Raw genomic sequence first — 138,595 nt, 5'->3', positions numbered from 1 at the left:
GCCTTGCTCCATCCCCCTCGTGCCCCAGGAGAATGTTTTGTGTGAGACTAAATGCCTCTGTAAGTGCCTCTCAGCTCCCTGCTCATTGAGAGCTGTTCTGCACAGACACATTGGAGCAGGGAGGGTGCAGGATCCTGGAATCACATTTCCTTTTGGCAGGAGGGATTTTATCTACCTCGGTCTTCCTGGGCAGTGTGCATGGTGGGGCTGTCAGTTCTCCTGAGCAGGACTGAGCCCAGCCAGGCAGGAATTCTGTCACCACCAGCAGCCCTCTACCCCTTACCTCCCGTTTCACTCATGTCCTCTCCCAAGAGCAGAAATAAACTCAACTGCTCACCTCTAAGTCTGATTTCCCTGCTTACATTTTTCACTAAGCCAGCTCAAATAAAGCAACACTTTCAGGAATTGGACTTGATGATCCATGTGGGTCCCTTCCAGCTCAGGATATTCTACATTCTGTGCACCCTGATGGTTTTGGGAGAGATATGTGACAGAGACAGAGATGGCAGGATAAATAAGACAGGAAAAAGTGACCAGAAGAACAGAACTCGGATTCCTGAACTCTCATTCATGAAGAAGTATTGCCCCTTGTTCCTGGTTTGTGCCTCGTTTGTGAACACAGATGTTCTATTACTCCCACATGGACGAGCAGTTGTTTTCATGTGAGCTCCTGTCCATCTTCCAGTTAAGGGGTCATTTGTTGGCCTTGGAGATTTCAGCAGCAATAATCCTGTTTGGAGACACCCACGCAGCCCTGCAGGAGCTCTGCCCTGGATGGAGAGGAGCTGGGTCAGGGAATGCAGCAGCCAGGAGATGGAGCAGCTTGGCTCCTCAGCACAGAGCAGGAGCAGGCTCGGGAGAGAAAGGCCAGGCCCTTACAGGGCTCTTGTCCCTGATGGAACAGATGTGGCAGCTGCTTTGTGCCACAACCTCTTCGTGTTTGCGGAGCGGCCAAAGGAGTCCCCGGGCTGTGCCTGGGGCTGGCACATGGGGCCTTTCATTTTCCTCAAGGGCTCTCGAGGAAGAGCTCATTGTACCTGCTCGGAATTAATTCTGCCAGTCCCCAGCCTGCTCATGGACTCCCTGTGCTGGAGTTCAAGACATGCCTTTCATTTTTTTCCTTCTGCCTGGGACAATCGATATCCTGGGATGGAGCTGCATCCCAGTGAACACCACACAGACCTGGCTTGGAGCCTCCAGGAACTGGATTTTCCAAGTCTCCCCACAGCAGCTGCTGGCTGACAGCTTTGTCCTGTTCCTTGGTTGCACAGCCCTTGTTCCTCCAAGCCCAAGGATCCCCCTTTGTGCTCCATCAGCTGGAAGTGCTGTTCTGTTTGGGGCTACCTCAGAACTGCTGGCACAACAGAGCTGTTTTGGTTCTGGCTGAGCACTCGGCATCTGAGCTCTCATGTGGTTGGAGCCCATTTTTTTGCAAGAATGAAAACAGTGGATTAATGAGCTGCTTGTGGCTAATGTGCAGGGTTTCTCAGAACTGGTGCTATTAGAGCCCAGCGTCATGTAGGAGGTAAATGGCAGCACACGGTGAATAAAGCAGTGATATAATAGGTTTAAGTAGTCAATTTCCCTTTGGAGTGTCGCTGATAACAGGCCCAAATGCATCCAAGACCATTCCCTTAATGAATAAGACTGCTCTCTAGCAGAGCACACGCTGCAGCGCCTCACAAGGGGTTTATTTTCCATCATTTTCATCCAAAACAAGGCTTGGGTGTTTGAGTTGGAGTGGGGTGCAGGGAGCACTATAAACATGGTCCGACTGCTCCACAGGAGACACGTCCTTGTCCCAGTGTGCTGGGCCTGGGTGTGACCAGAGGAAGATACCCAGGACAGGTCACAAGGCTGTATAAAGAATAAGGCTTCTCCCAGCTGCAGTTTTGTAGCTTCCAGCAATCTGTGGGGTCTGCTTGGATGTTGCATCCAAACTATTAGGTTTAATCATCACTGATAGACCAAACCTCCGTAATCTTGTCTAAAACCTTTTGAACCTATTTATATTTTCAGGCTACAAGATATCCTGTGGCAAACGAGTCCAAGATTTAATTACGTGCTGTGTGAAAAACCAATTCTTTTTGTTTGTTTTAAACTGGCCTGGTAATTTCACTGGGGCACTGACTCCCTGTGTTGAGAGAAGCAGCATCTAAAATACCTGAGGGAAGTAGAATCCCAGATTTTATTGGAAGGGCATGTGATTATGACTTCTATGTGTTAAAAGCACTTCTGAAAATGGAGCACAGGTTCTACTTTTAATGCTTGTGGAAATATTGCCTCCAGTGCTCTTGTTTGCTCTTCAGCTTGTTTTTATTTATTTAATTTTTTTCCCTTAACCTCTCTTTACAAGCTACCCTAGTCCCTGACATATCCAGTTCTCAAGCTCCTTGTTTACTCTGTTTGCATGGGCTTTGTTTTTTACAATATTCTCCTCTCAAGTGCTGCAGCAGCCGAGCGTCTCCTGCGGGAGCTGTGAGCACAAACCCCACCAAGGACAGGCACACGCCTCGGAGCGACCTCTTCCTCCTCATTATGTCTGTGATGGTCTCAATGTCACCAGTTCAAGCACGGGCACACGGGGTTCAATGCGGCAGCGAGATAAAGGCAGGAGAGACATCCCCGCTCCCCCGAGGCGTCAGCGACTCCGCCGCTCCTCGATTGTGCCTTTGGCAGACGCCTCATTAAAAGTGGGTTATTCCACACAAACACCCCTTGCTTGTCCTTTCGCAGGCGTAATCTGAGCGTGGAGGGGGAGCTCAGCCCCACAGCAGCGTCTGAGCCTGTCCAGACCTCGACTCTAACGAGCTGCTGTTCATTTGTAGCCTTCCCTGCCCCTCCTGGAGTTGTACTTTCCTGGTGCATCCTTCACTTAACGCTGTCTCGCAGGCAGTTTTGGTCGTGCCTCCAGCTACTGGAATGAAAATTAACATTACCCAAACCAAACTGAGGACACTCCTCTTGCAAATCCTTTGGTCTTAGTCCAAATAACGTTTCTCCTCAGTCGGATACACCTCCTGCATGAAACGTTGTGATGTACTACTAAGTTACAAAGTAGAGGAACCAGACTGAATCTTTTCCTTCCCTTCATGTAAATGGTTTAGTGGAAGGTGTCCCTGCCTGTGGCAGGGGATGGAACTGGGTGATCTTAAAGGTTCCTTCCAACCCAAACCACTCTGTGATCCTCTGTCCTGCAGCCTCCTCCTGCTGTGCTCAGAGCTGTGGCTCTGAGTACTCTCTGGCCTGCAGAGAGGTTACAGAGACTGCCTGTGCCTCAGTTTCCCTTTGCACTGGAAGGTCTGTAGGTAGGTTTGGCAGTACTGAGTTAACAGTTGGACTCAGTGACATTAGAGGTCTTTCCCAACTTGTGTGTGGCTCTCTGCTGTGTGTGCAAACAGGCAGGGATCACTCCAGGGCTGAGGTGCTCAGAGCCTGATGCCTGCAGGTAGCACCTCCACAGGGAGGGACTGTGGAGGGAGGTGCGAGGAGCTGCTGTGTGTGGAGGCTGCCCCGCCTGCGTGTGGGCAGAGCTGCATGTGCAGGGAACGGGATTTGGGGGAGGGAGAGGAGCTTGGTCTGCGTGGGAGCTCTGTGCCAGCCTGCACAGGATGCAGGTAGGCTGGATCCGTGCGTGCAGCGCTGGAAAGCTTCCACCGAGGCCTCTGTGATTATAAGAGACTTTTGAAACACACCTCAGGAAAGGGGTCTGAAACATCTCCTTGAGCTCCTCTTGCAGAACTCCCATGGAGCATCTCTGCTCTGGAGCTGTTGTGAGTGTGTGGTGTGGTTTGCTCGGACGGGCGTGTGCGGGGTGCGTGGGCTGGGATGGGTGAGCGGCGGCCGGCAGGGCCGAGTCAAAGGGGGCTCAGGGCCGGCAGGGCCGAGCCAAAGGCGCTCAGGGCCGGCAGGGCTGAGCCAAAGGGGGCTCACAGCTCAGGGAGCCGGCAGGGCCGAGCCAAAGGCGCTCAGGGCTGGCAGGGCCAAGCCAAAGGCACTCAGGGCTGGGGGAGCCGAGCCAAAGGGGGCTCAGGGCCGGCAGGGCAGAGCCAAAGGCACTCAGGGCCAGCAGGGCCAAGCCAAAGGCACTCAGGGCCAGCAGGGTCGAGCCAAATGGGGCTCAGGGCTGGCAGGGCCGAGCCAAAGGCGCTCACAGCCAGCAGGGCCGAGCCAAAGGCGGCTCGGGGCTGGCAGGGCCGAGCCAAAGGCACTCAGGGCTGGGGGAGCCGGCAGGGCAGAGCCAAAGGCACTCAGGGCCAGCAGGGCCAAGCCAAAGGCGCTCAGGGCTGGCAGGGCTGAGCCAAAGGGGGCTCAGGGCTGGCAGGGCCGAGCCAAAGGCGCTCACAGCCAGCAGGGCTGAGCCAAAGGCGCTCAGGGCCGGCAGCGCCGAGCCAAAGGCACTCAGGGCCGGCAGGGCTGAGCCAAAGGCGCTCACAGCCAGCAGGGCCAAGCCAAAGGTGCTCAGGGCTGGGGGAGCCGAGCACGCCCCGCAGGGCTCTGCCCGAGCAGCATCACCGAACTCCACGCGAGTTCTTTCTGTTTCAGGTGTTCCTCCGCACACCTTTGCTCCCGTCCTCTGTCCAGCCGGCGTCGGGACCGAACCGCGGCTCTCCCTCACTTGTTGAGGAGCATCGGCAGGAGAGGGAGCGGTTCCCTTGGAAACCTCTGGATGCCCAGCAACAAGTCGCTGACAGCTGCCATGTGACCAGGTGCATTAATCAGAAATGTTGTATGGATCAGGTCAGATGGGGCCAAAGTCCAGCGCGCTCCCCCTCCACTCCACTGCTAATTACTGAGCGGCGAGGGCTGCTCCGAGAACGGGGTGGAAAACAACTCAAAATAATTAAATCAAACAGTGACCTTTCTTGTTGTGGATTCTAAGTTCACCCCAGAATTTCTCCATGAAAAAAATCTGTCCGATCCCCTCTTCCACTGAAACAAATCTTGAAGGCAAATGAGTGAGGCAGAGGAGTCTCCCCAGGTGGAAAAAACAGGGAGAATGAATGTGCCATGGACACAGAGAGTTCCCAGCTCTCTACTCAAAACAAGCCCAACATTTCAAAAGAATCTTTTGAATGAGTAGATCAGGCTTGAGACAGTTTGGGCTGGACAGGTACAGCTTGTGTTCATCACTTGGATCCTTTTGAAAATCATATTTCTCAAGCCTCAACTGAATTTGCTGGACAGCATCACCAGTTAGAATGCAGGGAAAGGACTTGAGTCCAAACTCCTGCCCAACAGCCCTAAAAGAAGAGTCTGCAGCTCTCAGGGAAACAGGCAGTGCCTGTGCACGTCTCATCCCTTGTGAACAGCTGCAAAATGGCTTTTCTTTGTGATACAGAGAGCTGGAGCCCCTCTGCTCTGCAGCCAGGCTGGGAGAATTGGGCTTGTTCCTTTACCCTGGGTTTTCTTTCTAGGATCTTAAGGGAATTAGGTATCCAAGGACTTGGGCGCCCCTCAGCATTTTCCACAAGATGTTGTTTACAGCTTCAGCTCTCATTCTTTTCATATTTCCTCCAAATTTCTGCTTTGCCTGGACCAAGTGAGAGCAGTGACTTCCAGATTTGTCTCCTGAAGGGAAATCTCTTGCAGACACATGTCCAAGGTCCTAGGCCAGGCACTAGCAAGGCTGTAACGTCTTCCCTTACCACAACACCAATCTACATTCTTTGTGCTGTGACTAATTCATGGCAAGGTCATCAGGTCCTGCCAGGCTCATGCCCTGCTGCAGGGTTTGTCTCCTAGGCTGTGATTTGTGTCACACACAGGTACATTCTGTCCCAAACCAGCTTTTATCTCGGGCAAAACAACGCTGTTGCTGTGGCTGGGCAGGGCCTGGGCTGGCATAAGCCAGGCAAAGGATTTGGCCTGTGATCCCTGGTAGTGGGGGAAGACAAACAAACAAACAAAAAGAGTTGGAAACAGAGCACCTGGCTTTATTGTAATCGCTCTGTAATTTGAATAGCATCCAGTGCCACTTGAAAATGGGCTCCTTCATGTCATCTGCTCTTACTTGCAGGTCTTAAGAGCCCCATTTTACCCACAGGTCTGATTTGTAGCAGAAATTTCCCAAATCAGACATGAATGTGGGTCTCAAGTGTTACCTAGACAAGCCTTCAATTCTGGACCATTTTGATTTCTATCTAATTAATGTTCCCACCAATTATTATTTTTCCTTTGGTGTCATGTGGTAACACATCCCATGCACAGGATATACCAGAAGACAAAGCTTTACACAACAGGCTGACCATCTAGGGTAACTTAGGGCAGTCTTGAAAAATTGGTGTCTGCAACCTGTGTTTTCCATCCTAGATGTGCATCTCAAACCCATCCCTGCTGACACCCCCAGTCAAACCCAGTAACATGAGTGTTTCTGGAGATGAAGGTTAGGAAATTAATTTGTTCTCAGTGCTGAAAGCTGTGCTCCTTGGCACACTTGAGGGAGTAGTTCCTGACCTCCTTGCTCTGGAAAACAGGAGAGGTCCAAACAGATTCCAACTACTCAGATCTGGGCTGTCTTTCAGTTTGGTGTGTCTGGGAAGAATCGGAGGGTTGGGGTTTGTGCCAGCCCCAAAACAGGATGATAATGAGTGGGAAACCAGCGGGTACGAGCCCCCGCTCTGACGGACACAGGATGGAGAGGACAGGCTGCTCCCGGGGAATCCGGAGCGAGTGACCGGCACAGAGCAAACCTTCCGTGCTGCCGCTGGAGCCAGGCGGGCTCTCCCTCCCCGCGGGCCGTTCCCGCCGTTCCCCCCGCCACGGAGAGCTCGGAGCGCGCTCCGCCGGCGCTGCCCCGTTCCCGGGGCTCGCAGCCGCCCGGCCGGACCTGTTGCCGCGCGGCCCCGGTGCCGCGGGCCGGTGAGACTCTTACACTGAAGCGGGCGGGCGGGCCCATGATGTACATGATGTAATGCTGCCGCACTGCCCGGAGCGGCCGCCGCCGTTGGCCGAGGCGCGGAGTCCCCGCCCGGGCGCTCCGCCCGCCGCTCCCCCGGCGGGCCATAAAAGCCCCGAGGCAGAGGCAGGGCAGCTTCCCCGGCCCCTCCGCCGCTCGGGTGAGCCGGGCACGGGTGAGCCCCGCAGGTGCGGAGGCGGCTCGGGGACGCCGCGAGGGCTCCTCGGCCACCTGTGGAGCCGCTCCCGCCTCTGCCGGGCGGCTCCGCGGAGCGCTCGGGGACGGGGCCGCTCTCCCCCGGCCCTGGGGCAGCCGGGGCGAACCGGGGAGAGCCCGAGCGGAGCCGGAGCGGCCGCGGATCAGCACCACGGACAGCGCCCGGCGGGGCCGCACCGGGAACCGGCACCGCGGGCAGGACTCTCCCGGGACATCTCCGCCCACCGGAGGCACCGAGGCGGCGCTGGATGCTCGCCGGGCCGGGTGAGTCCAGCCCCGAGGGGGCTCTGCGGGAGAGCGGCAAAGGGAGCGGCACAGCCCGGTCACCTGCCCGCAGGTACCGGACACGGACGCCCCGGTCCCGTCCCCATCCAGCCCCGGTCCCGTCCCCATCCAGCCCTGCCCGACACCGACCCAGCGCCCGCGGCCGCTCGGGACGGGAGCCAAGGGCCGGCTGAGGTGGGAAGGGATGGAGGCGGTTTCCAAACATCCTCAGGTAAGAGACACTCACAGCCTCGGGTAGGGCTGGGAACGGAAACGTTTGGGAGCGCGGTGTGATTGCGTGAATCCAAACGTAACCCGCACTTCACGTCTGCTCAACATCAAAGCTTTATTCTGGAAAACCCAACGCTCTCGTTTTGAAAATGTGTCTGACTGGTAGTTCATGTGTAAAGTTTAAAATTAAAATTCCCTAGTTTGTAGGAGAAACAGGACATTTCACCAAGGTACTGTTGGGAGATGATGCTTCATGAACAGTTAATTGAAATTAATTTTCCTCCGTGACTGATTCTATCTGGCTACTCAAAATCTGTCTTGCAGTAGTGGCACACTTTGGGTCCATTGACAGATTGTGTTATTTTTGAAGTGCTCGATGGCTAAATCATAGAGGATTTTTTTCCCAAAATGCTTGCCTCCAGAGAAAAGAAATTTAAAATTGAGTGTGATAAAATTTTAAATAGTGGTTGGTTTTTGTTTTTAATTTTGACAAAACTAAAACAACAAAGTATTTATCTCTGGCACGCACTGAAATAAAACATTATTTTCTCTTTAAACTATTAAACCAATGATCTAATCTGGAAAATAAAAAAGATAAAATGTTCAAGTGTTTGAGCACTTTGGAAATTAAGCATTTCACAGAGCTATTGCCAGCTGAAGTGATTTGCTGCATTTGTTTTATGTCCATTTTTGGAAGCTGGGATATTCCCTGAATGAATCCCTGTTCATTAGAAATTCTCCCCCAGCTCTACTAAATGTGTATTTAAACACTTTGCTGAACAGAGGCTCAAGGTGATTTAATCCAGGCTCAGCCTGGCCACATCTGTCCTTACACTTGTATTTTTCCTGAGTGATGTTGGCCTCTCAGAGGAAAGGAAAGCTGTTCTCCATTTTAAGAAAACTCCTATTTTTTACTTCAGAATTAAATATTTCTGGGGAAAAAAGAAGAAAAACACTTGAAAAGAAAATTATTTCCTTTCAGGCCTTGATTATCCACATAACCTTTAGACATATTTTATAGACATTGAACAAAGTAAGGGTGGTAATGTTTCCCTGGGGAACTGGAGTGGAGAGATATCTTTGTTATCTCTCTGTAAATCTCCTAACATCTCCCAACAGCTGCTGAGGTTCAGTCTGGGCACTGCCTTCTCTCTGCCAACACCAATATCAGGCTTTTCTCCTTGAAATACAGCTGTAAAATAAGGGGAAAAAATCCTATATTCTTCACCTCCTGCCCCAAAAAGCCATGCAGAAGAAGCCAGAAAATGATATTGTACCAAATACCTATTCCTATTCCTGCTTTTATGGTTTATCTCCACATTCTGGGAAATTACCTAATCAGATTTTGTATTTAATATAAAAAATAGTAGGACAGGTGATATCATATCCTCAAAGCCAACTAAATTTTGTATTGTGCAGTCTTGCTTAATCAAAGTTTTATTTCCATTTGTTCAGGGCATATTTTGTCACTATTTTTTTTTTTACTGGCAATTTTCTGTAGATCTCATAGATGGATCCAACCCAGAGGTCTCTGAAGAACAGGGGACTCAGGGTAAGGTCTGAACTTAATTCAATTTAATTCCTGACCCTTTAAGTATTCTTCAAAATGAGTAAACTGGAAATGAATCTGGCAGGAGGGTTCCATGTCACCTGCTGGAAGCAAATATTTGAAGTTTTGCTAGAAATAAACACCCTCCAGCCATCCAGATTTTTATTGTTTAAAATTCAATAGAAATAAAGCCCGTCAAAGACAGGATCCTTTTTCCTTGGCCTCTCCCCTCCCAGCACACAGCCAATGTTCCAGGCTCCTGGCTCTGTGTGCCTTGCACAAATATTTGTCTGTGTGTCGCTGCCACTCCACTGCAATCGTGGCATCTGGTAGTAGCTGGGAGACTGGGAGGTGCTTGGGAATCCCAGCAGGAAAAAGAGAGTGGATTTCAGCCACGAGATCTGCCACAGCTTCTGAGCCTGGATAATAAACAGGGTGAGGTTGTGGTGCCTTTGGCAGGGATTTGCTCTGCCCCAGGGTTCACCTGCAGCCTCTCTCAAACGCTGCACTGGGGACACAGCACCTGCCCCACCAAACCCACCCCACCCCTGCAGGCTTCACAGTCCCTGGCCAGAGTGGCATCTCGGGGGACTCAAACCAAATCCTTTGCTCATTCTGCTCACCCGCATCATAGAATCACAGAATGGTTTGGGTTGGAAGGGACTTTAAAGCTCCTTGGGACATGGAAATTTTATTTCGTGTGTGTTTAGCACTTAAAGATTCAGATTCTGGAACTCTGGCTCGGGAAAAGCAAAGAGAAGCTCTTCCATGGCACAGCCAGTCTGTGGCTCTGCAGGTGAACACATGGACCTGCAGCAAACCCTGGCCTTAGGAAGAGAACTTTGCCTTTTGATTGATTTTCATTTGGAGACAGAATTTTTCATAAACCTACAGTAACTCACACGATGTCAGGCTCCACTTCAGGAGAATACAAATGCACAAACTTCAGCACTGAACTCCCTCAGGAATCAAACTAAAGTCAAGCACTTGGCTGCACTGAGGATTAAAGGATGTTTCCATAATGTTATGCAAAGATCTCTTTATCCTGTGTTACTTAAGGCTGTACATTCTTCCCAAGTCATGTTCAGAAGCACAGCTCCCTCCCCTGTGATTTTCCAAAGCATTTTACTGTTTTCAGGTGCTCAGCATGACATATTTCAATTAATCCTGATTTTCAGGGACTTCTAAGCACCTGCCTCTTGTAATCTGTCCCTTTCAGAGTGTCTCAAACACAAATATAAGGTGTCCAAAATTGCTAACTTCTTTTGAAAATCCAGAGCCATGATGAACAGTCCACCTACAAGATTCCAGCCCAGGTGAAAATTGCATGGATTCAAGCCCCCCAAACTCAGAGGCAATAGTCAATACCTGCCCCTGTGGGATGACAATGCACCCTGCCATTAGAGCAAAGTTTCTCTTAGAAAGGAGAAAATTGCACCATTCCCAGTGAGAACAAGTGCAAATCTTTTCAGTTCAGCTCACAAAATTATTAATGTTGTGGTCTGTAATTCTGGCTAATCAAATATTCCATTGCTCTGTGCTGCCAGTCGATTGTTCATGGAGAAATCAATGCCACAAAGAGATGGAAAACTTATCCTGAGTTGCTCTGCTCAGACAAGGAGTCCCCATCTGGGGGAACAAAGCTTCAGCAAAGAGCAGGGCTCTGCAGGCTCACACCTTGCATGGATCAGGAGCAATGGGAATTTTTCAGGAGCAAGGAGAGCAAAGGTCAGTTCAGACAAACCCTTTCCCAAGTGGGAATGTTTAAGGAGTTTTCAGTTGCTCCAGTGAGTTGTTTAGATGTGCTCAGAGATAATCTGTAGCCTGAAAGCAGAGGGGACAGGAGGACAGTGAGGGGCTGAATGCAGATCCCAGCAGAGCTGTGCCCTTGCACAGTGCCTGGCTCTGTGACAGCTGCTGGGGACAGGGACACCCCTGGGACAGGACAGACTGACTCCCACTCTGGCTCAGCTGGGAAAAGGAGGCTGCAGCTCTGCTTTGACCAGCTCTCCTCAGCCCTGCCTGAGGCACAGCAAGAGATGAGACACAAGCTAAGAAAAGGCAATGCTTTGACTGATTTTTGCAACCCTCATCAGAAACCTAAAGCTGTTCCTAAATGAGGCGCCTCAAGTCCCTTGTCCATAAAGACAGACCTAGTGATCCCCATTTTCAGGGTACCAGAAAACCAAATTCAGTGATATCTGTAAAGCTCTGGTGATCTGAGAGCAAATGGAACCAGAGAACAGAAAAAGGTGATTATCCTGTCAGGTTTGGCCTGGGAGGAAGATTATCCATCTATCTTGCCAGACCTATTTATCGTCTGATTTTCTCCTGGCTTAGCTTTTATCACCTTTCTAATCCTCCCCATCTAATTCAGACAACATTTTATCTCAGCAGTTCTCACCCAGCGCTGACGACGGCGGGCTCAGAGCTCTGGGCAGGTTCTGTGTGACCTCAGGAGGGGCTGCACAGGTGGGTGGAACATTAATTGCCAGCTAATGAGTTCACAACTTTCAAATAGAAATGAGCTGGTGTATTTTTCTAGGAGGGCAGTGTTATATCTCTCTGCTGGTCTGTCAATGAGGGAATGGGTTTGGAAGAACTTTTCCAGAGTTTTTAAAGAATGGACTAATTCCATGTAACACACAAATCTAATATGTGTGTGTGTATGTGTACCTATACCTGTTGTACAGTGTGTATTTAAGTGGATGTGATGTATGAAATTGGTTTCTGGGATGCATCATTTGAATCAAGCAGGACTCAAATTTGAGGCAGATGATGTTTTTTGAGTATTGCTCATGGTTTGAACCCACTCAGAGAAAACAATGAAATTCCAGGGCTCAAGACCCAAATCCCAGTGAGATGGAGGTTTCTGTGGATACCACAGCCCTTTGCCTTTCCCTTTTCATCCCAAATCAACAGGCGCTTTCCTCACCTTGCTGCCGGTGAACGCGTTAGGGGCTAAACTTCATCATGTCTGCAGCAGTTCCTGGAATAGCTGCAAGCTGAGCACTTGGTTAGGGACAGCCAGGAGAGATGATTACCTTCAGGCAGTCTCCATGGAACATGCCAGGGTTCCTACAGGCACGGCCTAATGTGGGACTTAGGATGCTGAACAGACTCCCATTACAGGGCCAGCCATCTCCACACTTCACTCGGAGAGAGCTCCTCGTTAACATGCACACCAGTGGCTCCAGAACACAGCAGCCCAGTCGGGGCTCATTAAGGGCAAAATCATTCCAAGGGACATTGTTTCAGAAAGGAAAGAATTTAATTTCTCTCAGGGCTGGGGTTGAGTTGCAAAGAGCCTGGGGATTTTGCTCAGGGTTGTGTTGGAGAGTGGAGCTTGAGGCTGTGCTGGGGTTACCTTGAGAGGGACCCACAGCATCTGCCCCAGAGAGACCCTGGCTCACATCAGGGGCACATTAAAATAAATCTTTGTTAAAAAGGTGACTTAAAAGCCTGTGTGTCCTCTGGGATGGGAATTGCTCAGGGATGAGGCTCTGTCTGTGTGCCTGGTTCTGCTCTGTCCCTGCTCCGACCCGCAAAGCTTTTGAGACCAGGAGGGGCAGTTGTGATGAGGAAATCTCAGTCCACTTTTATCAGCAGGTGTTAAAATCCCCTAAGAATTATCATTAATAGATCCAAATGAGTCACTGCACAGCTGAAATGTCCACTTTCTCCTGTTGACCATGGAACAATGCACTGGAACACGCAAGACGTCCAATGCTTTAGTAATACATTGCAAATAAACATCTAATTATCAGGGCTGGGAGGGGAAGGCCTAAAAAGCAACAAGGATGAAGCCATTTGTCATCTCAGTTTGATTTCCTGTACAGAGTCCTGCATGAAGTGTGCTGGTAGCTGTCCTCTCCCACGTGTGCCACTGCTCCTTGGGAATAACTCTGATGCCTGCTCGTTCAAAGCTCAGCTCTATTTTAAAAATCTACTCCTTCTGAAAGGGCTGTCTTTAAAAAAAAACCAAAAAATTGTACAGGAAAAAGGACAAAATTGCTTCTCAACAAAGGGGCTTATCAACAGCCTGTCAATAATGTGCCAAAGGCCAGAACCTGCCTTTCAAAGAGGCTCTGAAGCCTCGAGGTGTACTTTGAGAGCAATTAAGGGATGTAAGCAACATGATTATTATCTCATGGGTGACATTTTCATCGGCTCTTTGGGAAAAACGAGAGATGGGCTTGAGATGGCTGTGATCAATGTTCACCCCAGTCCTGCAGAAACGGCAGGAAAACATGTGGGAGATGGGCCTGGAAATCAAAATGCAGGAAATCTTCCTGCCAAGGAAATCTTCCTGCCAAGGAAAGGAAGGATGGGAGGAAGGGGTGATGAGGGCAGAAGGATTTTAAATCATAGAAGCTGAAAGAATGAGTTACATGGGAAGGAGAGGACCTGAGAAATGTGAGTGGGAACCTGTGACTTCCTTTGCCCATCTCAGGCCAGCTCCTCCACCTCTTCACTTCTCAGGGCACAGCTCCATCCCGAGCCTGAGGAAAGAGGAACAGAACATTGCCAGGGACTGAGGGATGCCTCAGGGCTCCCAGGTGTCACGGTCACTCTGCTCTTTCTGCAGAGTTACTGCACAGGGCCATTGAGTTTGGGGATGAGCTCAGCCCTGGCACAGAAGCCAAGCAGAGGCTCAGATGTTGCACACACCCAGCTGTTCTGGAGCTAGGCAAAATGCTTCATGGGAAACACATCTGCAAAAGCCCATTTGGCTGCAAGATTTCCCAAGTTTTGCTGAATTTCTTGTTTAGGAAAACAAACTTAATTGCAGCAGAATAAATTGTTGCTTAATTTGCTATAAAAAAATCTTCTTCCTACATTTCATTTTATGAAAAAAAAAAATTAGAAATGTTAATGTTGAGTGAAAGAAACGATTTTTTCAATGTTTGGAAATCTCCCTTGTCCCAAAAGATGCTGTTATATTCCCAGCTCCCCTCTGCATGTATCATCTCAGAGGAGCACAAATCCAAATTTCTGTGTGCATCCCCACAAATGTGCACTCACACCCTGGGCAAACAACTCCGGGCAGTCCTGACAGGCATAAGCTGCTCTGCATTCTGCAGCAGTGCCTTTTGAAGAGGATCTTAATAATAAAAATAATGTTCTGTTACTAGTTAAACACTGGGAATAATTCCTCCATCACAGGCAGGAATGAAGCCCCGTTCCCTGGGAGGAATCCCCAGGGTCCCAGCAGGATGCATTAACAGCACGTCTCTCCAGTGAGCCGTGATGGGAACAGCACGGAGCAAAAAAAAAAGGTAAAGTGCTTAAAAACAACTTGTATTTTTAGAGCCCAGTCTCCCACAGAAATCTTCCGAGATGCTGAGCTCTCCACTTCTGATTTGCAAGGAATAATAGTTTGGAAGCCCAGCTGAGACTCCTGGGCTGTAAATTTTCTGTAATGTTTTTCTCCAGACCCATTTGCTGTCCTGCTAATTAATCCAGGTAATGGCTGGGTTGTTTTTTTTTGGTTTTTTTTTCCCCTTCAGCAGCAGTTTTCCTTTTTGTTAACACGAACAGAGAAGCGGAGGAGCGATCTCTCGAAGGATCCTGGCTGGCAGCAGCATCACCATCTGACTGAAGAGAGAACTCAGCCACACGCATAATCCTGGGGAAAATTCATCTCCACCCTCCCGCAGACCCCGGTGAGAGCCCTTGAAGTGGTAATTAAAGTCTATTGAGTGGCAACTGCACCTGTTTAGAGAGGAGAGTGCGGGTAAGAGGTGCACAAAGGGAGATGAGCAGCGCGCAGAGAGGAGCTGCTGGAGGTGGGGAGGAGGAGAAGTGGAAAGAAGGGGGAAAAGGTGTTTGTTGAAGTCGATCCGATCAGTTGTGCATTTCCATCCTGCCCTAGATTTGCTCCCGGGATGGGAATCTGCAGTTCTGCAGGGTCTCTGAGGGCTCACAGCAGGCCCAGCTCACTGGCTCTGCTCAGCAGCCCCCAGCCCTGGGATGTGCCAGCTCTTGTCCCTCTGGGTGTAAGAGGGGGATCTAGGTGCAGGCTCCAGGGAAATTCTCATTCTGACACCCATGGCTTGATGACAGAACTGCTGGCTGCTGCTGTCACAACCCCAGTGTGACCTCAGATGGCAGCAAGCAGGGTTCCAGGCTATCTGGGATGATGAGGCTCTAAAACTTAAGTCGAAGACCTCTGCAAAAGCTTTTTATTGTAGGGGTAAATAATCACCCCTACATTCTACAGAGTGTAGAGATGAGGCTCTAAAACTTAAATCAAAGACCCCTGCAGAAGCTTTTTATTGTAGGGGTAAATAATCACCCCTACATTCTACAGAGTGTAGAGATGAGGCTCTAAAACTTAAATCAAAGACCCCTGCAGAAGCTTTTTATTGTAGGAGTAAATAATCACCCCTTACACTCTCCACAGGCACTACTGATGCCCTTGGCTCCCCTTACCCAACCCCAAATCCATTGGTTTAGGTGGCACTAGAGCAGCAATATGGGCTTTGTCCCTTGTCACTGCGATTCCCTGTGTGCCCAGAATGAGCTGGGCTGAACCAGGATTCCTGGGGTGAGGACAGGAGGGGCCCGGGGTTCATCCTGGGAGCGCCCCGAGGCTGAGCTGAGCAAACGAGTCAGGCAGAAGGATTCCACCGCTGTTGGCAAATCCTTCTCTCTCACTGGACTTGATGGCAGCCAGTCCCCCGTGAATCCCTGACCTTCACACTCCACAGGCTGCCTGGGATGGCTCACAGAAACCACAGGAGGTTTCCTCCTGTTCCTGACTGTCAGAGCACACGGCGACTCTGGTGTGAATGTTGCTGCATCTGCTTTGGACAAGTCCTGTCAGCAGCACCTCCTCAGCTTCCCAAAGCTGTGCCAGGACATGCTTCGGGGTGAGAATGAGAATAGGGAAGAACTTGCACTCAGAGAGTCACAGAATCCCAAATGGTTTGGGCTGGAAGGACCACAAAGCCCACCCAGTGCCACTGCTGCCATGGCCAGGGACACCTTCCACCATCCCAGGTAGCTCCAAGCCCCGTCCAGTCCCACTGACTGTTCCAGGTGGGGTTTGACATTAGTTGGGTGTCTGATCCAGCCATTGTGCTGCAGTTTGTGGAGACAGACGGACATCCCTGGACAGCAGGAAAACCTGCCAGTCAAGTCCTGTCCCAGGGTGAGAGGAATTGCTGTGCCAGCTGGGCAGGGAGGCTGCATGACAACACTGAAAGCCCCAGTGCCATAGAATCCTCCCTGAAATACCCTCCTTGCCTCCTAAACTCCAGTGCTGTGCATGAACCAGCTGTCTGGGTGGAAGGGCACCATGTGATAACTCGCCTTGTTTCTGCCTTTTGACTCCCAAACACTCCTCTCTCATTTTTCCCTTTTAGCCCTTCTGTCCCTCAGCCCTTTTCTCTCTCCACCTTCCCTCTGATTGCTGAGCAGCTTTTTGACTTTTCCATCAATAAGTCTAAAGAGCATTTGAACCGCTCTGGTCCCCCTTCTCTCCTCCCTCCAGTTCCAAATCAGGCAAGCTCATCGATCAGAGGAGCTCAGGAAATATCTGCTGTTTTGTTGTCAGGCTGATAATAACATTGCAGTTGTGAATGGGCTGCTGCAGGCCTGATCATGGACACCTGCAGGGTTTGTTTAATTGCATTTAATGACAAATCCTATACAGAGGAGCATTGCCAGAGAGATTTATTATCCGCCAAAGAGGCAAAGCACAACAGCTCAAAATATAATTTGCACTGAGCATTTTTCCCCCTGCCTCTCTTTAAAGCACGGTAATAAATGACAAATCGGGTAAAGTGGGAGACACGGGGCTGGGGAGGAGGTGGAGGGCAGAGGACAGAGATTGAAACCAAAGGAAATAACAGCAATAAGGCCACATTGTTCTCTCTGCCCTCCCTGTGGTCTGGTGTGCAGGAAATTCTGTTTGTTTAATTTACAGCCTGGAAGTGCAGCTGGGGATCTCTCTGTGATGAGCCTGCTCAGAGATAGCTGCAGGCCAAGAGTCCCCACTCTTTCCAGACAGGCTTTTTCCCGTGGTCTGGAGCTAAGTTTAGCTCCCATCCTTAGAAATAATTCCCAAGGAGCCTCCCAGTGTCAGGGAGAGGGGTGAGATCCAGCTGCCACCAGGACAAGGAGCCACATCCCTGAAATCTCTGGGACAAACAGGAGTGGCAGATCCCTCCTGACAAACACCACACAGAGAAATACAGCCCCACTGAGACACTCCAGACAAAAACCTCACATGCCTCTGAGCCTGCAATTTATGTTTCCTACTGAACACCTACCTCACTCTGAACAGGGATGGCTGGGTGTGAAACCAAGAGAGGAGCTCTTGCTCACATCTCTGTCTTGATTTTTACCTGACTGTCTGGCAATGATTTGTGGTAAATCCCTTTGTGGAGCTGTGTCCCAGAACAAGGACTGAAAAGTGTCCTGGTCACCTGGACTTCCAGTCCAGCTTAGCACTTCCCAAACTGTCTTCTCTCTCAAACTCATTCTTCTTTACAATTCATTCTCTCTTCCAGTTATCTTGGGCTGAAGACTGAATTGTCCTGAGTTTCTATTTCTAAATATTGTCTCACTCCCCAGATGTTTTCACTGCATACTCACTACTGTTCCACTTGATATTCAGATTAGAATCACAGAATATCCTGAGTTGTAAGGGACTCACAAGGATCATCCAAGTGCAGCTCCTGGTTAAATTTTACCCAGGAGGTTTGGGGTGACAGCAGTTCTGTACAGAACACATCCCCCTGTGTTCAGCAGCTGGCTCAGTCCTTACACAAACAGGGTGTTGGGTGACACCTGGACCCGTGTTTATCTGATTTCCTGGACAATGGCAGTATCACTAATGCTCCCTGTTAAATAAGACCACCTGGACATCTGCTGGTATCAGCCCCAGCTATCACAAACACTCCTGCTACCTAGGCCAGCACAAAGGGCTGTTATCTCGGGGCAGCACAAATCCCCAGACTGAAACACCCATCTGGAGTTAGAATAAAGTGTCCATAGAAAGCACATATGTTATAAAAACGAGAGGGAGGGATGGGACTGCTCCCCATGAGCTCCCACAGGGCACAGCCCCTGCCAGCAGAGCAAACCCAAACCCTCTCCTGCTGCTGCACCCTCTTCATCCTCCCATGGAAGGAGCAGCCAAGGCTGCTGAGGAATTGTTTTATTTCTTTCCCTTTCCCCCCATCTGCTTACAAAAGTACCCAAAACAGCCGGGTGAGGATGGGAAGAGGCTGTTCCCTGCCTGATTTCAGTGGCTGAGGTGAGCACAGCTCTGCTGGACAAGGAATGAAGTCAGATCCTTTCCCTGGGCGTGAGCCAGCGCTGTCTCTCCACACCTCATCCACCTGAGGGATTCACAGAGAAAACCTGGGCAGTGAAAGAAAAGCTGGACCTGAACCAAAGATTGCACATCAACAAATCCAGAGAAAGGGAACAGCAAAAGGGGTTTGTTTTCCTTGCTGAAATCAGCCCCTCAGTGGGATTCCAGGAATCTCTGCACTATCATTATCTTTCTCTTTGCAGAGTCCTTTTCTCCAGTGTTCCCCAGCACACATTGCATTTGCTTATTGTAGTCAGACTCAAATTCAGGTGGGAGACAGTTGTCAGAGCACTCCTGGAGAAGTTTATCCCAGGGTGAGGCAGAGGAGCCCCTGCTGAGCCCTGATGTCCCTGTAGGGTCTCTGGAGCGAGGAAATGGAGCAGAAACTCATGGGAACAGCACAAATTGGAGAGATGATTACAGGCAGCTTTGATGTGGGCTCAGGAGGAACGCTGCGAAGAGCAGCACCCGCCCCTGGAGGAGTGACAGGAGCAAGGATTGCAGGATGAGAAGAACTGAGGAAGGATGCTGGGAGAAGACGTCCCTGAGGAGGAATGGCTGCTCTCCTGGCCTGGCTCTGTGTGGAAGACTAGTGATTTTGTTGTTGTGTTTGTAAAGGTGACAACAAATCATAGCCTGCCATACAGCCCAGGCTGCCACGGCCCAGGTGTGCACGTGTTTTGGGCTGCTGGAGCTCCTGTCCTGTGAGCTGATTCTGCTCCTCATGGAGTCCAAATGTCCCCCAATTCCTTCTTTGGCCCCATTTATATCCTGTGGTCATCCCTGGGGTCAGTTGGGTCAGTCCCAGGCACCCCCAGTCCCTCCCCAGCATGGCTGGACAAGGACAGGAAAGGCTTTGGCTCTGGGTGAGCTCAGCAAGAACAAAAACATCTCTGAGTTATCAGCACAAACCCAAACACAGCCCCAGAGCAGCCACCGAGAAGGAAATTCACTCTGCCCCAGCTGAAAGCAGCACAGGAGCCAAGGAACCCCCCAAAACACACCAGAGCAGGGTCAGGGCACCCAGACACTGCTGGGCCTTCAGTGCCTGGCAGGGCTTGTTTGGAGAGCTGAGCCCTTTGCTTCCAGCAGGGCCTTAAAATATAAAAAGAACAAATTTTCAACACCACTCAGAGCCTCCATTCTCAAAGGTATTTAGGTGTGAAAATGAAACTCTTGAATCCTGCCGAGGCCAGTGGTAAAAGCACTGAAATATCTTTAATAATTTGGGTTGTTCATGCTGTCGAGCACTTTTCTCTTTTTCCTTTTTATTTCTTTAACTCGCCCGGCTCAGCATTGTCCACATCAGTGGTACTGTGGCAGGTGTGATTTAGGAATCACAGAATGGTTTGGGTTGGAAGGACCTTAAAGCCCTCCCCGTGCCACCCTGCCATGGCAGAGACACCTTTCCCTATCCCAGGCTGCTCCAAGCCCTGATGTCCAACCTGGACATTCCAGGGATGCAGGGGCAGCCAGAAATCTGCTGCCAGAAGAGTTTTAAACCTGTACAAATCGCTGTCATTTGATAGTGCCTGAAAGGAAAGATGCAGGTTTCATGAACCACAAGGACTCTCTCTTCCCCGTTTTTTACTTCCCCACTGCCAGATTAAATCCACACCAAGTGTCGAGGGCAGCAGTGCAGCCATTAGCGCTGCAATGGCCGGCCTGGCGTCTGATGCAAATGAAACTTTGATTTAGTGTTCCCCCAGAAGCCTCCCCAGCGTGTTCATCCTCGGCAGGCTGATCAAAATCCCCCCTCGCAGGTACCTGCAGCCTTGTGCCCCACAGAAGCACAGAAAATAATGTCATCAGAGCCCTGCTGATGGAGGCAGTTACAGGACAAAGGCCCTGCAGCAAGGTGGGGATTGGGTCATCGTTCCTGCTAATGTCAGGGTGCCATTTCTCCCTATTTTTAGAATTGTTCCCTTTGTACAGCAAATTGCTTAACTATAGAGACAATCTGGTGTTCACCGGCTCTGGGAGCAGGGACCCATCTTTCCTGCCTTCAGGAAATCACACAAACTGCTGAAAGCTGGAGATGGATAAAACCTGGGTACACGGGAACCTCAATTTACACTGAAAAACCTGAGGAGCTGCTGCAGCCCTGACTGAGCACAAAGGAAATTTCTGCAGGTTTCTAAATTATCCACTCTCTGCTTCAGAAGGAACTCAGGGATTTAATAAATCACTATGGGCTCTGCTCCTAAATTATTTTGATGCTTTTAGAACTCTTAGCACAGCTCCAAACTTCTCCACATTTTGAGGGAGGAGATGGATCAGGAATTCTGGAGCCTTTCACACTGAGGATGTTCCAAACCATCCATCCCAGCCCTTTGTTTTTCTCCACATTGTACCCCGTGGTTGTCCCAGACACCTCAGCACGGATTGAAGCTCTTGGGCTTCAAAGCCCAGCAAACACGAGCTGTAAATTCTGAGTTTGCAGCCTAAATAAGCCAGGCAGGCAGAGAACAGTTATTATTCCTGTGTTATTGGCAGGGAATTGAGACACAGGAAGATTAAATGACTGGCCCAAGGTCACCAAAGGAGCCTTCTGTAAAGGTGAGGGCTCAGCCTGGATTTCTGAAGTCTCTGCCCAGTACTTCAGCCATCCATTCACTTGCTCTTTAAGTACCCTGTCATTATTTCTGTGAAGGAAATTATGCTCCTCCTGCAGCAGCCAGCACCGTGTAATTCTGCTTGTCTGAAAGGGAATATGAAATGGCAGTTTCACAAAAAATTAACCCTCCTGCCACGCAGCCTGGCAGCCCTGTCACAACGTCTCATTTTTTATGCTCTTCCTTCCGTGGGGATTTAACTCCCCTCTCATTCCCAGAACTCTGGCTCGGGCTTTTTCTGTGTTATCCCAAAAACCCTACACGGGTGTCCCCCGTGGGGTCTGCAGGAGGGATGTGGGGGCTCAGAGCCCCTCGTTCCTGCCCCAGCTGTGGGGATTCACCCAATTCCTGAGCTGGGGAGGATCCCGGCAGCTCCAGGGAGGAGCAGCAGCAGCTGGAGCTCAGCTGGAACACCTGGGAGCAGGTACAGGTCCCTGGCAGCCTCAGGGGATGGCACAGATCACCGGGGAGCAGGTACAGGTCCCTGGCAACCTCAGGGGATGGCACAGATCAGAGGGGAGCAGTCACACATCCCTGGCAGCCTCAGGGGATGGCACAGGTCACCTGGGAGCAGGTACAGGTCCCTGGCAGCCTCAGGGGATGGCACAGGTCAAGGGGAGCAGCCTCAAGTCCCTGGCAGCCTCAGGGGATGGCACAGGTCAAGGGGAGCAGCTTCATGTCCCTGGCAGCCTCAGGGGATGGCACAGATCACCGGGGAGCAGGTACAGGTCCCTGGCACCCTCAGGGGATGGCACAGGTCACAGGGGAGCAGCCACAGGGCCTGGAGGGGCTCCAGGAGAGCTGGAGACAGACTTGGGACAAAGGACAGAGGGACAGCACACAGGGAATGGCTTTCCAGGGACAGAGGGCAGGGCTGGGTGGGATTTTGGGAAGGAATTCCTGGCTGGCAGGGTGGGCAGGCCCTGGCACAGGGTGCCCAAAGCAGCTGGGGCTGCCCTGGATCCCTGGCAGTGCCCAAGGCCAGGCTTGGAGCCCTGGTCTATAAAAGGTTTGGGGTGAGTTCCTGAGGCTCCAGCACGTTCCACACCCAGGGATCTGCAGGGAGAGGCAGCTGTGCCACTTCTCCTCCTGCTCTTTATTCCCTCATTACTGAGAAATCTCTTATTAATGGCAAACCCATTCCCATCAGCTGCACTTTACCCCACGACGTCTCTGAGCCCACCCAGAGCCGGGTTTGGGACCTAAAAACCTGTGTGGTGTTCTGGTGAATTCCTAATGGATTCTGTGGAGGGGAAATTAATAGGAAGCTTTGGTTAATAGATACTTCAGATAAAAGAGCGAGTGCATCTGGTCACCATGGCAACACGAGAGCCGGCGGGGAGAGGAAATGTCACCGTGTCTGTGCCTTGACCTGCAGCACAAACAGCCTGGCAGCTGGGGGTGGCACTGCCTGTGCTCACGGGGGACAGGGACGCTCCCAGGCTGGGCATTCACAGCCCAGGAGTGCCCTGACACACCACATGCGTTCGCACGGAACTCGTGGGGCTTTTCCTGGGTGCAAACACGATGGACTCGTGCCCAGAGTTGTGTTTCCACGGCCCTGAGGGGAGAGGTTGGGCTTGGTGGTCCTGGAGGGCTTTTCCAAGCTGGAGGGTTCCTGGTTCCTCCTGCCCTTGCTCAGCACAGGCACCCTGCAGGTGTTCAAGGCACCTTTGCCCCTTTTCTTCTCAAACACAAAGTCGCTGTGCCACAGAATTCCAGAAAGTTTTGGGATGGAGGCACCTCAAAGCCCACCCAGCGCCACCCCAGCCATGGCAGGGACACCTCCCACTGTCCCAGGTGCTCCCAGCCCAATGGCCAGCCTGGCCTTGGGCATTCCAGGGATCCAGGGGCAGCCACAGCTGCTCTGGGAATCCCATCCCAGCCTCCCAGGGAACAATCCCCGGGCACAGACCTGCAGTGGGAATTGTGCCACGGACACTCTGCTCCAGGAGCAGCTGCTGCTGCTGCTCCCGGGGACTCGCAGAAGCTGCTGGAGTGAAAATTGGGCTCCTGCTGCCTGTTATGCAAAAGCAGTTTCTTAGCAACAAAAGTGATATTCTGTGTGAAGGCAACAGGCATCAGTGGGATAATCCACTGTAATTCCAGACAAGACCTAAAACGGGTGGATGGACTGAATAATAATAATCATGACAGACAGAATAATAATAATGGAAATAATGAGACTAAGCTTATTTCCCTGGGTAGGAAAAAACCAGCTATAAATAAAATACAATGGGAGAAACCCTGTGCCAGTTCTCTGTATAAAGATTAGGGACACCTAAACTCAATTTATGCCCTAAAAATAGACTCTGGTGAGTAAAGCTTTGCTCATATAAGCCGAGCTATTTATTGCTTGAGTGTTTTCCCTCACTCTGGGCAGCTATTGTCGCTCAGGGATGGAGTGAGCTGGACCTAATGCCCCGTGGGGGAAATTGGAGCGACTAAATCTGTGTTCGCTGGTGGAGACGAGGCTTTGCCACTTCCAAGGCAGGAAACTCGTACTTTAAAATGCACCACCAGAGCTGTGCAGGGCCGCAGACTGGCCTGCGTCATCCATGTGGCTCCGCTACAGCTCAGGACATTATGGCTTCATAAAACCTGCAATTAAACCACGTCACATTAATGCTGTGCAGCCGCTGTGTTTTGAAGTGCCATAACATCAAGGGATTTAAGAGAAATAAAACCGCTATGAAAGCAGCACACGCTGGGAGTCTCAGACACACCGGGACAGCGCCTGGGCCGCGCTGGGAAGTGTAGTCCTGGCTCTTGTACAATCCCGTGAGCGGCGCTACCGCAGCGGGCCGAGAAAACTACGCTGCCCAGCATGCCCCGCAAGGCGAGGGTGCACATCCTTCCCACCTCTCCTCCCGCCCGCTCCGCCTTCTGGGAAACAGAGTGCGCACGGTGCGGAGTCGGCTGAAAAGCGCCTCTCGCGGGACTACAATTCCCATCATCCCCCGCGCCTCGCGCTCCGCCCCGCGCGGCGCCATTTTGTTCCGCGGCGCAGCCTGAGATGGCGGCCGGGCCCGGGCGGTGAAGGTCCCGCCGCGCTGAGGGCAGGGGGGTCCCGCCGCCCCCCGCTCGCCCCGCGCCGCGCTGGGGCTGCGCCGCCGCCGCCTGGAGGCGGCCGCTGGCTCCATGGACCTGCGCACGGCCGTGTACAATGCGGCCCGCGACGGGAAGCTGAAGCTGCTGCAGAAGCTGCTGGGCAGCCGCAGCCGGGAGGAGCTGGAGGCACTGACGGCGGGGCCCGGCGGCGGGGGCGGCCCCGGGGCCGGCAGCACCCCGCTGCTGATCGCGGCCCGGCACGGGCACCTGGAGGTGGTGGAGTACCTGCTGGATCACTGCGGGGCCCGCGTGGAGGAGGGCGGCTCCGTCAGCTTCGACGGTGAGACCATCGAGGGGGCCCCGCCGCTGTGGGCGGCCTCGGCTGCGGGGCACCTGGGCGTGGTGCGGAGCCTGCTGGACCACGGCGCCTCGGTGAACCAGACCACGCTGACCAACTCCACCCCGCTGCGGGCCGCCTGCTTCGATGGGCACCTGGAGATCGTGCGGTACCTGGTGGGCGAACGCGGGGCCGACCTGGAGGTGGCCAACCGGCACGGCCACACGTGCTTGATGATTTCCTGCTACAAAGGGCACCGGGAGATCGCCCGGTACTTGCTGGAGAAAGGGGCCGACGTGAACCGGCGCAGCGTGAAGGGAAACACGGCCTTGCACGACTGCGCCGAGTCGGGCAGCCTGGAGATCCTGCAGCTGCTGCTCCGCTCCAAGGCCCGCATGGAGAAGGACGGCTATGGCATGACCCCACTGCTCGCCGCCAGTGTCACCGGCCACACCAACATCGTGGAGTACCTGATCCAGGGGGGGCTGCAGCAGGACGAGGCTGCGGGGGGCTGCGCCTCAGGTGGGAGCCATCAGAGGGGCTGCACTGAAGAGGGCTGCGAGGGCTGCGGTGCTTCGACTTCCGGTCAGGACGAGGTCCCGAACGTGTTCTGCACTCGAGAGGCTGCCGTGGAAGCGCTGGAGCTGCTGGGTGCCACGTTTGTGGACAAGAAACGAGACCTGTTGGGAGCCCACAAGTACTGGCGCAGGGCGATGGAGCTGCGCTGCGAGGGCGGCAAGTACCTGCCTAAGCCCGAGCCCCGGCAGCTGGTGCTGGCCTACGACTACTCGCGGGAGGTGAGCTCTCTGGAGGAGCTGGAGGCCCTGATCACCGACCCCGACGAGATGCGCATGCAGGCGCTGCTGATCCGGGAGCGCATCCTGGGCCCGTCCCACCCCGACACCTCCTACTACATCCGCTACCGCGGCGCCGTCTACGCCGACTCGGGCAACTTCGAGCGCTGCATTAACCTGTGGAAGTACGCCCTGGACATGCAGCAAGGCAACCTGGAGCCCCTCAGCCCCATGACCGCCAGCAGTTTCCTTTCCTTTGCCGAGCTTTACTCCTACGTGCTCCAGGACCGTTCCAAAGGCACTTTAGCCACCCACCTGGGCTTCTCCGACCTCATCGGGGTGCTGAGCAAGGGGGTCCGGGAGGTGGAGAGGGCCCTGGTGCACGGCAAGGACCCCGTGGCCGACTCGGCGCAGTTCACCAAGACCTTGGCCATCATCCTGCACCTGGTGTTCCTGCTGGAGAAGGTGGAGTGCACCCCGGAGCAGGAGCACCAGAAGCGCCAGACCATCTACCGCCTGCTCAAGTGCAGCCCCCGCGCCAAGAACGGCTTCACCCTGCTGCACATGGCCGTGGACAAGGACACCACGACGGTGGGGCGGTACCCCGTGGGCAAATTCCCATCCCTGCACGTGGTGAACTTGCTGCTGGAGTGCGGGGCGGACCCGGACAGCCGGGACTATGACAACAACACCCCCCTGCACGTGGCCGCCCGCAACAACTGCCCGCTGATCATGAGCGCCCTGATGGAGGCCGGGGCGCACATGGACGCCACCAACGCCTTCAAGCAGACGGCCTACGAGCTGCTGGACGAGAAGCTGCTCACCAAGAGCACCATGCAGCCCTTCAACTACATCACCCTCCAGTGCCTTGCTGCTCGCGCCCTGGACAAGCACAAGATTCCCTACAAGGGGTTCATCCCCGAGGAGCTGGAAGCCTTCATTGAGCTGCACTAGGGCGTGACACGATGGTCCCCAGCCTGTCCCGCCCCGCTGAGGTTGTGCAGCTGGAGGGCTCGGGCTGGCTGTGCCAAAGTGCCCAGGGCTGTCGCTGTGCTGAGCTTTGTCCCCATCTGTCACCACCCAGCTGGCGTGTCGGGGCAGGGGAGGAGGAGGCCCCAGAGGTCATGGCTGTCCCTCGTTGTCACCTTCAGGTACCAGCTCTCTCCAGTGCACTCTGTCCACAGAGGCCACAGCCCCTGCCCTTCCCTGTGCCACCATCGTGTCCTGAGGAGGATGGAAATGGAGATTCCCTGGGACCTGCTGCCTTTTCTGTTAGTGCTGGATTAACTCAGTGTTCAGCTTTGGAGCAGCTACACATCCCCCATGTGCTCTGGCCCTTCCCACCCCACACACCCAACAGATAGGAAGTGAGTGAGGAATGAAATTCCTCCGGTTAATCCTTTCCCCTCCCTCCTGTCAGGTTTGGGACAGCCCATGCCCAACAGCCGAGGGGCTCCTGCCCAGGGGTGGCACAGGGCTGGGTGTGCTGAGGATGGGGTTTGTCTCTCTCGGTTGGCCAAGTAGCAAATGCTGTTAAAGGCCTGAGATTTCCATGATTGTGCATAAAGCTGGGATGTTTTTTCTCTCGTAGAGCCAGGCCCTATCTATGCTGCAAGACTTCTCCAATCCTGTAAGATAGAGGAAGGTCAGTTCTGGTTATACAGTTTCATCCATAGATGTTGTAGTTTATGAATGGGGAGGAAAAAACTAAAATCCTGATGTGGTGTTCAGGCCCTTGGCTTGTCCATTGCACACCCATTTGCTCCATTCCCAGCATGAACGTGCTTTGGCTCCAGCAGGGATTGAGCTGGAAGGGTGAATGTGGATGGTTTGGGAGCCAAAACAGCACATTTTGAGCTATTTTCAAAGCTGAGCTCTTGCAAGCCCTTTAGGCCAGGAGGTACCTGCAGTGTGGAGGTGCTTGGAGGGGGCTGTGAAAGCAAGTGAGTGTCTGTGGTGGGTTTGCATCAGGATGGGCTGAAGGAAGAAGCAAGAAATGAAAGTTGAAGGTGCCTCCTTGTCCTTCTGAGGTTTAGTATCACGTGCTTGGGCTCTGTTATTGCCCCATTCTGAAATCTCATGCAGTGGGTTCTTAGCAGCTGGTTTGGGCTTTTGAGTCTTTTTTTTTTGTTTTTCCTTTTTTAAATTTTTTTTTTTTGTAACTTCACTAAGGATGGTGCTACTTCCAAGGTGGAAATTGAAATCTCACCTGGCTGCTGTTTGGGCAAGCTCCTTCCTTTGATGAGGATCTGCACACACCTTGTTTTTAACTCTGTAGTCTCAGGGCAGGTTTTTTGCCCCTGTGAGCAGACCCCTCCGTGGTGGAAAACAAAGAGTTTCCAGCAGTTTGTCCTCATGCAGGCAGTGATGGGCAGCCTGTGGCTCCTTCCCTGGCCCTGAGCAGGGTGGGAAGCACAGCTGAGAGGGGGAGCAGCTGCCTGGAGCTCCGGGAAAGGCCCACCTGGGAGAGCAGACCCCTGGCCCCACCCTCGCTCTCTGTGCTACTGAAGCTTCTCTACTTGTATTTATCAGCCTCAATAACCACGCTCTCTGCCCCTTCAAGGTATTGTAGATCTGCCAGTACATTTTGCAGTGTTAACTATAACATTTATTTATAAAGCGAGGAGGTTTAACTTGAATTGAGCTGTAAAGTGCAGAGTTAGTTTAGCTGCCTTCTATTTTTTTTTTTTTTTCCTTTTGGCTGAAACCTGAACTAAACTGCAGGAATGGGATTTGTTCCTTTGTGAGCTGATGAGCGCTCTTAACTTTAAATAATAAAACAAAAAATGGCTGCTAGAATGCAAGTGCCTTGGACTTCTTCCTGATAAGCCTCTGTATTCGAGTGTTTTCCCTCATTTTCAGTTTGTTTCCCAGGGATGGGACACTGTGGGAATTCAGGTGAGATTGGTTCATTTAATGGTTGCTCATGTGAAAAACCAATCTGTGCTGCATTGGTAAACTTCCCCTGGAAAAGAGTAACAGTGACACTGAAATTACTCCTCTTCTTCTGTGTTTTGCCTTATATTTTGATGCAACTCAAACAACGTGAGAGGATCTGTGTTGATTCAGGAATTACTGCCTTACACATGTGGGACAGTGGGCACAGCAAGCAGAAAGAGGGACACTTGATTTCCAACCCCAAATCCATCAGGGATTGTAAAAACAGAGGAATTAATGGTACTGGAGTTAGTTCCACACAGAGACCTGGATCCCAAAACTGCTTGGTCTTCTCCAGGGAGGGTGGGTGGATAAAATATTTGAATTTTTGTCCTGTTGTTTATTGCTCCATCCTTAGTTCTTGCTGGAGGATGGTGCCCTCCTGTAAAAATGCCATTTAGGCAGTGTCTGTAGAGCCTGGGGCTGTGCTTGTCCCATCCCTCCTGTGCTGCAGGTGATGTCCAGGTGTGGGAGAGCAGCTGCCAGGTGGCCTCAGGGCAATTCCATCTGCGCCCAGAGAGGTGGGAGGGAAGGGGTTAATCCAGGCAGGAGCAGCTCTGGAACCCTCGTGGTCAGGGAGCTGGGGGACCCAGTCAGGTGCGAGAGCCCCAAGGAGGAGAAAATTCTGTGCGATGGAAAAAGCTTCACTTTTTTTTAAACACACAAATAATCTGTAATTACATAGAGGGCCCAGCAATTAAATGTTGATAGTAATTACAGGGTGGAAGAAATCACTGCATGATTTAGGGGTAATTACACTGAACAGGCCTGATTGACTGTAGGGCCAGCTCCATGTGGGCAAAACACAGAGTTGTGAGGAGCAGGGCAATGTTTCAGTGATTATTTTGTTAATTCTTGGACAGACAGGAGCTTTTCCTCCGCTGTGGTGGCTGCAGAGCCTCCTGTACCCCAGACACAGCTCTGCCTCCCCTGTGTGTGATCCAGGCACGCTGATGGGGCTGTGTGAGGTTGTTTACAAGCTGGAGCAGCTTCCAGCTGACTAATTTTGCATGATTATTTATAGTAGGAGGGAGCTGGGAAGGGAGGGCTCCCAAGGGGAGGGACTGTCCTGCACCAGCGGCAGGGGACAGGAACTGCACTAACACAGCAACTCTGAATGGAGCTGTGGAGGAGAGAAACCAGGAAAATGAAAGGAAATCGAGCACTTGGAGGATGCCAGAAGCTCTGGAAGGAGTGGATGAGTTAATCCATTGTCACTGGGTCCTGCAGAGTTAAAATCCAATCTTTGAGAGCTGGAAGCCAAGAGCTGGGGGCAGCTCAGAGCCTCCTCCAAGGATTTCATAACATCTGTCTCACTCAGGGGCTGGCTTGGGGCTCAGAGGGCTCTGGGACCAAGGCTGCAGTGTGGAATAAACCCTGACAGGGCAGGGATGGGCTTGGATCCTCCTGGAACCTGCTGGGACAGCCAAGGAGCACCCACAGCCCTGCAGGGATACCTGCAATGGGGTGTCACCCTGCAATGGGTCACTGCAGTGGGGTCACTTCCCAGTTCTGATCCCAACCACGTTAGCAGGGAGTGGCTCCTGGAGCTCTGCCCTGCTGAGCTGGCTCCGGGCTCTGCTCCGGGAGGGAACAGCCCCATTTCCGTCTCTCGGTGGCTTTGGGGTGACCTCTGCTGACGATCAGGAAAATGGCTGTGCCTGGAGCACGGGAGGAGGAGCGAGGGCTTTGCTCCAGGTGCCCTCCTGGTGTTAAAGCTCAGTAGGTACCACCCTGGTAGATCCCTTGCTCAGATCCTGCAGGATTACCCCTTCCACTCTCCATTCCTGGATTTCTCCACCCTTCTGCATTATTCTGCTCACTGGTTTTGGTTTTTCATTCTGCTTTTTCCTTAAAGGCAGCTTCCCAAAGCATCCCTTGCAGATTGGCCCTCAAGTCATTTGGTCAGTGCCATCTCCCAGCCCCTCCAGCCAACATGCAGAATAGTTTTCCATATATCCCTGACATCCCTTTTCTAATTCTACAGGAAAGAACCAGAAGAACATAAATTAATTAATTAAAATTTATTTATAAAATCTTCAAGTAGTTCCAGACAATCAAGAAAATAATTTTCTCAGTTACTTGAAAATAAGCACAAGGAAAAACATTTTCAAGAGATCACCACATCTGTTTTCCAACAAAAATTGAAGAATTTTCTTTTGTGCTTCAGGAAAATGCATCCATTCTTGATGCATGGAATAACAGTCCCAGTGCCAGCAGAATCACTGTAATCCAGGATTTGAAGTGGATTTTTGTCTCTGGGTCAGAGGTTGTGCCTGGCTTGCTCCTGGCTGTGCCCTGGCCCAGGTGGGGCAGTGCCCACCTGCATCACGTTGTGGTTCCCGATCTGAACCATGCTGGCATGTTGGATGATGAGGGGTGCCTGGCCTGGTGTGAGGTTGTAGTGGCCTGGGGGCAGCTGTGCTTGGGAAGGGGGAGGACCCCTCTGAGCAGGAGGGGTGTCCATGGGGGCAGGGGGACGCCAGGGTTGGGCTGATGGCCCTGGTGGCCACGGTGGCCGTGGTGCTGCTGGAGGCACCCAGGGCGGGGAGCCCAGGCTCAGGGCAGCCAGGTTCTGCTGGGCTTGGTGCTGTTCCCAACGTGCCTGGAGCTTCCTCCTCTGCAGCTGCTCCCACATGGCTTTCTTCTCCCTCTGCAGCTGCTCCCACATGGCTCTCTTCTCCCTGATCCTCTCGGGGTTAAACGTGTTCTGCACTTTCCTGGGGAAGAGAGGAGAGCTCTCCTCCAGGGTGACGAGCGCACTGAGCATCTTGGGGATCTGGCTGCGCTCCAGGGCGTTTGCCTTGGGTAGAAATGGGATGACTGAGTCCAGCTTGGAGGGGTCCAGGATGGACTGCATCAGAGCAGTGTCTGTCTGGAACAGGCACAGCTTGCAGGCAAAGTTCTTGGTCAGCAGGAGGATGATGAAGGCAGAGTTCTCCAAGGCGTCCTGGAAGCAGCTCATGTGGCTGCGCCCGGCGATGAAGAAATCCCCACTGGCTGTGGCACCCTCGGGCACCCCCATGCTCTCCAGCAGGTCCTTGACCTCGTGGGCCACAAGCTCATCTTCACTGGCGTGCAGGACAACAAATGTGGCGAACTTGGCACCATCTGGCTCTGCTGGATCCGTGGCTGGGGGAGCAGGAGGCCTGGCTGGAGAGGGGGAGGAAGGCAGGGGAGGGGGATATGATAGTTTGGAGGGAGATTCCTGAAGAGGAGGAAGAGTTGAGGAGAAGGAATAAGTAGGAGGAGGAAGGGAAGGGGTCGAAATAGAAGCAGAGTTACAGGGAATGCCTGGTGGAATGTAGGAGTCCTGGATGGACACGAGGGCAGGGGCAGTATCCACTGCAGCCCTTGAGTCAGGGACATCAGCAGGTACTTGCTTTTCATCCTGCTTTTCATGCTGCTTTTCCCTCGGTGCGTGGGGCTCTGTCACTGTGCTGGACACGTCACTGCTTTGGGCAGGCTCCGAGGGCAGCGGTGTCTCAGGAACAGGGAGAGGGCTGGGGTGACAGGGACTGACCTGCAGCACCTTCTCTGGCTGGGGCTCTTGAGCAGCTGTGCCCTGCCCAGGAGGGGCAGAGCTGGGTGTGCTGGCCCAGCTGGATTCCTGTGGGTCGTGGCTCTCTGTGTCCCCATTGGGGTGTCCAGCACGGCTGGGCCAGGGGACACACTCGGGGACAGAGGGCTGGGTGTGAAAAGCAACTGTTGGTGATGCACTGATCTCCAGACGGCTGGACAGGGAGGAGCTCCCCACAGAGCACAGGGTCCGTGGGCCTGAAAGGTCTGAGCTGCCTCTGATCTCCACTGGTGAGCTCCTCACCATGCAGTGGGAGCTGGCTGTGTGGGGAAATCCTGCGTCCTCGTGGGATCTCAGTGTCCCAAACCTGTCCCCTGAGCCCTCGTTGTCCTGTTCCTTGGGTGGGATGTTGTTGAGTGGCCCCCGCTGGGTGTCCTTGCTGGCCTGGCAGGCTTTGTCCCTGGCCTCAGGACTGCACAGCTGTTCCTGTGCCAGCACCGTGTACACCTGTGCCAGCAGTGCCACAGCACCCGCATCCAGCTGGGGAGGCTGCACATCCTCTCCGTTTTCCTGCACTCCTGCAGTGCCCAGTTTGATCTGCTGGACGTACTGGGCTGCCCGGTTGTCCCTCAAGGCATCCAGACAAATTCTTGCATCCGTTTCTTGCCCCAGAGTGAGCAGGACCATGGCTTGCAGTAACTTGCTGCAGGGCCCAGGTACCAGGTACTTCAGTTTGAGTTTGAGGCTCAGCAGTTTCTCTGCAGGGGCCTGGGACAGGATGTTGAACACGTCCTCGAAGCTGGGCTGCACCTCAGCGCTCTGTGCCATCTCAGCAGCTGCTGGCCCAGGTCACAGACTGGAGCAGGGATGGGAAAAGCATCTTCTGGCAGAGGGTTGGCAGTGCCCCACTCACACTCCTGGTGCCACACAAACCTTCAGTGCCCAGGGTCTCCCAGTGCTGGCAGTCTGTGAGGAGAGCAGAGGACAGCGTTCAGAGGGGTGCTGTGGGCACTGGGGATGCTCTGGAGCTGCCAGGCTCTCTCTCACACCTCCCAAATGTTTCTGCATCTGTTCCGTGCCTGCAGCTGTGCCACTGCTCTGTGCATTATCCCAACTCTGTGATTAAGCAAAGAGAGCACATTCTTTGCATTCATTTCACATTAATTACAACTGGTTTAAGATAATTGATGAAATAATGCTATATTTAGGTGAATCCAAATGTCTCCTTCAGGCAGCTGCTTCCAGGGGGTCTTGCAGGCTCCTTGTGATGGCAGTCGAGGAATGAAACCAGTGTAGAGGAAACCCTTGCCAGCCAATAACCTGTGTTACCAGAGAAGATTCATAGGAAAGAATTCCTGCCCAATATCCCAGCCAGCCCTGCCCTCTGGCAGTGGGAGCCATTCCCCGTGTCCTGTCCCTCCATCCCTTGTCCCCAGTCCCTCTCCAGCTCTCCTGGAGCCCCTTCAGGCCCTGCCAGGGGCTCTGAGCTCCCCCTGGAGCTGCTCCTGTCCAGGTGAGCCCCCCAGCTCTCCCAGCCTGGCTCCAGAGGGGCTCCAGCCTTGGAGCAGCTCCAGGGCCTCCTCTGGACTCTGTCCCCGCAGCTCCACGTCCTGCTTTCATTGGGAGACTTCATATCCCCATCCACAGGTGATCCCGGAGCCCCTGCACTCACCCCAGGCCTCTGATGGGATTTTAATTAAACAGGAGTGTCTGGAGGGGAGGAGTGGGGTCCCCACACTGCTCCGGGCGCTGCCTGAGCCTGCTGCACAATATTTCCCTATTTAAAGGCAGCTCCAGCAAACGCCCCGAAATAACTCTCAGCTAGAGAGAAAACTTTCCAATTTCAGTTTTGTTTTCCTGTCTCATGAAAAGCCTGCAATTGCCCAATTGCCCTTCCTCCCTTCCCGGGGCCGGGGTGCAGGAAGGGGAAGGGAGGGAAGGGAAGGAAGGGGTCAGCCGGGAGGGGAAGGGGGCAGCCGGGAAAGGAGGGAAGGGAAGGGAAGGGTCAGCTAGGAGGGGAAGGGAATGGAAGGGAAGGAGGGGAGCAGCCTACCTGCGGCCGGTGCCCGGGACACGCGGAAGCGGCGCGGGCCGATGGGCGCGGGCGGGGCAGAGCGGGGCGGAGCAGGAACCGGGCACCGGGACAGCACCGGGAGGGCACCGGGAACCGCAGCACCAGGGCCCTGCCCGGGCGAGCCACCCCCACCTTCCCCAGCCTGAGGTGACACAGAGCGCCGGGACAGGCAGGGACCGAGCTGCCCCTGCGGGCACTGATGGAATAGGGACGAGCAGTGCAGAGCCCAGGATGCAGGGGTGAGGAGGGACAGGGGGCACGGACAGATGCACCTGAGCCTCAGGAGTACAGAAGCAGGAAAATAAAACAATTAAGGTGTTTTTCTGCTTAAGAAAGCATGGGACCTGCTAAAGGCACTTTGTTTTTTCCCCCTCCAGCAAGAGCAGGGGACAGACCAGCTGGCCAGGGACAAGATTTGGCAAAGGCAAAGCTTTATCACAAGCAAGTGCAGGGAACAGAGCAGCTGGCCAGGGACAAGAGCTGGTAAAGGCAAGGCTTCATCACAGCTCAGGTAAGGGGAGAACAGAGAACACAACCCCCCAGCTTTAGGTACACACAAACCCCCATGGTTTTGAACACAGGTCACGCTTTATTCCAGTGTCTGCTCACCAGCCCTGGCACAGGGACAATGCCAGGAACAGTTACCAAAATAAGTTACATTAGAAATTATTACAAAGTAGCATTATCTGGGAAAGAACCAGCACCTGGATTAAAATCCCTCCTATTTTAATAACAGGATATCCTAATGGCAGAGTAACTCCTGGGAAAAGCTGCCTCATTTAATGGCTGTGAAGTGTTTCACACATGGAGTTACTCACAGATAATCCTTCAAGCCATTCACAGAAATTAGAAAGATGATTAAGGAAAACCCCACACTGCCGAGTGCTTCTCCATGAAGGAAGAAGGGTTTGGCTGATCCATGAAGAGAAATCTCTTCTTGAGCTCCTTGCCCCCAGCTGTGCCAGATGTGCTGCAGGGCCGAGCCTTCCCAGAAGCACAACAGGCACAAAGGAAGTTGTGTCTGAACCTGTATTTTTAAATGTGGAGAAGGTGGGAGATGGTATCAAAAGTCAAGCATAGCATCTTCTCAAGAGTTCCACAGCTTGGGCAAATTAAAAACAAATCCAGCATTAAAAATAAGTTGAGATCACTTCTCTCCCACAACTTGTCTCAGCAAGATTTAGGCACTCACAGCTACAGCTGGGCTGAGTTAAAAGGCTGCAGTGCAGGTCCCATCTCCCCTTTCAGCACAGCAGTTAGATTTAAAAACAGTAAATCAAGATTGAGAATCTCCCCACCTTGGTTATCAGACCTCCTTACAACTACATCTGACTCTAAATTCAGAGAGCAGAGGCATCCATGCCACAAGTGGGCACACAATTAGAAGATCCAGTGCTGTTCTAGCCAAGTAGCCTTGGCCAGAAGAGCTGGGATTTATCAGAGATCTTCCTTTGCTGCACTGGTTTTTATCTCCTTTGCAGCCAGGGCCACCTCTGTGTCCTTCCCTACCTTCTCCTCCAACTTGTCTAGCACTTCATACCATTTTTCTGAGAGCCTGTTGGTTCCCTTTGGCTCTTCAGGTGCCTTTGTCACCTCCTGTGATAGCGGAGCCTTTTCCAACCTGAGTAATTTTCTATCACACCTCATCTCTTCCTTCTTGTGCCTTCTGCTGTCCTGTGCCACCTTGGCCATGGCCCTGAAGGGCCCCACAATCCAGTTCAGAGGGGTGTTGTGAGTGACAAACTCAAAGAGGACATCCAGGGACCTGCGGGCCTCCGCCACGCGGTCCTGGCTGCGGGCCAGGGTGGTTCTGGAGAGGTCCTGGAAGGACACGGCCCTGGAGAAGGAGCTGTGGAGCTTGTGGAGGTGTCTTGTGGCCCGAGACACGGCCTCCTGGATGCTGCTGGGGAGGCCGTGGATGCTGAGCCTGAGGCGGTGGTAGGCGGGCTGCAGCTGCTGGGTGATGATCCTCAGCATGGCCAGGGTGCGCGGCTCCACCTGCCGGGAGAGAAGAGCTCAGGGCGGGCTCGGGAGGGCCCGGCCCCGGGGGCTGCTCCGTGCACCGGGTACCTCTGCCTGGCACGCCGTTCTGACTTGGGTTCCTTTGGGCTGCGTCAGGCTCCACTCCACCCACAGCTGATGGAGCTTCTGCTGCCCCTCCAGCAGCTTCTGGCCGACCTCCTGTTTCACAGACTCAATCTGATGGGGAAAAATGAGAGGAAAGGTTGTACTGCAAGCACACACAGAGAGGCACAAGCTCTTCCCTGCCAGGGAAGGATCCAAGGTGACACGGAGCTGGCGGGGGACGGAGGAAGAGCTTCCAGCTGGATAGCAGGGCAGGAAAGGCTACAGACAGGAGGAAGGAGGGCAAAGCGTGTTGGTACCAGTCTCAGTGCCATCTGCAGCCGTGCCAGGGGGTCCTGGGTGCGGTGCCTGAAGCCCTGCAGCTTGGCCAGGGAGTGCTGGTAGGCTCGGTGCCGCACGCGGCCCGACAGCGAGCCCAGGCGCACAAAGTAACTCCTCTGCCTCTTCTGCTCCTCCAGGGAGGCCACGCCAAAGCCCTGCACCGTGGTGGCCAGTTTACCTGGGGGAAACAAGAACACAGTGCAGCTGGGAGGGGTGGCAGAGGTTGGATCACCCACTGGAAAACATGAAGGCTGAGGCTTGCTGTGGGTTTGTAGTTGCTCGTGTGCTAAAGGCAGGTTAGTCCCTGCTCAATCTTCAGGTAAGCAGACTCGATGGAAAGGTTGAAGCATGAACCCATGTATTTATTTATTTACTTTGAGGACCAGCCAGCAAACGCTTGAACTCTGTCCCATGCCATGTGGCAATCTGGTGTTGACAGCCAGCAACTTGGTGACAAATTCAGAGCACCTGTCTGCTTCAGAAGCTGCATCTTGCTGTGTCAGGTGCTCTCTACTCACATGGGAAAGGACTCGCATCTACAAGCGCCAGGTACAGATTTTCTTACCTAGCTCTTCCTCGGTCATTGGGAGGTAATGATCCACCAGATCTTCTGACATTCCCAGGACAGATTCCACACCTCCAGCCACTGCCTGGCTCACTGCCTTGGCCTTGCTTATGCTGTTGGTCACCACTGAGTTGGTCATCTCCACACCCTCCTGGAGAACCTCCCTGCCCTGCTCCAGGGCTGTGTTGATCTTGCTGGTGATGGTGCCATAGGCAGCATCCAGAGCTGTACTGACCGTAGAGGTGACCACAGATTTGGTCTTCTCAACGCTGTCCTGAACAGCCCCTTTGGTCAGGTCCACTGCTTCGGTCACCTTGTTGGCCACCAGGTCCTTGGCCCCCTGTGCAGCCCCCACAGCTGCAGTGATGGTGGAAGCAACAGCAGACTTGGTCCTGTCAATGCTGTCCTCCACTGTGTGCTTGGTGACATCCACGGCCTCTGTCACCTTGCTGGTCACCAGCTCCTTGGCACCCTGGGCAGCCTCCACTGCATTGACAATCGTAGAGGCAACAGCAGACTTGGTCAGGTCAACACTGTCTTCTACAATGTGCTTGCTGAGGTCCACTGCCTTGGTCACCTTGTCTGTCACCATCTCCTTGGCCCCTTGAGCAGCCTCCACAGCGCTGACAATCGTGGAAGCAACTGCAGACTTGGTCAGGTCAACACTGTCCTCCACCATGTGCTTGGTGACATCCACGGCTTTGGTGACCTTGTCCACAGCATCAGTCACCTTGTTGGTCACCAGCTCCTTGGCTCCCTGGGCAGCCCCTACGGCTGCAGAGATGGTGGAAGTCACAGCAGACTTGGTTCTGTCAACACTGTCCTCCACAAGGTGCTTACTGAGGTCCACAGCCTCTGTCACCTTGCTGGTCACCAGCTCCTTGGCCCCCTGGGCAGCCTCCACTGCATTGACAATCGTAGAGGCAACAGCAGACTTGGTCCTGTCAACACTGTCCTCCACCATGTGCTTGGTGACATCCACAGCCTCTGTCACCTTGCTGGTCACCAGCTCCTTGGCCCCCTGGGCAGCCTCCACAGCGCTGCTGACAGTGGAGGTGACCACAGACCTGGTCAGCTTGACACTGTCCCCAACCACGTTTTTAGTGAGGTCCACAGCTTCAGTGACCTTGTCAGCCACTGCTTCCTTGGCCTCACAGGCAGCGTCCATAGCAGATGTCACTTTGGTGGCCACCAGCTGCTTGGTGTCTGAGATCACCTGCACCAGGGAGAGGCAGAGAAAGATTTTGTTGTTGTTGTTCCAAAATATATTTTCCCTCCCTGAAAAAGCTTTTCCACTTGGGTTAGTGGTGCTTGCAGTGTGTGGGCGGGCCAGGGAGGTGAGCACACCTCATGGACATGCTCACACCTCTCTAGCTTTCCCTGCTGCTGAGCTTTATTTATTTCCCCATATTCTTCTGGACCCATAGCAGTCCCACCAAGCCATGGCTTCCCCAGGAAAAGCCTTTCCTTACCTTGTCTGCTGGCTGCTGCAGGAAGGGCAAGTTCTGCTCCAGCTGATCCAGACCTTTACAGGCATATTCATTCACAAGAGCAACTGGAAGAGACAACAGGCACCAGTTTATTCTTACATTTGGGGATGGATTTTTGACCCCACAATGGCCAGGATACAGTCATGAAAACAAGCCCCAGAAAAATTAATCCCCATTCTAGGGTGGGATGTGTGTGGGCATCTTGTTAAAAGCGAACAAACCCTAAAATGCAGCAGGTTCAAATAATCTCCATTTTGCCTTCCCAGCTTTCTAACAGCAGACTTTAATCCAATTGCACTGTAGCACCTGCCCTTGGTGGGTTTAAAGGGTTGAAAACTGTTGGGGTAAGGCAGACTGAGCTCTGTTCCAGCCCTGGGATGGTCAGAACATGCAGTGAGAGCCAGCAAGCAGGGAGTTACTGCTCAGTAACCTCAAGAAATCAAACTTCTGCTGGAAACAATTTCATTCCCAGGCAGTCCAGTGTCCAGGAGCTGCTGGGTGGGAGGCCCAGTGCCAGAGGAGAAGGTGCTGTGGGAGGTGGGATCACCCTGGAGGCCCCTGGACCTGCCCTCCTGCCCCAGGGGTCCCCCAGCCCTGCACTTACTCTGTGGCTCGAGCTGGCTCAGGATGGGCTGTGCCCCTCCGACCACGCTGCCCACAGCCACGGCAGCCACGGTCTCAGCCACGCTGCAGACACCACTGAGGCAGGGGTGGCACTCCTTGGTCTGGTTGTAGGCAGAGGAGACCAGGTTGAAGGCAGAATTGAGCAAGGGCAGGTTGGTGACTCGGTTGACAGCGCTCTAAAGCCAAGAGAAACCCTGACATTAGAGCCCAGCCCGAGCTGGTGGTGAACACAGCCATGCATCTGTCCAGAAACCTCCCAGCAAATTCACCTCCTCATCCCTCAACTCATCCAGAGGCCTCCAACAAGCCAGGCTTGAGAACTGTGAACTCTGTGCTAGTGAATTCTGAGTCACACCAATTTCAGCACCAAACCAGGACCTGTAACAGCCCCTGTTTCAGAAATACTTGCATCATTTGGCCAGCCCTGAAGGTGTCTCTTGAGCAAAACAATCCTGTACTGAGGGGGTTTTGATTTGGCCACAGCTTCACAGGGCTAATCTTTCTGTCCCCCCAGCCTGGTTTTGGGGTGCTGGCAGAGGTTTGGCACATGTGAGTGGGTGATTTAACTGCTATGGGTGTCCTGGCACCTACCACAGTGTGCTGCTCCTCAGCCTTCAGCAGGTCTGGGGTTGGGGTCTTTCCTGAGGCCATACTGACTTCAGCTGCAGCTGGAAGGAAAAACAAGGTTATCATGAGCACAACATCATTGCCTCCAAAGAAATCAAATCCTGCCAGGACAGGGGAAAAGCAGAGGGCAGCAAAGCTGGGATCCATCATTCTGCTGCTCCCAGGAAGGGTCAGGTTAGAAATAGGGGAGAACTATTTTATCTGCATTGTGTTTGCTCTGTGGGGTGGGATGACCAGGTACCCACTAAAGCAACTCCATCACCCCCTCCTCAGCTGGGCAGGGCAGAGAAAATACAACAATCTAGCCAGTCTGGGAAGGACATGGAAATCCTGTGGAGTTCTCCCTGGAGGGTGAGCCAGGATTCCCAGCTGCAGCATTCCATGGCTACCTGGAGACTTGCCTTCACATCCTACTGGGCAGCAAGGCAGGAAATCTCACTTCCTGTGAAACCAAGGCTCAGAGACATTCTCATGACATAATGGGATTGAAGAAGTATAAAATGTTGCAATAACCTGAACGGGTATTGGTCTCCCAGCACAGATCTCCTATGGTATCTGGACACTCCTGTATTGGTAATAAAGGCAGCATTACTCTGAGCCTTAGCCAGGCACAGCAGGGATTTCAGCACATTTGTTCCTTGGGACACAGTCTGCTTTTCTGTCCTTTGCCAGTTAACTCCTATTCTTAGATTTGCTGTGACATTTTCCAGTGGAAAACCCTCAAACCAAAATTCCTCCCAGACTGGATTTCCAAGCCATGCACGGCTCCAGGCTCACTGGCAGACTCTTCCCAAAAAAAAAAACTTTCCATCCGAGTTGTGGTGGAGCCCATTGTCTTGTTTCTTGTGTTCTTTGCCTCGTGCAAGGTTTTGATTTTGCTGAGAAACAGGAACAGAGAGATGGAGAGCAGTAGTGAAACCAGCATTTGTGAGCCTGGATGGGCTCTGCCACTGGCCAGGGACATCTCAGGAGCTGACTTGGCAAAACACCAAACATTGCTGCATTAACCACTGAGTTAGTCAGAATTCTGTGAGATGTGAGCAGTGCAGGGGTGCTGAGTGCCCCACGCCTATAGCAAAATTGTCACACAAGTTGTCACCTGCAGCCTGTCCAGTGAGAATCTGGGAGCCCTCCCTATTTATCTATTATTAACCAGCACTGGATCCTCACCAGGCTGGGAGAAAAAAGCTGCTCCAAAGAAAGCAAGGCTGAATATTCAATCTGAGTCCCAAAGTCCACAGGGTTGCTGTCAGTGGCTGCCCCTCCTGCTCTGCCTCAGGGCAGCTTTCTTATTGCTTTGGAGCCTTGCAGGGCAAAGCACAGCTCTTTCAACACCACCACAAACAACTCCTTTGCTCAGTTATTTTACATCTGGGCAGGTGGAAAAAGCTCAGACTGTGGAGTTTGACACTGTGGTGGCCTTGGTGTCAGGGCCAGCACAGAGGCAGCAGCAAAGGGAAGAGGGGAGGACTCTGGTTAGAATAATTCAGGAGTAATTTCTTGGCTGATGTAAAAACTGCTGTAAGGTTAGATCACCCTCTGAAGTACAGAGATCCTGTGTTGATTATAGATGCAGCCTGCCAGGGACAATCCTTCAGCACAGTCATGTTGGAGCAAGGTTTGTTCTGCACTCTGGAGGAGAAATCCATGTTTTGCAACACCCAGATTTGCAGTGTGGGCAGATCTCCATGGCATGGCTTTATTTTCTTTTTCCCTGCAGAAATGCTGAGCAGCCCTTGCTTTGCTTCAGAGGTTGCAGGAAAGCCCAGTGCTTGGCAATTGTGGGTCAGGTGGTTCTGAATCCTTTGGAGAAGCCACAGCCAAGCCAGGATGGCTGCAAGTGGAAATCCCAGTGGGCAGAGGAACAGAAACAGCAGCACTTTGGCTTGGTTGTGGTTTCCTTCATATGAAAGTGATGAGCAGATGACTTCACACCATTGCTACATCTGAAATATTAGGTCACTGCTGGAGAAAGCTCTTGAAACAGGTGGTGTCAGAACAATGAAACTTCTGTGCTCTTTTCTGGCGTCAAGGTCAAGAGATCTTCTGGTTTCAGGACCTGAACTCTTGGTAATTGCCCATTTGGAGTCAGTGAAGGAGCAAGGGCTGGCTTCCCTGGTTTCTGGCACTGGCAGGGACCAGTTCATGTAAAACTGGTTCTTTGCTCCCCTTGGCTGGGAGGTTTCCCTGCGGGAAGCAGCTCAGCTCCATCAGAACAGGCTGCTGGTGTGGGCTCCTGCAGCATCCACATGTTCAGGAAGCTTCTCCCCCTTCCAAGGGATTTCACCTTGGGAGATAAACCGAGCCACAGCCAGCATGGCTGGTTCCGTGGCTTAACTGACAATTCCTTAATGACCACTGAGGAAAACAAACTAAATTTAGTGCTTTAGATGTGAGCAGGGAGGGCTAATCAGGGCACAGGAATTCAATTGTGGTTAAAGCACCTATTTACATTCTTTTCGAGATTTACCACTGATACCCCGTTCCCAAAAATGCAGAGCTGGGTCATGGGATGTCTGTGGAGAATGGGCTGCAAATGCTCTGAGGACAGAATTAGTTTTAGGAGGAATATCAAACGATTCCCAGCTTTGACCTGAGGACAGCAGTTTCCAGGGCTGGCCGAGGTGCCCATCTCACCTTTCTGGATAAACCAGCAGCAGTAGGAAACCTCAAAGATCAAAGCCACCCTTGCTGATGGATGCAGGGCTTCCCCCACACGCCTCCAGCAGAATTAAACACCAGCCAGTGGCCACCACCGGGTCAGTAACTGCTTGGAACAGAGATATTTTATCAAAGAGGAGAGGAAGTTTTAACTGAAACAGCTTCTCAGGACTTCCCAATCTTTCCACGAGGACAGAGTTCTTGGTTTCATCTGGAAGCTGTAACTTGCAGAGCAATCAGCTCAGCACATTCCCATCTGGAATCTTCAGCAGAACCAGCTACAGGAGCTGCAATCCTTCCCAGCCATCCACAGCTCAGGGTAGTCATAACCACATTTAAAGCCTTGTTGGTCTTGGGAAACGCTAATCCCGTTTGGCAGAGCTGCCTCTGGGGGCTGGCAGAGCCCTGCAGGGACAGGAGCTCTTGTGTCACTCAGCTCCACCAGAGCATCACGAGAAACAGCCCCGGGCAGGGCTGGCAGCGCTGTCACAGGAAGGGAATGCCGGGCTGGTCACCTGCACCTCCTGTCCCCGGGGTGTCACCTGCACCCGGAGCGTCCACCTTGTCCCCACCATCACCTGTGCACACGCAGGTGACTGCTGGGAGTCACCCTCTGTGGATCCCCAGCAAACAAGAAGCAGGACAGAGCTTTTAAACCCCAAACTGCTCCAGCACAGGTCAGAGATGCACAGAGTCACCAAGGAGCCATCTCGAAGCTGGGAAGGAGCCTTTAGGGAACGGTTTGGGTTGGAAAGGATCACCTGGTTCCACCCCTCAAGCCTCTCAGCTCTTACCCAAGGCAGACACATCACAACACCAGAAAATGTCACCTTTGGCCTCGGAGAGCAAAGCCCCCTCACACACAGGGACACAGCACCCAGCTCCTGCTCTGCCAGGGTGCTGAAGGGCCCTGGGGCGCACCCGGGGAGCTCTGAGCCACAGCTCCTGCGGGGACCGAGCCGGGAGGCACCCCCAGCCCGGCCACAGAGCCCCCCAGCCCCAGCTCCCACCCCCCAGCCCAGCCTTACCTGCCTCCTCCGCGCCCGGCACCGCTCAGACTGGGAGCACTGGTGTGACTGGGAGCGCGGGGCGCCGCCCCACTTAAATACCCCGCGGGGTGAGTGGCAGCGGGGCTGAGGGAATCGGGAGCCAATGGCAGGGGAGCTCAGCGGGGAGGGGCTGCAGGTGAGGGGCTGGGGGTCCCCTGGGGGCTGCAGGTGAGGGGCCCCTGTGGGGCTGGGAGTCCCTTGGGGGCTGCAGGTGAGGGGCTGGGGGGCCCCTGGGGGCTGGGGGTCCCTTGGGGGCTGCAGGTGAGGGTTGGGGGTCCCCTGTGGGGCTGGGGGTCCCCTGGGGGCTGCAGGTGAGGGCTGGGGGTCCCCTGAGGGGCTGGGGGTCCCCTGGGGGCTGGGGGTCCCCTGTGGGGCTGGGGTCCCCTCGTGGCCATGGCGGGTGTTGGGAGCTGCTGTTCGTCCCCTCAGGAGGGACAGACCTGGCAGGGGATCTGTCACAGGGTGTCCATCCCCTGGTGCTGTGGCCTTGGGGCCGTGGGATTGTGGAATAGCCTGAGTTGGGGTCCCCTGGCCCTGCACAGCCCCCCCAGCAATCCCCCCGTGCCCCAGAGCTGCTCCTGCTCAAGGAGCTGCTCGGGGAGGCCGAGCACTGGAGCTGCCTGGAGATGGGGTGCTGGCACAGGAGTGAGCCCCTCTCTGTCCCCCAGCCCGGGGGCTGCTCCCTGCAGGGGTCACAGATGTCACCAAGTCCCAGGGAAGCAGGACGTGCTGTTTGTGGTGTAAACCATCATCATCATCATCATCATCATCCTGATGTTTCCTTGGCAAAGCTCCCCCTCCCCACACAGGGGCTGCTGTGTCTCCCTGAGCTCTCCCACCTCAGCCCGTGCCAGGCCCTGCAGACAACTGATGATGAAACTTTCTGCTTTTCCTGTCTGCTGGGATTTTGCTTGATTTATGTTTTTATCCTTGCTGAGGGCCCAGCAGTGCAGGGCTCCAGGGAGCTCAGGGCTTTTTAACAGCTATAACAAATACTGAAAACTCCAGTTAATGCTTTTCTATTTGTGCCTTTTCATCTCCAGCTCTCAAAAACTGCTTTGAAAACATCAATTAAGCTTCCTGTTGTCTGTTGTCAAGATCAGCGGGGGAGGAAACTGAGGCACAGGTAAAAATTATCTGAAGTCTTCTAACACTATTACAGTGATTGAGTCACCTTGTTTTGGGCCTCTGGATGCAGGAGACCTCGGCTCTGGTTCTGTATTGCCATTCAGGCAGGTGGGGGTGCCAGTGGTTTTTGAAAAATGTGCTGTTAAGCTGACAAAAATGTAGAGAATTGTCACTCCTGAGCTTTGGGGCTGGAAGGAATCCTCATCCTGAGGCTGAATTAGCTGGGAGTGGTGGCTGGAAAGGGCTCTGGAGCTCAGGAGGTCCTGGGAGATGGGACCTGGCTGAGTCTGGGAACGTCCCAGGGATGGAGATGTCCCACAGCCTCTCTGGGTGCTGGATCCATTGGGTCTGGATGTTGCATTAATGGAGAAGCTGCTCCCAGTGTCCACTCTGAGCCTCCCCAGCTACAAACTGTGGCTTTTGCCTCTTGTTTGATCACCTGCGCTGCTGGACACAGTCCTTGTGCATTTGTCTGTGTGACATAAACTCCACATTCCTTCATCACCAGAGTCACAGGATCCAGAATGGCCTGGGTGGGAAGGACCTTAATTTTTTGATGCACTTCTGAAGTGTTTGATATCTTGTACTAAAACTGAAGCCAGGCTTTAACAACTGTGATGTTTGTAAGGGAAATAAAAATTGTTCTTGTCTGTCCTGTGAAGAATTGATGAAATTAATTTTTTTTTTTTTTTACAGGAACAGGGAGTCAAGAAATGAGTCCTGTGTATTTTGGAGTGTTGGTCTGCCATGGCCAGTGCTGCATCCCCAGGTAAGGTGGCAGTGACCCAGCTGCCAGGTGTTCCTGGGTGTGAAGTGCCCCAGTGGTCAGTGCTGTGGGGATGGTGAAAGTCTCATGGGACAGGTTTTATTTCATCCCCTAAGTGAGTGAAACAGCACTGTCTGCATGATGCACAGCAATGGTGGGGCACAGGGGAATGGGAGAAGTGATAACCAGTGATTAAAATTAACCAGGCAGTGTTTAATATCTAATGAGTGGCTTTGTATTAGGGTAAAATGTCAGTGCTGGGATTTCCTGCTGGGTGGCAGAGCTGCCTGCAGGGTCAGGACACTGGATTTTAGAGATTGCAGTGTCACAGCAAAGCTTTGCACAATTGCTTCAGTGACCCTTGGTGCTGTATGAAAGACACAGATTTAAATGTGAGATAAAATCACCCTAAGATGTTTGGTGGGGTGGGAAGGGCGTGGGAGGAAGTGGAGAAACACGTTTGGGGAAGGGAGAGGAGTTGTGTTGGTTGGGAGCCCTGTGCAGCCCTGAGCAAAGCTGCAGCATCCAGACACAGGGCAGGATCCTTCAGGTGTGAATTGTGAACCCCACCTGCTGCTCCTGTGGGAGCCAGGAGCCCCTGTCCCTCTGCCCTGCTGCTTCAGCTGCCTCTTGAGTCCTTCAGCTGCCTCCTGGCTCTACTGGGGACGAGCCCCTTGTCCATCCTGGGATTTCTGTTGAGTGCACACCTGCAGGTAGGTGTGTGTGGGATTTGGAGGGTCAGAGCCCTGTGTTGGGAGCCATTCCTTTCCCTGCTCTGAGGTGTGTCACAGCTCAGCATTGTCCCCCTGGGGCCCAGAGGCCACACGTGACGCTGGAGTTCCCACTGCAAGTGTTCATCTGCTGCAGCGGAAACCATCCTGCTGCTCTCGCAGTGCATGAGTAACCTGCCACCGTGCCACGGTCACCGTCCCCTTGTCACCTGGCCTGGGGCAGGCACAGGCACGAGAAGGGATGGGAATGATGATTCAGGGCTGGGGCATGAGGAGCTCTGCTGCTGTTCCTCAGGTCCTTGGGCTCCCAGAGCTGCCTGGGCATGGAGGGGACAGCTCTGGGTCATTGTCATTCACTGCTGTGCAAAGCCCACCAAGCTTCCCCGTGCCCCTAGGCCTTCAGAGCACCCTCCTGGGTCAGGGCCTGCTGCAGTCTCTGCTGCCCTCCCTCTGCATGAACCCAGCAGGACCCTCCTGTCTCCTGTGCCTGCTCAAGGTGAGCCACTCCTGCTCCCCTTCCAGCGCTCACCTGAGCTCCCCAGACCCTGTTTTGTGTCCAAGTCCCCTTCCAGCACTCACCTGGGCTCCCCATCCTGTTCCCTCTCCAGGTCCTGCTCCCCTTCCAGCACTCACCTGGGCTCCCCAGCACCTGTCCTTGGGAACAGCTGTGCAAGAATAGCTGTTTATGCACATAAAAGCATAAATGCCAGTGCTTCCGTCCTGGTTTTGGCTGGGATAGTGTTCATTTTCTTCCCAGTACCTGGCCCAGGGCTGTGTTTTGGATTTAGCATGGGAATAATGTAGATAACAACCGATGTTGTGGTTGTGGCTGAGTTGTGCTTACTCCAAATCAAGGACGTTTCAGTTTCCCAGGCTCTGCCAGTGAGCAGGGGCACAAGGAGCTGGGTGGGATCATGGCCAGGAGAGGCCGGAGGGATATTCCATTCCACAGAACATCCTGCCAGTGCAGAAACTGGGGGGAGCTGGGACCTGTCTGTCCCTGCTGTGGGAGGGATGAGCTGGGTCAGGGGTGGTGAACGACTCTTGGGCACTCTGGCAGGGAGGAATTCCAATCTCCCAGAACCCTCCCAGGCTGCAGGAAGTGCTGCGGTGGCTTCAGGTTCATCCTCCAGCACATCTGCAAGGGCATGCAATGACTCTGTGTCAGGCAGAGCCTCCAGCCTTGGGAGGAGATGAAGCCTGGCGGCACCAAGCAGCCGCGACCGTGGCTCATCCCATGGCGGCTCCAAGGAAGATGGGGCCTGCCCCGTGTGTCCCCTGCATGTCCCCTACGTGGGAGGGCACCACATCCTGCTGCTGGCTGTGCTCTGGTGCCGAGGGGAGGCCGTGGGGGCGGGGAGGGGAGCACGGAAGCGGGGTGTGCCGCGCCGTGCTGCGCCGCGCCGGGCCTCCCGCGCCTCGTGCTCCTTTGTTCCAGCCCAGGCCGCGCCATCCCCGCGGCCCCAGCCCGGCCTCTCTCCCCCACAGGCGCCAACCCTCGGCCTCTCATCCTCCTCTTGGAGCAGGCTTCTCTCAGGGGCCTCTTGGCCACGCTTTCCCCCATCCAGCGGTTGTTTTAAGCAAATGTTATCATTTTAGATTTCCTCACAGCATCGGTGGGTTTGGGGATAAACATCCTGCTGGATCTGCCCGTTCTGTCGGCTCGCGCGGCCACGCCAGGGCCCTGCCATGTCACCCTGGCCACGTTGTCACCAGTGGGGCCCTGCACAGCGCCATGAGTGCCCCTGGAGCTAACGGCCTGGGGAGTTAGAGCCCTTTTGCGGATTATTTGCTTTATTCGGATTGCTCTGTTTATTAGAATTTGGTTATTCGGATTATTCGGTTTATTCGGATTATTCGGTTTATTCGCATCAGGGTAGGGCCTGGAGCCCCCCAGGGGGACAAGAGCCCTCCTGGAGCCCCCCTGGGAGAAGAGGACCCCTGGGGAAGGGTGGCTGTCATAGAGGGGTCATTGGAGTCTCCTCTCCCTGGGGCTCACCGGGTTTGAGGACAATACCCGGTACCGTGCCCGCGGCCCCGGGGGCTCAGGGCTGATGGAGCCTTTGGGGATTCGGGGGGTTTTGCCCCCGGTATCGCAGCGGAGCGGGGGGCGCCGGGCCGCGTCACTGGCGGGGATCCCCGCTGTCGCCCCCGTTTGCCGGGGGTGTTTTCCCGGTCCCGTTTCCCCCCCAGGGCCCCCCCGGCCCCGGGAGGCGGCGGCGGCCCCGCCCCGCCCGCGCGTTCCCGCCAGCGGCGGCCAATGGGCGCGCACGGGGCGCGCGCGGGGCTTTTCCGCGCCAAACTCCAAAGCCCGCGGAAAGCGCGCGCGGCACCGGCACCGGCTCCGGCACCGCACCCGGTGAGTCCGCCGGGACCCCCGGCACCGGTACCGGCACCGCACCCGGTGAGTCCGCGGGACCCCCAGCCCCAATCCCGGCACCGCACCCGGTGAGTCCGCCGGGACCCCCAGCCCCGGCACCGCACCCGGTGAGTTCGCCGGGATCCCCGGCACCGGCACCGCACCCGGTGAATCCGCCCTGACCCCCAGCCCCGGCACAGCCGCCCATGGCGCTGCCGCCGCGGGCCGGGGAGCGGCCGGGGGCACCGGGAGCGGGAGGGCAGCGAGGGGCGCGGGGGTTTCCCCGCCCTGCCCGGGGGGTGCGGGAAGCGGCGGGAGCGCTCCGCGGTGCCCGGGCGGTGACAGCTGGGTCTGGTGCCCCGGAGGGGTCGCGTCGCTCGGGGCTGCGACAGCGGGACCGACCCCCGTCCCCGAACGGGCCCGCGGGAGGGGGTGTGGCCGTCAGGGGCGGTGCCGGCGGCACCGGTGCCCGGCGGGCCCGGGGAGTGGCATCGCCCCGGGGGCTGCGCGGGGATGACGCGGCGGGGCTGGGGCGGGTCCGGGCGCGGCGGGGTCGCTGACGCCCCGCCGTTCCCCGCCTGTCCCGGGCGGGTGTGCGGCCGGGGGGCCGCGGGCCGCGTTCTGCCGGTGACGGCCCCTTTAAGACCACGCGCTTCGCCCCCTACCCCCTTTATCCCCTCTGCCATTTGCATGATCGCGCGAGACTTGGCGCGTGGGCGCGGCGGGCGGGTTTCAATTGTGGCGCGAGATACGGCCGGCGCGAGCGGAGCCGTTAGGCTCCCGCGTGGGAGGGCGGGGCCGGCCCCTCGCAGCCAATCAACGGCCGAGCCGGCCGGGCCGGCGGCCAATGGCGTGCGGCGGGCTCGTGAGGGGGGCGCGGCCGCGGGTGCGGGCCCGCCCCGGCGGTGCCGCCGCTGAGCGCGGTCCCATTCCCGGGGCAGCGCCGGCGCCATGTGGATCCAGGTGCGCACCATGGACGGCAGCCAGACGCACCGCGTGGACTCCCTCTCCAAGCTCACCAAGGTGGAGGGGCTGCGCCTGCGGATACACGAGGTGTTCGGCGTGGAGCCCCACCGGCAGCGGCTCTTCTACCGCGGCAAGCAGGTACCGGCGCGGCGCGGGCATTGACAGCGGGGAGCGGCAGCAGCGCGGTGCCGGACACCCCAGCCGGGCCCTGCTCCCCTCCAGCTGGGGACGGGTGTTCTAATTTATTTATTTTTAATTGCGTGGAAATAAGGGGTTTTGCTGCCATCTAGTGATCCCCGCTCCTTCCCGCGTCCGTGGGTTTGCCAGGACAGGAGCCCGCTGCAGAATTGCCTTTATTCTTACTTTGCTTTACTGTTTTCTACCTAATGTGTTGCTCTTCTGCCTTGACATCGCCTTTATGAAGTGTCTGCAAATTACCAGTGGTTTTATGGTCTTTAAAGTACTTAATGTTTTTGAGCCTTGCAAGTTACACCGCTCTGAAAGCCATAAAGATCTAATTTTCCTTTGTAAATTGGGAAAAGCATCTCATGATTTTGAAGTTTCTCAGCTGATATCAAATTCTCACTGGGTACAGAACACTTCAGTGGCTCAGTGCTGTATTATGTTCTCAATAATACGTTTACAATTGCTGTTGCACAGCTGTTTTATTCCCTGTCAGTTCATAATGTAACTAAATTAGCAGTGAAGTCAATCAAAACCATTTAAAAATACAATTGATGTAGTCTACCTAGTCCTATGCTGCTAAACCTTCGTGCTAGAGAAACTCCTAAGCTGGTGTTTGGTTGATCACAGGATTAATTTCAGGAAAAGCAGCGGGATGCTGAGCTGGCTGCAGATGGACAATTTTTTCTAGCTGCTTTTCTTTCTGTTTTAGGCAGTCCTGAGCTAACTGTACTCTGTAATTAGCAGGTGTGACACCTGGACTAGCCTCAGTCTAAGCTCAGGTACCAGCTCTAGCATAAACAGAGGCCTGTAGGATGGTGTGGCATCACCTTTCTGTTGGGTTGGTGTAGATTTGGGTGCATTAATGACCCATTTGTGTTGTAGATCGAGTGATAAGGGAGGTTGGTTCAGGGCAGGTGCCACCTGTCAGCCCGTCCCTGAGGTCTGGGGTTAAGCAGGTTTTCAGAAGTGGCGACTTTCATTCAGTTTGCCCTTGCCCTCCAAAGGGAACCCCTCCTCCTGCAGCTCCAGTGTTCCCTGGCTCGGGCAGGAACGTGACCCAGCCTCTCTCGGGCCTTGTTCCCATTGTGCTTTGTCTGGCTGTTGGAAGCCCTGCAAATGTTCCATTTCTTACCCGTGAGCGTTTGTCAGCGGGGTTAGGAAATTAGCTGTTAGTTCAAACCTGCCTCCTTTGTTTGAGGTTTGTCCTCGGTGCTGGGCTCTTCTCTCTGCCCGTGCTTTGAGCTCCTGTGGTTTCCTGTGCTGTTCCTGTGCTCTTCCATTTCACTTTGCACCTGTTGTCACTCGTGTCCTCTGCTGCTGTTCCCGTGTTGGTGACGCTGTGTCCTGCCTGAGAAGGAACAACCCATTCCTGGTGTGTTCTTCTGCACCTCGAGGAGTTTTCATCTCTGAACCAGCAAAAAGCTCAGACCTCTTCCTGTGCAGTCAGATTTCCAGGGATTGTTCCACAGCCATTTGATGCCATAAATCAGAATTGAATTATCATAGTGATTCCTGTGAAGTGTAAATTTTTGTGGTTTTGCTCTGCTTCCCCCTGATAGAGAACAAAGCTCCAGGGATTGCTTTTTCTGGTGGTTTAGGCTGGAAAGGGATGATCATTTCCTGTATAATTTCTTAGTCAGACCTTAAATATGTGGGGAAGCTTGTCTGAACTTCTGACTGCTCCGTGGGCTCCAGCCTTACATGTTAACTCTAAAATGGTTGTGCTCCTTTGAGCTCTTGAGAGGTTATTGAGGGGCCTCTTTCAGCCTCTGCACTTCTCTTTTTGCAGGGGCAGGGTCCTGATTTGACTACAAACTGTGCCAGATAAACTCTTAGAATTAGAGGGAGTGTGAAATTGGAACACACCAGGCTACGCTGAAGAGCGATCGAGTGGTTTCAAGTTGAATTGACTCTTTTTTGATTTTACTTTCGATGGAAAAAATGTGTGTTTGCTGGGAGAAAAGTGTGTGATTAACTCTGGCTTCTACTTAATGCTATGAATTATGGTGTAACAATTCGTAGCATTATGGAGATGGTGTAACAACAATCTGGATCACACACAATTAAAATATAAAGACAAGCTGCATTAGCATTTGGGATGTGTCTGAATTGAGGAAGAAATAATTTTTTTTTGTAGGTAATGTGGAATTATCTTTGAATCCTGACAGGAACGTGGAGGGTCTGTGGTTGTTTAATTGTAGGGAATGTGCTGCAAACTTTTCCAGATCTCCTAGAGGCTGGGTAGCGAGTCCAGAGCAGCATGGCCGCCTTGCTCTGGCAGACTGAAAAAAAAAAAGCATTTAAATATCAGGGGCTGAGAGAGAAGAAGGGCCCAGATCTGGCTGGTAATGGTTCCCAAGCCACGTGGTGGATGTTGGCGGGCTCTGAGCTCGATGGGAGGCTGGAGGCAGCGCGGCGCAGGCGGCGAGGGGCGCGGTGAGCGGTGACCGGGTCCGTGACCGGGTCCGTGAGCGGCTCCGTCAGCGGCTCCGTCAGCGGCTCCGTCAGCGGCTCCGTCAGCGGCTCCGTCAGCGGTTCCGTGAGCAGTTCCATCAGCGGCTCCGTGAGCGGGTCCGTCAGCGGTTCCGTGAGCAGATCCGTCAGCGGGTCCGTCAGCAGCTCCCTGCTTTCCCTGCAGATGGAAGACGGGCACTCCCTGTTCGATTACAGCGTGGGGCTGAACGACATCGTGCAGCTGCTGGTCAGACAAAGCCCGGCCGCGCTGCCTGCTGGCAGCAAGGACAAGGACCCCGAGCTCTCGGACAGCGACTCCGGCTGCGGCTCCGGCCCCAGCGAGTCCGACAAGAGCTCCCACAACGGGGAGGCTGCGCTGGAGCTGGAGGGACAGCCGGGCACGGCCGCCCAGCCCGACTGGGCAGACCCCTGCTTCGGCCTCTACAAGGTGGGTGCTCGCACGCCGGGAGCCCTCGGACCGCGCCTGGCCTGGGGAATCGTTCTCCGTGCTGGGGAATCGCTGAAAATCTTCCGCACTCCAGTTGTGTGGGCAGTGCCTTTCTTCCTCTCAAACACCCCGACAACAAAGGCAGAAATACCAACCAAGCCACAAACCAATTCAATGCAAAACGCTGTAGGTCCAAAAGCTTAATTTTTTCATTTTGTCCTTTGAAATTAAACTACAATACACTATTTTTTTTTTTAAGTATTCAGAGTGTCTGGTTTGATTCTTTTACAAATTTTCCCAGTATTTTTGCTTGGAGTCACTACATTTGTCAAAGCTGAAACTTTCTTGAATGGACAAAAGAAAATCTCGAGCAGCTGTTCAGAATAATTTTATTTCTCTGTTTCAATGGGTTTTTTTGCAGATCTAGTGATTGTCTTTGCCAGGTTACGAGCAAGACACTTTGAAACTCTATTACAGACTAACCAATAATGGTTTGGGCTCACCAGCAAGGCTGGGTTTACATGTGCTGGTGTGGAATGGATTTATAACCTTACAAATTCAACCTAAGCAGACTGTAGGGCTGCACAACAGGACCAGGAGAACAGAGGAAATCTTAATTTTAAGGGTGGTCACTTAAATATCTTGATGATGGTGCAGTTCTCGAGATGGTTAAATCTTTAAGTAGATTGGAAATGAATACCTAATTTGCAGATCCCTTTTGGTGAGCTGTGCTCTTGACTCTGTACAGATCAATGACCTGGTGGATGCTCGGGACACGGACATGGGAGCGTGGTTTGAAGCCACAGTTGTGAATGTAACCAGGAAAAAACCCACCACTGGATCAGCTGAGAGCTGCACAGACCCTGACCAGCCCACAGCTGTCCCTGAAGAGGATGTGATTTATCATGTGAAATATGATGAGTGAGTTTTTGTTTTGTTGCCTTCTTGGCCAATAAAGTCATTGGGGTCATGATGTTGATGGGAAATTTTATTGCAGATATTGCACAAATTAAAACAGAACTGGGCAGTGACACAGTCATTATGTCATTGGGCCCTGGCAACTGTAAGGTTGTTTTGCAGTTGGAATTCTGGAATTGCAGTTGGGGGCTGGAATCATGTTTTTATGGATACCAGCATTTACAGGGAATGCTGGTGTCCAAGGGTTGAAGGGAGGCAATAATATCAAAGTCAGACTGGTTGGTTCTGGCTGTGTCAATCATGTTTTTAAGGATACCAGCATTTACAGGGAATGCTGGTGTCCAAGGGTGGAAGGGAGGCAATAATATCAAAGTCAGACTGGTTGGTTCTGGCTGTGTCAATCATGTTTTTAAGGATACCAGCATTTACAGGGAATGCTGGTGTCCAAGGGTGGAAGGGAGGCAATAATATCAAAGTCAGACTGGTTGGTTCTGGCTGTGTCTGTGTGGGAGGAGATTTTATCCTTGATGATATTCTTGTGTTGCACAGCAAAATCACCCTGTCAGCATAACACCTGTTCCTCCCCAGAGCTGATGTTGAATGTGATTTCTGTTGTGTCCCTCCCTTCAAGTTACCCAGAGAATGGGGTGGTGCAGATGAGCTCGGGCAACGTGCGGGCGCGGGCACGGACCATCCTCAAGTGGCACCAGCTGGAGGTGGGGCAGGTGGTGATGGTCAACTACAACCCTGATGAGCCCAAGGAGAGGGGCTTCTGGTACGATGCTGAGATCCTGCAGAAAAGGGAAACCAAAACCACCAGGGAGCTCAATGCAAAGATATTACTTGGGTAAGCTGTTCATGTGGGATAAATGGAATTTTCCTGCTCTGCTTCAGCTTTCTGAGGTCTGAGTGGCTCTGCTGGCGTCTGTGAACTCGAGCTGTGGGATACTTCCAAACTCTGATCTCTTCTCACCTTCTTCTAGGGAAGCTGGTGATTCCTTGAACGACTGCACAATTATATTAGTGGATGAAATCTATAAAATTGAAGAGCCAGGCACTGCTTCTCCCATCAGTTCTGGAACCCCAAAACGTGAGTCTGACGTGGAGTTCTTGCATGTCTGTCTTACCTTGTCATGTCCTGCCAGTTGTCTCTGTGAGGGTGAAAGGTTTAAGGGCTCCAAGTCACGTTCAGCTGTGCCTCCTTTGACCATTTCCAGTGGATCTTGGCTCTTGCTGAGTATGGTTTGTGTTTGCCCACAGGACAGAGTGGACCCGTGTGTAAAGCCTGCAAGGACAACCCAAACAAGACCTGCAGGGTCTGTGCTTGTCACATCTGTGGAGGGAAGCAGGATCCAGATAAGCAGCTCATGTGTGACGAGTGTGACATGGCCTTCCACATCTACTGCCTGAACCCTCCCCTCAGCAGAATCCCAGATGATGAGGACTGGTAGGTTCTGAGGAGGTGTGTGGGGTGTCACAGTTACATCTAATTAGGAACAGGGATGTGGGTGTTTAAGGTTTTTTTTGGTTTTTTTTTTGTAAAACTTCATAGCTTTTCATGAGCTTAATGAGAGCAGGTTTTAAGCCCATGGCTTGCACACTCCTTTTCCTAGTTTAGGGATCTGGATGCCTTTTTTGTGTACCTGCCTAAGGGCAGGGCTTGGAGCAGCCTGGGATATAGAGGAGGGTATCCCTGCCATGGCAGGGCTTGGAATGAGAGGAGCTTTAAGATCCTTCCAGCCCAAACCAGCCTGGGATCCAAAGAGGACCAAATGAGAGCTTGATGCTGGGAGGATTCAGCTGTGCACTGGCTTTTATGGGTCACTGCAGGCAGGCCCCATCATCAGATCAGGCAGGTTTGTGCATGAGATTTGTGCAGTGAGAGTTGTGGGTAGTGAAATACATCCTTCAATAGACAGAGTCAGTTGAAATGCACTGGTTTGTTCCCTCAGTGTTTCAATACTGTATACAATGATTTTATAGACAGAGTCAGTTGAAATGCACTGGTTTGTTCCCTCAGTGTTTCAATACTGTATGCAATGATTTTATATCACAGCTGTTTCCTGATACATCTGCACAGGAGCTGTTGTAGGTTAAATTCCAGCATGGAAAGTGTTTCCATGTCCTGTCTGGTTTCACATGGGGAAATTGTAACATAACTCACTGTGGTTGGAGGAAATGTTCCTAACTGAAAGCTTTGCTACTTGTTAATTTTCACTGACTTTAGGTATTGCCCTGAATGTCGAAATGATGCAAGTGAGGTGGTTTTAGCAGGAGAGAAATTAAAAGAAAGTAAAAAGAAACAAAAGATGGCATCTGCTAATTCCTCCTCCCGGAGAGACTGGGGCAAGGTCAGTCCAAAGCTGTTTTACTTGGGGTTGTGTTTGTTCCTTTGGGCTCTTGGCTGATGCTGCTCTCTGCCCAGGGCATGGCGTGTGTGGGGCGCACCAAGGAATGCACCATCGTCCCCTCCAACCACTATGGACCAATCCCTGGCATCCCCGTGGGCACCATGTGGAAATTCAGAGTTCAGGTATGAGGCTGAATCCTGGCCTGACCTGCTGTGGGGAAAAATTGGGGTTACCCAGCTCCTGCAAGAAGCTGAAACAGTTAATGTGGAAATGTGTGTGTCACTGGATATATGGAAGTGCAGCAGGAAAAGAATTCTGGCTTTGTCTGGATCAAGTGTTCCATAACTAATGCTGCATTGTTGGACCATCAAGTGCTGGTTTATTTTGTTGTAGTGCTCTTTTTGGTAACTCAAAAACCCCAAAGCAAGCGGATTTGTTCCCAGTGGTTTGTCCTGGAGGTGTGCAGTGTGCCCTGCCAAGGGTGTCTTAAATATCCACGTACATGAAACAGAAGGTTTCTCATCCTGTTAGAAAGCTGGGGCAGAAAAAAGCACTGGCTTATCCAGATCTTGTTTTCAGGCATTGAGGGAAGGCTGCTATTACAACTCTTTCAAAACTTGATACAAATATTTAATATCTGTATTATTCTTAAATACCTGGAGCATTTTAATAAGCAATTTCAGTAAGAAATATCCAGATAGTTAGATTTGCACACAAACCTTATCCAGGTGTTCAATTTACTGATACAGTCAGTGCCTTATTTTTTAGAAGCATTTTTATTTTTCTTCCTTCTGTCTGGAGCTTTTTGGGGGATGATGGTGAGAGCAGCTTCCCCCTGTGACACATGGAAAGCAAATGTGAAGTGGCACAGTTGGTTCAGCTCACACCCAGTGCTGGTGGGGCCTGCTGAGGGCAGGTGCCTCCAGAGCTGATTTTGTCTCCCAGGTGAGCGAGTCTGGGGTGCACAGGCCCCACGTGGCAGGGATCCACGGCAGGAGCAACGATGGGGCCTACTCCTTGGTGCTGGCAGGAGGATATGAAGATGACATCGTGAGTGGATTCTGATTATTTATGCACACAACCAAACAAACCTGTTGAAACTCCACACCAAACACTTGCCCAGCTTCACCCATTTCCTTCAGAAGCAAACAAGGCAAGGAAAAACTGCCTTGATCTGTGCCAGCCTGAGGCACAGGATCATCCCAACCCAGTTTGATATCCCTGTGTCAGCTTTTGATCCCAGAGTTCTGAAAAAACTGAAGTGGTCTGTGCCAGCCTGAGGCACAGGATCATCCCAACCCAGTTTGATATCCCTGTGTCAGCTTTTGATCCCAGAGTTCTGACTTTTCAAGGTCTGCCTTACACCCACATTGGAACAGTCTCGTGGGCTGTGCTGCCAGCTGTTCACTTGCAGCAGATCCTGTGTGAGCCTGGGCTGCTCAGGGGTGTGACAAGACAGCATTGTCACCATTGTCACCTGATGTCCTCTCCTGGCAGCCTGAGGGACAACCAGAGACTGGCCCAGTCTGGGAGCTTAAATACACAGGAAGCATCTTTCCTCTTTGAGAATGCCCTGCTAAACCTACCTGGTTGAAAGACTCTCCTGCTTTTGTTGAATTCTTTTTGTGGCTGTGAAATCCACCCGTGTTCATTTCAGGATCACGGGAATTCCTTCACCTACACGGGCAGTGGGGGCCGGGACCTGTCTGGGAACAAGCGCACGGCAGAGCAGTCCTGTGACCAGAAACTCACCAACATGAACAGGTTGGCAATGTCTGTGCTCCATTCTGGCCTCAGCACCTGGCACTCTGTCAGCACAGGGGTTGTTGGGCTGTTTAAGCTTTGGAACAAGGGCCAGAGTTGGGTCTGGGCTGTGGTTTGGCTGCAGATCAGTTACAGAATGGGAATGCTCCTTTCAGTGCCCTGCAAGGGGACGGAACTGGGTGGGCTTGGTGTCACCTGCAATACTGGCTGACACTTAAAGAACAGAGCAATAAATTGGTGTGGGAGTTCTGCTCTCTCCTGGAGACCTTTGCAGCCACTGGAAGCCAGACCATTTGTAATTCTGAGCTGTTACTCTCAATAAGCCTGGGCTTGAGTGGAGGAGCTGCTCTGGGCCGGTGCATTGGGGTCATGCCATGAACAATTAACTGTGCCCCCATCAGGAGGGTCCCTGAGTGCAGAGGTGTCAGTGTCACACACAGGGGTTCCATGGCAGTCACACACTGAACTCTGGCCTCTCCTGCAGGGCCCTGGCTCTGAACTGCAGTGCCCCCATCAACGACAAGCACGGGGCCGAGGCCAAGGACTGGCGGGCGGGGAAGCCGGTCCGGGTGGTCAGGAACGTCAAGGGAGGCAAGCACAGCAAGTATGCTCCTCTGGAGGGCAACAGATACGATGGCATCTACAAGGTGAGGAGGGCTGAGCTGGGAAAAGAGCGTGTGCTCGTGGCCAGGGGGCTTGGACAGAGGGTGATGGCCTTGCTGTGGCTTTTGCAGGTGGTGAAATACTGGCCTGAGACGGGGAAATCTGGGTTCCTGGTGTGGCGTTACCTGCTGAGGAGGGACGATGAAGAACCTGCTCCTTGGACCAAAGAGGGGAAGGACAGGATGAAAAAGCTTGGCCTGACAATGCAGGTACTGCCCTGGGACATCACCTGGAATCTCAACTTGATGGAGAGCAGGGATTCTTCTGTTACATGCTCCTTAGCTAAAAATTGAGATTAATAAATGCTTTCGGTCTGCTGAGTTGTTTGTTTTTATACACCGAGAAGCTAAAAGGACAAAACTCACTTTGTTTCTGGTATGGAATTTCTATAGGCTGTGAAGTGCTTCCCTACAGCAGGGATCTGTTGCTTAAATAGATTAAAAGTGCCCCTGGAGCTGTTCTCCAGAGGTCACTCTTGGACCTGTCTCGGTCTGCAAGTCTGACCCGGTGTGTTGGCATTGAATGATCTTTGATTTGTTTCCCTGCAGTATCCTGAAGGATATTTGGAAGCTGTTGCAAACAAAGACAAGGAAAAAGAAAATAATGGAGATGATGAGTTTGATACCCCAGGGAAAGGGAAGAGGAAAAGGAAATCAGCAGGTTTGTGGAGTAGGCAAGTGGATCTAGAAAACCTTGGAGGTTTCTGTGCATTTTACTTGGTTACTCTTTTCAGGTGGCTTTTTGGTTTTTTAAAAAAAATCTTTGTGTTTTCTTTCAGGTAGGGAGGAAACACCCATCTCCTCTCCAGCAGGGACTCCAAAGAAAACTAAAGTTGAGCCATACAAGCTGACATCCCAGCAGAAATCTCTTATAAAAAGTGATGAAGCCAATGAAAAACTGTGGAATGAAGTCCTGGAGGCTCTCAAAGATGGACCGGTACCTTGGGCATTTCCCCCCAGCTGTAGTTGTGCTGTCCCCAGCCACACACCCTTGACTGAATTAAAGAACAGCCTCAGACCTAAAATTATTTATTTTAGTGTAAACACCCCCAGCAGGTTTAATGGGACAGATTGTGCATATTAAGATTGGTTGAGAATCTTTCTATGATCAATTGCATTTAATGGTGGGGGTTTGGGTTAATTTATCTTTCAGCACTAAGCTGATTGAATGTTCTCTTTGCAGAAATTTCTGAATAAAGTGGAGGAGGCCTTTCTGTGTATTTGCTGTCAGGAGGTCGTGTTCAGGCCAGTCACCACCGTGTGCCAGCACAACGTCTGCAAGGTGGGCTGGGCTCTGCTGGGCTGGGCTGCTGGGGAGGAATTGTTCCCTGGGAGGGTGGGCAGGCCTGGGATGGAACTCCCAGAGCAGCTGGGGCTGCCCCTGGATCCCTGCAGTGCCCAGGCCAGGCTGGACAGGGCTTGGAGCAGCCTGGGACAGTGGGAGGTGTCCCTGCCATGGCAGGGGTGGCCCTGGATGGGCTTTGAGGTCCCTCCATGCTCAGCCAGGCTGGAATTCCTGATCTCTGCTGTGTCCAGCAGCACTGGCTGGGTTGGGTTTAATGTCCCTCCATCCCAATCAGGCAGGAGTTCTCTGCTCCCTGCTGTGTCCAGCAGCATTGGGATGGGATTTGGGGTCTCTCCATGTCCATCCAGGCTGGGAGAGGTCAGTTCCCTGCTCTCTGCTGTGTCCAGCAGCATTGGGGTGGGATTTAGGGTCTCTCCATCCCAGCCAGGCTGGGAGAGATCAGTTCCCTGCTCTCTGCTGTGTCCAGCAGCAATGGCTGGGTGGGATTTAGGGTCTCTCCATCCCAGCCAGGCTGGAATTCCCTGCTCTCTGCTGTGTCCAGCATCACTGGGGTGGATTTAAGGTCTCTCCATCCCAGCCCTGCTCTCTGCTGTGTCCAGCAGCAGCAATGCTCCCAGCTGGGAGCGCAGTGCCCCTGCTCTCTCTGATCCCATCCCACGAGTCTCAGGGCTGGCTCTCTGTGTCAGAGCTGTCCCCAGCGAGCCCAGCTCAGCTCCCTGTCCCTGACCCTGCTCTCTCCTGTCCCCAGGACTGCCTGGACAGGTCCTTCAAGGCCTCTGTGTTCAGCTGCCCCGCGTGCCGCTACGAGCTGGGCCGCAGCTACAGCATGGAGGTGAACGAGGCCCTGCAGAGCGTCCTGGCCCAGCTCTTCCCCGGCTACGGCAGCGGCCGGTGATCCCCCAGAGCACTTCTCCCTCCCTGCTCCCTCCCTGCCTGCCTGCCACACCCACCCCGGGCTTAATTTAAAGCAAAAAAAAAAAAAAGGTTAGTCTGTGTTTTCTCCCGCCCGCCCCCCCCAGCAAAACAATGGTTTGAAGTCTTCCTGGTTTTGAAAACAAACCTGTAAACTCCAAGGATGATCCTTTTGTACGTTCGTGGGTTTTGTTTTTGTTCTCTGTGTTGAACTTTGCAGTTTTATTTTTGTTTTTTCATCCCCTCAAACCTGCCATTCATCAGTACAGAATTATTTGTTTCTAATAATGGACTGAAAGTGCTTCCGGTGAGGCTGCTAATGATGAGGAAAGTTCTCAGAGTGCCCCTCTGCCCCCTTTATTTTTATTTTTTATTCCAAAAATGGCTTGGTTGCTAGAACAATCTTCACTGTCTGGGGATTTGGCCATCAAGGTAGACTCGTGCATCACCTTGGCAGCATTTTGATACTCAATTTGTACAAGTGGTTCCTGGCTTTGTACCACAAGTGGTTTTTTACTATTTTTTTGTAAGAACTGGGTTTTATACATTTGACAAAAAGCCATTTCCCGCTAATTTTGTATCTCAGAAGCAGAAGGCTGCTTGCTTAGAGCCAAGTGGTTGGAGCAATATGAAGTACTACCTCACTGGACTTCTCTTAGGGAAGGATTTGTTCAGCTGGGCGCTGTCCCCTGTCCCGAAATGCCATTGTGGAATATCCTAAAGCCATTCTTAAGTGCCTTTTGTCCTTTGCTGGAAGACTGGGCTCTGAATCACCATCAAGGTCTCCTTTTTTTTCATAAGCACTGAATTGTTGGGACTTGCCAGCCGGATTCTTTGGGAGCGTGGATCACTGTAGCTGTGTGTGATTAGTGGGGATTTGCAGAGGATCAGGTTTCCTAGTTATAGGTGTATTGGGGAGTTTTTTTTTCTTTGTTCGCTGCATTTCTACTTGGAAATGAAAAATAACCAATTCTGGCTTTTGTATGAACCGTTTTGTATTGGCCATGCCTGGAGAAGGCTCCCTTGGTCTCCCTCTAACATTACCAAAGTTTGCAGTTTGATACCTCAGCAAGACAGGGATGTTTTTAATCACACTTTTCTGCAGACAGACTGGAACAATTGTGCCTATTATTGGTTTCCTCAAATCTTACCCTTTGCAAAGTGATTATGTTAATATGTTAGGGAAAAAGACCCTGCAACATTTTATACGTTTTTTGGTGAATTTGTCAATTTTTTGTATAATGTGCAAGTTGATGTTCTCAAAATAAATATCTTTTCAGATGAATTGTTGACTGTTCTCCTTCAATTCTTTTGATCCAGAGTGGGTTTCCAGACCCAGTTCCTTGGTTGAATTTATGTCCCATTAAGCCAAGCCTTTTATTTTTCTAAGGGTTGAGATTTTCGTTATGATTTTTCACTGCAAGTTTGGCGAATCCTCATTTCCACTGCTCCAAAATCACAAACACCAACTGGCATTTGGAATTTTTTGTCCATTTAATGAATAAACTCCAAAACTGTTGCAAATGCCAAATCCTGCATCATATTTGAGGTGTTACAGGAACAAGGGTGAGCTTCTCCACAAACCAGAGGAATTAATTCAGCCACTGAGGTTTCCACAAAGGCAGATGAAGGAAATAAAGCACCATTAAGGTGGTAAAAACAAAAATCTCTGAAATGAAGCAGCACTAGCACCATCTGCCCTCTTTAAAATAAGTTTATTTTAAGGTCATTGTTAACGTGAAATACTTTCAGATATTTAGATTTCATTGCAAATGTCCTTGTGCTTTTTATTCTGTGTCGTGATGGGAAGAATTGAGGTGAGTGAGTGAAAAGTGAGAAAGTATTTCTGCATTTAAAATGCAATAACTGCAATGACTTCCTTCGTTCATTGGTTTTGCTGTTACTTGGAACTTGAAAAACAAACTTTGTTTCCTCCATAGGTGCCAATGTACTGTTCTGTTGGTGGCTTTTTTAAGCAACAATTACAATTCCCCTGCAAATTGGACACTTTGTGGTGAGATGTGCCAAAATTATCTGTCCCAAATTACAAAGCCCTAGCAGGGAAACGCCGGCGCTGCTCAGTGAGGGATTCCGTGCTGGGCGTGATGTGCTGGGCTGATGTTTCACCTCCCACCCTCACCCGGGGCCGTTCGTGGGGCAAATCCCCGAGATGGGAGCGGGAACAGAACAGAGTTTCCTGGGGAAAGACTGGGGGAGTGACAGCAGCAAAAACCCAACCGAGGAGCGGCTCCTGTTCTGGGAATTCCCAGCGCGGGCAGGGACTGCGAGCTCTGCTCGGCCTCACTGAGGGCAAATTGGCAAATTCGGGATGGGAACGAGCTGTGCCCGGACACCGGCGGGGACCGGGACCCGAAAGCTCCCCGGGCAGCGCCGGCCGAGCCTCGGCTCTGCCCGGGAGCGGCGGGGATGGGCACCGGTGGTCCCGGGACCCCCCGGTCAGTGCCGGTCCCCAATTCCCGCTGTCCCCCTCAATCCCTGCTTGTCTCCCCGTTAATCCCCGATGTCCCCCCCCGCTGTCCCCGCTGTGTCCCCCTCAGTCCCCGCCGTTCCCCGCCCGGCCGCGCGGGGGCGCGCGCGCTCGCCGCTCCCCCATTGGCGCAGCGCGGCCGCAGCGCCCCCGCCCCGCGCTGTGCGGCTCCTCACGTCCTCACCGCCCCGCCCCGCGCCTGACGGGCACCTCGCGCCGCCAATCAGCGCCCGCCCGGCTTCTGACTCGTCCAATTGACGCTGGGGGGCGGGCCGCCGGCCGCAGAAGGCGGCCTGCGATTGGCGGAAAGCGCGTGAGTGACGGGAGCGCTCCCTGCTGCCCCGCCCGTCGGTGGGCGGACCGTCGCTCCGCGCCGCCGACCAATCAACGCCCGCGCTTGCCTTGTTATTCGGCGATCGGGCTCACCACTGGCTGGACCCGCTGTCCGTCACCGGCGGCGCGGCCAATGGGCGCGAGGGCGGTGCCGCCCGCGGCCAATAGGCGCGGCGGGGAGGCGGGCGCAGGTGGTGGCCGCGGGGCGCTGCGCTCGCCTGGGCGCCCCCCCTTCGCTGCGCCCCCCGCGCCGCCGAGGGCCCCGCGCGCAGGTACGGCCGGACCGCGCCCCCGCCCCGCCACCGGCACCGCCACCGGCCCTGGCCCGAGCGGGCCCGCACCCCGCCACCCGCGCTGCGCCCCCCGCGCCGCCGGGCCCGCCGCCGCTCCCGGCCCCGGCCCCGGCCCCGCCGCTCCCGGCGCGGCCCCGTCCCCGCCGCTCCCTTCCGGGCCCGCGGCCCCCGCGCGGCCTCCCCCGCAGCCGGCCCGGACGGGCCCGCACCGGCCCCGCCGCGCTTTGTGTGGGTGGCACCCCCGGGGTCCCGGTGCCCCGAGCCGGGGCTGCCCGCGGGGATTCATCGCCCGCGGGGTTCGGGCCGCGCACGGGGATCAATGGCGATCCCGGGGGCTGGGGGCGAGCAGGAGCCGCCGCTGGCTCCGTGATTCGGTGCTGGGAAAACCGGGGGCAGGAAGGTGACAGCGGCCGGGGCTGGGCTGTTCTGTCGGCGCTTCCCTCCTCCGGCACTGTCAGAGCCTGGGCCCGGCCGCGGCGCTTCTCTCCCGTTCCTGTCAATTCCTCTGTCAATTCCTCCGTTCCTCTGTCAATTCCTCCGTCAATTTCTCTATAATTCCTCTGTCAATTCCTCTGTCAGTTCCTCGGTGTGACCCGCACAGCCCCGCTGTCCCCGGGCGCAGCCCGGGACCCTCGGGAGCTGCGGGGTTCGTGTGCCCGCCCCGGCCCAGCCGCTCCTGGGTGCGCAGCGGAGGGGATGGAGGGGATGGAGGGGATGGGGAACCCTTCAGGAAACCCAGCGGGGACAGGAGCCCGGGAGGGGCTGGAGCGGTGCCAGGGCTTGGCATGGGGCTCAGGGAATGGTGCTGGGCACTGCCCAAGGTGCTGGGCACTGCCAGGTTCCCCAGGGAATGGTCCCGGCCCTGCCCAGGGTGGGATTGTTGGGGGTCTGTGCAGGACCAGGGGCTGCGCTGCGTTCTCCTGTGAGTCCCTCCCAGTTTGGGACATTCTGGGATTCACCCAAAGGTGTTCTTGGCTTTCCTGGGTGGTTTTGAAGGTGTTGAGGAGCCAGGGGTGTTGCAGAGAGGCAGCTTTGGGCCCCTGTGTGCTGAGGAATGAGGGCACCAGTGAGGATCCATTTCATCCCTGCTCCCTGTGCCTTGGGATGGAGCTGCTGCTCTGCCCTGGGACGCTGCATCTGTGCTCTGTAACTCGTTTGGGCCAGAGGAAATCTCTGTTAGGGCAAGCATGACCCTCCCAAAACAAAGTTTCCTTTAACCCAAAAGAGCCAATTTTAAAATTGACTGAAACCTGATAGCGTTTCACCCACAACATTGCTTATTTCCCGGGAACTTTTGCTTTTTTCTCGTCACTTTCCTTTTCCGGTTTCACTGAAATTCACAGAGTCGGGGAAACCTCAGGCCTAGAATGCCAAACTCACAGTTACATTTTAGCAATGACATCAAGTAACTGTTGGAGGCCCCAGGAATTGCTCAGTGACAGCTTGGGCTTCCCTGTAACAAGAGAAGGAAGTTGGGGCGGGCCGACCAACTCCTGCAGTGCCAGAAGGATCCTGAAGGAATCCTGAAGGGATCTTCAAGGAATCCTGAAGGAATCCACGGCTGTTCCTGCCTCATGACAGGCAGGAGTTCCTCCCATGCAAAGGAGGTGTAGGTGGATATAAAGTGATTCCTTGTTCCAGAGCTGATGTTCGTGGATGAGACATTCACTGGAGCATCTTTTGACAGGAAAATTCTGTCTAACCCTACGTGGTGGATTGTTCTTTTTGTGCTGATTGGAAAGAGACAAATGCCTTGACTGGCCCAGTGGGACCGGAAAAACAAAAAAGTGTGTGTGTATATATATATATATATATATATATATATATATATATAAAAGTGTATATATATACATATATATATATATAGTGTATAAGTGTATATATATATATATAGTGTATAAGTGTGTATATATATATATAGTGTATAAGTGTATATATATATATATATATATATATATATGGTCCTATATATAAACATGATGTATGAAATATGTAATATATTAATATATATACAAAAGGACATAAAATATATTTATATATATAAAAAAATATATATATAGAAGGAGTCAGTTTTGTCAGTAAGTCAGAGCACTTTGGTAAAGACTCAAAGTATACAGGTCACGTTCCAAGTTTGGCTTTAGGATGAACGTGGGCTTTTATAAGTTAAAAAATTGAGCGTTTGATGGGAAGTCAGGAGCAAAATTCGCTTTCCCAGCCGTTTGCTGTAGATAATCCTGGCCATTGGTCATGGGAAGGGCTCACCTGAGCTGTGGGGACACTGCTGCTCTCGCTGGGAGCTGTTCTCAACTCCTGCCATGCACCAAGGAAAGATTAGGCTCAAGTGGGAGTTTCACAGCTCTGCAGGTGTTTTGGATCACCCAAAATACAGACAGCTCCTGAAAACGCGGAGCTATTTCCATATAAAAGGTCGTAAGAAATTTGCTGTGAGTTGGGAGAACCAGTTTGGCCAGCCCTGCTGGAAGGGCTCTGGGACGATTTCACGTTTATGCAGGGTTGTGTTTTATTTCCTCCTGGGACGTCCAGCAAACAGTGTCAGCATCAGGAGCCTCTGATTCACCTTGCAAGTTTAAATCTCATTTTTGAGAGCAGGCAATGCACCTGAGAGCAGAAATAATCATTGTGAGCCAGCCAGGCAGCAGGGGAGGGAAAGCTCTTGGCAGTCAGGAGAAACTTGGTGTTTCAATGAGTTCTGGGCAGTCAGGAGGAATCAGAACTGGTGGATTTCCCCTTCCTGACTCACCCAGGCTCAGGCTGTGCTGTGGGGAAGGGTTTGCGGAGCCTGTGCTGCCCTACGTTCCTTTGCCGGAGCATCTGTTAATAGCGAAGATGGATGGCAGCTAAATGTGTCACACAAGTGAGGGATTCGCTTAATGGCTTTGGATGTCACTGGGATCCTCCGGGGCTGCTGGAAGGAATTATTTGTCATCTGGTGAGGAATTCAAGGCGGTTTGTCCGTTTGCAGTAGCGGCTGAAATCCTGGATGCTGCAGAATGTTGGCAGGAATCCTGTCACTTCCCACAGGCTGGGGGATATTAATGACTTATCGCTGTGGGATATGAGAAAGGTGTTCCTCCCTCTTCAGTGCTCTCCACTAAACTGGTTGTTGCTTAATAAGATTTTCTCTTTTTAACCTTTGTTCTGGACCAAATATGTTCTGTCTTGTCACAGCTTAGGGGTAGAGCCATTTGCTACCATGGCTTAATGAAGGTGCTTATTTTCATTTATATTTTCATTTATATTTTCATTTATATTTTCATTTATATTTTCATTTATATTTTCATTTATATTTTCATTTATATTTTCATTTATATTTTCATTTATATTTTCATTTTCACTCTCCTGTGTAAATGAGGCAGCTCCTCAGCCATGCTCTCACTGGATTACACAGGAGGACACTTTGGTCTTCTGCCCTTCCTTGGGCTGGGTGTGCCTCACTCCTGGCAGAAGTGACCTGAAGCTTCGTTATTTTTATGTTTTATAAGGCTCATGAACAAGCCACAGCTCCCAGATCCTCAGAGAGCACAGGATTGCCCTTTTGTTCCTAAATCTCCTAGAAATCCTGCTTTTGAATATGGCCCAAGAAGTGGATGTTGGAGGTTGGTGGGGGGCTGAGGTGATTTCTGAGGCTTTCTGATATTCCTTCACAATTTTGGCTGCAGCCCAGGGCAGTGGAGAGGCCTTTGGTGAGGGTTGGGTGCAGATAAGAAGTTTTTGTGGAGTTTCCCACATTTGATCTCAGTTGGCAGAACAAGCAGCACAGCTTTACCCGGGCGGGGTGTGTCGAGTTTGGAGCTGCAGCTTCCATCCAGAGAGACCTGGATAAAGCAGAGCTGGGAGAGATCCAAATTGTCTCATTTCACCTCCACGCTCTGGGGTTAATTCAGGCTTTAAATTGTCACTCCTGGAGCTGCGGGTTTGGCTGAGAGGCGCGAGATGGGTGCGGGCTGGGAGAAGCCTGGGGGGGAATGAGGGACCTGGGGGTTCCTGGGCAGGTGAGCCAGGAAAGGGCTGGGGTACCTGGGGGTACTTGGGGGTACCTGGGGTACCTTTCCAGGTGAGCTGGGGCTCTGCAGGGCTGAGGTTCCTGGGCAGGTGAGCCAGGAAAGGGACTGGAGTTCCTTGGGGTACCTGTCCAGGTGAGCTGGGGAAGGCCTGGGGTTTCTGGGGGTTTCTGGGGATACCTGGGGGTACCTGTCCAGGTGAGCAGCAGTTCTGCAGGGCTGTGCTGGGCTGAGGTTTCTGGGGGTATTTGGGGGTACCTGTCCAGGTGGGATGGGGATCTTCAGGACCATGCTGGGCCGAGATTTCTGGGGATACCTGGGGGTTTTTGGGGCTACCTGTCCAGGTGAGCTGAGGTTTTGCAGGGCCATGGTGGTCTGGGGTTCCTGGGGGTTCCTGGGGTACCTGTCCAGGTGACCTGGGGTTCTGCAGGGCCGTGCCAGGCTGGGGTACCTGGGGGTATCTGGGGGTACCTTTCCAAGCTCGCTGCGGTTCTGCAGGGCCGTGCCAGGCTCGCTGCTGCCCTGCCCGAGCTCCGGGGCGTTCCCGGGACGTGGCGGCAGCTGGAAGTGGGTCAGTGTGTCACACCCCGCCCGGGCATTGCCTCGGGCACAAAACCAGCCCAGGGCTTCCTTTTGTATGGGCAGGGTGGTTAAAAACGCCGCTGACAGCCCCATTTGTTGAGGGCTTTTTGTTGTAAAAATCTAAAGGAGCTTAGGGAAGTTGCTGAGAACTCCAGGCTTTCTGTTCTGGCAGGGTTGTGGGAGGAAAACTGGAAATTGGTCCTTATTAAGGTGTTTTCTGATGCAGGAATCACCTTTTGGGCAAAGCTCTGCAGTGATCGAGGCTCCTGCTTGCTCTGCAAGGTTCTGATGTCCTTTCCTGTAGGAATAAACACTGAGGAGCTGCCTCATTTATACAGGAGAGTGATTGACCGATGAAAATATAAATGAAAATAAGCACCTTAATTAAGCCGTGGTAGCAAATGGCTCTGCCCCTAAGCTGTGACAAGTAATCGAGGCTCCTGCTTGCTCTGCAGGGTTCTGATGTCCTTTCCTGTAGGAATAAGCACTGTGGGATAGTTTATTTTAACACTTGCAGTGCTGCTGCCTTGGGTTGAGGTGCCATGGGTTAAAACTTGGGATTCCCGTTCAGATTGCACGGCTCAGCCCATGTGAAGTGCCTTTTATAACACCGGTTGAAGTTGCTTTTAGAGACTCCTGAAGCAGTGGAGACAATAAATGCAGCAGAGATAACTGGGGCCATGCAGCAAACTGAGCCTCCCGCAGTCCTTGGGAAGGCTGGGCCTCAGCGCTGCTTTGTGAACTGATTTCTGTGGTTTTGGGGTGACTTTATCTTGTCTGTTCAGTCAAACTGTTGAGTTTTTGAGGTTCTGATCTGGATTTAGTCAGAAATAACCATTACATGTTAGCTACCTTGCCTCAGGCAATAATCAACTGTTTTAAAGTCATCCAGATTTATTGCTCCTAAATGTAACCACTTTTTTTTTTTCCCTTTTAAATACAGTTTGTGACTAAATAATTTTGTTGCTAGAGAAGTGTGTGAGTAACTGTGCACTTGTACAGCAAAGAGGGTGTTTTGGGGGAAAATTTTGTTTTCCCTTAATGAGCTACATATGCTGCTTGATTTCAAGTACAGGAGGATCTGGAATTGTGGAGGAGTCTTGTGGAGTGTAAAATTTAATAGAAAATAACTCTCAATTTGTCAAACCCCAAGCACTGTAGATCTTCATCCCTGTGCTGGGTGGGAATGTTGTCTCTGTTCCTCTTTCCCAAATATTTCCTCTGTTGTGTTTACTTAACCTTTATGGGGGATATACAAAACTCAAAGCAATTTGAATGTTAAAAATGTGATTAACTGAATCTATAAATATTATATCTATAATAATATATTTATATTATATAATAATATAATATTATATATATAATAATATATTTATATAATCTATAAATATTTATCTATCTATAAATATTTTTTGGGGAAAGGTGTTAGTTTAAATCCTTGCTGTAATTGCACAGTTGTTTAAAACAACTTAGCCTATATGGAGGATATACAGAACTCAAAGCAATTTAAATGTTAAAAATGTGATGAACTGAATCTATAAATATTATATCTATAACAATGTAATAATATGTTTATATTATATAATAATATAATATTATATATATAATATATATTTATATCATCTATAAATATTTATCTATCTATAAATATTTTTGGGGGAAAGGTGTTAGTTTAAATCCTTGCTGTAATTGCACAGTTGTTTAAAACTGGGCTGAGCAACAGCAAACTTCGCATTTAAAAATTTACATTTTGTTTGTCCAAATGCTGGAATGTGATTCTTGGGAGTAGAGGGGAAGGAGATCAGCAGTGGGGCAGCAGCAGGAGCTGCTCAGAAATCCCAGTCCTTTTCGTGGAGCAAGGATTCCCAGTCTGTCAGTCCTGTAGCAATCCTTGATCTCAGCTGGACTTTTTCTGTGCTGTGCAAAGATTTCAGTCCACAGGTGCAGGATTTCAGTCACAAAAGTGCCTCGGTTCACATCAGTTTTGGAAGGGAAACGTCTCGTTGAAAAGTAAAAGCCATTGAAATTAAAACTCAGTTCTTTGTGTGCGCCGAGATCGTCCCTCTGGAGACAAGTTTTTGTGCTTCCTCACAATGGTTGAAAATGAGAAGGTTTTCATAATATTTCAGGTTGTTAGTGTCTCACAAAGAAACAGAACGTATCCAGCTGAGACAAATACCTTCACTCCTCTTTTCAGGAGCTGGTGGGGGCTCCGAGTGCAGAATCCTCCTTGTCAGTACTCAGAGAAGGGTTTGTTCCCACCTGGCCCTCACCTGCAGCCCCGCTGGGGCTGGGAGGGCTCTCAGTGTGCTCAGAACAGTCAGATTCTGCTCTGGAACCTTCCAGGGATGCTGGCAGCTCCTTAGGGCACTGCTTAATTGGGGCCATCTCCTGAAAATCCCAGAGGAAGCTGCAGCCCTGTCCTGCTGTGTGTTCTGTGTGATCCCAGGAGCTGGGACAGAGCTGGCCGGGAGTCCTGGTGGCCACAAATTCTGGGATGGAGGTGACCACAGGCCCTGGTGGCCACAAATCCTGAGATGGAGATGACCACAAATCCTGAGTGGAGATGACCACGAGTCCTGGCACTGCTTTCCCAAAACAATTCCACGTGGGAAGCACTTGGGACAGAAATTCTCCTCTCCCCCTGCTTTCCCTGGCCCTGGGTGTTCCCAGCTCCCTGGGGCTGGTGGGGGAAGCTCCCACATGTCACTGAGCTCATGGACCTGATTCCCCCCTTCCCATGAGCTCTGTGGCCATTTTATTGTAATAGCTTAATTGGTTTGATTAGCTCAATGTACATTATCGAGGGTGGGTGTTGGAATGTTCTTTGGATGGGACTGCATGTGGAAATATCCTGTGTTTTGCTGTGTCGGGACTAAAGAATTCCAGGGTGCCAGGTGATGCTGCTTGTACTGAGGCAGTAGAACCTTTTAATTAATTAATTAAGCTTTGCAGGAAGTAGTTTTATCCTTTAATTAATTGATTAACCTTTGCATGAAGCAGTTTTTGATCTCCCTTCCTTACAGGAACACGTTATTTCCGCTCTTTGCTCTGAGTTTATCGACTGAAAACTGGAATTTCGTGAGAGAATCTCGAGGGAAGGATGGGATCGAGCCTGTTTGTTTTGCCCTGGCTGTGGGTAAAGCTGCAGAGCTGGGAAGCCTCTGTGGAGCAGATGGTGCTGGCAGGGCTCCTGCTCAGGATGGAATTCACTCCTGAGCCAGCTCCTGCTCCAGCTCCCCGCTCCCCTCGGCCCCTGCCGTCTCCAGACCCTGCCCAAAAATAGCCCCAGCGTTCCCAGGAGGCTGTGGCAGGATTTGGGGGGGTTTCTGTCCCTGCCCCACTCCCCTGCAGCCCCTTTTCCTCCAGCTCAGCCCTGTTTTCCTGGGGGATTTGAGCAAACCCCTGGCAGATGGGTCCCCAGCTCCCCTGGCTCATCCCAGGGATTTCCTCCTTGTGTTCCTGCAAAAACATTTGTGCAGGAAGGGCTCCCCATGGGCAGGGATCAATCTGCTGCTTCTCCTCCAGTGCTGACCCTGAAACAGCAGGTTTTGTTCTCAAAAAAAAGGCGATTTTTGTTCCTTGTTTGGCAAGGTTGGGAATCTCCCTGGGCAGGGCCACCCTGAAGATGGAGGGGTTGTTTAAATGGCCCGTTTGTTTCCAGCAATTCCTGTTGGAGATGAGCAGTGAAGTATCTTGGGGTGAATGGGGTGAAATGGTATTTTTCTCCCTCAATTGGTTTTGTGCTGGGATTTCCTGCAATACTGGGATTCATAATTTGATTTTGTTCTGGACTGGGTTCTGCATCCCTGGCTCCTGGCTTGGGAAAGGCTTTTCTGCCTGTGAGAAACTGTGATTTTATGCATAAAATTCCTTTAAAGACTCCTTGGGGAAGGACATAAGACTTGCAGATCCTTGTTTTGAAGCAAATTTGCATAAAAGTTACTGTGTAAAATTCTAATATTTTCTGGCTTCTAAAATTTCACTGAAAACTGTTCATGTGCCTTTGAAATAAAAAGTTTTACCCAGTTAAAATGAAACTTTGGTGCCCTGGGTGTGGAGTCTGCCCATTTTAGGTGGTTTTAATTCCAGAGCTGGGAGCACTGGTTGTCTCTGGGTTGAGTTCTGTGCCACACTCACCCATTCAAACACAGAGCTGGGAGTGCTCCCTGCTTCATTTTGTGTTTTCCTAACACTGTGACTACTTCCAGGAGCATCTGCAATACTTCTTGGCTGCTCTGAAATCAGTTTAAACACACTTTAAATGCTTTTTTTTCCGTGTGAAAGCCTGGCAGGAGCTGTTTCCCTGCAGTTCATCCTCCACAGCCCAGCACTGCCACCTCGTGAGTGCTCAGAGTGTGGAGCTGCTGCAGCTCCTCCTCATGGAGAATTCCTTCCTGGGGATATTTGCGGCTGAAACGCCACTAAAACCTTTTATTTCCCTTACAGATTTCCAGCATAACCTTTAAAAAGTCTGTTTTAAAAAATCATTATTTCATCCTGAATGGTTTGAGAGTTTGTTTTGAATGTTTGGAATTGTGTGTCTGTATTTCTTGTAAGACTTGCCTGACACTTTGTTCTGTTTATGTACATTGCAAAGACAAAGTGTAATGAAGCTACATTAAAAAAAAACCAAAACCTTAATTTTATAATTTTTAGTGTTGTCTGGCACATGAAAAAACCCCAAATTTTGGAAAGCTGTTGGGTTTGGAACTAAACAGAAAATGGTGAAGCATTTTGGTGGAAAACTTGCGTGGTGGCAAGTTGTGCACAGTGACAGAGCTGAGGGTGGTGAGGAGTTGTTATTTTTGTGGCACCACTTTCTGTGCTGAACTGGGGGCAGATGTGGTTTATATTTAGCCCCTGGCCGGCTCTCGGGTGATCCTGGTGTCAGGAGTTCCTGACTAAGTGGATTTTTGGCTGGGAGCTCCTCATGTCCATGTCAGAGGGTCGCTCTTAGAAATTCCCCCTTGCGGGAGCCGAGGGAGGAAATGAAAAATCTCTGCAGGCTTTCTGTGGAACTCCTTAGAGTTGGGGGTTAGAAACCAAGGGTTTAACCAGTCTATTTTCCTCCCTGTGTCCCTGTGCAGGACTGGAGCTATGGGGTCGGAAAACCCCAGCCCGCAGAACCCTGGCTGTAAGATCATGACCTTCCGGCCCTCGCTGGAGGAGTTCCGTGACTTTGGGAGGTTCATCGCCTTCATGGAGTCCCAGGGAGCCCACAGGGCAGGCCTGGCCAAGGTGGGGGCATGGGCAAGGGGCCGGGCAAGGTGAGGGCATGGGCAAGGGGCCGGGCAAGGTGAGGCGATGGGCACGGTGAGGGGATGGGCAAGGGGCTGGCTGAGGGCTGGGCAAGGTGAGGGCTGAAAAAGGGCAGGCCTGGGCAAGGTGAGGGGATGGCTGAGGGCTGGGCAAGGTGAGGGGATGGCTGAGGGCTGGGCAAGGTGAGGGGATGGCTGAGGGCTGGGCAAGGTGAGGGGATGGCTGAGGTGAGGGGATGGCTGAGGGCTGGCCAAGGTGAGGGGATGGGCAAGGAGCTGGGCAAGGTGAGGGGCTGGGCAAGGTGAGAGGATAGCTGAGGGCTGGGCAAGGTGAGGAGATGGGCAAGGAGCTGGCCAAGGTAAGGGGCTGGGCAAGGTGAAGGGATGGGCAAGGGGCTGGGCAAGGTGAGGGGATGGCTGGGACAGGGCTGGGCAAGGTGAGGGGATGGGCAAGGAGCTGGGCAAGGTGAGGGGATGGCCAAGGTGAGAGGATAGCTGAGGGCTGGGCAAGGTGAGGAGATGGGCAAGGAGCTGGCCAAGGCAAGGGGCTGGGCAAGGTGAAGGGATGGGCAAGGGGCTGGGCAAGGTGAGGGGATGGCTGGGACAGGGCTGGGCAAGGTGAGAGGATGGCTGAGGGCTGGGAAGGTGAGGGGATGGCCAAGATGAGAGGATAGCTGAGGGCTGGGCAAGGTGAGGAGATGGGCAAGGAGCTGGCCAAGGTAAGGGGATGGGCAAGGTGAAGGGATGGCTGGGGCAGGGCTGGGCAAGGTGAGGGAATGGCTGAGGGCTGGGCAATGTGAGGGGGTGGCTGAGGGCTGGGCAAGGTGAGGGCAGGAGCTGGCCAAGGTGAGGGGCTGGGTGAGGCAGGGCTGGCTGACCTGGAATGCTCAGATTAATCCTACAAGTAAAGTAATTACAATATCTGGAAGTCACCAACAAGCTCTATTAAAATAATCTCCCTAGCAAAGTCCTGGAAGGTAATTGCTTGTACACTTGAGTGGACAAGGAAACATTCCACGGAGAGCTCTTCATCAATAGCCAGCTCTCTTTAGAGCAGCAATAAACCCAGTAATTGACCTGTGTTTTAAAAGAAATAAGAATTATTCCATGCCTAACAGCTTTATTTCTCCACTGTGCTTTATTAAGGCCAGCTAAACACCACTCCTAACAAGTCCTTGTCAGAGCAAATGATCTCATCAGCCTGTGCTGGCATGGCCCAAGTGCTGACAAGTCCCCAAAGCCAGGGCTGCAGTGTCTGTGACAGTTCCATGTTTTGTTCCCTGCAGTGTCTGTGACATTTCCATGTTTCTGTCCCCGTTGCAGGTGATCCCCCCCAAGGAGTGGAAGCCACGGCGCACCTACGATGACATCGATGACATGGTGATCCCAGCCCCCATCCAGCAGGTGGTCACGGGCCAGTCAGGGCTCTTCACCCAGTACAACATCCAGAAGAAGCCCATGACCGTGGGCGAGTACCGGCGCCTGGCCAACAGCGAGAAGTGCGTGCCTGCAGGCTCCACACGGGCGTGGGGCAGCTCCTGGGAGGCTTTTCTTGCCCAAAACTGGCTGATGAGAAAGTGCAGCCATGTTAAATGTGGAGCATTTTGGGGGGAAACTGCTTTTATTGAGTCTCAGACCAGTTTGTGGCTTGGGTTTTGGTGTATCTTGGAGCTTTTTCTGAGAGTTGGTGTAGAAGGATTGTTCAGGGTCAGCATTTGGCTGAGAATCTTTCTGAAAAGAAAGGCTTGGGACCAAACAAAAGATCTCTTGGCTCTTCTGGAAAAGGGGTTCCATGGCTGGGGTAGAAATGCAAATACTTTGGGGTGCTTGGGCTGACACTGGTGACATGAGTGTCTTCCAGAGTGCCTGGGGGCTCTGCAGGGCACTTCATCAGCTGGGATGTGCCACTGCAGTCTCATCCTGGTTCCAGAGTCTGGAGTGCTCCACAGTTCTGGAGGACCCTGGGTTTTAATCAGGACTGAGATTATGCAGCCGTGGCTTTAAGCTGAAGGAGGGTGGATTGAGATGGGATATTGGGAATTAGGAATTCCTGGCTGTGAGGGTGGGCAGGCCCTGGCACAGGGTGCCCAGAGCAGCTGGGGCTGCCCCTGGATCCTGGCAGTGCCCAAGGCCAGGCTGGACACTGGGTCTTGGAGCAGCCTGGGACAGTGGGAGGTCTCCCTGCCGTGGCAAGGGTGGCACTGGGTGGGATTTAAGTGTCCTTCTAACCCAAACCATTCCAGGATAATCAGCTTTGGCATTTTCCTGGCACCTGAGGGCTGTGGGATAACCTCACCTCACGTCTCCATGGGATGGGGATGTCGTGCTGCACATCCAGCCTGCCCCAGAGGGGCTGTGCAGAGGTGGAGAGGCAGCAGTGGTGTGAATTAAAGGTGAAATACAGCCTCAGAGCTGCTCCCATGCCTGTGTTCCCTGGCAGGTACTGCACCCCTCGGCACCAGGATTTTGAGGACCTGGAGCGCAAGTACTGGAAGAATCTCACCTTTGTGTCCCCCATCTATGGGGCTGACATCAGTGGCTCCCTGTATGATGCAGTAAGTGCAGCGCTTTCCTTCATTTATTTCCTTTTTTTGACTTACTTTTCTCATTGAGGAGCGGTAATTCAGAATTTCACTGATGTAGCCACTCTAAAAAAAACCCCCAATACCTTTGTGGTTTTCCCCTCATTACAAAACTTCCCCTGAGATTTAGGATAACAGTCAGTGGAAGCTGTGAAAAGCTGACTTTCAGTAGAAAAATGAGGAAGAGTGTGATTTAAACAAATTCTTTTGCAAACTGTGACAAAAAATTGTCTATACCTTGAGTTTTGTTTCTTTTTTAAGGGAATAAAATGGAGATTTCTGCTGAAGCTCCTTAGAAAGCCACAGATAACCAGCATTTTAAGGAGATGGTGCTACATCAAAAATATTTTTCGAGTCTTAACATAAATAATTTGCATTTGGATTTTAAATTATTTACATTTGGATTTTAAATTATTTGCATTTGGATCTTTTCCTTGTAGGCAGCTCCATTAGGATACAATGCACCTGCACACTGAATTATTTTACAATTCAAATTGTTTAAGCTTTTCCATGGTGAAATTTCATACTCTGCTTCAAGTAATTCTGTAAATGATAAAGGTTTCTCTCTTCTTACTCTTTTTAGGCAGATAATTTAAATCTCTTCCTCTGTAGTTTTCTTTTGAGTGGGAAGTGGCTTTCTTTGGAGTGTTGTCTGATTGTGTGTGAATGCATGAGTGTCTTTTTATTATCAGCGAGGTTTAATATGGGATTAATTAGAATAAGCAGAGATATCTGAGGTGCTCAGAGCCATGCACATCTCAGGGGTGCAGAGGATTTGGTGTCTGGTGGGAGTGTCACATCCTTCCCTTGCTGGGATCAGGGTGGGACACAAGCCAGGCACCAGCACAGCTGTTCCCAGGTGGTTTCTGGTTTCACCTGAAGCTCTGGCCTGAGGTAGAAGGTTCTGCCCCTTTGGCCACACTGGGGTGTTTGTGATTAGGAGGAGAACATCTGAGAGGAGTGTGTTTTACCCTGAGTGTGTGCTGTGTTCATCACAGAACAGTTAATTGCTCAGTGCGAGAGCCTCTGCAGAGTGCTGGAGCACCCAATGAACCTTCCTGGGGGCAGAGGGGGGTCAGTTAGTGCAGGCCCTGCAGGGAGCTGAGGCTGTGCCTGCTCCTGCTGTTCCCAGCACAAACCATTCCTGTTGGCTTCCAGGACGTGGATGAGTGGAACATTGGCAACCTGAACACCCTCCTGGACATGGTGGAGCACGAGTGTGGCATCATCATCGAGGGGGTGAACACTCCCTACCTCTACTTTGGCATGTGGAAGACAACTTTTGCTTGGCACACAGAGGACATGGATCTCTACAGCATCAACTACTTGCATTTTGGGGAGCCCAAGTCCTGGTAAGTGAGGGCTCTTGGGCACCACTAAAACATCCTTTCCCCAGCTCTACCAAATTCCATCAGGTTTACCTAATCTCTCAATTCCCATTTTTTCTCTCCTCTTCCCTCCTACTTTACATTTAAAAGCAATTTCACTTTCTTTCATGCTGGCTTGCTCAGAGGCCTAATTCCTGACTTTCAGCAGGATTAGGGAGACTTGTTGACATCACGATTAAAACCAGATTTCAGCACTTGGGGATTTTTGCAAGCGAATGCACAGGAGAGCAAATGGGGATGGGAATGTGTGGATGCTTCAGAGGCACTGCAATAATGAAGCACTGTTGTTCTTGCTCTCTGCTCTAGGCAGGAAACATCTGTTACTTTCACATTTCCATTATTTAAATACATAAATATGTTCACAGCTCCAGGGACGAGTTAAGTGAAAAGGTTACTTTTCCATGGTCATTTTTTGGCATGATGATAAAGCATTTTTCAACACTGTTGATGCATAGACTGCTTGGAAATCACTTCCCACAAAAGCAGTAGATAGTTAAGGATGAAATAAAGAATGTAGGAAGTCTGGAATAAGTTACCAAGAGCCAATATGCTTCTTTTTAAAGCAATTTAAAAGTATAAGTGCAGAGACTCAACAACCCATGGGAGCTTTGCTGAAGATCTGGATGTGACTAATAAATATTGACATTTGCGTGCAAATGAGAGCAGAAATGTCACAGGGAGGCTGTGCTGTCACCGTGCCCTGGCAGTGGCAGCAGCATCCTCCCACCTCTCGGGGCTATGGCTCCCTGGGGGCTCTGGGCCTTGGTGCCTGTGGCACATAAAAGCCCCCAGGAGCCAGGAGGCTGTAAATGAATGGCTCCAGTGCTCTTTTCCAGGCCTGGGAAGGGTGCAGGGAGGGGCTGACTCTCTGGAACATCAATGGCAGTGTTTAAAACCCTTCCCAACACATCATGAAATCTGTTTCCCAACATTCCTGCTCCTTGGGCTCGCTGTCCAAGGCAGCTGCAGGGGGATTTTACAGAATCTCTTGTGCTACCTCTGTTAAACAAGTGGAGCTCCAGAAATGTGGCTCTGGGTTATGACTGATCCCAGGGAAAGGTTCATCCCAGGGAATGGTCCCAGCCCCAAGGCTGCCAGAGCTCCAGGAGTGTTTGGGCACTGCTCTGGGACAGGCTGGGATTGTTGGGGTGTCTGTGCAGGGCTAGGGGTTGGACAGATGATCCTGTGGGTTTCCAGCTCAGAATATGATTCAGTTTGCATCCTGTCAGTTCTTCCTCCAGAATCCCTTAATTCCAACCCATTTTCCTGGTGCCATCTCCAGCAGATGGTGCCACAGCCCTTGGGAAGCTCCTCAAACCCTTTGGCCATGGAGCTCAGGGCCAGCAGCACAGTCCCATGAGGAGCTCAGGGCCAGCAGCACAGTCCCAGCAGGAGCTCAGGGCCACCAGCACAGTTCCAGCAGGAGCTCAGGGCCAGCAGCACAGTCCCATGAGGAGCTCAGGGCCAGCAGCACAGTCCCATGAGGAGCTCAGGGCCAGCAGCACAGTCCCAGCAGGAGCTCAGGGCCACCAGCACAGTTCCAGCAGGAGCTCAGGGCCAGCAGCACAGTCCCAGCAGGACTTTCAGTGCAGTTTTCATGGGTAGGTGGCAGTGTGTGACACAGGATGGGATGGATTGTGACAGGATGCCACTGCTGGTTTGGCAGGGCCTCCCTGCCCTTCCCTTGAGCATCAGGCAGCAGTTTGCCACTTGCCAAGCCACTCCTTGTTCTGCACCATGACAGCTCCTCTCAAGAGTTCTCCAGCTCTCCTCCGAGCAAGCACTGGCTGCAGAGCGTAAATGTGAATCCCCTTGGAGCAGATCTGGAACTTTGCAGGTACCTGAGCTGCGCTGGGAGTGAGTGCAGCTGTCGCAGGGCTCAGCTGGGGGAGCTGTTGGACTGCACTGCTGGAATTGCAGTGCTGCAGCCTGGCTTTGCTGGGGATGGCTGAAATGTTCCTTCTGTTTTGCTGGCACCACCTCTGTGGAAATTTCCCAGCTTCCTTCATCCTTTTTATAGACTCGGTGGCTCTGACAGTGATCATCTTGGAAGCACCTCAGGGAATAGCAGGAGTGTGGAGAGTTACAAAGTCTACCAGTTTGGGGTTGAGCTCTAAAATAAGAGGCAGAGTTATTGTTTGCCTGTCAGAGATATTTATTCAGTGGAACCAAGGACTCTGTACATTGGTAGTATCTGCTTCAAAATTGCTCGTTAAAAGCCGTAACTCTTTCCTTGTGCCTCCCATAAATTATCTGGGGCTGTGGGAATGGTGAGGAGCCACCAGCCCTGCTGCCTTCTGCAGGGAAGGGGAGAAAGGAGCTGCTTCCCTCAGAACCCTCCTTTCCAGAGGGATTTTCCCTGTGGGTGTGCTGTTCCCAGGCACGGGCTCTGCTCCTCACCTGCTCACAGTGCTGCTGCTGCTGCAGCTGGAAATTGAGGCTGACAGCTGGAGCAGGAGGCATGGGAGGTGTGGGCACTGCCGTGCAGCACCCCAGGCTTGGGAGCATTTGTGTAACCTCATGTGAAGCCCCTGAGGCAGGAGCTGCCAGATCCAGCCTTCCACTCGCTTTTTCTCTCAAATTGCACAAAAATGTCCCTCTCGCATTAGGAATTTAATTGCCGCCTTTTCACGGTCTCAAACTTTTGAAATAACTGAAATGTGTTTAATTCTGCAGCCCCATATTAAACCTCTGGTGGTGGGAATTTTTGCTGTATCAGTTATGCATATTGTGTATAATTACCTCATACACTCCTGTGTGAGATCTAAAATTGAGCATATTGTCAAACGGTGCGAGCAGAAACTGATTTTATAATGACAGAAGCAACAAAGCTGAGTGCCAGGCCTCATTCTTCATGGTGATTATGGCATTTTAGTGAGGAATGGATGTGGTTCAGCCTTTGCAGTTCCAAAAGAATATTTTTAGATGCTGAGGTGTTCCACCAGCACTTTTATCTCCATAAAGATGTGCAGTCCCACCTGGAGGCTTCCTGGCTGGGGAAGTGCTGCAGGAAATTTTGAATCTGAGTTTTTGTGAATTTGCCTGATACACTTTGGGAGTGTAACATTTTATTTTGTCAGTACCACCTGATTGGGTGATACAGTTATTTTTCCTGGATATTTTGTGGTCCTGCTGTACAGTAACAGTATTTATGTAATTTACTGACTGTACAGTAACTGTATTTAATTTACCTTCCCTGGGTGCTGGTGGGGTTTTACACTCTCCCTTCTCCCAGAAACCACAGGTGTTAAAGCAGACTGACACTGAGGAAGGTAATTGATTTTTATAAAATGTCCCTTTTCCCTTATCATGATGGATGTTTAATCCCCGTTAATTAAAACAGGGAGCCAGCTTTAGCTTTTAAGTTATATCATCTCCTCTCCAAAACACTCCCTCGCTGGAAGTGGATCATGCCTAATCTGTTTGACTTTGATATCACAAAGTACACTTTATGCCAGAACAGCAGTTTGTGTGGAATTAAGGACAAATTACCAAAGGAACTTTAAAATAATATGATTAGTTGGAAGCACTGGTCACAGATACAATTACATCCCAGAAACACTTCTGGAATTCTGTCTTGTGAAAGGACTGCAAACCTGAGAGTCCATGGAGTTACCCCAAGAATTTCTGCTTTCTCCCCTCCCAGAGAGGCTCCCTGCATAGGGCAAGTCCAGCCAAGGAGGGCAAATCCTGCTTGTGGCTGCCCCTGGATCCCTGGCAGTGCCAAAGCCAGGCTGGATGGGAATTGGAGCAGCCTGGGACAGCGGAAAAATGTCCTTGCCATGGCAGGGGTGGCACTGGGTGGGATTTAAGGTCCCTTCCAAGCCAAACCAGTCAGGGGTTCCGTGGCTCTTTTGTACACCTGCAGTTTAATGCATTTGTCAGCAGGGAAAGCTCCCCTTCCCACAGGCCTGTGAGGGGAGGGAGATCCCAGCCAGGACTGGCTGTTCCCTGGGGAGGGATTCCCAAAGGAGCCCCTCTGGCCCCGGCTGAGAGCCCCTCCTGGAGCAGCAGCAGCTCAGCTTCTCCCTGGGTTTATTTCTCACTCTGGTCTGCAAGAGCTGCAGCTTTGTGTGCTGAACTCGTTGTCCTGTGCTCTCCCCTCAGGACAGGAAATGTTAATCCCTGGAAAAATGCCTTGGAGGAGGAAAATGACCTAAAGCAGTCATGGAGCTTAACTGTTCATTTACAGGGTGCTGCCCCTCACCCTCTCACCATCCCTGTGCTGCTCTGCTCCTGCTCCAGCCCCTGCACCCTGGAGATGCTGAGGCTCCTTAGCTGGGATTCACAGCTGATGCTCCACATGAGAATTTTTATTTTTCCGAGTTTTGCTTTTCCTGTTTCTTGGTGTTGGGCTGCAGAATTTTTTCTCCTGGATTCCCTTTCTTCCCTCAGTCCCCAAGGTCTGCATCATCTTCCATGGGAAGTGTGTGAGGTGTCCTTGCTCCTAGAAGTGTCCCAGGCCTGGCAGCAGAGGTTTGGGTATTTTTGGGTGGAGTGGGGAGAAAGGAGAAGCAGGGAAGGCCATTTGGCTGTGGTGGCAGCTCCTCCCAGCTCCCAGATTTCCTTCCTGCCCCTGCTGTCCTGTGTAATCTGTTTTACAGCTCTGCTGTTTTGGATGGAGAAAGAGCAGAATTTATGGTGATGGTTGATTTATAGATTAACTGCAACACCATTTGCTCTCAGGCAGATTTGGCAGAGCAAGACCCTTTTCTGTTGATAAAAGGGAGAGAGAAAAGAACAGGGATATTCATTAAAAGGGATAAAAGGAAAGTGAGATAAAGTATGGCCAGGCAGAGCAGCTTTTCACTCTCCTGACTTTTCTAAAATGAAGGTGAAATCTGCTTTTCTTTCTGCCCTGAGAATCCGTGTGCATGTGGGTTTGCTGGAGATGCTTGGGAGGAGGGATGTGTTGGGATGCAGAGCTGGATCCCCCTGTAATTCCCTGATAACTGAGAGCAGGGAGTCATTAATCCAGCCCCGCAAGCTGCAGTCATTAGTTAATCAACACAAAGCACTCCCAGCCCTCTCCCCAGCCCTTTTTCCTGGAGGTGGTGCTGTGGGAGAGGGATGTCCCCTCAGCAAGGGGACAGTGCTCACTGCTGGTTTGCTCTCGAATCCATGGGGTCACCACGTGCTGCAGCACCTGAATCAGCTCTGCCTTGGATTATCTTCCCAATCAGGTGCTGCAACTGCAATAGTGGAGACTTCTCTTTTTAATAGACTCAGGTTTTTGTGGTCTTTCATTAGGCTGTTGTAGACAGATTATTAAAAGGTCATTTTTGTGCCGCAGAGGAGGCACAGGATTTGGGGAGTTAGGGCTCAAGTATTGCCTTTCTTCATTCACCCTCTTCTAACTGAGAGAAAATGCCAGAAAATGAAGGTCAAGCCAGACTGGGGATTGATGGAATTGCTGTGGGACTTGTCTGAGGAGGCACAGACGGGTAGATCTCAGCCTCAGCACCCCTTTCACTCAGCTCCCTGCTGTTTGTGCTTCCCCTCTTTGGTTTTTATTTTCACCCAAACCTGCTGCAAAAGGCATGGAATTATTCTGTGCTTTGCTGCCATTTCACTTTTCAGTCCCTGCATTTTATGTCCATCTTTGCTGAGCCCGTTCCGTTGGTTGAAATCAGAAATCGTAGAGGTTGGTGTTCATCTGTTGTACCTGAGCCAGCAAAGAGGAGAGACCCTTCCCACCTGTGCTTCCTCTTGGCACTTTCCAGGATGGTTTTAGCAGGAGGAGGTGCTGGTCTGGGGCCACAGCAGCATCCTGGGGTGGTCCCTGCAGTGGCTGCAGCCCAGCAGCCCCAGCTGCACTGGGAGAAGCAGCTCTTTGATCCAGGAGTGCTCTTGCTCCAACCATTACCTTCTCAAAGTGTCTGCTCAGAGCTCAGGCCTGGTTTGAAATGAAGATCTATGCAAGTCTGACAGGATCACAGACTGGTTTAATAACAGAGGCTTTTGAGCAGAGCAGGGGCTGGAGGGGAGGGAGATGTGCTTCCATGCTCCATCTCCCTCCTTCAGCCTGATCTGCCTGCCCGTGGGACAAGGAGCTTGCAGATTCCAGCTTGGCACAGAGCTGGCAGCAGGGCTTGGGAGGGCTGGGAGGGAGCAGGACTGCTGCTGCAGAGCTTTGTCTTAATTCACATTTTGTTAACACGTTGGCAGAAATCAGCGGGGATTTTTTTTTTTTTTTTTCCTTTACTCAGCAGGGAAAATTGTCGAGGGGTGATGCCAAGTGCAGCACAAGTGAGGTTTAAAATAAGAGGAGCCTGTAGTAATGACAGCACTTAAATAGCACTCGGTGCTGTCTGAGAGCTGAGCACTCGTTAACCCCTTAATGTTCCGAGGAATAAATGTGCTGGGTTTGCATCCACTTCATTTCCAGCTGCCCAATCAGCCGCACAGAGGGGATCAAAAAGGAGAAACAAAGGAAACTTTACAAACTGTGTCAGTGATCTTTATCAAATCTCAGCTACAACACTTGTGGCTTTGATGCTGACAAGAACACAGCTCTCACTTCAAAGCAGTTGTAGTTGGGAACGGTGCAGTTTGATGGATGAGGAGCATTAAACCTTTGGAATGCTGGATTTTTTCCTCCTCAGAAAAGAAAAGAGTGTGTGTGTGTGTGTGTGTAGAGGCATTGCACCTCTAGCACAAGGGGTTTCCTAATCTAAGAATATCTTTCATTACTCAGGAGCAAATTTCTTTTGTTCTGCTGGAGGCAATTATCCTGTTTTTTTCAGGAATTCGTGTTGCTGTGCCCGGTGAGGGAGGCAGCTCACACAGGTCACTTGGTACAAGGCACAGATAGCTCTGATCTCCCCTGGTTACCTTTTTTCTCCTTGTTTCTGGAGCTGAAATGAGCTATTATTTCAGAATACAGGCTCTTTGAAGCATAATCTTTGCTTTTCTTTCTATTTGTATGGTATCCAGTACAAAAACAACCAGTAATTAATAATCTGATTGCCAGTTTAGGGAAATGAATCTGATGTGAACAGGTTCTTCCAAACAAATAACGGGGAATGGCAAGGGGATGAATATTGTAGTCATTCATCTCTGTTGAATTGTGTACTAATTATCTTCTTGGCTAAACTGAATGAGTAAATGACTTCATAATGTTTTTCCCCAAACACCTTTTCTTAGTAAAATGGCTCCTTCATGCTGCTCATTCACTGCAGGCAGAGGCAGGCTCTGGGTTATTTTTACATGTGGAGGGAGAAACTCCAATGTGCTCTGCAATTTTGTGCTTTGTGCCTGGCACTTGTGCTGTGGAGCTGACTGGACTGGGGCACAGAGAGTCCTTCCAAGAGCAGATGGTTGTTCACATTAAATTCTCTGCATTAAAAAAAAAAAAAAAAGTATTTGAAAATTGCGTTTGGAGTTCTGGAAAAATCTCCTCTTTGTGTTCCTCGAGTCGGGGGTGAGTGAATCACACTGAAAGTAGCCCATTGTGCTAATCTTGGAGCTCAGTTGTACCTCTTGAAAATTCATATTGCTTTAAAATCTGAATTTTAAAAAGCTCCTGTCTAATGTCACTTCTTGAAACTAATGGCTCTTTAATCCTATTTCTAGCTCAAGGCAACTCTAAGGGTTGGAGAGTCTTTCAGAAGTACATGATTGGCACAAGTTAGGCTTGACTCTAATCTCCCAGTGCTCAATCTCCAGGGATTTGATCCCAGCCTCAGAGTAACCTGAGATATCCTGCCCATCCTTACTGGAAAACAAATGGAGATTTTGCAGTCACAACTTCAGTTTCTTTGGGGAAGGAGGAAGTTTTTCATCCTGCTGCTCTGTTGGCAGCAAAATCACTGCCATTTCTTCACATTGTGGGTGATGAGCAAGTTCTGTGTGTGGAAAGGGGTTGTCTGCAGTGAAATGGGCCCTGTGGGTGATACTGGGTGTGTTTGGTGGTGCCCAGGCCCTTCTGAGCAGGTTTGCCCTGATTTTCTCCCTGTGCTGCTTCCCCAGGGGTTGCATTTAGCATTTGTGGGAGGCAGGTGTGTTTGGTGTGTTTTGGAGTTGTGATTTGGTCCTGTCATTACCTATTCACTCCTAATTATGGCTTTTGGAGCTGATACTCCCCAGCCTCTGTGTTTATCTCTCACTCTGGGTGTATTTCAATAAAAATGTCATTATTTGAAATCATTGACACTGCTGGTTAAAGATACTGAATCCCATCATCCATTGTCCTGTGAAGTGATCCATTCAAGATAAAACTGCAGGCACTTGATAAAGGCTCTGTCCTAGGAGCTCTCTGCTCCCTGTGTGATCTTATCTCCAGGCAGGGTTTGCATTGCTGATGGAAGGAGCCACAGCAGAAGGGGAGAGGAGAGGGAGGCCAGGGATTCTCCTTTCCTAACCAGGGTCTTGAGAAGGGGAAATGGGAAATTTCCAGCCCATTCAGCGTGGCCCAACCTCAGATTTGGTGAGGGGAAGAAGAAAGGGAGTTGATTTCAGTGTTTTAATGAATTGTTGGGAGAGAGGGATGACGGGAGGTTAATTAGGAGGAGGGTAAAGGTGAGGAAAAGAGATGTGACCATGGAAGGGAGGTGACAGTGCTACCAATAAAGGGACAACCTGTTCTTCTTAAAATACCTTTTTTCTTTCCTCATACAGGCAAAACTGCTTAAAATAGTGTTGCACAGCAGGATCCCTGTGGGTCCCTTCCAGCTGAGGATATTCTGGGAGATTCTAGCATGGAAACCCTCACTTCTACCCTGAGCTGTGCTCTGACACAGCGAGGAGATGTTGTTTAATGTTTTACCTTGTAGAAAAGTGAGGCCTCGGGAGCAGGATCTGAACTTTGCAGGGAGGGACCACCCTGTGCTAATGCTGGTTCTTAATGCTTCTGTTGGGTGATAAATATTCCTGATGGACCAAGGGGTTTTCTTTGGAGGCTTTGCTGCTGTCGTGGGGGCTAAAGATGTTGAAGGTCGGGGTTCAGATTCTGGGTTTATGGGCACCCTTTGCCTTACAGAGGCTGAAATAGCAGCTTTTCATTCTGCCTGTCATGGCTGAGAGCAGGTTGGCATTTGAATCTTGAAGGGTCACTGTTCTTGGCACAATTAAATCTGCTTTGAAGACAGATAACTCACCCCAGCTTGACACGTTGGCCTGGACATTTTAAATGTGCTGCTCCTGTTCTGTTTGTGTTCCTTATTCCATAATTATGGAGTGTTAAGCTGTGTGGGGCCTTCTTGGGCAGACCTTGTGCAGACCCTGTGAAATTGAGTTTCTTACCTTCTCCCAGGAATGGCACTGAAGTGACATTTCCAGAGTCTTGTGGTTGAACCTCCCCCTACCCACGGAGCCCAGAGTCCCAGAGAGTGGGGTGTGGGATTTGATGAACTAATCGCTGCTTAATTGGTCTGTGTTGGTGCAAGAGAGTGTAAATGAGGTGTGGAACAAGGTGTAACTGGCAAAACCTCTGGGGGTGACAGCTGGAGTGGGAAAAGGTCTTGGAAGCTTTGGGTGAAGTGACAGGATGGTCTGGTCCTCTGCCAAAGGCAGGGATGGCTTCAGGTGAGAAAAATCCTCTTAAGTAAGCAGAAAACAGCTATGAGGCCTTTGCTGTGGATGGAGTTTTAGGGTTTTGGCCACTAGAAACCAAAACTGAGCTTGGCTGCCTTTGAGGAAGCAGCAGGGAGGGGAGAACCTGGGCCAAGCTGCCCAGGTGAATTCTCTGTCACATCATTCCTTGGTGGCCCCCAAAGGCGTCCCTGCATCCCAGGATGGCCTGAATGCTCCTTTTTACTGACACACTTGTTTAATTCTTAATTCACAAGACATTTGCTTATTTATTCTCATTGTTCCTGATAATAATTCTAAACCATTAGAGGGGAAAATTGTATTCAGAAATGCTGTTTCACACTTTATTTGTTTGATGATTTAGAGCGATAGAAAATAGCACATTTGCTGGCTTTTATAGTCTGATAATTATCCACATCCATCAAGCCCCATTCCAAGGGAATAAACAAAACACCAAGAAAATTACTCTATTAATGATATCCTATGATGGCAAATAGGACAGACCTCTCTTTTGTGTTAAGGAGAGAGAGGGGATTGTCCAGTTCAGCTCATGTTGGGAAGGAATTCCTGGCTGGGAGGGTGGGCAGGCCCTGGCCCAGGTGCCCAGAGCAGCACCAGGGTCTCTGGAATGCCCAAAGCCAAGCTGGACAGGGCTTGGATCAGTCTGGGACAGTGGGAGGTGCCCCTGCCATGGCAGGAGTGGAAATGGATATTTAAGATCTCTTCCAACCCAAACCATTTTGGGATTCTATATTAACAAAAGCAAGCCACCACTCCAGGATGATCTTTTCCTGATCCATTTATAGCTTTGGGGCAAAACCTTTTGGACTTGTGATTCTGACTCGAGGGCTCAGAAAATTGCGTGGAAGTAGAGCTCAGAAATGCTGGATTTAGGTTTCATGAAATAAGTTTGGGAGCTGAGAGTCTTTCCCAGAGAACAGCAAGTTCTAGATGTGTACAAGTGGTACTTGATCCACTTCAGGGATTTTCTGTTGTTTTGGTGGAAAGTAGAAAAAGGTAATTTAAAAGGCTCAGTATATTACTTTCAGGTTGTTGACTTGGGGGTAGGATGACATTTGAGTCACAGAACTATAACTTTTTTTATCTCGAGCTGCTTTTTCTTTCCTCATTGTGTAAATCTCCCGCTCCCTGGCAGAGCAGCAGCACATTTTTCCTGCTGTAATCCCCAAAGTGCTGAGTGGCAGGGTTTGGGTGAAGCCTGGCCCTTTGTCTTGGTCACCCTGTGCAAGGCTGAGCCTTGGAACCGGGCTGGAGGTTTGATTTATCTGCACCCACAAAAAAATCACACCTGCTGCTTTCCTCTGTGGCCATCAGTGTCCCTTGTCCTGGGGACAGAGGGGCACGTCCAGGCCAGTGTTCCCAGCACTGGGGGCTCCTGCAGTCATGCCTGAAGAAAAGGAAATTATTGGCTGTTTTTCACCTGTGGAATTGAGGTTCTGCAGCTGAGCTGAGCTGTGGGGATGGTGACAAACTGTGCTGAGGGAAACACAGGGGTGCTGGCTCTCACAGAGAGCAGGGGGCATCACTGGCACCCAGAGCCAGCCCTGCTGGGCGCTCGTGGCTCAGAGGGGCAGCACCCCTTGGATTGCAGCAGTTTTTAATCTTTCCATTGTTGTTCTGCCTCACAATCAATCATTTTGTGTGTAGATGCAGCTCAATCTGTGCCGTACGCGCAGGAGCCTTCTGCTTCTCCTCCTGGTTTTAAATAGCAGCCCAAATTCTGTCTTTATTGCCTATCTTTATGTAAATCAGATTTGTGAGCATAACTTAAAGCAGAATTTGACCTACTTTTAATTCTCTTCTGCAGTTAATATTTTGAATTCCTAAGAATAAACGCAGAGGGATGTGTAGGCTCTGCTTCCTAAAGACTGGCCCAAAGAAAAAAGTTAATTTCTAAAATTGGACTCAGCTATTACCATTCTGTGCTGGGGTATTTTGATTTGTATATTATTACATACAGTTCTTTTTTATGAGCTGGAAATTCCTCCTCTCTGGCTGGTTTCTATCCAAGCAAGTCTTTTTTCTTTGTCTCTCCATGGGCTGTTCTCTGAAGCCTTGCTTGGCTTTTTGCAGGCTGCAGTTTCAGATAACACAATAACCGTGTTCCAATGTATTAAACTTTTAACATCCTCAAGATTCAATTAATCTTATCTTTACAACTCCCAATTACAGGCACTAATTAAGTGAAGGTTGCATTGTAGACTGGGGATATTACATTAATCATCAGCAGCCTTGTAGCCATAAATTAGTTCTTTCCCAATCCTTCAGCATTTTTCCCAGAAGGAATGGAATGTCTCATTTCCCTGTTTTAAGGGACATTAATCCCACAAAGGAGCTTTGGATCGGGATTAGTTTTATCACATTTATGTAAGTGATGAATGGTCTTTGTAAAATAAAAGCCACTAGCTTTGTCCCAGACAAATGAAATTGAATTGTTTGATAATTATGCAATTTAAGGCACTGTCAAACTTTGGTCAGGGAATGTTGGGAGTCCATTGCTGCATTTATTATTTTACAAGATTAGGTGCTGCATAGTATTTTACCTTAAATTTTTTCTCAAGCCATCAGTTCAAATCAGCTTAGTGCCTAAACCCTGCAGGGCCCTGTGTGGGATTTGTGTGCTGTCATGCCCCTGCCAGGCCAGCCCAGGTGTGTTTGATTTCCTGGCACAGGTTGAGTGTTGAGCTGCTTCTCCAGTTGTGGTTTTACACGGGAAAATGCAGAATTTGTCTGGCTGAAACCCCCAAATTCAGGTGCATTCTGAGGAGGCAGTGCTGGGCACCTGTTGCTGAGTCCCCTCCTGCAATTTCCTGGTCCCTGTGAGGGATAATGAGAAGGATGGGTCTGACATCTTTATTGGAAACAGCAAAAATAATGCATTTTTTATTATTCACTTTGAAGAGAAGTTATAGCTGGCAATAAATGCCATTCCCACAAATGTAAATTCTCAGAATTCTCCGTCACAAAAAGCAGGGAGAGCCATATTTAATTTGCTGCAGAATGTAACCAACGATTTACAAATTTCCACTGGCAATATTATTGTGTGTCATCATGTTAAACACGTTGAAATGTGTCCTGGTATTCAGCTCCCTTCTTATAACCTGAACACATAAATCTCTGTCACCTGGGCTTTCCTCCTGAGGATGTTGTGAACCTCAAAGCACTGAGAGAACTAACAGCTTTTTGGGAAGAAAAAGCCATTTGAAACTTGCCTGGTGTTTGTACGTGCTGGGCACACCCAGCCCTGTGGCTGGGGCCTGAGGGACAGCTGATTGTTTTTCCAGAATTATGTTCAATAATTTGCACTCCAAAAAAAATTCCAGCCCAGTTCTTTTGCGCTTTACTGACCCCAAATCTAAGAACATTGTCTTTAGGAGGTGTAGAAGTTGTTCCCTACACCCTTTAATGATGTTTTCATCAGCAGGCATTTTCAGGGTCACCTCATCAAGAAAATTATTGAATACTTGAATTCCATTATTTCACATCAGACAATAAAATCCAGCAGGGACATAAGGATTGAGCCATGACTGCTTGAGCTGAAGAATATTCACTTTTTTGGAATAAAATGAAAGCTATTTGCACAGAAAAAGGCTTATTCTTTTCCAAAGCACACAGACCCTCCTTCACACCTTTCCAGCCCATCTGTTTCTTGCTTATTAATATTTAGCACAGTTTTATTTTGCAGATATTTTCCCCATGGAGAACACACCTGCTGTTCCCTGCACTCAAGTTATTCCTGGGGTTTCCACTGCTGCATCATCACTTTGTCTTCTCCATTTTCCTTCTACTTTGTGCAATCTTGTGATGCTGTTTGAGAAGGTGCCAGGAAAACACACACTTCATGTAACATGTCTGAGGACTTTTATTAAATGCTGTTTTTTCCATGGATTGTGTGTTACTGATGCCTTTCAGACACGCAGAATTTTGGTTTTATTGCCAGCCATTGTGTGCTGTGCTCAGGATTATTGCCCCACTTGTTCCTAGCCTTTCCTTTCCCTGTTTTTACATTAAAGATGTATTGATTTCATCATATCTAATGATCTTTTGGTTTCTGTCTGTTCTGTTCTCTCCTCCCAGGTACGCCATTCCTCCAGAGCACGGCAAGAGGCTGGAACGCCTGGCGAAAGGTGAGCCTGGCTTTGGGCTGGGCTCAGCAAGGACTGGCACTAACTGAGCCTGCTGGGCACTTGAGGGGCTGCTGGAGGAACCTGCTGAGCTGGGCAGCAGCTTCAGAGCCAGAGAACTTGGCAGGGAATTTTAATTTTGCTTCCAACCCTTCCCTCCGAGCCTCGGTCTCGTGGCATGGCCTGAACTAAACTAAACTAAACTAAACTAAGCCTGACCTGACCTAAAATTCCTTAAAAACCTTTGGATTTTGAGGCATTGAGGCCAAACCCTCCCATGGCTGGGCAGTGGGTTTAATCCACAAGGGTTTGGGTTGGAAAGGACCCTAAAAATCCTTTCATTGCACCTTCCACTGGATCAGGAATGCTCCCAGGGATGGGGCAGCCACAGCCTGTTCCAGTGTCTCACCACACCACAGCAGACGTTTTCTTTCTGATATTGAACCTAAATTTCCCCTCTTCCAGTTTGTAGCCATTGCTCCTTCACTCTATAAATATATTTTGTATTTGGTGGTTTTCCTTTTATGTTAGCCTCATCCTCCTTTATTTTCAGTGCAATAAAGTTCATCTTAAAAAGGAAGAAAAAATGAAAGGGAGGGAAAAAGAAAAGGAAAATGGGAGTGAGGGGAAGGGAGAGTTACTTTGAGCTGTGGCAGACTCCCACCTCTCAAGCTTCAGGGAAGATGTCTGGCTGCATAAGTGGATATGTTTTAATTTGTTGGTGTTGTTTCTATTTTTGTCCACTTGCAAATGTTCAAGGAGCTGCCCAGCTAAAAAAAGCTGCTGGCCCAGAATAATAAACTCCAAATCTCTGTGGTTTAATCTCCAGCGAGGCAAGCGGGGTGGTTTAAATCTGCTGGTGAAGGTAGGAGCAGGCAGGGAAATCTGGAAGGTTCTACCCTGATGCAAAAGAAAAGTTCTAATGCTGATTTCCCAGGCAACAGACAAATTCCTGAGCTGCCTTTTCCTGCTGAGCACACTCCAGGCTGTCCAGCTGATTGTGTGGGGTAAATGCAGAGTAACTGAGATGAGTGTCCTGGGGCTTGGTGCTGTTCTCCTGGGCACGGAGCTCCCTGATCCCTAAATACAAATAACACTGGAAATGGCTGCTCAAAAACGTTGCATTGCAAAGCTACAGCTCAGTAATTTGCTCGGTTTTAATCTATGAAAAAAGTAATTTTTATAAGAAGTCAATCAATCAATCAATCAGATGACTTGTGTTCTGCAGACTCTGAAATACCACTCCAAGTCTGACAGGAGCAATAATAAGTTTCTTGCTGTTTGTAACTAATTTTTACGGATGATCAATTTTGAGGCACGGAGATGGTTTGTGCTGTAAAACCAGGAGCAAATTATCAATGATCTGGTCTTTATTTTAGTTTCCTGTCTCTAGAAGCTGGGTAGGTGATGATTTAACTCTGCAAAGAGCCAAAATTGCTGCCTGGCCATTCCCCTGTCCTGTGCATCAGTGGGGAGAAGTTTACTATGGAAAAATGAGTGTGCAATTAATATGGAAAATGAATAGCTGAGCTGTAAATGGGCTCACTGGGAGAGCCATGGAGCCCATGGAGAGAATGTTAATGTGTTGCCATGTTATTGGTGCTAATCACTTAAAATGTGCTTCTTTATTAGTGGCTTTAATGAGAGCCACTTAAACTGTGCATTAAAAAGAGGAACTGCAGAGAGGGACGACAGACTGGGTAGCAGACAGTCATAATTTGAATTGAAATGCTTTTAGAGCAAAAATATAAGTAAACCTGGAATCCAGTAATCCTTTTGACTTTCTGAAACTCCTTCCATTATGTCTCATCAATTAATGTTGGTTCCAGAGCTTGGGTTATTTGTTTTGCTAAGCTGTGATGGGTTTGAGTCCCTACAAACACACAGTTTTGTTATGGAGTCAGCCACTTGGAGGGAAGGACATAGTGAGGAAAATTGGGCTGAGCTGCCAGTGAGGGGTTTGGACATTGGTTACTAATTAATTATTTGTGATTAGTGGCAGAATTTATAACTCAGTGGCAGAATTTAACACTTGGGGGTGATGAGGTGCTGACTGGGTCAGCTCCTGCTGCCTCTGCCACTTGTTGGTGACCACTGTGAACGTGTCCCTCGTGCCACTGCCTAGGATGAGGCCCTTTCCTTTCCCTGAATATTAACATTTTTCCCTTTGGGTAGTGATATGTAGGGCAGGTTGATGTGGAATCTGGCAGGTTGTGTTGTTTTCCCAAGGACATTCCTTAGTGATGCTCCTCCTCCGAATGTCTCCGCAGGATTCTTCCCAGGAAGCTCTCAGGGATGTGATGCTTTCCTCCGTCACAAGATGACCCTCATTTCTCCCTCCATCCTGAAGAAATATGGGATTCCCTTTGACAGGGTAGGTCCCTGCAGGCTGTCCCTGCACAGCTCCTCTTTCCTGTCAACCCAGCAGAACCTCTGGGGGAATTGGCTTCATTTCCAAGGGCATTGTTGTGCCGAGCGCAGCCCGGGGTTCCAACCAGCTCTGCTGCAGAAAGGAGAATTTGGGCTTTGGCTGAGACACTGAAGAGAGGCAAAGCTGTCACTGAACAAACTCTGGCAGTGAGGGAGCCTCTCATGTAGAGAGTGACGAGCTGATAAGGATGGTCTGGCTCATCAAGGGGCAGCAAAGCCCCACTGGTGATTCTGAAGGTCTTTTTGATTTTCTCGTGGATCCAGCGTGACCCAAAGCGGAGCTGGCTGTGCTGGTTCCCTGTTGTGTAAGTGTTCATGCTGCTCTCTAAGCCTGGAAGGATCCCTGCGTCTCTTAAGCCCTGATTTGAAAAGAGGGGTCATGTTTATTTGGTATGATCGTTTTAACGTGCTTATTCTTAAAGTCTTGTGGCGAGAAGTAAATCTCCTCAGCCAGGGGTGGTTACAGGGATTTGTATCTGTGCAGAATCACTCAAACTGCTGCTGCTGCTGCTGGCTGTTCCCAGCACACGGAGCCAGAGCTGCCTGTGGGTGGGGGAAGTGTCACAGAGGCCTGCTCCAAACTGCTTTCATGGAATCATGGAGTGGGAAAGGACCTTAAATCCCAAACATGGCCAGGGACGCCTTCCACTGTCCCAAACTCCAAGCCCTGTCCTGAAACAGTGAAGTTTATTGTTCACAAACAGGGGAAAGGTGCCGTTTTTCCTGAGGAACAGAGATAGGATCCCTTCATCCAAATCCTTGGCAGATTTCAATGAAGTTGAAATAGGCAGCATTTATAAATCTCTATAATGCTGTTCTGGAAAAAAAAAGAAAAAGATCAATACTAGGGCTTTTTAATAATTAAAAATGTGTATTTCTGTAATCTCCTATTGATTTCTCCATTTATTCCTCAAGAGCTTGCAGAAGTCAGTAAATTTGGGGCTTTCTTCATGAGTGGCAGTTTGTGCTGGCTTTCCTTCAATAGTTATTACTTTTCTGCATGGCCTATCCATCATCTGGAGTGTTTTCTAATTTATTGTGGGATAATGTTGACAGCAGTGCCATGGATGATGTGGGCTTGAAATGGAGACATCAGGATGTGCATTCACTGACAGGAACATCATCTGTCCATCTCCTGGAGCCAGCAGAGTGGCACTGCTGGGCTTTGTGGAGGGGCTGGGTGCAGGCTGGACTTCAGCACCTCCTCCTGAAATCCTGCAGGAGCTTCTTGTGCATCACAGCAGCTTTTATTCCCTCTTTCTTGAATTATTCTTCTGTTAATGACGTCTGCGAGTTCGGATGTTGGCCCAGCGGAGGGGGAAGTGTTTGAAGTTCTGTGTGTTTCCATTTTGCATTTGGCCCCATCCCTGTGTGGGGAAGTGCAGTCCCCTGGGGTCTCTGTGGGCTCAGAGCTGCTGGGGTGTGGGCTGTGGCTGTGGGAAGGAATCCAGGCTGAATTCTTGGCCTGTGACAGCTGGGAGAGCTCTGTCAGCACTGCTGGTTGGAAGGACAGGGAAGGTCAAGCTCTGCCTCTTCCATTGCATTGATCTTTTGGAATGTTGCAGCCTGAGACCCCTTTGTAACTGGAGCCTGCAGGTGTAAATAGCTCAGGGTATGTGACCCCTTCCATCCACTGTTGTGAGTTTTTCCCTTAAAAGAAACCCTTGAGTATTCCTGCAGTTCACCGGGAATGTTCCAAGCTCAGCCAAGGGCTGCTCTGCCCACCCTCCAGTGGGAAGAGATTTCATCAGTTGGGCTTTTTAACGAGTCTCTGTTCTCAGGCTGCTGCATTAAGTGACCTGTGGGGCGTCTCCTCCTTTTTCCTGCGTTTTGCAGATCACCCAGGAAGCCGGGGAGTTCATGATCACATTCCCCTATGGGTACCACGCCGGCTTCAACCACGGCTTCAACTGCGCCGAGTCCACCAACTTCGCCACCCTGCGCTGGATCGACTACGGCAAGATGGCAACGCAGGTGGGCAGCTGGGAGGGACAGCTGGGGCAGCCCTGGCACACACAGCCGTGCCCCCTGTTTGTCCTCACTGCTGAGGAGAGCACAGAAAGTGCCTCTGCTCTGGGGTGTGCTCTGTCACTGTCCCCATGTCGCTGGTTTTGCCTCTCGATAGTTTGTTTTCATGGAATTCACAGAATCCCAGAATTCACAGAATTATCACTGGGTTGGAAGAGACCTTAAAAGTCATTAAATCCGACCCAGCCCCAACACCTCAGCTGAGCCCTGGCACCCAGTGCCACATCCAGGCTTTGTTAAACACACCCAGGGATGGTGACTCCACCGCCTCCCCAGGAAAACCATTCCAGAACTTTTTCACCCTTTCTGTAAAACACATTTTCCCAATATCCAACCTTTATTTCCCTTGGTGCAGCTTGAGTCTGTGTCCTCTGGTTCTGTCAGTTCCTGGAGAAAGAGCCCAACCCCACCTGAGCACAGCCACCTTTCAGGGTGCTGTAGAGAATGACAAGTTCACCCCTGAGGCTCCTTTTCTCCAGGCTGAGCACCCCCAGCTCCATTTTATCCTGAAGGTGTAGGAATGGTTTTCTCAAGTGCTCTATTCAGGTTCTGAACAGGTTGTTTTGGGATTGGTAAATTGGAATTAGTTTTCTGGTGCATCCAAGCTGCGTTTCACAGTGAATAAGGTGACTGATGTAACTGAGCACAACTCATTAGGTACACACTGGAGGGGAAGGAATAAGCTGGAAATACTTTTAAGCTTTAATAACACTATGGTAATAACATTGAAAATACCTGGATTCCTCTAATCTGTGCACTCAGTTAAGTTTGGAGAGTTATGTTTGTGTGGTTATTTCTCATTAGGGCAGGTTCCTGGTGCACTTTGGTTTGTGACAGCTCTCCTGGTTTGAAGTCTGCAGAATAACTGACCAGCAAAGCTCATTCCCAGTAGAATCTGGGAAGTTTTGCCATGGGCAGGGACACCTTCCACTATCCCAGGTTGCTCCAAGCCCTGTCCAGCCTGGCCTTGGACACTTCCAGGGATTGGTCAGACATTTGGATTTGTTCTGGAGTTAAAGGGATGGTAAGAAAACCCTTAAACTGTAAGAGACCTCAAATCAGTGTCAGGTGTCTGAAACTCAAAAATAGCCAAGCAGTCTTGGTTTGAAAATGTAAAAAATGGTGATTGTCTGCTGTGACCTTGTAAAGCAGGTTTATGTCTAGTGAGTGGTCATGGTATTACACCCCAGAAAATGGGGTTTATCATGGAAATTCAGACAGACCCTTAACTACAACAGAGCCAGCAGGCACCACTCGAATATTAAAAGCAATTTTGGGCTCAGCCATGTGTTCACAAACAAGTGACATTTGGGAAGTGCAGTTTTAGATGGAGCCTCCATGCTTACATTGTCAGGCAGCGTAGCGTGAAATTACTGAACAAGCAGCAGCAGGGCAGGAGCAGATCTGGGGACACAAAGTGGAAGTGTGGAAGGAGATGCCCAATTTATTCCCACTGCACTCCATGGCACTTGTCTGTTCTGAGCTTTTTTGCTTAATGCTGCTCCAAACCAGTGTTAATGAACCTGGGCTGGGGGTCCCAGCTGAGGGGGGACTTTGTTACTCTGTGAGGGCAAAGCTGTGTTTAAATCTCATGTGAGGTTAAGCAGGGACCTGGGGAATGATCAGCTGAGGGTGTGCACTGGAGCTGCCTGCACCTCTGTGGGGGGAGAATTCCTGCAGAGACATCAGGAGGAAATTCCTGGCTGGGAGGGTGGGCAGGCCATGGCACAGGTGCCCCCTGGATCCCTGGCAGTGCCCAAGGCCAGGATGGACATTCCAGGACATGGAAGGGGTCCCTGCCATGGCAGGGATGGGATGAGATGAGATTTAAGGTCCCTCCCCACCCACACCGTTCCTGAGTATGTGATTTTTAATTAACTACCACAACTTTCCTATATTTCAGAAATGGCTTAATTGATTTATTTGTTCCCAGGCACAATTAGATTGTCCTTGCTCACATGCAGACGGGTTTGGGGATTTTTTTTTTTTCTTACTATATACTCATTTACTATATACTCTTACTATATACTCATTTATACTCACTTCTTGGGAAGTCTGAGCTGGGCAAAGCTCTGCAGGCTCCTGCTGTTCCTGCAGTGACCCAGGTGGGGATTCCTCCTTTCCTTGGGCTGCCAGCACAGCTCTCTTGTCCTGCCTGCCCTCAGGAGAACGGGGACAAGGCCAGGCTCATAATTAGCCCCTTGTAATGCTCTCCTGGACATTATCCTGGGGAGGAGGTTTGGGCTGTGCTGTGCTGAGAGCTGTGTGGCAGTGGTGCAGTGCAGGGCAGGAAGGCAATGGTTCACCTCAGAGAGCAGAGCTGTGCTAATTGCCTGCCAGATGGGTGCAATGTTCTGCATCCCACAGAGAACCTGTAAAAAATACAGGATAACCAGTCTGGAGTGTAAAGATCAGCTGCTGAGACACTGGCCCTGCTCTAATGGTAGAACAAGTGTCAGGATTAGCAAAAAATAAAATAGCAATGGCTGCAGAGTAGTGTGGGAAACTAACAGTGGGTAAATCCACTTGTATCTGTAAATGAGAAACCAGGATGGGTAGGTCCTTAGAAATTCCAGTGGAATTTGGTTTGGTGAATAGCAAGTGAATAATCTGAGCTGTCCTGTTTGGTCCAAAGCTTTTTGAGAATGTGGAGTCTTTCTCTCCTTGGGTTTTTAGTTAGAACAGGTGCTGTTGTCCCTTGGGTCTGCTTTTCTGATCCTCCTGCTCGTCCAACCCCAGTGCTGAGTGTGGTTTGTGACAGAGAAATTCCACAAATTGTCTTTTGTGAAGTGCAGAAATCCTCAGGACTGGATCTCTGTGCTCTCAGCCAGTGTCAGGTCCAGAGGAAGGCTCTGGATCCTTCACAGCCTTGAGGGTGCCCCAGTGAGAGAGGGATGTCCCCATCCAGCTGGACAGGGCCCAGAAGAAATACCAGATTTTAGCTGTTGTGCTGATGGAAATGTCTCCATCTGGCCTGGAGGAGCCTGGTGCTGCAGCTGAGTCCTCCCAGCCAAGGTGACTCTGAGGCCAAGCTCAGCTTTCCTCCTGCACCTGATCCTGGGCTAAAGCTGAGCAGCAGATCCTTGTTCAGGGATGGAGAAACCTGCACCTGATCCTGGGCAAAAGCTGAGCAGCAGATCCTTGTTCAGGGATGGAGAAACCTGCAGTGATCCTGGGGTAAAGCTGAGCAGAAGCTCCTTATTTGGGGATGGGAGAGATCTGAACTGGTCCTGGGGTAAAGCTGAGCAGCAGATCCTTGTTTGGGGATGGAGAAGCCTGCAGTGATCCCAGGGTATAGCTGAGCAGCAGAGAGACCTGAAGTGATCCTGGGGTAAAGCTGAGCAGCAGATCCTTGTTCAGGGATGGAGAAGCCTGCAGTGATCCTGGGCAAAAGCTGAGCAGAAGATCCTTGTTTGGGGATGGAGAAACCTGCAGTGATCCTGGGGTAAAGCTGAGCAGAAGATCCTTGTTTGGGGATGGAGAAACCTGCAGTGATCCTGGGCAAAAGCTGAGCAGAAGATCCTTGTTTGGGGATGGAGAAACCTGCAGTGATCCTGGGGTAAAGCTGAGCACAAGATCTTTGTTTGGGGATGGGAGAGATCTGAACTGGTCCTGGGGTAAAGCTGAGCAGCAGATCCTTGTTCAGGGATGGGAGAGCCCTGCAGTGATCCTGGGCAAAAGCTGAGCAGCAGAGAGATTTGAAGTGATCCTGGGGTAAAGCTGAGCAGCAGATCGTTGTTCAGGGATAGGAGAGCCCTGCAGTGATCCTGGGGCTGCCAGGGCTGCTCCCATGTGCTGCCAGCAGCCCTTCCCAGGGTTGTGCTGTGGGTCCATCCCATTCCAGACCTCCCAGAGCTCTGGCAGGGAATGCTTCTGGGAGCTGCAGTCCTGTTTGGTGATGAGGAGTCGCTGTCACAGCGCAGCAAGAAGAGACAGGAGAAGGGAGCTCAGAGGGGTTTTCACAGCCTTGGAGATCCTGGCACAACGTTTCAGAGTCAGCTGTAATCCAAATATTTGCTTTGGACTTCAGCATTCCTGATTCGGCTGAGGAGGGATGGGTTTATTTGTATATAGCACAGTTAATGTTTGCCTGCACAGGCAGAGCTTAGGAATTAGGGAGAAATATTTCCCTTTGTTCTCTGTACTTGGAGTTCCTCAGCCGTTTGTCTTCCATTTGTCAGATTTTTTTTTTCTGTTTGGTTGTTGAAAAAAGCTGCTGAGTGAAAGGCAGGAAATTACAATTTTCATTCCTTACTATATCTTTTATTAAATTTCTTTTTTATTTTGCACCACGAGCCTGCAGTTCCTGCTTGGATTTTGTTTCTGAAAAAGCTTGGATGGCACCACCAGAGGATTTTAACAGCTGTGTCTTTGCCCAAATAACCCTTTTAAAGCAGGGGTTTCAGGAAAGTGCCCTCCCTGTAGTCACAGTGAGCCTCCTGCTATCCAGAGACCCTTTCAGAGTTTCAGCAGAAATTCAAATCCCACCTCAGCTTTTCTATTTCTTTGGCAAACCGGACTGAAAATAAATGGATGGGAGTGGAGCAATCTCTGCACTTTCCTTTCAATTAAGTGCAGCCACTCCTGGAGAAGGTCTGGGTTCCTGCTGGCTGCCACTTTCACACCTTCCTTTATCTCCTGTTTACTCCAGAAAAACTGCTGGAATTCCCTCTCTCGACATAAAACAGGGTCAGGCTGCCCCTCCTGCCCAGGTCCTGCATTTTGGGCTCTGAATAAAACAGCTTTTGCCTCATCCCAGGATCCTTTACATGGCTTCTTGCTTCTAAACCTTCTGCTCACTCCTTTTTCTGTACTGTATATATAATATAGAACCAATCTCAAATTTGCACTTGGAATATCTGTGATTTAATGTTGTCTAGCATATAATTTTCCAGCTAAAATTGAAGCTTTCTTCTTACTATTCACATTTTGGTAGACTTTTTTTCCCTTCAATGTGTCTGTATTTCCCAAGAAAATAAAACTTGTGAGGTTTTTGCAGAAATCTGTTTGGTAATACTGCAAAATTAGTCCCCAAAATAAGGCAAATCAGAGCTGTATTTTTGCATTACTTTGTGTCTATGCCTCAACTGACTCTAATTAGACCTTTTAAGCTTAGAACACATAAAAAAATCTATTATGAAATAGCATTTCCATAGTTTATTTTTGTCAGACGTTCAAAATTGCTCTTTTACTCTAATTAGACCTTTTAAGCTTGGAATACATTAAAGAAATCTATTATGGAATAACATTTCCATGGTTTATTTCCATCAGACAGATTCAAAATTGCTCCTGTACAAATTCTTCCACCTTTCTTCATACTTATTTTCTTGTATTATTTGTAAACACTCCTAATGCTCTTGATTCTGTGCAAGAAAAAGGAACTTTTACAGCATTTCTTGTGCTGAGGTGGAAAGGGGATGGTTATTTTTTGGAAATGGTCTGGAAGCTTTGTTTTATCAGCTCTTTTCTGATCTCCTCTCCTGCAGTTCTGGCTGGGAGGTTCTGGAGAGGATTTTTGTTAATGAAAGACCAAAGTGGGGATCTATGAGCAGAATCAATCCTGGATTTGCTGGGATTTCCAGGATTTCCAGGATTTCCAGGATTTCCAGGATTTCCAGTGCTGGGTGGGGTGGCTGAATGTCCCTGGGGGTCTCAGTGCCAGCAGCTCCTTCTGGGTGTTGGCATGGGTTATTGATTGATTTATTTTATTTTTTATCCTAGCTCTGGGATAATGTTTTTATTTATTATTTTATATACTTAATTTTATAACATTTTTTATTTTATTGATTTATTTTATTTTTTATCCTAGCTCTGGGATAATGTTTTTTATCCATTATTTTATATATTTAATATGATAATAGTTTTTATTTTATTTAAATTTTTTAATCCCAGCTCTGGGATAATATTTTTATTTATTATTTATAATTTTATATTTTTAGTATGATAGTATTTTTATTGAATTATTTTCTTTTTTATCCTAGCTCTGGGTTAATATTTTTATTTATTATTTATTATTTTATATTTTTTATATGATAATCTTTTTTATTTTATTGATTTATTTTATTTTTTATCCCAGCTCTGTTTTTTGATAATGTTTTTTATTTATTATTTATTATTTTATATTTTTAATATTATAATATTTTTTATTTTATTGATTTATTTTTTATCCCAGCTCTGGGATAATGTTTTTTATTTATTATTTATTATTTTATATTTTTTAATATTAGAATATTTTTTTTATTTATTAATTTTATTTTTATCCCAGCTCTGGGATAATATTTTTTTATTTATTTTTATTTTTTATGTTTTATTTTTTTTATTTCTTATATTTTATATTTTATATTTTATATTTTATATTTTATATTTTATATTTTATATTTTATATTTTATTTTTTATTTTTTATTTTTATTTTTATTTTTTATTTTTTATTTTTAATATGATAATATTTTAATTTTATTTATTATTTTTATTTTATCCCAGCACTGGGATAATATTTTTATTTTTTTATTTTTTTATTTTTTTATTTTTTTATTTTTTTATTTTTTTATTTTTTATTTTTTATTTTTTATTTTTTATTTTTTTTTTTTTTATATATATATATTTTTTTTAAATATGATACTATTTTAATTTTATTTATTATTTTTATTTTATCCCAGCTCTGGGATATTTTTTTTTTTATTTTTTTATTATGATAATATTTTAATTTTATTTATTATTTTTATTTGATCCCAGCTCTGGGCCAACGCTCCCAGCGCATTTCTGTGCCCCACGGTGCTGTGTGTGAAGGGAGGGAGGGGCGGCTGTGCCCCGGCCCCACTCCTGCAGCCCGGGGATGCTCCGGAGCTGCGGGGCAGCCGGGGGAGCGGGCAGGCAGCAGTGCTGCCCTGCAGCCAGGACAGGACAGGGGGTTCATGGCAATCCTCCCTAATGGTTTTGTTTGTCAGGCTCTGAAGGCTTTCCAGTGCGTTGGCTAATGAGCTGGGTTGTTGTTGATGCCGCTAATTACTCTGCAAACGGGGGGTCAGGGCTCATCTTCCTTCCCACAGCTTCCAACCACCAGCATTAAACACACAACTGTGCACTTTGGGCTTTTCCTCCTCCTCCTCCTCCAAGCTGAATCCTCATTCACTGAATCCTCAATTCCCAGAATTGCTGCCATTCATCTTCCAGGAGCCCTCTTGGGCTGGCTGAGGGCGAGGAGAAGGAACCTGGAGCTTCAAACTGGGTTTTTCTGTCCTGTTAGATCCCAGAAACACACCTGATATAGGAACAAACTGGATTCCTGCTGCTGGTTGGGGGCTTGTTTCTCCCAAAAGCTGAAATTTCTCCCAAAAGCTGAAATTTCTCCCAAAAGCTGAAATTCTTGTCTCTGGAAATGCCCAGGGAGAAGCTAGGAAGTGTTGTCCGTGTTCCTCTGCTGCCTTTCCTTTTCCACCCCTCCTTCCCAGGAGCTTGCTTTTAGGCTTCATTTTTATTGTAAAGCAGGTAGAAAAGCTTTAAGCAAAGATTTTAGTCTGGCATTTAAAAGCTGAAAGAGCTTCAATTTCGAGCATGTTGGGTTTTGTGATGGATGAATTTCCATTAAGGGAAAGTGGGAGGCTCAGCTGAGTCTTACCAACTGCTTTCATCTGAATATGAAGGGTTTTGTCCATGAAAACCAGTGGTGCCACTTAAAATATGTAATTTTGGTGACTATTTCTGCGTAAGGAAAAGGATTATTTTCCATTAACCTTTCTTGTGTGCTGGAACTGGTTCAGTTCAGTGTTAATAGTTGGGAATTGAGGGAAATATCCTCCCAAAACTGTTGCTGAAGGTTGAAGTTGAATGAGTCTGCACTTTTCCATAAATCATTTGATTTTATGACTTCAAGGAGACAGCCATTTTATTTGACTGTTATTTTATAGAGACTTATTTGTGTTTTTATGTTTAAAAATATTGCAAATAAGATAATGGTTGTACATTGCATAGCCACAAATTCCCCCCTATCAGTCTTGGAGTTAGAATTGATGGGACAGGGCTCCTGGTGTGGTCACATATTTTACCACAGGCTCCAAATTAGAGTTGCAGATAATAAAATAATGAGGAAAGGAAGAATGTTGTGGTTTCAGGCTGGAAAAAGGTTTAATTGTGCATTTCCTTACAGTATTTTTCCATGTGCTTATAGTTAATAAAGCCATTAACTTATGGAAAAGGAGAGGTGAGGCTGGGAAAAGCTTTCAGAGAGTGGAATGAGTGAAGTTCCTGCAGATTTGGTGAATATGGAAACTCCTCTCGTTGCTCTTTTGGGTCTCGGCTCCCCTGCAACCGAGGGCACAGAACTGACCCTAAAGCTGTTGATTTTTGTTTGGTTTTTTCCACTCCCGTTTTCAGGACTTGCAGTGGCTCCTTGGAGAAGGCAGTTATGAATATTCTGCTGTTTGTTCCTTTGTTTGATCTGTGGCTCTGCCAGCCCTGCTGCTCCCAGGGCTGGGAGGGATGGAGGGGAGAGGGGAAGGTGCAGGGTGGGATCTCGGGGTTCCTGGGATTTCTCACTGCCGTTTGCACAGGATGTTCCTGCTGCCATTCAGTGCTGTGCTTTGGGTGATCACATCACCCTGAAATCCTTCTCGGGGCTGTTGATCCGTAGGAATTCTGTGAATTCCCAGACTGGAGCTTTGTGGTTCAGTTTTGTCTCATGTAAAGGAAATGAGGTTTCAGATCTCTCCTTAGGGGTGGTGTTTTAGTGTAGACATGTTAGTTTTTTTTTTTTCTATAAAGTTTAATAATAGTGGAATAGAAAAGTGTTAGAATTGGAGGGAATTTGGGAGGATATGTTCTGCAGAAACTGGGGTGGGGAGGGAAGAGATGGGAGCGTAGGCACCATGTCTTTTAGGAAATACACGTGTTTATGACCACAATGAAACACTTTGAAAGAAATACAGCTGTGTGTGTGTGGAAGGGGGAAGGCAGGGTGTGGGACTGAAGGTCATTGCCAGGAACCAACCAAAGCAGGGATTGATGGCAAAGGCAATTCCTCACCCTCCTGTACCCTCACTCTCCTCCTGGTCTCCCCCATTCTCTCACACACACACAGAACATTCCCTTCTCCAGCTGTGTTGGAAGCATCAGCAGGATGCCAGTGCTGCCTGAGGAGAAGGAATGGAACAATGTCCTGGCCATGCTGGGGATGTGGCTGTGACACAACTGCAGCAGCTGAGGAAACAGCACTGCACGCCCCAGAAGGAGCCCCAGAGGAAGGAGGCTTTGTAAATTATTCACGCTGGCTGCTGTGAAAGCAATAGAATTAAATTAAAATTGAAATATAAACATCCATCATGGTAGATTTGTGGACAGAAAGGAGCTTGGCTGCTGTGGGGGCCACAGTGGCAGTGCTGAGTGCAGCCCAGCAGCATCCCCAGAGCTCAGCCTGGGCTTCTCCAGCTCTGCCCAGGGGCTGGAACTGCTCTGCATCCCCTGCCCTGAGTGCCTCGGGCTGTGCTGGCACATTTGAAGGTGTGGGGGAGTCTGTGCTGCACCCCTTGGGTCCAACTCAGCATCACCAAGGGCAGAGCTCCCCTTTGAAGCCATTTTTCAGCCTCTGAGGAGTTCAATCCCCAGAGCTGTGCTGGGGAATGCTCTTTGTGTTCCTCTTTTAGCTCTGCACAGGTGCTTTTAAACTTTCTTAAGGGAAATGTGCTGAGTCCCTCAGGCCAGCACTGAGGGAGGTGCTGTGGGAAGCTGGGGTTGGAAGCCTGGGTGCCATCTGTGTTCCTGCCATGCTGTGGCCAAATTGCATTTCCAGCCTTTGTGGCCTCGGCTGTTTTTCATTAAATGGAGTTTTCCTGAAAGTGCCTGTCCATAAATGCTCCTTCCCACTCAGCACACTGGGGTTACCAGCACTGCCCCAGCCCCTGCACAGTGAGAAACAGGAGCTGGAGGGTGTGGGATGGTGGAGAGCTGTGCAGAAGGAATCTCCTGTCTCCCTCTCTCAGTGAATTCTCAACTCTGGCCATAAATTATTTAGTGATGGTGGTGAAAAGGGAAGGGAGAAGCAGGTTTAATTTCAGGCACTTCTGCCAAAAGAATGGATAGAATGGTTTTGAAAAGGTATGAAGGAAAGGTGGAAAAAACCCCAAACCAGCCCTGCAAAGTGGCTCCAATTACCTCAGCCTCAGCTTGGAGTTGAAAAGCAATTTAGTGCAAGCAAAGCTTTGCGCCTTAGAGCAGGAGAGCTGTGGCTGCAGCCCCCAGAGGCACCTGGGGGTTCCTGGGTCCTTTTCCATCCTCTGCCTTCGTCTGATGGAGTTTATAAAGGCTGGCTCTTTGAGAGTGCCATCAGTGCCGGGGGTGAGAATCCCTTTGCTGCACTCAGTCTGTTGATCCGTCACAGCAAAGGGAATATCCAAGGAAAACCACCTGTGAGTCCTCTCTGTGCAATGGCAGGGGTGTGACTCCAGGTTAGTTTTAATGAGCATATGCCAGCTGAAGTGAATAAAGCACATTTTCTCCCACTTCATGCTTTGGATGCAGGTTATAGTTACTGCAGGGTTTTTATTTCTTCCCTTTTGCGCAGGATTGCTGTGCCATGTCAGGATGTATCATTATGAAGTTTAACTGCCCTGTGCTCTAGGTCAGGCTTTGGTTCCTGTAAGGCTTTTCTGAGTTATGAAGTGGTACCAATAATATCTTTTCAGCCTGGAAAACTCTGCCAGAGAGAGGCTGGTGGAGGGAAATGGGCTTGAGGGCAGGCTCAGACAGAGTAATTGTGTCGAATGCCTGCAGCACAGAACTCGAGCAGTGCCACTCCCAGGAGGCTTTGGCTTGTTGGGGAGAACAAAATCCTCGGGAAGGAGTTTTCCACCAGCCTTGGAGAGCTTTGGGGTGGCAGCTGGTGTTGCAGGAGCGGGCAGTGTGGGGAGAGCTGGTTTTGCCCTGGCCAATGCCGTTCCTGTGACCCCGTGGGCTCTCTTGCAGTGCACGTGCCGCAAGGACATGGTGAAGATCTCCATGGACGTGTTTGTCAGGGTGCTGCAGCCAGAACGCTACGAGCTCTGGAAGCAGGGCAAGGACAGTGCTGTGCTGGACCACATGAAGCCCACGGCCCTGAGCAGCCCCGAGCTGGATGCCTGGAACGAGACCAAGGCAGAGCTGAAGGCAAAGCTGCTCCGCAGGTAAAGCCAGAGAGGGGCTGAGCCCTGCCTGGAGTTCAACTGCTCAGTTGGAAACGCTGCACTCCTCCATGGAGATGGTTCAAACTCTTTTATTTTCTGCCTTTGTTCTTTTCATACAGCTCCTCGTGCCATTTGTCTGGGGTAATGTGTCCCTCGTGGTCCTGTTTCCTTCCCATGTTATAAAAGCACGTGCTTTTCAAAGTGGGACACTTTGTGCTTCCTCACATCTCATCTCTTATCCTGAAGACAAAAAAAAAAAAATCTATAGTGAACATTTAGAGCTTCACTGATCAGAAAGCAGGAGTTTAAAAAAGCCCATCAGTTGCAAAGGGGATTTAATGCATGCCTTTCTGTGCTTTCTTTGATCTTTGTATTAATTTTCTACAAGTCTGTGATTTTTGTGTGTTACAGCATGCTTGAATTGAAAATTTGGCATGCTAACCTTTTCCTGTTGGAATCTTGCTTTATAGGATAGGAGATGAGGAAGAGGACAACAAACACCGGTATGTGACTTCCCTCAGCAACATCAACCCCTTCATTCTTTTTTCTGGCAATCCCTTAAATAGCAGCTCTGGGACTCCTTTCCTCAGTCACTGAACTTTTTATGAATGCCCCCAGGGAATATTCAGGCCTTGAGGTTCCTCAGGTTTCACCTTGGTTTGTATTTCTGTGCTCTCCATCACTGGAGAACCTCAACTGTCTGATGGCTCCTCTGGTTTTCCCTCTGGAGCTGCTCTCCTGGACTGTGTGATGTACCTGGGGTGGGGAAAAGGAGCTGCTCCCTGGTGGAAGTGCTGCTGCAGTTTTGGGGCTGTTCAGGTTCCTGGTGCAGCTGGTGTGCACACTGGAAGGTGCTGTATGAACACCAAGGATTATTTTCCCTCCCTGAGCCTCTTACCCAGCAGAGAAGCCTCTGTCTCAGCCTGAGCCTACTGCAAAAGATCCAGGTGCTTTTTTTTGCTTATCTATTCAGCGTTTCCTGGATTATTCCAGCATTATCCTGAAGCAGTTTTGAAGCTGTTCAATGCTCCTTAGCTGTACTTTCTCCTGTGCTTATGTCTTTCCAAGACATGGTTTTACTTGAAGCCTGACTTTTCTCAGCAGGATGGAGGGATGGGATTCACCTCTGCCCAAACCTTCACAGTTGCAGCTACTTAATTTAAGTCACTTTGTGGTTCTGTTCTTCAAAGAGTACAAACGCTGCTTTTTTTTGTCAGCTCTCTTGGAAAAATGGAGCTTTTAAACTCTGCAGAGAGGTGTTATTTCTTCTCTAAGGTCAGTCAGACTTGGTTACCTTAAAAAACCCAACTTTGTTTACTTTACGGCTTCAGCAAGAGACTGTTTTAGTCCAGTCCCCATTTCATTTCTGGTGTGTGAATTTGTCAGACACAGAACAGCTTCACTTCTGGAAGTGCTCAGCCTTCAGCCTGTAGTTCTGGAAGCACTTTCTTTAAATGCTGAGCTTTCTGCCTCTCTCCCCCACAGCCCCTGAGTGAGAGGAGCACTGCAAAACAGATCTTTTTTTTTCCTCTCCTGCGAGTATAAAGCTCTGTGCTGTAATTTTCGCCTGGCACTTCCACACCACAGGAGTAAAGCACACTTTGCTAAAACCAGCCTGTAACGCTCGACTCAGCTCCTCCTTCAGCCACAGAACATTCCAGCTGCAGTGGCAAAGTCTTACAGCTTTATCTTCACCTCCCACGCTGCTCTCCCCTCCCGGGGAAGGTGGTGTGTTCTTGGAGTATGGGTGAAGAGCAGAGCTGATCCTTGTGGGCTCAGCCCCTGTTCCTGCTGGTGGCTGTCCTGCAGGTGTGAAGGCACCAGCTCCTCTTGGAGGGCCACCATCTGCTCAGAGTCTGGCAATTAGAGGTCCCTGTGCATATGGATCAGCTTGCTTTTCTATTCATCATTCAGCTCAGGTGGAGTTTTTTTTTCTCCCTTCTTTGTCAGTTTAAAGGCTGATTAAGGGCTCTTAACTCTGTTGTGCTCCAAATGTAATTAGCAGCTGAGTTTTCTGGGCTCTGAGGATGAGGAGCTGCTTTTTAGCTTTTCTAGACTTTGGGACTGATGAGTAAAGTGTGTTTTAGTCTCTGTCACACGATGATGGATGTGAGGCTGTAAGGAAAATGCAGCTTTCAACCAAAGAAGAAGTGCCTACATGCTGAAAATGGGGGAAAAAAATCACAAGTTTCTGAATCAGTCCTTTTGGAAAAGGAGAGCTTGTTAGATTTAAACTTGAAATTCGAGGAGAAATTCTGCAGATTCTGTAAAGCCCTGTGCTGGGGCTGGCTGGGATGGAGTGACTGGGATTTGGGGCTCTGAAGTTTTGGCTGTTGCTTGCACAGTGTCGAGGCTTTATCTGGTCCCACTCTGGCCCAGAGGGACCCTGGGGGTGGGTGAGAGCTGGGGAGGGGACCCAGCTGGCCCCGAGTGGCCAAGGGGAAATTCTGTGCCATAAAATGTTATGGGGAGCAATAAAAACTGGGGGAGAGGAGGAAGGAGGGGTTTGGCTTCTGAGGTGCTGTTTTTGGGGACTGGCTGGGCACTGCTCTGCCTAGGGAGGTGGTGAGTGGATTTCCTGGGCTTCTTTCTTTCTTAATTCTTTCTTCACCTATTAAACTGCATTTGTCTTGACTTTCAAATTTCTGACTCTTGTTCTTCCAATTGTCCCTCCCTGTCCCTCTTGAGCAGTAGGGAGTGTCTGTCAGGGTACAGTTCCCAGCCCAAAAATCTTGTCCAGGCTTCTGAATTTCCATTTCTCTTTGCATTGTGGCTCCTGTAATCTTTGCCTTCGTGGCATTGACTTTAAAAAGAATGAGCAGCATTGCTATTGCCTCGTTAGTATTTGTCTGTTCTTATTAATAAGCATATTTTTTAGTTAGATTTCTTCAAGGACTTGGACCTTCTGAATTTACTGCTGAAAAATCATAGACTGCCTATTGATTGTGCTGTGAGCATTCATTATGGTGTGTTTTTGGGAACTGGCAGTGCTGGGTAATGTCTCAGAGCTGGAAGATGATGTTTTGCAGACTTCCAGCAGTTTGCCAAAGGGAGGCACGGACAGAATGAAAAGAAATAATGGAATGGAGGCAGAGGATGAAAGAGAGATTTAAACAAGTTTTCATCTGTATTTTGAAATACAAGCAAAATAGATTGAAAACACAATTAAAATCACTTTAACTGCAGCTTGTGAGCTTACATTAGTAATGGTAGGAAAAAGCTCTTCAGGAAACCCAGACAATTAATGGCTGCTGTGAATGGATCTTAAATGTTGTGTTATGCAAGGTTCATCTGCTCCCTTTCAGATATCTCTTCTGCCCTGTAGCTATTTTAGCTACCTTGTGTTTTCTCTGCAAAGAAGATCCTTTTGTTTTTTATTCAGCTTTTAAAGTCAGTGATGGTTTTCTATTTTGAAGGCTGTTCTTTTATGTCAAATCACACTTCTGTACTTTCAGGTCTCACAGAAAAAGGAGTCAACCCAGAAGACACAAAACAGAGGATCAGAAATCTCTTGGGGATGTCATGGCTATTGAAACTGCCTTGGAAGATGTGAAAGTAAAAGAGGAGCTGAAAAGGGGTCCAGATGTGGAGGAAGAGGAGAGAAGCAAAGGGATGGAGGGAGAAGGTGAGGCCAGAGCAGTGAGGAGCTGGGGTGAGCTCTGAAACACCTCTGTGAATAACTTGTCTGCTGCTGTTGATTTCTGTTGATATATCAGCAGAGTTTTCCCCAATATTAAAAACTCACTGAAATATGTCATCATTCACAGCAGCAATTGATTTTTCCCTCCCTTTAAGGATTCAATCCAAATAGCTTTTTTGGCAGGGCTTGAAAATTCTACAGGCTCAAACTATTCCAGGATTGTAAAAAATATATATTATGTGAGGAATATTTTAAATTATTTCATAGAGAAACAAATAAATGTATTTTTATGTCCTGCCCTGAAAAAGAATGATTTGTGCACTGCCTTGTGCAATTCATCTTTCCTCTTCCCCTCCCTATGTTCCCATTTTTCAGAGACTGAATCCAGAGAGCTCAGTTTGGGTGGGATCCACAGCTGCTGCACGAATCCCACTTTGGTTTCTTCAAGTTTAGCTGGGGCAGGGAAGCTTTGCAGCTTCCTCTGCATGAAATATAAAACCTTTGCTGAAAATAAAACCAGGCAATGGCAACTCCCAGTCCTTTGGGTTTCCTTCTGCACATCCAGCCCCCTTTGTGCAGGGGGCTCTTTCTGTGGCACCTTTTTCTTGGCTGTGTAGAAATGCTTGGAGTTCTTGCTGGGAAAAAGCTGCTTTTTTCCCCCCTGATGTGTGGAGAAGTGGTTTTTATGTCTGTGACACACTCACTCGCTCTTTGAGGCTTCTCCAGCACTTAGGGGGAATTAATTTACATCTATTGTATATATCCATTATTTGTTTAGCATTTGGAGAAACTGATGCTGCAAACTGTTTAGAGAACCTCGATAATGATCATAAAGGAAATCTGTGGTAGCTCTGGGAAGAGCATTGAGGGCTTTGTTCAGTCTCTCAGCTAGACAGTGTATTTTCTCTTTTCATGGGAAATAAGGAGTTGGGAAACCATTGTTGCACAGTGCAGATACTTAATTTCTATTGCCCTAAGCTTGAGAGCATCAGCAGTGTGTTAAATTGTCTGCTCTTAGCTCTTGTACAAGTTTAACACTTGATGCTTGTAATAAATGGCCCGAAAATGCTGATTTTTCTTCGGAGACGAGAGATAAGTGACAAGGACAGATCTGAGATCATTAGAATGGCCAAGGAATAATAAAAACTCTGTTCTAGCTGAATGGCTTCCAAATCATACACTTCCACTACTTCTGAAGAGCTCTGTAACTGTTGGCTCAGGAGGGAAAAGCTTATTTTCAGCACCATTGCAGAAGTGCCACTGGAGCAAACTCCAGCTTGGTGTGGCTGCTTGCAAATGTTCAGCTTTCCTGCTGCAATACAGCAATTAAATCCCAATGGCTTCTCTAGTTTTCCACATCCTGCTGTCTGCATTGCCTCTCACCAGTGTCTCAGGGTTTCATCTTGAAGAAGAAAGCAGCATCTGTTTGGATGGCCCTGCTTGTGGTAATTCTGCTCCCACCCCCTCCTGCACTTCCTTTCTTTATTTCCCTGGTTTTAATTTGGCTTCATTTTCTATTACACCAGAATACGTGACCTTGAGAAGGAGAAAGAATGAGATTTCAAAGTAGTCATGGTTCCAGAGTAGGTCTTGTGCTTTGTGTTGGTTGTTTGGACAAGCTGAGTATTTATAACTCGAGGTTTTCAGGATTTCTGACCCAGATCCCTTATGGTGTTTACTTTTGGTTTTTATGACTCAGCTTTATATTCATAATTTATTATGTTGCTATTAATACATTTGGAATTTTAGCAGGTTGTCTTGGGACGTTAGGAAGGAGAGTGTTGAGGCTTTGCCCTTGCCTGGAGGTGCTGAGCAGAGAAATCCCCCTGTGAGTGAGCAGGGGAACTGCAAACCCGAGTGCACCTCCAGGGCTGGGGGCTCCAAACCTCCCTGGCAGCCCCTTCCAAGCCCTTTCCAGGGAGGAATTCCCGCAGGCGTCCAGCCTGACCCTCCCCTGGGGCAGCGTGGGGCTGTTCCCTCTTGTCCTGGTGTCCCCTGGAGCAGAGCCTGCTGTCCCCTGGCTGTCCCCTCCTGTCAGGGAGCCACAAGATCCCCCCTGAGCCTCCTTTGCTCCAGGCTGAGCCCCTTCCCAGCTCCCTCAGCTGCTCCTCAGTTTCCTGAGCTGGGAAATTCAGATTGTGGCAGCACAGCTCTGCCGCTTGTGTTCCTTGTGTCACCTTGTGTCCCACGCACAGCTGCCATCCTTCTGCAGTGGAAGGACAGGAAAGACATTCCTTCTGGACCCACCTGTGCATGTGTGCCGTCAGGTCCTTTTCCTTCCTGGAAGTGTTCGGGATAGCCAGATAAGGCTCTTGGAATTTTTCCTCCCTTTTTCCTGGCTTCTGATTCCGTAGATTCACTTGCAAACTGGTTTGTTCATCGTAATGCAAAAACTTTCAAACACAGTTCTCGGTGCCAGCTGCTGTCAAATTACCCTTTAGAAGTCAATAAAGCTGGTGAATGGCATTTGTGGTGCTGTTGGGGAGAGAATTCTTGGAGTGTATAGAGAGTAAATATGATCTGGTTTTGTGCAACTGGGGAGAAATCCAATTTGCCTTTCATTCAATATGTTTGTTTCTCTAAGGAAATTCAATATTCCTTTCTCTGTGATAGAACAAACCAGTTTATCTGAGGGACTGCCTACATGAGTACAACTATAATTATTTGAGCTGGACTTGTTCCCATTTTTATAAGTTAGTGTGAATTGTAAATAAAGTGATCAGACTTCTGTGGAGTGCTGGGGTTAAGGTGATCCCTAAGGGATTTCAGCAGGGATTTTGGCACTTTATCCTATTGTGGGAGTATTCACCCTTCTTCATGCAGAAACCTCTATTGTGTGATGGTTATTCTGGTTTTCCATTCATGGGTTGGGCTGGTCAGGTTTGGTGTAGCCTGAAGTGGAGGGGTCTGGGTGGGTTGGGGCTGGTGTAACCTTCCCTGGGGTGAGCAGGCTGTCCCTGAATATCCCAAACTGGAGACTCCCCTCAGTGGAGAGCAGGGATTTTAATCCCTGCTGTAAAATGGGAGTGTGTGAATCCCTTCACAGGGAGGAGAGGTGGGGAAGACTTTTACAGGCCATTTCTGCCTCTGGTGACAATGCTGAGATGTTTATCTGCTCAAGAAGTGTTGTCACATCCATGAGGGCTGTGCAGATAAACCGAGTGACAGTGAGCTGGGAGAAACAAGGACATGGGTGTGAGTAAAGGATATCTCAGGATCCAGCTGAGCTCTGTGCTGCACCTGATTTATGCTTTAAAAGCATTTTTTAAAAAAGCTTGATAGCAGAAATCTTTGGGTAATAATGATTCAGGTATCTTTTTTTCAGTTCTTCATTTCCCGGGGCTGTTGGGTACATTAACACACAGTAATACCCAGATAAGAGCTGTGCTTGCAAACACAGTGAGAAGCAAACTACTGACACACAATGGGGGTCTCCAAACTCTTGATTGCACCTCCTTATCAGCAAAAAAAAAAAAAAAAAATCTGAGCACACCTCCTGATGTATGTTTTTATTTATAATTATTCATATACAGCACAGGAATACACATGTACACCTGTATTTCTGTGCTAATGTGAATATACAGAAAAACAGAGGTTAGAAAAGGAAGGCATAAAGATAAAAATACTGTTTAAATATTTATTTTATTAATGGTACAAAAATATTTCATTCCTGTGCTCCAGTGGATGGTTTTGTGCCCCTGACTTTGGAGGACAAAAAACCTGAAGCACAGAGTCATGGCTAATGTGACATATTACAGGTTTTTTGGCACACTGTCCAGTTTCCTAGGGATTTAGGTATTTTCCCTCCAGGAAATGTTGCTTTTAGCAGCCTTTGTGTTCCAGTCAGGAATTTAATAGTCCATAGAAATGACACAAGTATTTTCTTTCTGAAGTGGCTTCTCTAGGTCAGTGCTGAGGCACGGCTGAGTGTGTGCAGCTTTCAGAGCGCTCATTGGAGAGCAGTAATTCCATGGTGGAATGTGCTAGCCCACAGTGGAGATCTGAGAAGGGAAAGCAGCAATTCCATGATGGAATGTGCTAGCCCAGAGTGGAGCTCTGGGAAGGGAAAACAGCAATTTCATGGTGAAATGTGCTAGCCCACAGTGGAGTTCTGAGAAGGGAAAGCAGTAATTCCATGGTGGAACGTGCTAGCCCACAGTGGAGAACTGAGAAGGGAAAGCAGCAATTCCATGGTGGAATGTGCTAGCCCAGAGTGGAGCTCTGGGAAGGGAAAGCAGCAATTTCATGGTGGAATGTGGTAGCCCACAGTGGAGTTCTGAGAAGGGAAAGCAGTAATTCCATGATGGAACATGCGAACCCATCAGGGAGCTCTGAGAAGGGAGGGAAATGCTGAATTCCATGATGGAGCTCTGGGAAGGAGAGAAAGCAGTAATTCCGTGGTGGAATGTGCTAGCCCAGAATGGAGCTCTGGGAAGGGACGGAAAGCAGTATTTCCATGATGGAACATGCTAGCCCAGCACAGGGCTCTGGGAAGGGAGGGCAATGCTGAATTCCATGGTGGAACATGCTAGCCCGGCACAGAGCTCTGGGAAGGGAAAGCAGTAATTCCATGGTGGAACGTGCTAGTTCAGCACAGGGCTCTGGGAAGGGAGGGCAGTGCTGAATTCCATGGTGGAACATGCTAGTCCAGCACAGGGCTCTGGGAAGGGAAAGCAGTAATTCCATGGTGGAACGTGCTAGTTCAGCACAGGGCTCTGGGCAGGGAGGGCAGTGCTGCATCCCAGAATTTCAGGGCTCAGTGTCACCTTTCTCTCCACAGGGGAGTGCAAGGCCAAGGCGCGGCCCCCGAAGGCCAAGGGTGAGCGCAAGAAGAAGCAGCTGTTCCCCCCTCAGCCCCCAGGGCCTGTCCCAGGGCCCATCCCGGCCCCCCAGCCGCCCCCCGAGGCCGGGCCAGGCCCAGCACGGCCCCCAGGACCCTCCCCAGCCCCGGGCCCAGAGCAGGCCCGGCCCGCGGCCCCTCTGAACGTGGTGCAGCCATCGGAGGCGCCGGCCGAGGAGGACGACTTCAGGCCGCGGCCCATCATCCCCATGCTGTACGTGGTGCCCCGCAGCAAGAAGGTGGTGTTTGACAAGGAGCACATGTCCTGCCAGCAGGCCTTCGAGCAGTTCGCCACGCAGAAGGGGCTGGGCTGGCGCCAGCAGGGCCCTGGCAAGGAGCAGGATGGCGCCGAGGCCGAGCGCGCCGAGATCGCCGCCGAGGTCAGTTCTTGTGGCGGGAAGGAATGATCAGTCTGACTCCTTAGATTCACTTGCAAACTGGTTTGTTCATCTTAACGAACAAAAACTTTCCAGCACAGTTCTCAGTGCCAGCTGCTGTCAAATTACCCTTTAGAAGTCAGTAAAGCTGGTGAATGGCATTTGTGGTGCTGTTCAGGAGAGGGTTCTTGGAGTGTATATTCATGTTCTTGAAGGCTGATTTATTATTTTATGATACTATATTATAGTAAAGAATACTATACTAAAGAATACAGAAAGGATACTTACAGAAGGCTAACAAGATAATAATGAAAACTTGTGACTTCTTCCAGAGCCCTGACACGATTTGGCTGTGATTGGCCAATAAGTCAAAACAATTCTCATGAAACCAATGAAACAATCACCTGTTGGTAAACAATGTCCAATGACATTTCAAAGCAGCAAAACACAGGAGAAGCAATGAGATAATTATTGTTTTCCTTTTTCTCTGAGGCTTCTCAGCTTCCCAGGAGAGAAATCCTGGGCAAAGGGAACTTTCCAGAAAATGTGACTGTGACAGTCAGTGGTCCACAGGCTGTGGTGGCTGGTGTGAGGACAGCTCCAAGGCCAGGCTGGGTGGAAGCACCATCTGGTCTAGGGTTCTGCAGCCCCATGGCAGGGTTGAAACTGGATGGTCTTTGGATCCCTTCCAACCCAAACCAGTCTGGGATTCCATGAGTCATGATTTCCGTGGAGTTCCCAGCTGTGTATGTGGTTGAGCAGACTTTTCACGAGCTGATGGAATTGGCAGCTTGCAGATGTTCTGAGGCTGTCCTGATTTGAAGAAAACTCTGTAGATTACCCAACTTTTTAAGAGTTGGTTTTGGCTTTTATCTGCTCCAGGAATTGGCTCGGAAGCCTTCAGTGGTTCAGCCAAAAGGCAGAGAAAAGTTTTCTGTGTGAATCCAAGAACTCTCTTTGACAGGTGCTCTGCCTCTCTTGTCCAGTTCCCTCCTTTGGGGTGCCCATCCAGCTTGTTGTGCTTCCTTCCAGGCTGCTTCTGCCTTCTCCAAGATGAAGATGGAGATCAAGAAGAGCCGCCGGCACCCGCTGGGCAAGCCCCCGACGCGCTCGCCGCTGTCCGTGGTCAAACAGGAGACCTCGAGTGACGAGGGTGAGTGAGCAGCACCAGGGCCCTGGGCAGGTCCTGTCTGAGCCAGGGAACTGCTGCAGCCTCTGACAAAACTGGGTGGCCTGAAACTCTGTGTTACACGGAGCTGGTAGGAAATGCAGCGTGTTCCCGTTTTGATAACCCAGCTGGAAACAAAGCTCTCCAGTGGGAGGTGTCGCTTCTCGCCTCCCACCCTTTTTTTCACTCAAGAAAAATATTTTGCTGGCTGCAGAATGAGGCAGCATTATGGGCAAAGGGAAAAGAAAAGTTTGCAGAAAATAATACCTTAAAGGCAAAGCTCTGCCTTGGATATTGCAGTGGGATGAGAGCTGGTCCTTGGAGGCAGTGGAGGTCAGATCTGCTCTCATGTGTGTGAGGAAAGTCAGTTCTAAGCTTTTTCTTGCCTCCTAATTCACATCAATGTTGGGGTCCAACTTTCCTTGGCAGATGCAGAAATGAGAATTAAAATGTTTTTTGGTGTTTACATCACTGATTCTTCTTTCCCCACATTCCAGTCTCCAACAGTCTGGACCAAAGGGAAAGAAAAGATTCTTACCTCTCACTGTTTTGTGGTGTAATTTCCCACTTTGAGGCCTTTTCCACATTACTCAGAATATGGACAATGCCCCAGTAAGGAGCTTTTGTGTGCTGGGTCAGGCACGTGGATGTAGCTGGCAGTCCCTGCTCACAGCTCCTCATTCCAGAGGACATCATCTTTCCCATTCACCCTCCTTCAGGAGTGCATCCATTGATTTTAGAGCCTTTTCCTGCCTTTCCTCCTGCAGGAAAGGCTTCTCCTGAGCTCACAGAGCTCCTTCCTCACCAAGGAGGATGCATTTGATGCCTTCCAAGTGTGTAACATGGACTGAAGTGTGCAGAGGCAGCTGAGACTTGTTATCTTGTTTTGGTGTGAGACCTTGGAACCAGCTCAGAGCTGGAGGATCCTCATTAGGCAGATTCTTCCCACTGCTTTGACTTGTTGGAAGCTGTTTGGGGACTTGGCTGGTGGAGCAGGAGCAGCTCTTGTGGAAGCTGGCATTTCTTGGGGAGTGATTTACAGCTCTGGTGGGCAGAATCTGATCAAACAGATTCTTCCCTCCCCACCAGGGAATAGAGGCAGCTCTCTGCACCCCAGGCTTTTCCAGGGAATGATGTGCAGGATGAGCTGCAGGCTGCAGGAGGATCAGTGAGCATGTAAATTAAGGGAATGCACATTTTACACAAAGATGCAGCTCTGATAAGTTGTTTGCAATGTGGGAGCCATCCTGAATGCCTTGTGGATCCATCCTGGGAGGAGCCAAGGTGACAGCACACAACAGCCATTCCCTTTCTTCTCTCCATCTGTCACTCTGGATTAGGCTGCTGCTTTCACTGATTTCACTGGTGTCATAAATCCTGCTCTGTCACCTGATGTGCCTCGACTGAAATTTGGAGAAATGTGGGTTTTGATTCATGTCTTATAAATAAACACTTTTTAGAGGGTAACCCTCGTATGAAATGTGACAGAGCCACACACCCAGCACTCATCACCTTAAAAAAGGGATTAATAAAACACAATAAAATTTCCACATTGTCTGACAAATATGTTATGGGCAACATTTAAAATCTGAGATGTAAACTCAGCCATTAACATTTTACTCCCAGTTCCTTTTATCCTTTCAGGTAACCCAAGAGTCAGGAAATCTTCAAAGGGAGGGAGAACTGGGGAGGAGACTTAGACTTGTAGAGCAGAACATAAACTGCTTATTTCCAGTAATTAACAGTGAAGCAGTGAACAATTTGGTTTAATGTGCTGAGCTCTGGGGATAATGTTCTTCCAAGATGTTGTTGAGTTCCCTGTTCTTTTGGAAACTTTGCAGATTGGTGATGCAGGGAGTGATTTACACTCAGCCTTGTGTGGAAAATGTCTTTAACACTTACAGTGACTCAAAGCTCCTTCATAAGGAAGGGTAAGGAACTCAGACCCCCAGACTGCCACAGATGGATTCAGCAGTGGTTTAATCATGAAATGCCAAGGACCTTTGAAAGGTTTATAAAATAAAGAACTTAACAAAGTTCAAGTGAAATCTTCATGAAAAGGATGGTGGAGGTTTCACAGCTGGGAAGGGGAGGGAGTTACAAAGGCAGTAAATCTCCATTCTCTCCTTCCTCATGGCCAGTTCCTTCAGGTCACTGCTGCTCCTGTCTTGTGTATCGTGTCCCCAGAGGGGATATTCTGTCCATTTAAGGAAGTGTTTGGGGCATAGGCATATGGGAGACCATGGAGGAGTTGAATGTTTTTGTTTATTTCACTTCTGTGTTGTTGAGACCTGAGCTGTTTAACTCACCCTTGCTCCTTTTGCCTCTTCTAACCATAAACTCTTTTGCCTTTACTTACTGCTCATTGTTTTGGGATTTCTTTTTTTCCTTTTCATTCTAGAAATGTTTCCATTTTCTGGAGAGGAAGATATGAGTGATCCAGAGGCTTTGAAATCTTTACTTTCCTTCCAGTGGAAGAACAAAGCACTTAATTTCCCAGCTGAAAGGAAGTTCAATGCAGCTGCTGCCCTGAGTGAGCCATACTGTGCTGTCTGCACCCTCTTCTACCCCTATAACCAGGTAATTCCTCATCACAGAGGCAGGGAGGCATTAAGGTTGGAAATGGGTCTAGGATCAAGTCCAGCTGTCAATCCCCCACCACTGTGTTCACCCTAAATCCACATCTCCCCTCTGTATCCATGGGTTTTGTGTCCATGTTTTTTTTTTGGATGGTGACTCCAGTTCTCTGGGCAGCCTGTGCCATTGCCTGACCACACCTTCCATGAAGAGATTTCCCCTAATATCTCATCTAAAGCTCTGCCACTGCTCACATGGCTGAGTTAGGATGCAGACATTTCTGGTACAGACGTTTCTGATACAGACAAACCCACACAAATTTGCACACCAAAGAAATGTGTTTGGATTTGGCAGTGGCTGGAGCCTTTTTTGTTATCATTCCTGGCTTCTCTGGCTTGCTCAGTGTTCATTTTGAAATCACACTGAAAGAGCTTTGCAAACACTGTTCCATGCAGAGAAAAGTCACACCAGGCTCGTGTTTCCATATGGGCCCCAGTTGCTGAATTTATGCAAACAAGCCACAAAATAAAAATTTACTGAGTAAGCACATCCATCACCTTTTTTTGGAAACTACCAATATGCTTTGGGAGATGTTATAAGCAGAAAGGCAAAATTCATCAGATGAATTAGTTATTTGTGCAGTTGTGCATTGATTTGTTCTCACATAGAGCCAAATCTGGCTTTGTGTGCCCACCAGGAATTCGTGCCTTAGATACTTGTAGCTGTGTTGGAAGCTTTTCCTGAGGAAAGCAGAACCCACCTCCCCCTTCAATAAAATCTCTTGATTTATTATACAGACTGAAAATAAAATATCTGTTCTGATTGCTGGCTGTTGTGAGGAAAACTGGGTGCAGCTGAGCTGGTTCTATCCATTGCTATTAACTCTGTCAGCTACCAGAAACCTTGAAATGTCCTTCAGGAGAACTTCTTGCAGGAAAAGTAGGGAAGGATGCCAAGGGGATGGGAGAGAGGGAGGGAAGGCCTTGCTTTTAGTAATATTTTCCTTTTTATTTTTCCTTGGTGTTTTCAGCTGCAATTAAGGAATTTTTTACAGAAGAAAACCAGGAAAAGCTGCTCATTATTCTAATGCTTCTTTGAGCTTCCACAACAAATTACAGATCCCAGCTGATGCCTTAGGAAAAGGGGAAGAAGCAAGGGGGGAATCAGGATTTTAGGCTGTTTGTTGGCTGTTTGGTGCCAGGTGTTGGGTGACCTTTGTGCAAGGGGAGTGCTCAGAGTGGAGAGTGAGCACCACGGCCAGGAAGAGGAGGTTCCAGTGATGGAGTTTTCTCTGCAGTCCTCACAGGTGGAGAAGGAAGCTGCCCCAGCCTCCACAGGGGAGCCGTCCTCGTTCGTGCACCTTTCCAAGTGTGGGCAGAAGACCAAGCCCCTGATCCCAGAGATGTGCTTTACCTCAAGTGGAGAAAACACCGAGCCCCTTCCTTCAAATTCCTACATTGGAGAGGATGGAACCAGTCCCTTGATATCCTGTGCCAAATGCTGCCTGCAGGTTCATGCTAGTGAGTGTTTCATCTTCCCCAGAGCCTTTGGCCCCCCAGAAATCAGGAGTTTGTGTGTTGTTGTATTTGAGTTCCTTCTTGTCAGGTTTGTATCCTGTCACTCCCATTTTTATCTTTCTAGGTACAAGGATATCAGGAATCCCAGAAAGGTTTGGGTTGGAAGGAGCTTAAAGCTCATTCAGTTCCCATCCCCTGCCATGGACAGGGAACCTTTCTCTCAAAGCACATCTGTGTATTCAAGTCCATCTTGGCAGCCACTGATCTTAAAAATACACACCAATATTCTTTTTACTGCTTTTTTTGTTGGCTGATTCTTCTCTGTCTCAGAGAAAAGATTCTTTCTTTTGATACCTTTCATTTTTTGTAATAAAGCAGAACTCAAAGGCTTTATTGCACTCTTTTCTCTCACATATTTTGTTCCAATATTGTTCTGCTGGGGGAGGCTATATTGTTCCTGCATGCAGCAGAGATCATGGAGTAGTTTGAGATATATTTTATTAATGTCTGTGATAGTGTTTGTAGTAATGGCACTTGATTACAAAAGGGAACATATGTCTGTTTGCTTCCCTGATAGTTATGTCTAAAAGAAGATCTGATTAATCCTGGTGGAGTGTACCTTCAGTGGAGATTGTACAGCATCCAGTTAACATTTGTGACGAATTACTGTTCAGCTGTTTGATCTTGACAGATGGGGAATCTTATTTGACTTGCATCAGCTGGAATTACTTTTGTTGTTCCAATTTTAGAGTCTGCAGGTCCCCATGCAGCTCAGCAGGGCTGGGGAACTGGAAGCAACTTTTGTGTCTGTGCTGAATCTCTGATTATGGTCATTTCTGGCTGATCAGGCCATGGGATGCAGAGTGGATGTGAGGAGGAAAATTTCATCCTCCCTTCATGATTCAGGGTTCTGCATCTTGTCCATCCTTAGGCCTGCAATAGTCCAGTCTATAGAATGGTTTCTGTGGCCAAATTCTATTTAAGGACAGAGGGCTGTGGGCAAGATGATGTTAATATGCAGGCTCAGACCTGAGATCCATCTTTTTTTAGAGAAACTCAGCTTTATATTTTGGCTGTACCCTCCCCTTGAGGGTAGGACAGGACAGGTGTTAAATCTGATGGAGGCTTCAGTGCCTGGTTGTTTCCTTGTGCTCTGTGACATCCCTTTGACTTTGCTGCAGAGAATCCATTTGCTTTTATTGCAGGATTGCAGTGGTGAGGTGTATTTTGGCTGACTGTAAAAGCAGCTGGCAGCCTGTGTGTTCTTGGGAAGTGCCCTCTCAAACTGTGCTGGGTTCCAGCAGCCAGGCCCTACGGAGAGGGGAAGGTTTGGGAAGGTTTCTGGGCTTTTGAGGCACTCACAAAATCCATAAAAAGAGCAGATTTTTCTTGCATTATCCCTATGGGACTGGGGTTCTGTAAATAGGACTATTCTGCCCTCACAGAATCACTGAGGTTGGAGAAGACCTTCAAGGCCATCAAGTCCAAACATCAGCCCAGCACCACCACCCTGCCCACCTCTAGCCATGTCCCCAGGTGCCACATCCATGGATGTTTTTAACACTTCCAGAGATGGTGATTCCACCTCTGCCCTGGGCAGGCTGTTCCAACCCTTTCCATGAAGATATTTTTCCTAAATTTCAATCTAAACCTCCACATTTGCAGCTTGAGGCTGTGCTCAGGGTCTGGCTCTCCCTCAGCTCAGTTTTGGCCTGAACTCCCTGTCCCTGTTCTAGCCTGGGTGGAATTTGCTGCCCTGATTTGCCATGTGATGAAAAGAGACCTCAGATGTGGAGAGCAGCTGCAGATCCATAGTATTGACTTTTTTTGACATGCTCTTTATCTGGTTAAGTGGATGATATTTATAAATCAGGCTGTGGTGGCAATCCCAATGCTTTCTGAATGTTTTCTTTTAAGTTTAATTCAGGAATTTGAGATTGTTGTTCCCAGCTGAAATTTTCTGTTCAGTTTGTTAGGACAGGTAAAGGCTGGATGAGATTTTGTTAGGAGGGATAGAGGCTGGGTGGAATGAGCTGTGTTAGTTGAGATGCTTATCTTCAATTTTCCACTCACTTTACAAGCTTGCAGGAATCACATAGATCTACTTTTCCAAACTGTATTTGTGTCTTTTCCCCATTGTTTTCAGTGACAAACCTCAGTGCCTTTTATAGAATTTTAAGGACTTTTTTTTGTTCTTATTTCCCTGCCTTTATAATGGGCACGATACCACTTTACTATTTTGGTGGTGTTGTAGGAGGATTTGGTGTTTGCATGTTACAGTAATTGATGCTCTGTAGAATGAGATGGTTTTAAGACTTCCTATAACCATAAATTAAATACTGTTAACCATGTGGAATGCAGGTATTGAATTTCCTTGCCCTTGTCCTTCCTCATAACACCACTCAGCAAAAGTAACTCCTTCAACCTTGCTAAAATTCAGTGCCCTTCCCTGTTTCCATTTGTGAGTGCACTCCAGCAGCGGTGGCATCACCTTGGAGCCCAGTACCTTGGAGCCCAGTTCCTGCCTAAAGAAACAAAGTCTTGCTATTGTAGCCCTTAGAAAAGTGAAAAACAAATGTGAGTTACCTGTGGAGGGGTTTGGTTGGTTTGTTTTCAGACCTGCTGGTCGCTCTTCTGATTTTGTTGGAATAGAGTTCCTCAAATGCTCTCAGAGTTGCTTCTGAGCTGAAAAAGCATGAGAAGGGAAACTGAGTGAAACGGAGAGGTGCTGAGGAAGGGCTGCTCTGACAGGCTGTGGCTCTGTTTGTTGCAGGCTGTTACGGGATACGCCCGGAGCTGGTGAACGAGGGCTGGTCCTGCTCGCGGTGCTCGGCCGGCGCCTGGGCAGCGGTAAGGGCTGGCACAGCACCCACTCACTGCCCCACACACACAGGGGGGAGGATTCACACTGCCTTTGATGTCTCACATGGGAGATGGGCAGTGCTAAGGGCTGGTACAGCACCCACTCACTGCCCCACACACAGGGGGGAGGATTCACACTGCCTTTGACGTCTCACATGGGAGATGGGCAGTGCTAAGGGCTGGTACAGCACCCACTCACTGCCCCACACACAGGGGGGAGGATTCACATTGCCTTTGGCATCTCACATGGGAGATGGGCAGTGCTAAGGGCTGGTACAGCACCCACTCACTGCCCCACACACAGGGGGGAGGATTCACATTGCCTTTGACATCTCACATGGGAGATGGGCAGTGCTAAGGGCTGGCACAGCACCCCTGGCACCGCTGGCATCACCCATCCACTGCTCCACACACACACAGTGGGGGAGGATTCACATTGCCTTTGACATCCCAGGTGGGGTGTGGGCACTTTCTGGGGAGGATGGAGAGCCTGGCAGAGCTTTTGGGCCCATTCTGAAGGAGTTGTGTTCCCACAGGAATGTTGCCTGTGCAATCTCAGGGGAGGAGCTCTCCAGATGACCACTGATGGCCGGTGAGTGCTGGTTCTGAGGGTGTTGTCCGTCCATGCTGCACCTGATCTCCTTGTCTTGTGAATTTGGTCTTAGTGCTCAGTGTAGCAGCAAATTTTGGGGTTCTGGAGGGAACTGCTCCTCGCTGACTTGGCAGAATGAGCCCAGGGGACTGTGCTGCCCTACACTGCACCAGGCTGCCTGACAGCAGAGCTCCTGAACTCCTGCTGAATGTGGCTGTTTCTCAGAGAAAAGTCTTCTCAGAGAATGTTTAGCATTGTGCAATATCAGGTGTAGGGGAAGGTTGATCTCTGTTGTTCCAGAGACATTTACCTTGTGCCACCCTGATTAACAGTCAATTGGGAACATTGCTACGGCTGCCAACCCCTGGAAATGTGCCTCGATGCTGAGAGAGGCAGGGAAATGTTAACTGCCCTCCTGAGCATTTCATTGAGATGATGGCAGGCCCTGATTTGTGTCTTCTCTCTGCTCCCCAGGTGGGTCCATGTGATCTGTGCCATCGCTGTCCCCGAGGCGCGTTTCCTCAATGTCATCGAGCGTCATCCTGTGGACATCAGCGCCATCCCCGAGCAGAGGTGGAAGCTGGTGGGTGTCCTTTTCCTGGGGACAGTGGTTGGGAGCAGGAGCCAAAGGGAAAAGCTGTAACCAGACAGAAAATCATTGTGTGGGTTCGTGAGGCAGCTGGGATTGGAGGCGATCGCGCTCTCATTTCCAAACAAAAGCTGCATTTGTGTCTGCTGAGCCCTGTCAGTGCTTTGACACACAAGCAGCTCTGATTTCCAGATGTGCCTTTACTCTCTGGGAGTGTGCTGTACCCTGGGCAGAGCTTGGGACTCCTTCCCACCTGCAGTCAGGTGTAAAGTGCCTAAAAGCTCCATTTACTGCAAGTGCTGCACAGCAGGAGTGCAGAGGGACACGGAGACTAGAGAGAAGCTGAATTGTTCATCTCTAATTCACCTTTCCTTACAACATTTCTCTCTTTCTATCAAGAAATCTCTTGTAGAAATGGATAAACATTTCTGTGACCCTGACTGCAAGGCAAGACTGCAAGGATTTTAATACAAGCCCAGCTCCAAGTTGTTATTTAGCTGTGTGGCCTCATCCGAGGGATTAGTAATGGACGATTCATTAGCTCAGAGCAATTTATCTTAATGTTAGTTAATGCTCCATCACTATAGTGTGTTATTGCAAAATAAATTGTGCTTTTGCTGCTTTTTTTGGTACAGAAGTCAGCTGGGTGACACAGTGTGGGATGGGGAAGGTGCTGGAGCAGTGATAGATGGGCTAGTGCTGATGGATTCGTTAACAGAGCTGCTACTTAGTGCAGCCAGCCCGGGTGAGAGATTAGGAGGAACCTATCCCTGCTTCCAGAGTTATTTCTCTGTTGTGCAAATGGGTTTTGTACACAAATGTGAATGTAAAAAGCATTCATTATTCAGCAGGAGTGATGGGGCAGCGCAGTGCCAGGGTGATAAATCTTGCAGCCGTGGCTCTTTATGGATCAGCTGACACTTCCAACGTGCATCCTCTTCATTACCAGCACTTGTAACGCTGAACTTAAAATCCTTTTACACAACACTCACTTGTATTGCTTAATGGAGCCTCACAAGGAAACATGACTTAATTCTTTAACCCTTCCCTGGCTGCCTGGCAGTGCTGCAGAGCCAGGGCAGTGTCTGTGTGTGTCTGACTCTGCTGCTTTGCTGTGGTCCAGAGCAGAGCCTGTGCCTGCCAGAGCCTTTGCATGGACCCACTGCACCCATTTCTCATTCATTCCTCAGTTAAAGCTGCAAAGTTTCACAGAATCCCAGAATATCCTGAACTGGGAGGTCCCCAAAGGCCATCAGTCCAGCTCCTGGCCCTGCACAGACACCCCAGCAATCCACCCTGAGAGTGTTGTCCAAATGCTGCTGGAGCTCTGGAAAGAAATTTTGTTTGATTTCTTCTGTTGTATTCCATTTGCACCTCGTGTTTTCTTCCTTTCTCAGGGAACCTGGAGAATTTTTACTTGAAGTGCCTTGACTTACACAGGCCAGTGTTGGAATTTACAGGCACATATTCCTTGTGCTGCTGTTAGCCAGAGCCTGGCTTGTAGCTCAAATGTCAAAGCCTGGCTTTAAGCCCTTCACTTGGAAAGTTTTAGAGTTTTCAATTAGGTAAGGATTAAACAATTAATTTGGATGGCAGAATACAGAGGCAGTGGTGCTGTGGGGTACAGAGAGAGTGTAAATTGGATAAGATTGTGTGCAGAGACTCATGAGCCATGGTGAGGAGGTTTAGGATTCTTCATGGGAATTTGCAGGTAATTCCTGGAGCACGTGGGGAGTCACTGGAGGAGCTTTGGGGGTGAGCAGCTGCAGTTAGGAAGATAAACTGAGGGAGACTAAAAGGTCATGGCATTGGAGCTCCTGACTTTGGCAATGATGGACTTGGTGCAGTACTTGATAAAATTGGGAAGATGACCTTTGTGGCTGGAAAAGCTGGAAAAGGAGAGAAGGAATGATGTGAGGATAGTTGATGTAAATAGATGAGGGTGGTGGAGGAGAGAGGGGGTAGGGGTTATCCATGGTTATAATTTGATTTTTTAATATGTTTTTATTGTTTTGAGTTCCTGTGATGAGGGCTGAGGTGCCAGGGAGTGGCAGTGATCTGGTGATAGGAATATCCTGTTCTCTGAGCATGGACCAAGCACAGAATTTCAGTCCATTTGTGGGTATGGCACCATTTCCAGAACTGCAGTTTCCTGCTCCCAGATTGATGGCACATTACAGGCCTGTGCACGTAAATTATTTATGACGTGGAAATTTGGAATAATTAGCTGTCATTCCTCAGTGGAGTAAATGAATTGCAGTGTTCATCATGCAGCAGACAGCCCATTTCTTACTCTCAGCAGTGACCTGACTCTGGTGTGCATTTATTTAGAAGATTTCTCTCCTGTGCTTTGGACTCTTTTCCCTCCCACAGCAAATGCTTTTAAATCTCCTTGTGCAGCTTTCCCACAGCACTTGGCACTGGTGTTTCTGTCCATCCCATCTCCCACACTTCCAGATCTGCATTTTCATAGATCCCAGACTGGTTTGGGTTGGAAGGGGCCTTAAATCCCACCCAGTGCCACCCCTGCCATGTCAGGGTCCCCTTCCACTATCCCAGAACTGCTCCCAGCCCTGTCCAACCTGGCCTTGGATATTCCAGGGATCCAGGGGCAGCCACAGCTGCTGTGGGCACCCTGTGCCAGTGTTTTGCCACCCTCACAGCCAAGAATTGTCACTTCCCCCATCACTCCTTACACATCAGGCTCACTGTCACTCACATTTATCTTTTGATCATATTTGCTCTGAACATCCCTTTGCTGTCACGGGGAGTTTGTGTGGGCACAGGGTGTGTGCTAATCCCGGCTTGGCAGAGCCCTGTTGGCATCAGGAGGGGCAGATTCCTGCCCTGGCCGGGTTAATGCTCCCTGAGCCCCCTGTGTGTCAGCAGCTGCTGGGACGGGGGGATATTGACAGGTTAATAATGGCATCGGTGCCATTGACTCCCCTCAGGCCTGCTGGGCACTTTCCTGCTGCTTATCAGCTCTGGAACATGGTTTGCAGAGTGATAAAGGCTCAGCTTATTAAAGGCTAAACCCACGTTCTGGCAGCACTCAGGCTCTGGCTTTGAATTTCCTGGCTTTTGTTCGTTTGTGTAAAAAGGCCAAATTAATCTTTGGTGTAAACAAACTGCCTTCAGTTAATTCATGGGACTTATTTCATAGAAATGTGGGGCAGAGCCCAGCCGGGGAGGGGGTGTTGCACAGGAATAAGGAAGAACAAATCTCCTGTTCTTTGGCATCTTTTGCTTTCAAGGAAGAGAATTGTTCCTGGAGAAGGAATCCCAGAATGGTTTGGGTTGGATGGACCTTGGGGGTTTTGGAGTTCCACCCCCTGCCATGGTCAGGGACACCTTTTGTTCATTTTAATCATGAAAGGCACATTTGTCTCATGTGTCTGGTATTAATTTTGCCCTGATTTGCCTTGTGCCAGCCTCAGATAAGGTAAAGAAGCTGCCCCACCCCTGGAAGTGTCCAAGGCCAGGCTGGATGGGGCTGGATGATTGGGATGAGCTTTAAGGTCCTTTCAGCCCAAACCATTCTGGGATTTGCTGATCAGTGACAGATTTCTGGAAATGTTAAAAACTGAGTGGTGTTTCCAAATGGATCCCTGGAAACATTATGCAAGAATCCATTTTTTAGATTGGGATTCCCAAAATCTCCTTTTCTGTATTTCCGAGGGGCTGGAGACAAGAATTGGTGCTGTTATAGGGAGTCAGGAAATTTGTCTTGTTCCCACTACAGCTCCTGCTCGCTGTCAGTGCCATCAGGCTCAGGATTTTTAGCTTTGAGAAAATGTAATTTCTTTTTAAAGCAGTCCCACATCTTACATCGATTTCCCTCATAACTGGATCTGCTTTGCAGAAAATGAGTGTGAAAATGTCTCTGAGATTTCAGACTTTTTCCCTGATAATTCTGGGTATTTTTCGTACAATGTTTTTATTTCTTTTGTTTGCAAAACTGACTGAATTATCTACAGTGGCTCATCTGACATGGATGCCAATAAAATATTTATGCTTGATATGCTTATGCATCTGAAATAAACACACAGTATTTTTGTTCCATTATATGATTTTATATTCCATGAGATCTGATCAATACAATGTCCCATTAAATATAATCGAGCAAATTGCCACCCAGTTACTGTGCTCTGTTCCTTCAGAAAAATGGAAATGTTATTTTCCAGCAGTGCACCTGAGAGCATCCAGCTGCTGTTGGAGTTAATGAGGTGTAGGTGCAGTGTTTGTGTGAGGAGGATGAGGGTGCAGCAGTGCCACTGGTGGGTGTTTGCCCAGCCCAGTCTGTCTGTGCCCAGTGTGGCTCTGCAGGGCTGAGTGACTGGAGGTGCTGGCACGGCCACGGGAGTGGTGAGGCAGGGAACGACAATTCTGCTGGATGTTGGCTTGGGGAGATCCTGAGTGGGTGCACCCAGACAGTCCTGGCACTGCAGCTGTGGCACTGCAGCTGTGGCACTGCAGCCACGGGCTCTGTGCCACGTGCCACCTCCTGTGGGGGCTGTGGGGGCTCTGCAGGGCTCCAGGTTCTGCTTCTTGGGAGATCTGAGCTCTGGGTACGTTCCCCTGCAGGGCTGGCTGTGACCCCAGCTGTGCTCCCTTGCAGAGGGGTGACCCCAGCTGTGTTCCCCTGCAGAGGTGACTCCAGCTGTGCTCCCCTGCAAAGGGGTGACTCCAGCTGTGTCCCTTGCAGACGTGACTCCAGCTGTGCTCCCTTGCAGAGCTGGGTGTAACTCCAGCTGTGCTCCCCTGCAGAGCTGCGTGTGATTCCAGCTGTGCTCCCCTGCAGAGGTGACTCCAGCTGTGCTCCCCTGCTGGGCTGGCTGTGACTCCAGCTGTGCTCCCTTGCAGAGGGGTGACTCCAGCTGTGCTCCCTTGCAGAGGGGTGACTCCAGCTGTGTTCCCCTGCAGAGGTGACTCCAGCTGTGCTCCCCTGCAAAGGAGTGACTCCAGCTGTGTCCCTTGCAGAGGTGACTCCAGTTGTGTTCCCTTGCAGAGGTGACTCCAGCTGTGTTCCCTTGCAGACGTGACTCCAGCTGTGTTCCTTGCAGAGCTGGGTGTAACTCCAGCTGTGTTCCTTGCAGAGCTGCGTGTGATTCCAGCTGTGCTCCCCTGCAGAGGTGACTCCAGCTGTGTTCCCTTGCAGAGGGGTGACTCCAGCTGTGCTCCCTTGCAGAGGGGTGACTCGAGCTGTGTTCCCTTGCAGAGGGGTGACTCCAGCTGTGTTCCCTTGCAGAGCTGGGTGTAACTCCAGCTGTGCTCCCCTGCAGAGCTGCGTGTGATTCCAACTGTGCTCCCCTGCAGAGGTGACTCCAGCTGTGTCCCTTGCAGAGGTGACTCCAGCTGTGCTCCCCTGCAGAGGTGACTCCAGCTGTGTTCCCTTGCAGAGGGGTGACTCCAGCTGTGTCCCTTGCAGAGCTGGGTGTAACTCCAGCTGTGCTCCCTTGCAGAGGGGTGACTCGAGCTGTGTCCCTTACAGAGGTGACTCCAGCTGTGTCCCTTGCAGAGCTGGGTGTAACTCCAGCTGTGTTCCCTTGCAGAGGTGCGTGTACTGCAGGAAGAGGATGAAGAAGGTGTCTGGGGCCTGCGTGCAATGCTCCTACGAGCACTGCTCCACGTCCTTCCACGTGACGTGCGCGCACGCGGCCGGCGTGCCCATGGAGCCCGACGACTGGCCCTACGTGGTGTCCATCACCTGCTTCAAGCACAAAGCAGCAAACCAGAACGTAGGTGTTGGGCTGGGCTGAGGGATTTGGGGTTTTGTTGGGTTTTTGGCTTCTGTTTTTTTGCTCAAAATGTTTTGTGTTTTTAATGCAGAAGGATTGTCCAGGAAGCCATTGTTGGGGATGGCTTTAATCTGCAAGAGGGCTGGTTTGGATGGGATGCTGGGAAGGAATTCCTGGCTGTGAAGAGGGTGGAACAGTGGCACAGGGTGCATCCCTGGCAGTGCCCAAAGCCAGGCTGGACAGGGCTTGGAGCACCTGGGAGTGTGGGAGGTGTCCCTGCCATGGCAGGGGTGGCACTGGGTGGGATTTCGGGTCCTTCCCACCCAAACCATCCTGTGATTCCGTGGAATTTTGGTGGCAGCTTTTGCAGCTGTGTCTGGCAGCCGTTGCTGTGTCCCTGCAGGTCCCGTTCCGCAGGGAGGTGGCCCTGGGGCAGACAGTGATCACCAAGAACAGGAACGGGCTCTACTATCGCTGCAGGGTCATCGGCACCAGCACCCAGACCTTCTACGAGGTCAACTTCGACGACGGCTCCTACAGCGACAACGTTTACCCCGAGAGCATCATTGTAAGGCAGCTCTGGGGCTCTGCTGTGGCACAGGCACTGCAAACTGAGCTGTGCCTTGGGCTGGAACAGCAAAGCAAATCTTAACTTTTTTCATTTTAATTTTTAAGTTGCTGCTCGCCTAGAAAATCTCATCCCGCTCTTCATGACAGAGCTTGTTTCTGACATTATCTCATTTATTTTTTGGTTGCTTTACAAAGATGTGATCTTGCTGAATGCAGATGACTTCACAGAAAGCAGTGTTTGTTCTAAATTTCATCCTATTTGTTTTGTGGTTGAATAATCTTATTTTTCAACTGACAAGTGTGATTCATGGGGGAAGCAGATTGTTCGTAAGCACTTCTGGTTCAAAACAGGGAATTCACTTAATAGAGGGAATGTCTAGAAGAGGCTGATTTGTCAGCTCATGCATTGCCTTCCTGATTGTGCCACTGATTCACTGAGTTGCCCTGCTTGTTTTTGAGATACAGGAGATGTGATGCTGTGGGATTTGTAATGAGAAATGTCCATGAGCTGGGTGCTGGCAGCTGAAGGAGCTGCCGGAGTCGGTTGCTGCTCTCTCAGGCTGGTTTTGTTTGAGATGCCCACAATTAATCACAAGTGCAGAAATACATCCTATTGCTCATTAGCATGTGATTTTAGCACACCTCTGGCTCCTGAGCTCTGCTGGAGCTGTGTCTCTGACCCCTCTCTCTCTGTCCTCAGAGCAGGGACTGCATCCAGATGGGGCCCCCTCCCGAGGGGGAGCTGGTGCAGCTGCAGTGGACGGATGGGATCATCTACAAGGCCAAGTTCATTGCAGCCCAGATCAGTCAGATTTACCAGGTGAGTGGCAGAGGCAGCCCTGGGGTGTGCTCCAGGATGGGAGAGCTGAGCCTGCAGCAGGGATGGGTGGCTGGAGCTGGGCAGAGCAGCAGGAGGATTTGGGAGCAGATGATTTATTCCCTCTGAGTTTGTCCAGCCTGAACTTGACACCCCTATTAAACTGTGCCCTGTGTGCTTCTGCTTTATGCAGAAAAGTGTATTAAAGTCTTGGGCAAAGGAAATAAGAATCCCTTAAAAACTTTTAATAGTTTTAACATTTTGCTGTGCACGTTTCCATGAATAAACATCCCTGGAACATCTGATGCATAATTCATGATATAATCAGTGCTTAGCAAAACGGCTTTCATGGGAGGAGTTTTTTGTACCTGCCTGACTATTTCTGCTGGTTGAAATACAAATGTACTTTAGTAGCTGCAGTTGTTTCCTTGTGACCTGTTAAAATGCTTTGTTTAAGATGAAAGAAATTCTTATTACCATATTGGCCTGAATAGAGGGCTGATTTTATCATAAGTGAAAAGCTGCTTTTTTCAGGATATGAATCAAAAATCAGTAGAAATGTGAGGTGCTGGGCCAGCTGGAGCACAGATATTTTGGGATCCATGGAGCACTGAATGAATCTACTTGGATAAGACAGAGGTGCCTGGACAGCATTGAAAGCAGCACTTTTTGGGCTCAGCATCCTCCCCAGAGCTTGGGAGTGCTCATTCCACAGAGACACCCATGGGAGCTGGCCCCTGGTGCTTCCTGCTGGGCAATGGGCTGCTCAGATGTGGCTCTGAGTTCACCTTCTGCCTCCCTGCAGGTGGAGTTTGAGGATGGCTCTCAGCTAATGGTGAAGCGTGGGGATATTTATACCTTGGAGGAAGAGCTTCCCAAGAGAGTCAAGTCTCGCCTGGTGGGTACCAAAATAGCAAACAATAAACCAGCTGCAGCTTGCAGAACCCCTGCACATTTTCTTCATGTGTTTTTTAGAACATTAGGTGAATGCAGCCTCCAGTTTCTGTGGCTGTAAAAGTGCTTGTCATTCCCAAAATACACAGGGTGGAAGAAATCCTGGCCATGGATGCTTGAGAGGCACAGAAATGATTTCCCCTTGCACGTGTTCAGCTCAGAGCTTTATTTTCTCTGGTTAAAAGATTATGTTCAGATCATTTTACACCATATGAATTCAGTTATGTGGAGTCATCCTGTCCAAGGGTGAGGTGAGCTGGGCTGCAGCTCAGGCCTTTCTGGAGAACTGATCATCTCCGTGGGACCAAACCCCCTTTCCTCACCAAACTGGAGATTTAGAGTGTGGCTCTTACCTATAAATCTCTTCATCTACAAGACCAGGCTGTCTTTAAGTGCATACAGTGGAATTAGTGAGCCTAGAAAAGATGAGGGATTTATTTCATAGCTTTTTTTTTTTTTTAATTCCAGCCTTACTGGGTGTTTTCAGACCCTTTAAAGCCATTTCATTTAACCCGGTGGTGGGGCCGGTGGGTGTTCCCAGCCCAGGGGGGCTGTGGGTGTCTCCCCGTGCTCCTGCTGTGCCCTGATGGCTGTTTTGTGTCTCCTGCAGTCCCTCAGCACCGGGGCCCCTCAGGAAGATGTGTTTTCAGGAGATGAAGTGAGAGCAGCCAAGCGTCCCCGGCTGGGGAATGCCAGGAATCCTGAGGAATATGGACAAACCCCAGATTACCTGGCCTTCATGGAGAGCCTGTTGCAGACACAGTACCAGCCTGGGACTCAGAGCAACATGTTTTAACCGGGATTCATCCAGAATATTCAGTTAACCCTTTTTGAGTTAGTGGAAAAAAAAATAAATAGGAAACTGTGGCGTGGAAGACCAGCCCTGTGCAATAGCCTGCTGTGAATTTCTTTCATCTCCTCTTGGTTTGGACTGCAGGAAATCCCTGTCTGGCTGCTACCTCGACCTTGCCAGGAGTTGCTGACCAAGAGCTGGGGAGCTTGGAAACCCTTCAGCTTTTCACATGGAAACTTTGGAAGAGTTTCTACAGATGGAGCTTTGTGACTGGTTCTTTTTTTTATGAGGAAAGGGTTAAAATTTAACAAAATGACTTTTTCAGATCTGTCAAACTTTTGTCTTTCAAGGTGCTATTACATTGACTACTGAAGCAGCCTTTGGAATCGTGTTTTCTGTACATAGACGTCACCTTTGTGAAGTTTTCTATGAATGAGCATTATTAAAAAAAAAAAGCAAGCAAAAATAGGAAAATGAAAGTTTCCACAAAACATTTTTCTAGATTATGGCTTTAAAACAGAAAATAAATTAAATCCTCCCCCCTCACCCCCAGATGAATTGTGACTGATGTTACAGCGGGGAGAGGGAGAGCAAGAGCAGATGTCCTGGAATGTTCTGGGTTCTTCTTTTGTAAAGAAACACTATCTCTGTGAGCTGGGGAAGGTGGGGAAGCAGTGTTCACGCTGGGGTGTTTGTGCCATGGGCTCTCTGCACGCCCTGGCATGGATGTTGGCATCGCTGCCACGTCCCCAGGGAGGGGCTTAGGGAAGAAGTGGCCAGGTTTGGGTCATGCCTCTTGCCTTCCTTCCCCATCTTTGCCATCACAGTTGCTTTCTAGTTCAGGATCAGCATGGCTTTGAGTTCCAGTGTGCCACCCTGGTTTGGCAAGTGTTCTGTTGCTGCTTGTGTTAGCTCCCCACGAGCCAGAGGCTCCCTGGCAGCACTTCTCCCTTAGCACTTCTCCTTTCTCTTTCCTTTGTCTCTTTATTTTTTAATTTTATTTTATTTTTTTTTTTTGAGTTGTGCTCCTTACAGTGTGAGAATCATTCCATGACAGAAGCTTGGGAGGTGTTTGTATGTTTTTCTTTTATCCTATTAAAGAAGAAATTCCTCAAACATCTGATTGTCGTGACATCCTTTCCTTAAGCAAAGACTGAGCCTCCTGTGAGTTCCTCCTGGGGAAGAGGAGTGCAAAAAGCCCTGCCTTGACTGGACTCAGCTCTCTGAGGATTGAAGGAGCACCAAAGGCAGAGCCCAGCCCTGCAGCGTTGAGGGGCAGCTCCCACCCGGACCTTCGGAATTCCCTGGGGCTGAAGAGCTGATGTGGAGCTTGGCAAAGAGCCCGCTCCAAACCCTGCTGGAGCCACTGGAAAATCTTAAAATCTTCCCTTCCCTTTGAGGAGCTGGGGCAGCTCAGAGGAGAGGAGGAGGCCGTGCTTTGTGAGCTGGGAAGGTTCGGGTGCAGGGGGAGAGCAGAGCTGAGGGCACCCAGAGCCTGCCCTCCCTGCACAGCCCAGCCAGCAGCCTGGAATGCTGCGCTGCAATCTCTTCCACTTAATTCCCTGAAATTGCTGGATGGAGAGAGACAATATTCTGGTTTTGATTATTATTTTTAAGCCCCCTTTGCGAGGTGGTCGTTGTTCTGGGGAGAGGCTGTTAAGCAAAGCTCTGGCTGGATCTTTAAGGGAATAAGTGGGAAGGATTTGTGGGCCAGCAGATGGTAGATTAGCATCTTAAGAGACTCCATGGGTATTAAACTGTCCTAGTGAAAGAGTGGAGATAGAATAAAGCAATTTAATTCCTTTTTTACGTTGGTTTTGTTCTCCCTTGAGGATTGGAGGTCCCATCCTTTCTCCTGCCTCTGCTACGGGTCCTTTTCCTGTGCCTGCAAACAGGGTTCTGCTTTTGGGTTCCTTTATTCCTGAGTTTCTGACGTTTTCAGTAGATGTCTCCACGAATAAAACCAAACTGAGACTAATAAAAGTTTAAAAATTGGCAAGGTTTCTCCCGAGCCTGGGTTGTTCCTCCCACAGAGCTGTCTCCTGTCGGGTGAAATGTGATTAAATAGAAAACTTGCTGTATAAAAGACTAAGGATGTTGCCAGGCCACGAGAGAAATATTTAAAACAATTGCAAGAGAAATTTAACCAGCAGAGGAATTTTTTTGGAGGTGGGAGGGAAGGGTGGGATGGGATGAGGGGTTGTGAGCGACGGGGAATTTCCTCTGCATGCTCGAGTCCTGCAGTAGCTGTGTCCATGTGTAGTACCTTTCCCAAATGCTATTTATTATTGTAAAAACACCAATGTGTCCCCTCGCCCCATACTCAGAGTTATGTTAAAACATGAACCTGGAACTGTTGAATGCCCTTCCTTGGTGCAAGGCTTTTCTCTCTTTTCGTTGATTTTTAAATCCCTCACTTTGGTTTAGGAATGATTTGTGCAGATTCAGGGCAGCCTATTGAAAAGGAAATAGGAAATGCACATTCCTACCCCTTCCTCCAGTGAAATATATTTGTGTCTGATTATGTGCTATAAAAATAACGATTTTTTTTTTTCCTTTCTCCCCCTAGATTAAGGCTGTGATGTATTTTTTGCCTATTTTTTTTTTCTCTGCCTCTAGGTTCAAAATGAATTAAAAGCTGTTGAGCATTTCAGAATGACACTTTTTGGGGGGTTGAAGTCTCTTCATTTCTAAGTTTGAAATCCTGTGCAGCAGGAGGTTGTTGAACCTCCTCAAACAGCATCTCCCTGAAACTCCATTTAAACACCTTTAATTCCCCATCCAGAGCTTTCAGGTCATCTCTTGTTCCCAAGAACGACTGTGCTGGCACAGGCACACAAAAAAAGGCAATTTTGGCACAATCCTGAGACTCAAATGAGCTGGAGCTGTTTGACACAGAATTATTTGGCAGCTTTGGTAGCAGAAGAGGAGAAGTCCTTGGGTTACTTGCTCACCAATAGAAAAATCACTGGAGTTATTTATTCTGCATGAAAGCAGCAAAACGATTAAATTTTTGGTTTCCAACAGGGGAAATGTAAAGGTCACTTGTGCAATACTGTTTGGAATTGCACAGTGACCACAGTTTAACCACTTTTCCTGTGGAACAAACAGGATTTTGGCTCTGTTTCAGCCCAGTTCACTTCGGCTCAACCTCTCCAGCCCAGCCTTGCCATTTCAGATGCCAGCTGCTAATATCCCCTAGCAAACGAGCCAGCCTGTCTGTGAAACAGGAGTGATCCCCTCCCCTGTGCCCCAGATCGGGGTTTAAAAATAAAGAAATGGCCAGATCCTCTGCTCATCTGCTTCATTTAACTGAGCCATCTCTGGAAAATGCAGCAAATTGTGTTTGATCAGGGGTGAACGGTCAGTTCCCCCTGATGCAGGCCAGGATGCTGCTGCAGGGATTCATCTGCCTGGCCAAAGAGATGAATTTGAGCTGGTTCAGGTGCAGAAAAGCCCCTGGGCAGTTTTTCTCTGTGGAGAAGGCGCGAGGAGGGAGAAGGGCTCTGGTGCAAGTGTGGTTTGCTCTGCTCAGAGCTGAGGTTTCCTTCTCTCTGTCACCTGAGGAGCTCAGAGCCTCTGTGGTGTGCCTGGTTAATCTGGGATTCAGCTGGAACATGGAATTAACGCTGCAATCCAGGAGCTTTGTGGCCTGGCTTGGGTGATTAGTGTGAGATTTTTGTCAGCACGAAGGGGAAAAATCTGCCTGAGCACAACAGAGCGAGATCCCTGAGCTCAGGGGCGGCTCTGGGCTCCAGGAACAATTTATCATCACATTTTTCACTAATTCAGCTTAGAGACAATTGGCTGCTTGTTAAACGCTGCAGTTCCTCTCACTTCTGTGATAGTCCCAAATCAAGGGCTTGGTCCATTTTGTCCAAATAAATTTCCCTGCAGTTTTTCTCAGAAGTGAGAGATGTCCTCAGGTTTTTTCTGCCTCCAGGTGATGGTGCTCAGACCCAGGTGTGAAGCACCTGCAGGTGGCACAGAGCTGGTGGAGCTCTGCCCTGGCACAGCTGGGGCTGCCCCTGGTCCCTGGAATGCCCAAGGCCAGGCTGGGCAGGGATTGGGGCACCTGGGACAGGGGAAGGTCCCTTCTCCCGTTTCCCCTTTCCCTGTTCTCTTTCCCCTTTTCCCTTTCCCCCTTTCTCAGTTCCCTTTTCCCCTTTTCCCCCTTTTCCCTTTCACCTTTCCCCCTTTCCATTTTCCTTTTTCCCTTTCCCCTGTTCCCTTTTTCCCTTTCCCCTTTCCCCTTTTTCCCCTTCCCCTTTTTCCCTTCCCCTTTTCCCCTTTCCCCTGTTCTCTTTTCCCTTTTCCCATTTCCCATTTCCCATTTCCTTTTTCCCTTTTCCCCTTTCCCTTTCTCTTTCCCTTTCCCTTTTCCCTTTTCCCTTTCCCCTTTTCCCATTTCCCATTTCCTTTTTCCCTTTTCCCCTTTCCCTTTCTCTTTCCCCTTTCCCTTTTCCCTTTCCCCTTTTCCTTTTCCCTGTTCTCTTTTCCCTTTTCCCATTTCCCATTTCCTTTTTCCCTTTTCCCCTTTCCCTTTCCCTTTCCCTTTCCCCTTTCCCTTTTCCCTTTTCCCTTTCCCCTTTTCCTTTTCCCTGTTCCCTTTCCACTTTCCCCTTTTCCCTTTCCCCCTCCCTTTCCCCTTTTCCTCCCCCTGCATTGCACCCTCTCTGTGCCACCCTTCCCAGGTCCATTGTCGTAATCTGCTTATTCTCCTGCCATCCTCCTCCTCCTCCTCTTCCCTATTTTCATGTCAGTGCTCAGTGGGGGAAATTTTCCCTTTTGTACAACTTTGCTTTCAGTGTAACAGCTCTGCTTTCCTGCAGAAAATTGCAAAAGGGCTCTCCCAGCTCCTTTGTTCCTTCTCCCTGTTCCTTTCTTTCCTCAGGATCTGTGTTGGGAGAGGAGGAAGAAAATTCAGAGAATTCCTTCCACGAGCAGTTCAAGGAGCTCCTGGTGTTTCCCTTGGGGCTCCCTCCAGTCCAGAGCAAGGAAAACAAATTAAAACCAAGGTGGTGGAACCCACCAGAATATTTCACATTTATTTTGGTGATTTATTAACTCCAGAGTAGATCGGGGAAATTTATGGCATTGTGTTTCTGTGGTGTTGGAGCATCCTGCGTGCATAATTTGG

The 138,595-nt window shown here is 49.9% G+C and overlaps 5 protein-coding genes and 1 long non-coding RNA gene across 11 annotated transcripts; 4 read left to right on the top strand and 2 right to left on the bottom strand.

The window, feature by feature from the left end:
* Positions 1-7,080: 7,080 nt before the first annotated feature.
* On the top strand, positions 7,081-23,727 carry LOC134420788 (uncharacterized). Of its 3 annotated transcripts, none has more exons than XR_010028419.1 (6): positions 7,081-7,378; positions 9,111-9,161; positions 11,556-11,630; positions 14,325-14,437; positions 14,700-14,824; positions 22,383-23,727. It is a non-coding gene; the product is annotated as an uncharacterized LOC134420788 (long non-coding RNA). The 3 variants fall into 3 exon arrangements; XR_010028420.1 differs by having other exon boundaries at positions 7,082-7,378; positions 23,485-23,727; XR_010028421.1 differs by lacking the exon at positions 22,383-23,727 and having other exon boundaries at positions 7,086-7,378; positions 14,669-14,867.
* A 493-nt stretch (positions 23,728-24,220) lies between these two features.
* FEM1A (fem-1 homolog A) lies at positions 24,221-28,082 on the top strand. Its single transcript, XM_063161120.1, has one exon. It carries the CDS (start codon positions 24,243-24,245, stop codon positions 26,235-26,237), a length of 1,995 nt encoding a protein of 664 aa, XP_063017190.1. The 5' UTR covers positions 24,221-24,242; the 3' UTR covers positions 26,238-28,082.
* Positions 28,083-30,382: 2,300 nt separating this feature from the next.
* Positions 30,383-33,832, bottom strand: TICAM1 (TIR domain containing adaptor molecule 1). 2 transcript variants are annotated; one of them, XM_063161118.1, is made up of 2 exons: positions 33,794-33,832; positions 30,383-33,060 (listed from the first exon to the last, which is right to left on the bottom strand). In XM_063161118.1, the coding sequence occupies exon 2, from the start codon at positions 32,566-32,568 to the stop codon at positions 30,484-30,486; it is 2,085 nt and encodes a 694-aa protein (XP_063017188.1). In that variant the 5' UTR covers positions 32,569-33,060; positions 33,794-33,832; the 3' UTR covers positions 30,383-30,483. The 2 variants fall into 2 exon arrangements, with proteins under 2 accessions (XP_063017188.1, XP_063017189.1); XM_063161119.1 differs by having other exon boundaries at positions 30,383-32,706; positions 33,794-33,810.
* Positions 33,833-34,403: 571 nt separating this feature from the next.
* On the bottom strand, positions 34,404-39,818 carry LOC134420787 (perilipin-4-like). The gene is given in 8 exon segments (XM_063161142.1): positions 34,404-34,841; positions 35,355-35,840; positions 35,898-36,013; positions 36,199-36,398; positions 36,786-38,001; positions 38,258-38,340; positions 38,880-39,075; positions 39,491-39,818. Coding segments are annotated over 8 exon segments (2,652 nt in total). The 5' UTR covers positions 39,677-39,818; the 3' UTR covers positions 34,404-34,672.
* Positions 39,819-44,302: 4,484 nt separating this feature from the next.
* Positions 44,303-61,428, top strand: UHRF1 (ubiquitin like with PHD and ring finger domains 1). 2 transcript variants are annotated; one of them, XM_063161117.1, is made up of 17 exons: positions 44,303-44,362; positions 45,061-45,133; positions 52,011-52,274; positions 53,023-53,195; positions 53,824-54,039; positions 54,176-54,282; positions 54,453-54,639; positions 55,420-55,543; positions 55,618-55,725; positions 56,489-56,593; positions 57,201-57,307; positions 57,792-57,954; positions 58,042-58,179; positions 58,519-58,630; positions 58,749-58,906; positions 59,153-59,251; positions 60,024-61,428. In XM_063161117.1, exons 3-17 carry the CDS (start codon positions 52,011-52,013, stop codon positions 60,168-60,170), a joined length of 2,208 nt encoding a protein of 735 aa, XP_063017187.1. In that variant the 5' UTR covers positions 44,303-44,362; positions 45,061-45,133; the 3' UTR covers positions 60,171-61,428. The 2 variants fall into 2 exon arrangements, with proteins under 2 accessions (XP_063017187.1, XP_063017186.1); XM_063161116.1 differs by lacking the exons at positions 44,303-44,362; positions 45,061-45,133 and adding an exon at positions 49,166-49,324.
* Positions 61,429-63,212: 1,784 nt separating this feature from the next.
* On the top strand, positions 63,213-134,571 carry KDM4B (lysine demethylase 4B). 2 transcript variants are annotated; one of them, XM_063161110.1, is made up of 23 exons: positions 63,213-63,280; positions 72,996-73,146; positions 74,490-74,665; positions 75,607-75,721; positions 76,907-77,100; positions 90,766-90,815; positions 93,083-93,186; positions 95,079-95,216; positions 106,225-106,421; positions 106,892-106,924; positions 109,877-110,046; positions 114,842-115,281; positions 116,311-116,431; positions 118,848-119,026; positions 120,321-120,543; positions 123,314-123,390; positions 123,939-123,994; positions 124,469-124,577; positions 130,136-130,321; positions 130,725-130,889; positions 131,592-131,711; positions 132,514-132,606; positions 133,273-134,571. In XM_063161110.1, exons 2-23 carry the CDS (start codon positions 73,006-73,008, stop codon positions 133,456-133,458), a joined length of 3,273 nt encoding a protein of 1,090 aa, XP_063017180.1. In that variant the 5' UTR covers positions 63,213-63,280; positions 72,996-73,005; the 3' UTR covers positions 133,459-134,571. The 2 variants fall into 2 exon arrangements, with proteins under 2 accessions (XP_063017180.1, XP_063017181.1); XM_063161111.1 differs by lacking the exons at positions 63,213-63,280; positions 106,892-106,924 and having other exon boundaries at positions 72,703-73,146.
* The last annotated feature ends 4,024 nt before the right edge of the window (positions 134,572-138,595 follow it).

Source organism: Melospiza melodia, chromosome 7, assembly GCF_035770615.1.
Source record: "Melospiza melodia melodia isolate bMelMel2 chromosome 7, bMelMel2.pri, whole genome shotgun sequence".
NCBI classification, from domain to species: domain Eukaryota; kingdom Metazoa; phylum Chordata; class Aves; order Passeriformes; family Passerellidae; genus Melospiza; species Melospiza melodia.
This window is presented reverse-complemented; position numbering and strand designations above follow the sequence as displayed.

What these genes read in the sequence shown, in the direction of transcription:
- FEM1A (XM_063161120.1), top strand. Translation starts at nt 24,243, where the DNA reads ATGGACCTGCGCACGGCCGTGTACAATGCGGCCCGCGACGGGAAGCTG.
- KDM4B (XM_063161110.1), top strand. Translation starts at nt 73,006, where the DNA reads ATGGGGTCGGAAAACCCCAGCCCGCAGAACCCTGGCTGTAAGATCATG. An exon ending in GCTGGAACGCCTGGCGAAAG is followed by an intron (nt 90,816 to 93,082) that starts GTGAGCCTGGCT and finishes ATGTCTCCGCAG; the next exon opens with GATTCTTCCCAGGAAGCTCT. An exon ending in AGAGAGTCAAGTCTCGCCTG is followed by an intron (nt 132,607 to 133,272) that starts GTGGGTACCAAA and finishes TGTCTCCTGCAG; the next exon opens with TCCCTCAGCACCGGGGCCCC.
- TICAM1 (XM_063161118.1), bottom strand. Translation starts at nt 32,568, where the DNA reads ATGGCACAGAGCGCTGAGGTGCAGCCCAGCTTCGAGGACGTGTTCAAC.
- UHRF1 (XM_063161116.1), top strand. Translation starts at nt 49,172, where the DNA reads ATGTGGATCCAGGTGCGCACCATGGACGGCAGCCAGACGCACCGCGTG. An exon ending in TCTTCTACCGCGGCAAGCAG is followed by an intron (nt 49,325 to 52,010) that starts GTACCGGCGCGG and finishes CTTTCCCTGCAG; the next exon opens with ATGGAAGACGGGCACTCCCT. An exon ending in TGTGGAAATTCAGAGTTCAG is followed by an intron (nt 55,726 to 56,488) that starts GTATGAGGCTGA and finishes TTTGTCTCCCAG; the next exon opens with GTGAGCGAGTCTGGGGTGCA.